The 141,678-nt window shown below is 41.1% G+C and overlaps 12 protein-coding genes across 18 annotated transcripts; 7 read left to right on the forward strand and 5 right to left on the reverse strand.

The window, feature by feature from the left end:
* Positions 1-8,686: 8,686 nt before the first annotated feature.
* Positions 8,687-11,317, forward strand: gadd45gip1 (growth arrest and DNA-damage-inducible, gamma interacting protein 1). Its single transcript, XM_078269311.1, has 2 exons — positions 8,687-9,107; positions 10,738-11,317. Exons 1-2 carry the CDS (start codon positions 8,707-8,709, stop codon positions 11,027-11,029), a joined length of 693 nt encoding a protein of 230 aa, XP_078125437.1. The 5' UTR covers positions 8,687-8,706; the 3' UTR covers positions 11,030-11,317.
* A 252-nt stretch (positions 11,318-11,569) lies between these two features.
* Positions 11,570-26,659, reverse strand: LOC144529939 (tetratricopeptide repeat protein 39A). 2 transcript variants are annotated; one of them, XM_078269310.1, is made up of 18 exons: positions 26,388-26,659; positions 25,510-25,614; positions 24,860-24,991; positions 24,418-24,476; positions 21,208-21,275; positions 20,915-20,979; positions 19,970-20,069; positions 19,805-19,870; positions 19,614-19,722; positions 19,413-19,480; positions 18,213-18,272; positions 17,225-17,386; positions 17,009-17,100; positions 15,336-15,456; positions 15,128-15,239; positions 14,517-14,631; positions 13,783-13,899; positions 11,570-12,499 (listed from the first exon to the last, which is right to left on the reverse strand). In XM_078269310.1, the coding sequence occupies exons 1-18, from the start codon at positions 26,420-26,422 to the stop codon at positions 12,391-12,393; spliced, it is 1,695 nt and encodes a 564-aa protein (XP_078125436.1). In that variant the 5' UTR covers positions 26,423-26,659; the 3' UTR covers positions 11,570-12,390. The 2 variants fall into 2 exon arrangements, with proteins under 2 accessions (XP_078125436.1, XP_078125435.1); XM_078269309.1 differs by having other exon boundaries at positions 19,611-19,722.
* A 2,920-nt stretch (positions 26,660-29,579) lies between these two features.
* On the forward strand, positions 29,580-33,274 carry LOC144530458 (uncharacterized). 2 transcript variants are annotated; one of them, XM_078270039.1, is made up of 2 exons: positions 29,580-30,153; positions 31,247-33,274. In XM_078270039.1, the coding sequence occupies exons 1-2, from the start codon at positions 29,961-29,963 to the stop codon at positions 32,281-32,283; spliced, it is 1,230 nt and encodes a 409-aa protein (XP_078126165.1). In that variant the 5' UTR covers positions 29,580-29,960; the 3' UTR covers positions 32,284-33,274. The 2 variants fall into 2 exon arrangements, with proteins under 2 accessions (XP_078126165.1, XP_078126166.1); XM_078270040.1 differs by having other exon boundaries at positions 29,584-29,666.
* Positions 33,275-33,355: 81 nt separating this feature from the next.
* LOC144529998 (uncharacterized) lies at positions 33,356-34,911 on the reverse strand. Its single transcript, XM_078269398.1, has 3 exons — positions 34,746-34,911; positions 34,217-34,566; positions 33,356-34,035 (listed from the first exon to the last, which is right to left on the reverse strand). The coding sequence occupies exons 1-3, from the start codon at positions 34,909-34,911 to the stop codon at positions 33,745-33,747; spliced, it is 807 nt and encodes a 268-aa protein (XP_078125524.1). The 3' UTR covers positions 33,356-33,744.
* Positions 34,912-35,711: 800 nt separating this feature from the next.
* Positions 35,712-45,174, forward strand: LOC144530457 (uncharacterized). Its single transcript, XM_078270038.1, has 2 exons — positions 35,712-36,571; positions 40,882-45,174. The coding sequence occupies exons 1-2, from the start codon at positions 36,379-36,381 to the stop codon at positions 42,081-42,083; spliced, it is 1,395 nt and encodes a 464-aa protein (XP_078126164.1). The 5' UTR covers positions 35,712-36,378; the 3' UTR covers positions 42,084-45,174.
* A 528-nt stretch (positions 45,175-45,702) lies between these two features.
* On the forward strand, positions 45,703-48,990 carry LOC144530459 (uncharacterized). The gene is made up of 2 exons (XM_078270041.1): positions 45,703-46,142; positions 47,017-48,990. The coding sequence occupies exons 1-2, from the start codon at positions 45,983-45,985 to the stop codon at positions 48,069-48,071; spliced, it is 1,215 nt and encodes a 404-aa protein (XP_078126167.1). The 5' UTR covers positions 45,703-45,982; the 3' UTR covers positions 48,072-48,990.
* Positions 48,991-52,848: 3,858 nt separating this feature from the next.
* LOC144530456 (uncharacterized) lies at positions 52,849-58,865 on the forward strand. Its single transcript, XM_078270037.1, has 3 exons — positions 52,849-53,362; positions 53,703-54,378; positions 57,039-58,865. Exons 1-3 carry the CDS (start codon positions 52,958-52,960, stop codon positions 58,118-58,120), a joined length of 2,163 nt encoding a protein of 720 aa, XP_078126163.1. The 5' UTR covers positions 52,849-52,957; the 3' UTR covers positions 58,121-58,865.
* A 684-nt stretch (positions 58,866-59,549) lies between these two features.
* LOC144530460 (uncharacterized) lies at positions 59,550-64,446 on the forward strand. Its single transcript, XM_078270042.1, has 2 exons — positions 59,550-60,014; positions 62,917-64,446. Exons 1-2 carry the CDS (start codon positions 59,855-59,857, stop codon positions 63,912-63,914), a joined length of 1,158 nt encoding a protein of 385 aa, XP_078126168.1. The 5' UTR covers positions 59,550-59,854; the 3' UTR covers positions 63,915-64,446.
* Positions 64,447-66,337: 1,891 nt separating this feature from the next.
* Positions 66,338-78,054, reverse strand: amdhd2 (amidohydrolase domain containing 2). Of its 5 annotated transcripts, none has more exons than XM_078269769.1 (12): positions 77,983-78,054; positions 76,193-76,320; positions 75,439-75,575; positions 74,930-75,069; positions 73,885-73,939; positions 72,108-72,320; positions 71,864-71,952; positions 71,139-71,283; positions 70,553-70,660; positions 68,527-68,595; positions 68,045-68,146; positions 66,338-67,957 (listed from the first exon to the last, which is right to left on the reverse strand). In XM_078269769.1, the coding sequence occupies exons 2-12, from the start codon at positions 76,273-76,275 to the stop codon at positions 67,878-67,880; spliced, it is 1,221 nt and encodes a 406-aa protein (XP_078125895.1). In that variant the 5' UTR covers positions 76,276-76,320; positions 77,983-78,054; the 3' UTR covers positions 66,338-67,877. The 5 variants fall into 5 exon arrangements, with proteins under 5 accessions (XP_078125895.1, XP_078125896.1, XP_078125892.1 ...); XM_078269770.1 differs by having other exon boundaries at positions 76,193-76,317; positions 77,983-78,034; XM_078269766.1 differs by having other exon boundaries at positions 76,193-76,317; positions 77,685-78,025.
* A 17,836-nt stretch (positions 78,055-95,890) lies between these two features.
* Positions 95,891-99,455, reverse strand: foxj1a (forkhead box J1a). Its single transcript, XM_078270419.1, has 2 exons — positions 98,907-99,455; positions 95,891-96,814 (listed from the first exon to the last, which is right to left on the reverse strand). Exons 1-2 carry the CDS (start codon positions 99,453-99,455, stop codon positions 95,954-95,956), a joined length of 1,410 nt encoding a protein of 469 aa, XP_078126545.1. The 3' UTR covers positions 95,891-95,953.
* Positions 99,456-107,816: 8,361 nt separating this feature from the next.
* ubald2 (UBA-like domain containing 2) lies at positions 107,817-121,140 on the forward strand. The gene is made up of 3 exons (XM_078270153.1): positions 107,817-108,113; positions 116,567-116,623; positions 120,708-121,140. The coding sequence occupies exons 1-3, from the start codon at positions 107,994-107,996 to the stop codon at positions 121,065-121,067; spliced, it is 537 nt and encodes a 178-aa protein (XP_078126279.1). The 5' UTR covers positions 107,817-107,993; the 3' UTR covers positions 121,068-121,140.
* Positions 121,141-133,140: 12,000 nt separating this feature from the next.
* Positions 133,141-140,128, reverse strand: LOC144530118 (glutamine-rich protein 2). The gene is made up of 10 exons (XM_078269554.1): positions 139,896-140,128; positions 139,435-139,503; positions 139,189-139,353; positions 138,959-139,077; positions 137,827-137,892; positions 137,517-137,618; positions 136,162-136,312; positions 135,327-135,438; positions 134,845-134,973; positions 133,141-133,432 (listed from the first exon to the last, which is right to left on the reverse strand). The coding sequence occupies exons 2-10, from the start codon at positions 139,450-139,452 to the stop codon at positions 133,296-133,298; spliced, it is 999 nt and encodes a 332-aa protein (XP_078125680.1). The 5' UTR covers positions 139,453-139,503; positions 139,896-140,128; the 3' UTR covers positions 133,141-133,295.
* Between the last annotated feature and the right edge of the window lie 1,550 nt (positions 140,129-141,678).

Genomic DNA, 141,678 nt, shown 5'->3' on the forward strand with positions numbered 1-141,678 from the left:
TTACAGGACAACACATGGCAAACATGAACAGCAACACACTGTGTCAAAGCAGCCACATCTACTACACCAGCAACAACACTGAAGCCAAACATCAAAACGGAAGGAGATTAGTTACCAGATCTACTTTATAATCAAGAACTATAACCAAATCGCACATCTTATTGTCCAAATGGCCTATAAGTGTAACTGTTCATCGGCAGTACTTTGAGTTAACCCACAGCTGTAGCTGACTGGATTGAGCTTTCTCCAGGGGTCTGCCTGACATGGATGATCTCTGCCCACACCTATTTGGTTACTCGTGATTCAAATGAAAAAATCTGGACTATCTAAAAAACACCTTAATGTGTTCCCCAGGGAATAAAAACGCTCTGACCTGCAGCGGGTCACAAGTATTATGAATAGACTAACACATATTGATAACTAACGGATGAAAAACTAAGTAAAACCTTTTTTCTGGCACAAATACAAGTGGACTGCAAATATTTTTACCAATAAAAAAGGGTGAAAAACATTACAAGTTCAAACTTTTTAATCAACTGATGGTTTTTATTATGCTTTATTTTAGGGGGTGCTGCAGCCTCCTCATCACCACTACCCCCAGCATCCATGGAACTGAGGCCAATAAAGACACGGCAGACTCAGGCCAAATTGTCAGTTAGTAGATGAGATGTCGTGCTAGCCAGACATGCCAGCCAGACGGCTGGTGTTGCCTGAGGACTAGAGGAACTATTTAATGTGCCTCTGCAACCCAGCTGATTCACCACTACACCATCCAGTCTAATCGGTTTCTGTTCTGGTGAATCACTCCAGGTTTCCTTAATGGAAAAGCCAAACATACTGCTCTAACATTGGGTGACAAGGGCACCTTGGGTTTGCAGATGTTCACGCAGATGACAGATGGCGCCGGCGTAGCTAAGGGAGCAACGGGAATGATGTCTGCGCCAGACTGGTGCCACATGCACTCCCCCTCCCCTTGTAGCTACTGCAGAGTCCCCCCATCCCAAAATCTCACAAATGAGGGGCGTATAGCTGTATGCATGAGTCTGTAGGCTACCTGTGTCTGAATATCTATCTGAATGTGAATGTGCACATGCAGTGACTCAGCACCCTAGGGTCAGGGCTTGAGGGACAGCACAGCTACAACTCACTGTGTGTCCCATGTGTCTGGATTATGGTGTTCCAAGTTCAATCAGGCGGCATTGTTCCGTTCAGGAACTCAATGTTCTTACAGAAGGTTTATGAGGTCAAATTGACCATTCGCTAAGTCCCCTCCCCTTACTTAAATACAGGTGCTACACTTCATCTGTGAAGATTTCCATTTTCACAAAGCACACGTGCAGTTTATGATAACAATGGCAGATTTACTCAGAATTCTTAATAATTTAAAGGAAAAAAAATGGATCCTTGATTTCAGACAAAGGTAGACAAAAGCAAGCTTGTCATCTTTTGCCGTAGGTTTTGCGGGCTGAAATGATAACTGCTGCTGGCAGGTTTTATCAGTTTACAGTTAGCTGCTAGTGCTGCCTAACGCTACCTAATTAAGCTAACGCTAGCTCCAAGGGTAGGCTAAAAAATGCAGTCTCCGGATGGCTTAATGTTTCAAGATAACCCTTTCTAAAACAAGAACCCTATAAATTTGTACTTGATGGCTACATGTTATCGTGTTATCTACTGAGGTTAAAGCTACAGCCAAAAAGTCAGCATCCTCATTAGAATATTCATGTAGATGGTACATGTACATGTACATGGAAATAAAAAAACAGCACTGTTGTTGTAACGTTATTGCAGAATAGAGCTAGTTAGTCCTGGTATTATAAATGTAATAAGAAAAGGTAAGATTTAACTTTTTTTTGCTTTCTTACATAATCCCGTTTGGCTACTTGGCTTACATACCTGTTAGTGTACGACTATGTTTCACTTTTATATTACAAAAGAAAAAGCTTCCAGCATAAGGACTAACTGATTTGTTTGGCAAGTGTAACTCGGATTTGCTACTGTAAACCTCCCCAAATCCCAGAAAGAGCAGGACAGAGCCGCTAACTTTAGCCTAAACTCTTATCCACACAGTTGGAAAACACTGTTTGCAGTTAATGAAATGCACCTTGGCCTTACTGTAGGTAGTAAGCTAGCTAGCGGGACATGCTAATGTTTGTAGCTTAAGTTAGAATAGATAAACACTTTCTTTCATCCATTCCTTACACATTAGCTTGTGTGTTGTTGTTTTTTTACTTTTAGAAAGGCTAAACAATAAGACACTACCCTCCACAGTATTAATATCACTACAGTCCCATAAACAGCTTTGGTATGTAGAAAAATCCAAAGCTTAACTGCAATGGCCGTGCGATCCTTGTTACGCTTTCTAGGCTACGATTGAATCGTTAAAGAAGGGCTTAGCAAACGGTAAATTTTTGTCTTTAGACCGTGCGACTTTTGGTGAATCTATAGGAGCTTCGTTGTGCCAAAAGCATCTCTCTTTCACTCTCTGAGGTGTAAATCTCTTAAGGTGGCTCTGACTGTGCCAACAAGGAAATGAAACTCCAGCACTGTAAAGGTTTCTGTCATATTATCCCTAACTGCTCTATCAGTGGTCACTACTCTCGCAATTTGGCAGCGAGAAAGCATATTCAGTGCATCTGGCAGGACATTTCATAGAAACCAATGACATTTTACAACAATGCCAACTGGAAGTGAAAACAGTAATAGCTCTGTTGACCAAGTGATAGAGGTAGCACTTATAGCCCGACGGTATCTAGTGGAGAAAGCCCAGTGATTAGATCATTTGGTGCCCATGTGCAGAATTAGACATTCAGTATGGCACTCAGTCATTTTGTGTCATGAGAGCAACAATACTGGTGCATTAGTATAATGTGGAATGATCTCTCACTTCAGGCTTGATTGAGATCTATCAACAAAAAGAGGAATTTGATTTAAGCCTCAGCTCTTCATGCAGACAGATTAGGAGCCCTGGAACCCCAGGAAGAGAAGAGGAGGATGGCTGTGAACAGGTAGAGCTGATAATTACCTCCATTCATCTTCACTGGACCCCGGCACAGCTTTATGAAGGTGCATCTGAGTACAGGCCTGCATTTGATGAATCTCCCCTTAAATTAGCAGCCACTGGTGGATAGAGAGCCTCCATCACTCTGTACGCTTCCATTCATCATCTCATTAGGACCCTGGGCTGGGCTGTACAGACCTGAGGACTCCCAAAGAGAAAGGAGAAACAATGAGCTCCATCATAACAAAACAATTTTTGAGATGTTGTCGTTGTTTACAAATCTGTCTTTTTTATTTTTTATAAACCACAATCTGTTCAATTCCCAAAAGCCATTTGATCATTTGTAGGAAAATCCTAATGTATCAGGGGCAGAGAGTGGCACAGTTGTTTACTACCGTGGGACTCTAGTGCCATTACAGACCTGGAACAAATGCCAAATCCTTATGTAAACCCAGTGGCTGAGTATGATTTTAGGAATGTGCTTCTCTTCAGGTGTTTACATGAACGTGAGATATAAAGATTTGTGATGCAAGATAATTTAGCTAAAGTGTTACAGCCATTATGTGGCAGGAGATGCAGTGGGAGTCCAGGGAATCCCAGCTTGCCATTTTTACTGCACTCTTTGCTGCAAAGTGAGCAGAAATAAAAGCTCTCTAGTGGTTACTCTGCTCCGCCGCCATGGTCTCTCCATCACCCCTACACCCAGGTGGATGAATCTTTCACAAAGCCACAGCTACCCTTGCATGTTTCCACAAACTCAGTGGAGAAAGCAGCAGGGCAATGATGCCCCCCCCGCCCCATCCCACTCAAACCCCCGGTCGCGCTCCAAACGCATCACTAACTGGATCTCCATGTGGTACATCCATTACTGTAAAATACTCTACTGCTCCCCACTGAAAGCTCCCTGTCCTGCTCTGCCCTCCGCTTTCCCTAGCGCGCACGCACGCACACACACACACACACACACACACACACACACACACACACACACACACACACACACACACACACACACACACACACACACACACACACACACACACACACACACACACACACACACACAACCCCCCTTCATAAGACCGCTTACGCTGGCAGTTCTGAATTGGGCTAAGTCCAAGTTTAACATTAGTGTGTGGGGGGGCTTTTGGGGTGTTTAAAAAGCAGCCTGCGGAGAGCTGCAGCAAAAAAAGAAATCTGCACGTCTACACTCCTTATTGCTTTGTTGTGACCATGATGGCCTTTATGTAACCACAAATTGAGCAATCAGGAATGCTATACAAACGTGCAGTGTTTACATGTTTCAGTTACCTATGGGGAATTTGTATCCGTGTTGCCAAGGACAACATTAGTTACCTTTGGATTATTAATTTTTGCAGAAAGCTGTAATTTATCACCCGCGCTCTAGGGACTCGTCTTACCAAGGAAGCTTTGCTTAGCCTTTTTTTCCTCTTATAGTTTGTGCAGTGAAGCCACAGTGTTCTGTCATTACCAGGAAACGGAGATATTTTGGGGATCAGCTCTCGGTTATTTGGGATTTGTTCTCATCCCTTTTTTCTGGGGAAACGCTGACATATCTAATTTTTGGTGCCAAAATTCTGAGCAAACCCCTGTCATTGTTAAAGGCCAACAAAGGAGCGGTTCATTTAGACTCAATTTATTATGATTTCTTCTTTGTGTCAACAAATAGTAACACTGGCTTGGCAAATTGCTTCATAGGAAAGACAACACCAAACCTTGGCTCTCTCTCTCTCTCTGTCTGTGTGTGTGTGTGTGTGTAAGAGAGGGAGTATTTTCATTATTTTTTTTATTAATATTATTTCATTAGATTATTATTACAAATGATGGTTACAACAAACTTGGTGGTTATTGATTAAGTAACAACTGACAAATAAGTATTTATCACATATTTATATAAAAAAGGGTTTATTAATATTATAGTAAAAGGTTCCTGTAATTTAAGCATGAATGTAGACTGAAGTTCAATTAGTCAATGTGTCTTTAGTTTAGTTTATATTATGTAAACAGCTATACAAATGTCAAAGATGACACTGAAGCTGCAACTATTTTCACCATTTATGGATTATTCAATTGGTCGATAACATGTCAGAAAATAGAGGGGAGAAGGCTTTTACAACTTCCCAGAGTCAAATGTGATTTTAAATTTAGAATTTTACATTTAACAGGATTTGCTGCTTTAATTTAACAACGAAAGCAGCAAATCCTCACATTTAAAAGGCTTGAACAGTTGTTGGAATTGTTGCTGGAAAACATATTTAAACGATTAATTACTGAGAAAAATTTTCTGTTGAACAAAGTATCAACTAATAATTCAGCTCTAGAGGACACAATAACGTCAATAATAAGTCATATTTCCAAAGATGAGTCAGGTGACTAGAAGTGATACACTACTACCAACAAACCATGATTCAAAGAAATATAATAATTATATAAGAAACAAAAATATATAACAAAATGAATAAGCTTAGACTTCCAAAATTAAAGGCTTTTTATAGGCCTATCTTATTATTTAACGTTCAAAATTCCTGGCACCACAGATCCTAAAGGAACAGGTTCTGATGTTGGTGTTAAACCTCAGCAAGCCCATGTTGGCAACACTAGCTCTGGGGTGCAGGAGTTTCTCCAACCGTATAAGGGGGTCTTTGAGATATTCAGGGGCTCTACCAATAATAACTACTCTCTACCACCACTAATGTGTAGCACCCACCTGGGAGATGCACGGCAGCCTTACGACGCCAGACGCTCACCACATATCAGCTCGGCACAGAGGGAGGGGAACGTGTTTTTAGTGGTAGGGGAAACCAGAGCACCCGGAGAAAACCCACGTACAGTGCTGCTAACCATTGGGCCACACTGAGTTGTTCTTGTGAGATTCTATCTTTCAAGGGTAAGCACCTAAACCATTTAAAATGTTGTCTGCCAACATGTACTCTTGTGTTTAAGCCTAACACAACCCCTGACTAACCTTATCTGAGAGATCTGTCTTTAAGTGACCAGATGTAGTTTTGGACATCTGACCAACAACGAAGGCCCAAGTGTTGTGCTGTGCTTGTTCCACTTAGAGAATACCAAAATCTCTCAGTCTCATGCAGCTATCCTCATAACCAGTGGTGAACGAAGTATTCAGATCCTTTACTTAAGTAAAAGTACTAATACCACACTGTAGAAATACAAGTAAAAGTCCTGAGTTGACAATGTTGGTTAAGTAAACGTATTTATATTAGGGCTGTCAATTGATTAAAAAATGTAATCTAATTAATTACATACTCTGTGATTAATTAATCGAAATTAATCACATTTAACAATTAACGGTGCCTGAACCGAAAACAGAAGTAATAAAAGAAAAGAAAAAAAAGGGCACTACACAACAGTTGGTGACATTAAAGAACGGATTGTTTATTGCTAAGGCCATATGGTCAAAATGAAATGATTTAATAATAATGTATAACAATAACAATAACTTATTTCACTAGTAAATTGCTGTTGAACGACAAAAACAACCACCAGATGGGAAAAGGTAATTTACAATAACTTCAAATGCACCACGAGGCTGTAGTTTACCAGTTTCATTGAACGCACCGTCTGTGTTGTTTTCCGACGGCAGCTGCAGATTGTTACATACCGGTGTTGAATCCTCTACAGTAAAACACAGTCAAACTTGACACCGTTTAGCGTTAGCTGTCAGCATTTTAACGTGTTTAATCCAGCTACTAGCTAGCGGTAGGCTAACGTTAGCTGCTGTCGAGTATAGTGTTAACTAGCGTCATGTGCAGCGGTGTTTGTGTTTCAGAGCATCAGAGAGAAGCGCAGACATATCAGTGGCACCAGATTTCGGTAGCCAGGGTTGGCAGGAAGAAGATTTTTACAAGTAAATGTTCCAATTAATAATCCAGGCAGAACATTCTCGTCTCCCTCCTTCATTTTACAGTCCAATGGTGGCTAGAATGGCTCCGGGTCAAACGTCAACATGGAATGGATTAATCTGCGTTATTTTTTTAACGCGTTATTTTGACAGCCCTAATTTATATCATTGGGAAAATGTACTTAAAGTATTAAAAGTAAAAGTACTCAGTGCAGAAAAATCCTCACATTTTGGAACCTGGAAACGATCCAAACTGTTCTGTCAGTCAACTAAGTGTTTAATCTGCTAATCTTTTCAGGTGGATTTATAGGCCGTTATATTGTTGGGTAGTTTAATTTATAATAAAACATATTTTATAAAACTACACGTGTTCACAAATCTTAATTCGTAAAGTAACTAAAGCTGTCAGATTAATGCAGTGGAGTAAAAAGTACAATATTTCTCTCTGAAATGTGCCGGAGTAGAAGTAGAAAGTGGCAGGAAAAGAAAAGACTCAAGTAAAGTACAAGTACCTCAAATTTGAACTTAATTACAGTAGGCCTACTTGAGTAAATGTAGTTACACTCCACGACAGCTCATTACATTCAATACAAATATACAGCTCTATACGAATTAAACACCTCTGTAAAAACAGATGCAGTAGAGTCATAATTCCGGTGAGCCTGTTCTATATAACTTCCCTAAACATGTATTAATACACCACCCAACCCTCCTACTCACATCCTCACTCAGAAATAGACCTGTCATCTTGCCACCATCCCCTTATCGTCTAACTGCTAACAAGCCTATTTGCCTGTGACTGACGTTGATGTGATCCCTGAAGCCCCGGGCTTGGCACCAGATCGCTCCTATAAGCCAAATTAAACCTCTGTCATGCCCACACCCACCCCCACCCCCACCCCCACTTCCAGCCTGGTGCTACCCCTGCCATGGGAACCCTACATCTTTAATGACGATGGAGAGCCCCGCTCTCTCCCACGACACAAAAGCGATGACATCTGTCTCTGTAAGTGCTGCACTCCAGAGCAACCCCAGTTGTCCTATCTCCACTTCTTGTTTGTTGAGGGAGGATGGAGGCTGCTAAAAAGGACGTTTAAACAAAAGGTCCTCTCTTTCAAAAGGTTTATTGCCCTACTAACTAAAGTTTACTAAGTGCCCGAGCACGAAAGTGCCAGGGCCCAACTGTCAAATGTCTTTATGATTAATCGTTAGTCTATGCAGAAAACAATGAAGATTGTCCATCACAATTTCCCAGACACCAAAGCAGTCTTTAAATTGCTTGTTTCTTTATACAGTCACAAACACATAGACATTTAATTTGCATTGATATATATTTAAAAAAAAGAGAATTTGGAGAATTGGTATTTTTGCTTTAAAAACAATGAAAAACAATATAGCCTGTGAATCAACATTTTTTGTCAAATGGTTGTTTATTGATCAACTAACTGATTAATACATTCATTCTTTCGACACTATCATTCTTTTAAACAGTTTTTTTTAAATGTCATATGCTTATTTTCTAATGTATTGTATTTAATGTCTTAATAAAATCACTTTGAGCTGCCTTTTTGTAATAAAACGTGCTATATAAATTGTATGCCTTGCGTTTCCCAGTAGCCTAACCAAACCCGGTCAACCATACGGCCTAAATGTAGATATTACAATGTTTAAACTGTAACGTTACCAACATACCAGAGCACTGCCTCCTGATCAAAGACTGTAAAGCATGGATGTGTTATTATCATCAGCATTATTATCCTGATGAACAGGCACTGCGGTAGTTACCTCTTTTTTTTACTCCGGGTCCTTTTGTGGACGAGCAAAGATGGCGGCGTCCATGTTGTGCAGGAGGACGGCAATGTTATGTAGGACTTTAAAGGGACTTTCATGTTCGAAAACTGTACTTTCTGCGAACTCTCAAAGTGGGGTTCTATTGCAGACGGCGTCCTATAACCCCAAACCTTTAAAGCTGAACCTCCGTGAGCCATACTTCCCAGACAAGGACAGCGAGAAGACGCCGGAGTGGCAGAAGACGGCCCGGTATGACAGGAAGCTATTCGGTCGCTACGGTTCAGCGTCGGGTATCGACCCTGCCTCGCTGTGGCCAAACCATGAGCAGCTGGACAAGATCATCGCAGAGGAACAGGAGTGGCACCCTCCGTTAGAGGTAATGCGGAAGAACATTGAGGCCAAGGAGAAGCAGGAAACCGAAAAACGGCTGGCAAAGTAAGTAATGCTACTGTAGCTAACGGTGGTGCGCCAATTATCGGACAGGTAGCTGGTACGCTGGTCTGTTTACTCTTAATTTCATTTGAGTGCCAGCACGGGTAGTATCAGTTAGATACATGTACTGCCGTTATGTATTGGTAAATATGTGAGTCACAAACTGGGGCTAAGAGAATATAGGGGCACGTTCAATCTCAAAACGGTGTGTACCGTTTTGCTACGGTTTAAGACATGTTTCGTCGGAACGGTGTGAAACGGCTCTGAGATGTTTTCTTTCGTTTAGTGGCTGTGTCACAGGTGATAGCCAATCAACAGAGACGTGTATGTAAACTCGTGGTAATTAAAAGGCAGAGCGCTTGCGCACACAGCAGGGTGTTCAACCATAGTGTTCAACGTGGCCCAGATGAACATAACCAGCAGCAAATCCAGGCAGAGGATTCATCCACACTGAATTCAACACCAGCTGATGGAGGAAGAGGATGCTTTCAGCTCATTCACAGAACTTCAGAGCTTAATTTACACTGATCAATTATGGTATTCATGTTTTAAACCTACAACTAAAAACGAGCCATGGCCATTTTTAAAGGAAGTGTTAGGTAAAAATAAACCATAAGAAGTACTCCAGAAAGGTAGCATAGTTGGGGAACTCACAAGAGAGATCAGACATATCCTGAATTGTCTCCGGGATGGATCAGGCTCCAAACATGCTGTGTCCTATATTTCCCATAATGCAACTGCATAGTATCATTAGTTATGGTTGTTAACATGCTACTGCACCTGACTAGTCAGAAAATGTCCATCAGTTTTCCTGCGTGGTGGCTTCAAATGTCTTGCTTTTTCTGACCAACAGTTCAAGTTCCAAAGTTAATATTCAGTTTATGTTCACATAAAGTAGCAAATACTTACAAATGAAAAGCTGCAAAGTGAGAATTTGAGATTAGATAATGCTATATTCTTCCCACAGCGGGGGGATTTGCAGTGTTACAGCAGCAAAGGGGATAGTGCAATAACAAGAGGTACCAAGATATATCAAGATATGATAATGATAGCCTAAGTAAACAGTAAAAAAGTTAAATAACAAGTAGAGAGGCTGAATATTTCCTATTTACTGATTTCAGTACATACCAATGCACAGTTCAGTATACATTGATATTGCATGAGTGAGTTAAATGTTTGCATAAAGAACGATTAAAACAATTCTCCAATTAGCAAAATAGACAAAAATGATGCCTTTGATCGACTTTTTTTCTCTCTCTCTCTCTCTGGTTGCAAATTAGCTGTCAAGCTAACCCTGGCACATTTAACCTTAACGCCAATGTTAATTAATGTGCATTGTCTCAAATAATCTTAAAAATAAACTAATTTATGTGTATGTATTATTTGATGTATTTTTTTTTTTTTATATGGACTGGGCGACTAGTCTTGTGCTAAAAATAAATTAAAAAAAAAAAAACATAAGAGGAAGAGTCAGGGAGATAGAACTAATTCATCCTACAAGGACGAAGAACTGCAAATTCCATGGCAATCAATCTCATAGTGGTGGAGCTATAATCTGAACCAACCGACCTGTTGAACAACTGTGCATGATGCAGCACATTAACATGAGTTATACTAATCTTTTCCATCACAGAGAGAAACTCCTAGCAGCGAACATGGCCAAAATGCCCAAGATGATAGCGGACTGGCGCAGAGAGAAGCGGGAAACCAAGCAAAAGCTGAAGGAGGAGAAAGCTCGGCGTGCAAAGTTGCTGGTCGAGGCCAGAGAGCGCTTTGGCTACGCAGTGGATCCCCGCAGCCCCAAGTTCTTGGAAATGGTTGCTGAAATAGAGAAGGAAGAGAAGAAGAAGAAGAAACTAATGAAACGCAGACTGAAAGAGGAGCAGGTGGTGGCCCCGGTCACACCTCCTGCTGCCTCCTCATAGTCTTCGACGGAGTCATTTCAGACATACAGAACTGCTGGGGCTTGGTCTAACTACTTAATGAGATGGAAGGTGTGCTGCATAATACAACTCACTGGGACATTTGTGAAAGAGTATCTGAATACCAGTTTAGATCTTGTGTTACCTGATGGTATCTGTAATGGCCTGGATTAAAGAAAAACCCCATCCATGTTTTTTTTTCTTTTGTAAAAACAACTCTAAGCATGTTATTTTTAATTACCTCTTTATGTATTTAGCGGTCACTGAAATAAATACATTGCTGTACAGAAATGTTTAAGATTATTTTTTGGGCATTTTTAAGACTTAACGGGACAGTTTAATACTGGAAAGGAGAGAGAGAAGGGGGGAATGACATGCAGCAAAGGGCCACAGGGCTGCGGTAAGGACTGAGCCTCTGTACATAGGGCGCACACTCAAGCAGGTAAGCTACCCAGGCGGCCAAGAAATGTATGTTTAAAATATTTTAAAAGGACGATAAATATTACAAAGTAATTTTGGCATCATTAATGACAAAACAGACAGTCGTATGTAGAATTTATTTATGCAAAAATATTTGTTAAACATTCTGACATTTTTGGAAAGTGCATGCACTGTTAGGAATGTGAGTTTGAATTTTGATTAATTCAAAACACACCAAGACGGTGAGTGAGTTGAGAACAGCAGTAAACGGTTCACCTCTTTAGCCATGGCGTGTTGTACTCGTATGCATCTCCGTTGCAAGCATACAGAATGAGGGATGAATGAATAGCATACTGGCTGCTGACTGTGGGGCATACATTTCTTCAAGTCAGTTAACCATTTTCTAAATTTTTTTTTTATCTTAAAACACCTTAGATCTTAACACCTTAAAATGTAGTCATTCCAAATCTGCACAGTATGCTGAAGTAACTTAATTATGTAAAAATCATATAGCTATTTTAATTTAGTAAATTATAAAGTCATTACTATACATTTCATCAAGTCAAAATGTCTTACACTGGTTGTGATGCTTTTAATCAATTGATTAAAATGTAGTGTTTAATTTATTCTATGTAAACCGTGATAATATCAAGTGTACTGTATATACACTGTCCCTCAGTTCACAATGTCAAACTGTTAACACTTTTATGATCTTGGAAGCCAGTCTGGGCAGCCCAGGCTTTTGTAAAACAGTCTTTACCTTTGTCCAATGATATGTTAGTGTAGAAAGTGACACAAAAAGGTATACCTGAACACAGTGATAAAAAAAACAACAACAACCTCAACATTCACTTGTTGAAAATGGATATGTTTTAAAAAAAACTGGGGCTAAAACAGCCATAACTGTGAGGGAAATGGAGAGTCCAGTGTGAAGAAATGTCCTCCTACATATGAGTGTCCTCCTCTTCCCCGGGGTCAGCCTTGAGTTTGGCCAGAGCAGCGTGTACCCTGAACTGTGTACGAGACTCCATCGAGTAGTCCTTGTAGTTGTGTCTACAAGTCAGTGGAGGAAGGTTAAAGTGTGAAAGGATTAGTGTTGGTGTTTTATTGAATATTACAATACATTACATTTTTTTTTGTGAATTCTCACAACTTGCCTACTTTACTGCCTTTTATCCAATGGGAGCAGAGGGTTGATACACAATGTATTAGTCTTCAAGAACCCATTTTATTACCGCAGTGAGTGGATAGCATTTGTTGTTCTGTAACAGGCAGAGAGCGACCTCTAGTGTTCCTGTAGGGGCTATGCACTAAGTAACCATAGAGACGGTACTCTCTGTACATTGTGGGACCATCCTGTCCCAACAGTCCAACCAATGACTTTGTTGGTGAAATAATGCTAATTGCAACAAATACATTATATTACATATATATTGACTAAGGTATATTAGGAAAAATAACGTAGGATAAAAAAAACTTAAAGTAGTAGTGTAAAAAAAAAAAGGAACATTTTACAGCAATAGTAAAATATTCATATTCACTTTCTTGCCAAGAGTCAGAAGAGAAGATTGATACTGCTCTGAGACATGGGAGTGGTATTGATGTTTTCATCCAACTATCTTCAAGACAGCAAATAAATATGTATTCCAAAAATATCTTTTTCTTTGTTAGGTATTTCAAGATTCCTTTTATTGTCATTTAGGAAAACACAGAAATGAAAAGCATGAACGAAATAATGAGCATGACTCCTTTTAAAAACGCAGATAAAAACAGACAGACACACACACACAGACACCTTAAATATATAATATTTTGTTGGTCATTCATATTTTTAGGTTTTTGTTATGTTAGTAAAGTACATAACATTTCTGTCCAACTGAGTGCTGTTACTTCACTCCTGTCACTTTCTAATAATAAAGCACTCATGGTGTTCTTGTTGTTATGTGTTGGGCAGAATGTCTGCTTCGACAAAACACAAGAGGAAGCCAAAATGTGCTGCTGTGTGAGGTAGGAAGTCAGCTAAATAAGGGCTTTGATTACACATAACCCCCAAAATGTTTTCTATTACAAAATATTAACGTGTACCAGCACAATAATCCATGCAGACAATGTTGTGCCCCCAAATGCTGCACATGCAAGCTGTGCAGGCTGCTGGTTTAGACTATTAGAAGCTTTTTAACTCTAATTAAAGCACTGCATTTCTGTCATTACAGTCTATGGGCACAAGAATACAAATGATATTCGACTTTGTCATCTTGCCGGATCTAGGTGGCAGGATTTGACAGTGTCTCTGATGCTGTATGCATCAATGAAGCTGCTTCAAGGGAGTAACTTACTTGGCCTTGTGCAGTAGTTTAATAGCCTCGTCCCTTCTTCCTTGGTCTATGTAGAGCAGACTGAGCTCCACCAGAGAGTTAGGCACCAGGTAGTGGTCAAACTTGATCTTCTTTTCACTGAGTACACACACATAAAGAAGGTGAACTAAGTGCAACTGTAATGTTATTTAGTGTAATATTTATTTTCTTTAGCCATGTAGACAGCTTAGTCAGAATATTGTATTGTCAGAATAAGGGCAAAAACCGGAATAATATGTTCATGTTAACGTAGTCATTATCAGTGTGACTTAAACAAGAATGGCTGTCATTCTTCAGTGCTATGTAAATATTCACTGTATGACTTGATGGGTGAGTTGAGAGGAAACTAAGCAAACAGTGCATTGTCAATACATCCAGTTCAGTGTTTACTTAAATGTCAGAAAAATATTGAGTTAAGATTTTGATACAAGATAATCAAAAACTAAATTAAAAAGTCCATTTCAGGATGACTTTGGACCCGTTAATAATTTTAGTTCTTATTGGGAGAATGGCATAGCCTACTAAAATTTGAAAGTTAAGTGGTTTTAACTTGGTCTAAATGTTCATGTTCATCCATGTTGCCAAAAACTGCATCCATGTTTTTACATGCAGTGCACACACACTGATGTGTCTCTGTTCACAGAAGATAAATGGTTTGTTGACTTGCATGCCATGTTAGCAGGGAATAACTTGAAATTAAATCCACTGGAAGTCACCTGGAAAACACTTTGTTGAAGCTTTCCTCAGCAGCCTGGAGGTGACCCTGGTTCTTCAAACACAGACCCTTGAGCAGGTGGATCAGACAGCGGTCATCCAACGAATACTCGTTTTCTGTAGAGGATAGTGTCAAGTTATCTCATTTTGTCTACAGTTATATTCTAGGTTGTCTCACTTTGCTAGACCTTCCTCCACAGCGCTGCGGAGGAGGGTCTGGCTAGTCCACACAGCATTCCGGGATGGGAGAAAAACGTGCTGTGGTTTATTGGCATTTCTTTAAACCAATCACAATCGTGCTGGGTGGTGCCAAGCACCAGGCAGAGCCACGCTGACGCTGCAAAATAGCCTCGGGAAGGAACTTGTTTTGGTGGAACGTGTATATTCAAAAGTTGTTTTAGTCGTGCAAAAGAAAACTCAGATTGGACAGATAGTCTAGCTAGCTGTCTGGATTTACCCTGCAGAGATCTGAGGAGCAGTTAACCATAGTCCTCATAATTCCACCGGAGTTTAGAATGCCAACACAAAGAAAGAGGAAGGTAACGGACATCCGGCCGAAAAGAGTGAAATCCCGGAAGTGGCGTTTGTTCTGGTTTGGGATAAGTGCTATTACCAGGAGACTCCAGCAGGGTGCGTTCTGCATCCACCAAAGTCTGCATCATGCCTTCAGTCAGCTCTGGTCGTTTGCTGATCATGCTGAAACCGTTCCACATGTACATCATCTCCTATAATGAAACAGTGAATACTGTTAGATGGCTCTGTTAGTCAAACATATTTACCATTGTGTGTGTGTGTGTGTGTGTGTGTGTGTAAAGCTTTACCAACACCGGCACTGGTAGCCTGATTGGGCAGCGAGCCTTGTAGCGTCTGGCTTTACGGATAGCAAACTTCTCAGTCGGGGGAGACTTCCCTGCTATCTTCTGCTTGAAGGTGGGCACTTGTCTAAAGACACAGGGACATTAGTGAAGAATAATTAGGAAAGAAGACATGAGTTCTGAATTAGGGAGACAGTGCCTAAAACTTCTGCTACTTCCTTTTAAACCTGCATTTATTTATTTATTTATTTATTTATAGCCACTTGGAGGCAGTGTAAACCACACAAATGTGACATATTATCACCTTACACCAAACATGTTAGCTAACAGTTGCGTATTTACCATGTACTGTAAAAATAATGGACAAAGCTTCCGGGTCTGAAAAGTGAAACCAATGCCTTAAACCTGCATTTAACTTCCAGTAGAAGGTGACTCCACTGGTTGAAAAAGAAGTCAGTTTCCATAGAAGTCTATGGGAAAATGACCCTACTTCTCACTTGATTTATTACCTCAATAATAAGTTTATGGTCTCAATCGCTAGTTTCAAGTTTTCTTCAATACAGCAGGATGTTCATTTTGTAAATTATGGTCCCATTTATTTTAAAATAGACTATAAGGCAGGGGATGCTTTAGGGGCCTAGCTACACGCCGACCTGTCAATCAGGACAGAGGCTTAGCAATGCTAACCATGGCACTGGAGATTAAAATAGCCGTGAATTTGTTTTTGGGTATTGACCGTGTTTTTCTTCTTAAACTTTGACCCTCTCACTGTGTGTTTTCACTTCAAAGTTTTTGGTCTTCTTTAGCGTTCTACCAACCAAGCTAGCTAGCTACCTCTAGCATTAGCTGGTAACTTAGGGGAAAGCTTGCAGATTTTCTGTACTGCCGTACATGCAGCTAAATGGCGCCAGTTACCCGCCGTTTAATCTCCACTGGATGACTCAATTAGGAAGGGTTGACAATCGGCGATGAAGGCCAAACTCGAGGCTTCAAAACGGCAGTCCACAAACCAAGGGTTGACGCCAGTGATGCTATGTCCACTACTTTTACAGTCTATGGTATTTACACATCCAGCACACATGGAGCAATATTTTCATTTGGACTCATGCTTCGGTCCACCTGATGAATTTAAGTCCAATATTAACTCTCTTTTAGCTCCGTTTTTGGTCTCCACCAACTCCTGAGGGAAATATCAATGCACCACTATGTTCACCAGCTAGTTGCTAACTTTTGTTTGTGCCGTTTGATGCTGTGCAGGTAGTGTACAATGGCTTTATCAGAGCTTTCTCGCCAATAACAGCTGCCTCCTGCTGCGGGAAACCAAGTTGATGAGAGCGGTGAAAGTAAACCAGAACGGTTACGTTTTGAGTCGTGAAGACGTTAAAGTCGTCCACGTACGAGCGGAACTTTGTGACATCACACCTCGTTTCAAAGCCAAATGTGGTTCAATTTGGAGAGTTTTTAGTGAGGTAATACACTTTTCGGTGGAAAAACTACATCAGATAAAAATTATTCAAAGCAAGAGTATTTTTATAGGTCTCAAAACATGTCTGCAGGGGACCTTTAACAACTTAGTTACATCCTGAAGTGTTGTTATGTCTATGTTGTGAGTGAGTGAGTAAATATGTGGTATATGTTTCTGAGATAAATCATGGAGCAATTACAGTGTGTGCATTTACCTAAAGAGCTGGACCTCGTCCTCCCCAAAAGGCCTGGCCTCATCTTCAGCCAGCATGCTGAGGTAAGCAGCTTTCATGTAAACATACATGGCCTAGCAGTGAGAAACATAAAGTAAGCATTCACACATTTCGACAAGATCGACGCACAGCTTTCTTTTGAGAGATCATCCAACTAAATTCCCACTGATCTCCTCTGGCCCGTCTGGTGTTCTGTACCTTGGACCAGCGGCTCTCCTGGCTCAGCAGGTCTGCGTAGAAGTACGCCATCTTCCACGCTCGCTTGTAGGTGAAGCACCACATCAGCTCCCAGTAGCACATGTGGTGGAACTGCTTCCACGCCTGCTGGGCCTTGCAGCCATCTTCAAAGAGTGCCACCGCCTGGCAGATCATTGACATTACATCATATAGAACATTAACAAGGACACGCAACAGTGACGCCAGGGGCGGAGCGAGGGGGTGGCTTCTGGGGCTTCAGCCTCGAACGTTTTCTCAAAATCCCCTAATCTTATACGTTTTTAAAATAACTGTGTCATATCCTCTCAGTCTTTGTCTGGACTGGCAAATCAATAGAGCAGAAGTTATATGTTAATGAAAATATATCATTCATTCTGTAAAGTCTACTTACTACTAAAAATATTTTTTAAAGATTAGTAATGCTGCCAAATTCCTACCCTACCTATGTTATGTAATTTCAAAATAGAAACATCAGACAGTTGTTGCGTCTCTTTAGATGGCAGGATTGAGAATGAATCATCCTCAACATCTGTTGTGTTCAGGTTTCAGAATGTAGAAGACAGTTGGAGTACAATTAGATACAAAATCGGATGTTGGCTCTCCAAAATGATCCTTTTCCTTGGCAACTATCATGTTTTTCCCAAATGATGTACAGATTTTATGACATTGTATTATCAAATGGCTTGAAAACTAGTGCATATAGCTGCCGTAAACCCCCCCCCCACCCTCCCAGGTTTGGCCTGAGCCCTGAAGGTTTACAACGTCTGGCTCCGCCCCTGAGGGAAGCTGCTTTGGAGGAATGTTGTGTAATTGGGTGCTGGTCTCAAGAAAGTATGCAATCACTTATGATTATTTACATTTTGTCATCTGACAACAAAATGCTCTATTAAAGAGATTAAATGTACAGGAAATATAACATCAGTCGTCATTCTTCCAAGCCCTACCACTGACACATTTCATCAAAACACACCTCATCAATGTTCCCCCTGATCTCTTCAGTCCTGCCTGCAAAGAAGAGGAATATTGCTCCCTGGACAGAAGAAAAAAATAGATTTCAGCCTCCAGTGTTGCTCAGTATTACATGTCAATCTGCTGTGTGTTAACTTCTCCTCTATCTGCAAGCAGACCTGTTGTTTAGCAATTACTCTTACCAATGTTTAACCAAGTCATTTCCATTCTGGGTCGGTACACATTGTGTCAGAGCTTTGAGTTTGTTCTCTGGGATGGGCAGGCATGTAGGGAAAAGGTGGAGTGGAAACAGGTATTATGAATTCACAAGAATGTGAGTCAAGTGGAGTGGAAGGAGTGATGGCCTGAAGGTGTGCAAGTTCACGTAAAAGGAAGGAAAGAGGATGTAAGGATGCAGGGTGCAGAAGGGGCTGCGTGAGAGGAAGGTGGAGTGAGTATCAGATGAAAGTAATCAGGGTGGGGAGGATTCTGAGTGTGTGACTGGACCATAAAAAGAAAAAAAGAATATATATGAGTTGAAGGGAGGGACTTGTAAGAAAGAGCTGCCATACTGTGAGACTCAAAGATGGTGTAAAAATAGAAAGAATAAAAGGGCAATGACGTGAAAAAGTTGAATTCATTGCCAATAAAGGATCATTCGGTTTTATTTATTTAACTTTTTTCCGACTTCTTTCTATCAATTATGACTTTGTACTCATTTTACCACTCAAGCTAACTGCTGAGATGTGAAAGCAAAAATGGAAATAAAACTAAATATTCCCTCTCTGCTCAAAAAAAACTGTATGTGTGCATAAAGAGAGCACATATGGTAATTCAAAGCTGCACCAGGAAGTTGCCCAGTCTGACTTCTTTTAATTCGTGTTTGCGCCACGTTCCGAACATTTTACAATTACTTTGGTGAGTACAATGTAATCAATGTCTATCATTAACTGATAGAAACAATGGCCCAAACTACAAAAAAATAAGATGAAAAAAAGTAAAATGTCAAAATAAAAACAAAACGGAGTTATCCTTTAGAAATTTTGTACTTCAGTTATTTATTACTGCACTTCCTTAAAGTTCGGGCCCTCGTAAGAGACACATTAAAAAAAGAATGCTCAAAATAGATGCAACGAAGGCAGTGATATTGAGACTTTTAGCACTTCAGAGCTTCCTGGAAAGTGATGTATCCTGTAACCAGATGATCCTTGTTGCCACTCACCCGTGGGTAGCGGAGACGGAAAGGTTTCAGCAGCCTTTCAGCTTCAGTCACGTCTCCCTCGCCTGTACCTGAGAGGACAGAACGGAGATACGATACATATGATACATCGTACCGACATTTTCAATGACAGGATATTACCACACGATCAGAATCATCTGAATCTCCGATGCTTGTGATGCTTTGGAGGGGGTACAGCACTACCTAGGATGAACGTGAGAAAGGTGTAGTAGCAGAGCACGAGCAGAGCGCACAGCATGGAGCGCAAATTCATCCCAGTCGCACCGTCATGCAGCAGAGACAGACCAAATTCCTAAAACGGAACCACACATGTAGAAAACATCCATGAGTGTGTCAGTTAATGCATAAATGGAGGAATTGTGCATATATCACACCTTGTCTCCAGAGAAGCCCGCAAACTCTAAAACTTTGAGTATCCGTGGAGGAAATAGCGAGAGTGTCTGTGAATAAAGAAGACCTGATAAACTGCATGGTAGTCACACACGATTACACACCATTATAGTCAAACAATGGTGTTTGGGGCTGCTTTTGTGACGTACCAGATTAAACGCCCCTATTCCAAATGATATTCCTCCCTCTAAGTGAACGTGGCTGGGTCCTTTGAGACAGTTGTGAGATTGTATGAAGGAATGCAGTTCTCTGGATGAAAAAAAAGGCATTTATGTCAATTGTTTAACAACACAGCTCAGCATAATGACCTAATACTGTATAGCAGTGATCTTCAACAGGGGGTCTGCGACCCCTAGGGGGTCCTCAGAGTCATTGCAGTGTCAAATTATAAGGGCTTTTTCCTTTATTAGAGCAGCTGAAAAATGACAGGAAACGCAGGAGAAAGAGAAGGGATGGCATGCGGCAAAGGGCCTCGGGTCAGAATCGAACCCAAGCCGCAGCCAAGGTTTGAGCCTACAGGGCGAGCCGCACGCCCTACCGGGTGAGCTAGAGGTCACCCCACGTAATGACATTTGACTAAACAAAAAAACCCATCTGACTTAAAAGGTTTCTCCAGTGATTTACTGTTGCACTTACACATTGGAATTGTGTCAGATACAGATTTAAAAAAGAAAAAAAACGATCAAAATCTGTGCAGCAGAGGCCAAAATATCCAGACTTTCAAGCTCCAAAAACACTTGTTCCTACATTTCCCATAATGCAAATCAATAGCATCTTTTAAGAACCTCCTTGCCTGATACCCCACATGCCCAGTTTGTAAAGGAGACTTTCTGTTATTGAATCTAAAATGAGATGAGCCTGATGATGTCACTATGACATCGTCAGGGCTATTTTTTAGACAGTTTAGAGAGTTTGCTCCAAAACTACAGAAGGCAAAACTGGTGGAGTGCCCCTTTAATAACCTTACAAATTTTGCAACTGCGAGAAGAGTGGGAAATAAATATTGAGATAATGTATACAGCCTTTTTGTTCAATAAAGTTAAACACCACCGACTTTTACTAATTATACACCCCGTTTCTCTCTCATTACTTACTTGTAAATTAGGTAACTGTTTCGTACTTTGATCCCTCCTTTGATAAAACTCACCATGTTCTCATCCTGCAGAAAAAAAAACAAGGGAATGGGTAAATTTAATTGAGGTGCTTAGATTATCATTCAAACAAATATAAAATGGCCTAAGTGGAATGTTCGTTCCATATATTTGCTGGACACTTCCTAAATAAACACAGTCTTGATAATGTGGAAACTGTGGTGTGCTGTTACGTTAGATATACAGACATATACAGTTCATTTCTACGTTTTAAAAATGGGATTAGCCTACTGCACCTGTAGGAAGGTGAGAGCGGCTCTTTGGAGTTGGCACTCTGCGTAACACACTTCGGCGTGAAGCTGCACTGCAAAAACACATGCATAAACATGACACATGAAATAATAAACAACATACAGGGATCAAAATCAACAAGCAATAAAGCATCAAATTGTTTCACTGCTACCTCATCATAGCAAATAATATGGGAAGACCATGTTTACGTATGTTTTAGCCACACTAGCTGCATGGCTTTAGGGATGCTCCACTTGTGTATTTTAATGCTTTTACATGTCTGAAAAAAAAGGTGAGTGCTAACAACAGTTGCTAACAAGTGGCTAAATGAGACGACAGAGGTTGTCAGGGGGACATTAAACGTTACTGCCACTTTAGAGGTGGAGATGTTGAAGTCATGCAACAGTGGTGTAGTTTGTTTATAGCCTAGAGTTAGCTTTTTACTTCCGAAGGTTGCATTTACGCTTTATAATTCATAAAAGTGGTGTACATCTGTGAAGATTGTCCTGCTGAACAAATGTTTAAGTACCTCATCCCCCAGGGACCACTCCTCTTTATTTTCTGTCAGTCGGTTGGTTAAACACTTTTGGCCGAGACTAAAATATCTCACCCACTATTGGGTGTGTAGCCACAAAACTTTGTACAGACATCCATGTCCCTCCTTATGGGGAATTGCAATTATTTGGTGATGTCTGACATTTTATTTAGTGACATAATAATTTCAAAGGTCTTTACTTGTGCAATACTTTGCAAGTTTATGACCAAATATCTGCAAGTCTAATGACATTCTAATCAGCCTGAGCAGTGCTTTGAGTTACGTGCTAATTAGCTAATGTTAGCATGCTAACACACTCAGACGAGCTTGTTTTAAATACTGGAGCACCACAAGGCTGCGTGTTGTCACGTCTGTTATTTTGCAATTCATATTAATGACTGTAGACAGCAGCAATGTTAATCTACCTAAATATGCTGATGACGTGGCTTTGATTGGACTTCTCACAGAAAATAATGCCGCACATGAGAAAGCTTACTTCAGCCAGGTCACTTTACTGCAGGACTGGTGTCAATTGGAAATAAACGTGGCAATAACAAAAATAATATATTATAAATTAAAATTATAATACAAATAAAACCAAAGAGGGACCAGTAACATCACCCCTGTTGTACTTAACAACCAGCCTGTGGAAGTAGTGGAACATTTCAAGTACTTGGGCACAACCATGGATCATACCTTAAGTTTTAATGCAAACTCAGGGAGTGTTTTTGAAAGAACCAACCAACCAGCACCTGTTTCTAATCAGGAAACTGAGGAGCTTCAGTGTTAGTCAACACATACTTGAGATGGCATACAGGGGCCTGGTAGAAAGTATTTTACAGTTTAAAGTGCTCATTTTATGCAAATTTTCAGGTTCATAATTGTATTTAGAGGTTGTACCAGAATAGGTTTACATGGTTTAATTAAAAAAACAAAAAAAAAACATATTTTTGTCGTACTTGTCGCACGTTGCTGCTAGCCTAGAAATCTAGAAGTCACACGTGCGCAGTACCTAGGTAAGGACTACTAGCCAGTCAGAAGCAGAGCATGAGGGCGTGCCATGCTAGCAGCTAGGCGAGCATTAGAACGCGTGTTACAAAGTGACTCACGTTCATCACGGAAGTAAAGGCTGGACTACAATAGAGCTGTTTGGAGCAGTTTGTCAACAGTGTTTTCTGTTGGAGATGGTAAGTCCCTTTGGGGGTGGACTTTGGGCTTTTTCAATTTGTAAACCTATAACATGCACAAAAATATATATAACACAATAAAGGAAAGGGAAAAAGCCAAAAAGCATAATATGAGCACTTTAATATAACAGCTTGGTATGGCAACCTGAACGTAAAAGACAAAAACAAGCTTTCCAAAATTGTTAAAATAGCAGGGAAGGAGATTGGCAGGCCACAGAAGCAGCTCAATGATCTATTTGACAGTGTGGTACTCAGGAAGGCCAGACAGATATCTATGGATGCCTCACACCCACTAAACTCAGAGTTTGAGTTGCTTTTGTCTGGCCGTCGATTCAGGGTCCCGAGGGTGAGCCGGAATATTTATAAAAGGTCTTTTGTTCCCCATGCCATAGAGCAGTGTTTCTCAAATGGGGGTACGTGTACCCCTAGGGGTACTTTGGAGGACTGCAGGGGGTACGTGAGATATTTAACAAAATGTTTAATAGTTAGTAGGCTGTTTTCCAGAACATTTTTCCTCTTTATGTAGTAATATTTTTTTTCCTTACTTCCTTCTTTCTACCATCTTTTTCGAAGTTTTTGTCTTTTTTACAGTTTTTGTCTCCTTTTCTCATTTAAGCATTTCAATGTTTTTTCAGTTATGAGACTGTTTAGTAAATCTATCGCTGACAGCGCTGTACTGTTCCTGTTTATATACACTTTTTTTTCTACAGAAAATGATTAGCGCTAGTCAGGGGGTACTTGGCTTAAAGAAACAATTCAAAAGGGGTACATTATTGAAAAAAGTTTGAGAACCACTGCCATAGAGGCACTGCATGCAAAATGACTGCTCCAGAAAGGGCCAGGTATTTTAAATATGTTCTCTTGTAGGCTGTATCCTACCTTCTTTCCACCTGCTGCTGCTTCTGCTCATTGCACAATTATTATTTTATGTTTAATGGCGTGTAGTATTAGTGTGCTGTATGTTTAATGTTTGATAATATCCAATATCATAGTTGTGTTTAAATGTTTTGGAGAAGCCAAACACAAATTTCCACCAAGGTGGACAATAAAGTCTAATCTAGTCTTAATTTAGATGGTGAACATGGTAAGCTTGGTTAGCATGGTTAGCATGCAAATGTTAGCATTTAGCTTAGAGCACCGCAGTGCTTGAGCGGCTCCAGCTTCAGAGCGGTTTTCTCTAAGGATGTTACATGTCAGTGGAAAATTGTGAGTCTGCACAAAAAAAAAAAGTCATTACTGTTGGATAGAGAAGTTGATAACATCAAGAAGATTGGCACTGACCGTTTCAGATAGGCTACTATAGTTTTTTTTTTGCTATCAAACTCCATTGAAAATGTGCGGGATATATGACATAGTGAACACTCAGACAATTGGACATGTTATCCCCATTGAAATAAGGAAAATTAAAACGTAAATTAAAATTACGTACATTTTCCCTTTGCATTTACTGTTTTTTTGGGTGGATTAAGAAGAGAAACATGTAAGCCTTTTACCTTCAGTGAGCGATTCCCCTACCGACTTGTTAGTTAAACCTGGGGACTTCCGTCGAAACCTGAAACACCAAACAATACCTCAGTATCAACAAAAGGAACGGCGTTAGTATTCGTGCAAACCACATATTTGCTGACATTGACAGCAATCATCCACGAATTGCATGTGCCCATTTTGGCAAATTATCTTAGCAGCTGCTTTAATGGCTTCTCTCATGCAAACGCAGTCAAATTGGTAGTATGGTCAGAAACAGTCCATGTAAATGCAATCCTGTAAATTTGCCTCTTATGGCTGATGGACTGTGGAAGAAGAGTTGACAGCATGTGAGAGAAGAAAGTGTTTTAAAAGATGTGACGACTTTTTTTATTATTATTCCAGTCTATGAAATGAGTGAAACGATATGCTTAAACCTGGTGAAAAATACTATTCATGTGACATCCTGACCTCTGGCACACCTCCGAGGCACTCTTCATGGTATTTCCTGCATTGCTGATGTCATCAGGCTGGAAAGTCATCATGGCCTGCATTTCCAGCACTGTGGCGTAGATAAGAGCATGGTACATACTCTCATTCACTCTACATAGGAAACACGGAGTGGCAGGATCAACATTATACACTGGAAGCAAACAGAGGCAATTTTAAGAGCATAGCTACTGTATGACCGGCGCATTTTCCTGCTGAGAAAAGATAAGAGCAAATGTCTGGTTCTCTTTATTCTTCCTATCGCCTCTGCCGTCCCAGGCCGTCTTGTGCATGGTGTTTATTTTGTAGGGTTGCCTTTCGTTGGCTGTTGAAACAGTCAGACGTTGGGCGTCAGCTTCAGCAAACACTTCATATCCTGGAGAACTGAAGCCTATACACAAGGCCCACCCTCGTGTAATGGCTGACAGGAAGCACGCTACTTCACAGGTCACACCACAGTTTCTTCTTCTTAACATCACCCGAGACTAAATTCTGCTGACATCATACTAAAAGATACCACAGTGAATGTGCTAAAAGGTGTATGCAGTGCACTACAACCTGAAAAACCCAGACTGTAACAGCTGGTTCAAACCTGTGTGGAGCCAAAAATGACTCTGGGATTATTCTGTTACCTTGGCCGCAGCCTCTCCAGGCTCTCATTGAAGTGGTTGTTAAGGAAGAGATCCAAGGCCTCCATGCACTCATCCAGGCACTCTTTCAGAGTCATCTGTGAGGAGCTGCCGCACAAACACAAACACGGATCAAAGCGTGCACACAGCAAAAGCACTGAGCCGTGTGCTGTGGGGGGGAGGGGGGGAGAGAGGGGAAATCAGCAGCACACTGATAGACATACAGGATCCATGTGTGGTGCAGGTATGAAATTCACAGCAAAGAGCGACAGCATGTATTTAAGTTTGCCTGAAGTTTAGTTCAGTCGTAGTCACTAAACACATGATGCAATAAGAGCAGCATCACACAAAAGCAGCATCTGTGTTGTCCTTAATATAAAATGATGATATTATATATTAAATGTCCTATTCCCCACACTTTGCATCAACATCCATCCAGGACTATACACCTGCCCATTCTATATATTTCGCACATTCTGCACTCAATCCATTTAGCCTGTTTTGTCTAATGTTAAACACCTATTTTTTTTTTTTTTATATTTCTTTCTGTATATTTTGTTTATTTCATTAATGTTCAATGTCTGTTTGTTTATGTATGCACCAAGGCAAGTGACACCTTGTTAGTGTCACTTACTTGGCAATAATCGTTTTTCTGATTCTAACTCTGATTTTGAACCCTGCTATAAAATAAAATAACGTTTCCTGGTGCAGCAGAGAGTGAATCTATATTATTATTTCCTATACAGGTTTTCCTTTTTCTTTTTACCATTTCCCCAAATAAACAGAATCCTACCAGCTGATCCAGAAGGCGAAGATATCAAATATTTAGGGAAAAGACAACTTTTTGCGTGTCACTAAACTTGGAAGTTGCCTGTACTCACTTTTCTGCAGCATTTGCGTCTTTCCCATTGGACATGTTCTCTCTCTGGCCGGGTGGCGGTCCCCAACACCTGTTAGGCGCTCAGCAGTACTCAGCAGTAGTTCAGTCAAGATGCATTGACCACTTCAGCAGCACACTGAAACCAACAAGCTACCAAACTACAGCAGTTACATGGAAGTTGGCGTCGACTTGCCTGTTGGTTAAATTCAAGCAAAGTGCTCCGAGGTAGAGGCATGAGTTCACCTGTAAAGGATCCGACAGTTGGAGTGAGCGCAGTGGAGGCGCATCTGACTCCTCCTCTGTTACATCACTGCCACGCACACATTAAACAGCGGGGATCACAGGATCAGGTGCGAGCAATAAGAAAAGTATTTATACAGATGATTTTTTTTCAAGGAAATGTGATTATATAGCCTACCTTTAAATTCAATCTTTTTTGGTATTTATTGTATTTTTTTAATTTATTTATTTCTTTTTGACTTTCCTCTTTTCTGACTGCGTATTTAAGTACCTTTAACTTTATTTATGTTATGTCATCATTATGTAAGGTTGTAATGTTTATTGAATGGAAATGACAGCCTTATTTTTATATTTTAAGTAGGATGCCGAATTGTTCAAAATTGTTTGTATCACATGATATTTGTGAAAATATGCAAATAAAGTTGAAAAATAAAAGGATCCGGTGCGAGCAGCTACCAGGGTAACTGGTCATCCGGACATATTCAAGTCTGGTGAAATTGAGTATGCTGTACACCGACTTTTTATTGACTTTATTTTCCCCTTCCAGTTTATTGTCCAACTTCAAGACTGACAGTGTTTGCTGGGCCTACATCACATGGCTCACATCTGTGGAACAAGGCAGCAGAGAACGTTGATGTTTTTAAAAGGAAACTACAGACCTACCTGGCTTTGGATAAATGGGATTTATTTTATTGATCTCTTTTTTCTGTTTATTTATTTACTTATTTATCTAAGTATTTACATTTTAAGTCTGTTTTTGTTAATACATTGTCTTATTCTATTTTACTCTCATGTTCTCTTATTTTTTATTATTTTTATTTCATTATTTTGTATTGTATATGTCTTATTCTTCTACCGTTCTCATTTAAATTAAACTGTATCTTACTTTCCTTTACAAGTTTTTGCCGATTGCTTACACACGGAAATCAAAAGTATTACACAATTATCAAAACCTTACACTCAAGGAGCAAATCACTGGCCCAGATGTGCACCACTATAAGCACAATGTCAGCCTCACACTTTATGCAAAACAATACACGAGAAATAAAGGATATTTTCCTCAGTCTGCATCATTGGTCACTTTCTCTGAGTAGGCCTACTTCAATCACAGTACTCTAATCACTGAGAAGTAGAATTGCTGTGTTTAAGGTTAGCAACAGCAGTGGGTAACTGGTTCAAACTGAATTAAGTCATGAAAGGTGTGTGTTTGGGAAACTGCAATACCTTACTCCGCCTCTAGTGTGTGTATGTGTGTGTGTGTGTGTGTGTGTGTGTGTGTGACATTATTTATGTATGTTTTGTTTTTTGTGGTCTGTGAGTATATAGTAGGTCTATATATGTAGCAAATTGTAAAGAATGCGTTAAAAATTGGATATGATATGAATATGAAGCCACTCATGATTATTATTATTATATAGTAGTGGAAAATGGGTAGTATTAAATAAGCTTTTGCTTCTTCCTATTCCTTTTTGCACATGTTAAGTTAATGTTGTGTTTTGTTCGTTTGGCTTTTATCGTAGCTATTATTATTTTGTTTTAAATAAAGCCTCCATTCATTCATATGGATGTGAATAGTAAGTTTGGCATGCTGAAGCTTTTTTTTACCTGAGGGGACAGGTGTGACAAGTTCTGCATCCCTGCGGAGAATTGCATCCACAAGTGAAAATGATTTTTAAGGCAAAGGACTGTTTAAAAACTATATACACTGCTGTCATTTTCATCAATGATGATAAATCATAAATCAGGATGTGTATAATTTTTGAATTTGTTTTCGGCAGCGATGAGTGTTAAGAGACATGCATTATTTGCCAGAAATTATTGCTGCTGCCCGAATGGATGCAATTCTTGCAGGGATGCAAAACTCGGCACAACACCGGGAGACAGAATGTGAAGTATAGATTTACTTAAGGAGGCAACAAAAAGTATTCAAGTTAATTCGTATTATCAATTAATTAAATTCAGTAATTGCTTTGGTGCAACTAAGCAGCTGATTCAAAACTAAAGGAAGAGGTCAGTATGTCCTGTAGACATGACAGTAAAGTCACTTGGTGGAGCTGTTGTATAAAACATGGATGAAATGATAGCAAAGGGTCTTGTCTTGGTTCATCCATTCTCTTCACCTTTTAAATGGGGTCTCTCTCTCTCTCTTTTAATCTCACTCTCTATATATATTTTTCAAGATTTTCTGACAAAATATTCTCTTTTATTTTTACAGAAAATAGTTTTTATATCAATACCCCAACTTTTTTTTTTTTTTAAATGAATTCATATGACCCCTTCATCCTCATTTCTGCCAGGTGTAGGCTTAAACAGTACTGTGAACTACACTTACCATCACCACTCGGCTACATTATTTTCACACGAGTTTGTAGCATGCATGCTTCACCACCTGCAATTCACTCTTTAGATGTTTTGCATCACAGCGCTGTGACATTCACATCAGGAGAAGTTTTAGAACCCATCACTGTGACTTGTAAAGGAGTGTAGCATATATTGTTCCTCTCTGTCAGTTAGAAGAGACCCCAGTTTATATTTAAAAAGCACTTTTAGGAAAACAGCAGCTTAATGTTGCAACTCTCTCTTTCATACATGCAGCAGGCAATTCAAAGTGATATACACAAAATATACAACAAGCATAAAAAAGTCAAAAAAGAATAAAGTGTAGGCTATCAACAAGAGGTCACATCATTTTAGTGCAAATTAGCAGCAGCTAGACAGTAGCCCCTTTAGACAGTAGGGGCAAACATAAACGATTTGAGCCGATTTTTTAAAAAGGGCCAGAGTTGGGGCAGCTATTTAGCGACATTATTAATTTTTTTGAAAGACATTAAATTATCTAAAAGAATCAAGTTGTGTTGTTGTTTTTCTGCATAATCTCTTGCTCCACCCTCCACTGCAGTTGGATGTGGTAATGCACCTTTAAGATGGTTTGCAAACCGCCAATAAACTCTAAAGAAGAAGAAGGAGCAGAAGGAAAAAGAAGTCCTGTAAAAGTCCTCCGTTCAGTTTTTGTATACACCCATGAACCATTCCCATCCCGGTGGGTGGAATACGTTTTTAGGGAGTCCCAACAGCAGAGTCCCTTTGTTGTGTTGAGAAAGTGTGGATCCACCAGAGCCTCTGTATGTCTGGATAAACCTGTCTGAATGGACTTCGTGTTGTTTTAACTTTCTTTCTGAACGTTTTACCTCGGACTCATCTTTCCGGACCGGTAACGTTAGGTTAGCTACAAAGCTATCGAAGTTAGCGTAGCATGCTAGCTGGTTAGCAGCACAGAGCTAGCGTGTTTTTGATCGAGTTTGTGTGGACGAACAGTTTCTGTCATTGCGTGAAGATGTCTAAAGTGCAAATGCTGAGAGCGTCGGTGAAGCAGCGACTAACTGCGGCTGCTGAAGAGATATTTGTGCTGTTTGAAAGAACGATAGCAGAGTACGAGGAGGAACGGTGTCGGTCAAAAGAGGAGAACGAGCGACAACGGAAACTTCTGGACGCCGTTTTCACCCCTCAGCTTCGGTTACACAGGACAGGTTTGGTTTGTTCATTTACGAACACTCTTCTCTCCTCCCTGAGTTGAAAAGTAACTGAGCATTTACTTAAATAACGCTACACAGTGTAGGACATTAAAACATATTTCGAGGGCAACTATAAAAAAACAGAAAATTAGTCGAAAAGTACGGTGGCCGACAGGGACAAACGCCCTGCAACTTAAGAAAACACACACAAATAGACAAAACACAAGCAAATAAAAAAACAACTTAATTAATTTGACAACACATGTTGCAGCATTCAGCAAACGCGCTGCAAATGCACACAACACAACCAAATACATAAACGCGCTGCAAATATGAAACGATGCAAAAAGAAAAGCACACAAACCCAGAAAACAAATGCAACAAAAAAACGCAGCATCCAGATTACACAACGGAAGTTCTCCAGACCTCTAGAGGGAGCAGTTAAGTGGAACAGCTGGATTTTTCGACCCCACGGGGAGAGAGCGCTCTGCCTTTTTATTAGAGTCGGGTATGGCTGCAGCCTGGAGAACTCCATAGACTGTATATTAAATTAATATTATTATTATTAATAACATAATATATTAATAATATACAGTCTATGCTCCCGTCTCATGCCCTCCCGATTGGTGCCGTCCCCGAGCTTCGGCTTTTCAAAATAAAAGCTTGCGTCTGGTCTCCACAATATGAATACAGATTAATCACTTATTTTGTTGGTAACTGTTGTTGTCTAATCACAATATTACACTTGAGGAGGCCTATACTTCAGTAATGCGCCTTTCGGACCTCGACATTAAACCCTCTCATGTAATATGGCTTAAACAAACATCAACGTTAAATGCTGATGCAGTTTTAAATGTTTTATCACCACGAGTTTACAGACGTCTCTGCTGATTGAGTATCACCTGTGACCTGAGAGACACACCCACCAAACGAGAGAAAACATATCTCAAACATAGACTTAATATTTACAGTCTATGCAGTTGTTTTTTTTTCCTCTCTCTCTCAGAGTGCAGCAGATCAACAAAATGAACAGCTATTCAAGTTTTTGAGCTGTGATGTGAATGAAAAACATTATTTCTCTGTAACATCTCTGTCTGTTTTCGTGCAGATGTCCAGCAGCTGTCGGTGAGTAAAGAAGAGGTTCCCCCTGAGCAGTGGGAGTGGAGCCCCAGTCTGGACCAGCAGCACCCAGAGCCCCCACACATTAAAGAGGAACAGGAGGAACTCTGGATCAGTCAGGAGAGAGAGCAGCTTCAAGGGCTGGAGGAGGCTGATATCACCAAGTTCCCATTCACTCCTGTCCCTGTGAAGAGTGAAGATGATGAAGAGAAACCTCAGCCCTCACAGCTTCATCAAAGACAAACTGAACAGATGGAAACAGAAGCTGATAGAGAGGACTGTGGAGGACCAGAACCAGCCAGGAACTCAGATCCAGATATAGCTTTACATATAAATACTGACGACCAGACTGGAGACTCTTCTGAACCTGAGACTGATGACAGTTATGAGTGGAAAGAGACCGGAGAAGCTCAGTCAGGTTTAAACTCTTTGGAAAATGATGATGATGATGATTTTGTCAGTGATTCCAGCTGTACTACTGATGAGAAAACATTCAGCTGCTCTGATTGTGGGAAAAGATTTGAATGCAAGGCATGGCTGAAGCAACACATGAGAACTCATACCGGAGAAAAACCTTTCAGCTGCTCAGTTTGTAAGAAATCTTTTGCAAAGAGTGGAAATTTACAGGCACACATGAGAACCCACACAGGAGAGAAACGATTAAGCTGCTCCGTGTGTCAGAAGAAGTTTAGCCACAACACACATGTGAAGAACCACATGAGATCTCATACAGGAGAGAAACCTTTCAGCTGCTCAGTTTGTAAGATATCTTTTACACGGAAAGACAGTTTACAGAAACACGTGAGAACCCACACAGGAGAGAAGCCCTTCCCCTGCTCCGTTTGTAAAAAATCTTTTGCACAGAGTTATACTTTACAGGTACACATGAGAATCCACACGGGAGAAAAACCTTTCAGCTGCTCAGTTTGTAAGGAACTTTTTGCACACAAAATAAATTTACATGTACACATGAGAACCCACACAGGAGAGAAACCGTTGGACGACCAGAGCCAGACAGGAACTTAGAACCACATAGACATCCAGAACCAGATACTGATGACAAGACTGGAGACTCTTCTGAACCTGAGACTGATAGACAGTGATGATTGTCTGTGAATGACAATCATTACTGGCTAAGTGTAGTTAAAGACTTAAACAAATGAACTAGGCAGCCACATGACATGTCAGATATCAGAACTATGTTTTTGACAGCAGCGGCAGTAAAACTGCTGGTTCAGATGAAAGTTTCAGCGGTGATAAAAGTCTGGCTTAAAAGAATGTAGAAACAGTTCTGGACATGTTTGACATGAGAGCACATTACAGAAAGCAGTCCTCTCTCCTCAGACCCAAGCCAGGTTCCTGAGTCTTGCTTGCTACCTGCTGGTTAAAGAACGGGAAGGGGGTTAGCCCCGGAGATAGCAACAACTTCAGCTGGTGGGCTGGCTTGCGTCGACTTCGGGTCACATTGACCCGTTTAAATTTTTTGTTTTATATCAGAAAAAATGGGACGTAGAAATAAAAGCTGAAAATGTGTAGAAGAAAATTTTTACAATTTAAAATATTGGAAAAAGCAAAAACAAACGTAAAAAAAAAAGGCGTCAACAACGTTGAGGGAAAAAAAGTGTTTTTTTTCAAGGTTTTTAATGGTGGCCCTATAATATACTGATTATAGTTCCAGGGGAAGGATCGGGATATGGGTCCCATCCAGTGCGCCGTACACAGCCACATCGGGTAAATTGAGGAATTGGTTCAACAGCTTGAATCGTATGGCCCTGCACACCTACACAGCGGTGGACGGTTGTCTGGCTGACACCAAATGTCTGCCACAACCCTGTATTCTGCACAGGTGTCAACATGGGTTATATCAGCTAAATTGGGCCACTTTTTGGTAAATCGTTTGGAACAATAATACAATACCATATATGCCTTTTCCATGTGTTTTTATGATTAATAATGACTGTTTTTGATAATTTTGTGTTGAAATTATGTAATAAAATATAATTATTTAGGCCCTACAGTTCTTGAAACATCAGCTGTGCCAACTTTTTTTGCATGAGCAGTTTCAGGTACAATGGGCCAGCTGTTTCAGGTACAATGGGCCAGCTGTTTCAGGTAAAATGGGCCAGTCAAACTGCAAAAGGAAATAGTAATTTATCATAAATTTTAATTTTAAAACACAGTTGCTTATACAGCAACATAACATTTAAACTGCATTAAACAAACACATTAATGTGCCATTTAAAAAAACCATTTTGGGACAGCATAGATCAGTGAACTGGGTGTGTGTGTGTGTGTGTGTGTGTACACCACATTTAGAACAAAATGTGCAAATTACAAAAATTCAGATTCAGAAATTAATAACTGATATGTTTGTGTGTGATGAAAACATTTTTCAAACGCAGTCTTTGCAAATGAAACCATCATCATCACAGATACCATTCTCTTCACCACAGCTCTCATGAAAGCAGGCAGGACATAGATCACGTTTTACCCATTCCTCAGTAGCCTTAGGGTCATTTGGGTCACCATAGTGGGTGTTGCAGACTTTGAAGGTGATTTGCTTCTCTTGCCCTGCTTTTTTTTCCCTTTCGGTTGCTTGCTGCCCGGGTACTTGCTGGCTTGCTTGGCTGCTTGCTTGCTGGATGACTTTTTTGTTTTAATATATTCAATGTGTTGCTCACTTGTGAGGTTATATGATGGTGGCTTCACTCTCTTTCTGATGGCCCTCTCCCTTTGCGGCATTGAGATCAAGTCAGTGAATGTGACCGATCTCACAGACTGAACAGAAAGAAAATAACAAAAAGAGCCTATGTTATTGCAAGAAATACAATAATTATTTGGTGTACATTTGATATGATTAGGGACTAAATTGTGTGTATGTGTGTGCATGCGTATGTTTGCGTGAGCATGCATGTGTAACATGTCATGTAGCCTAAAAGTAGTATAAAATATCACTTACTGTGGAGGTGGAAGGTCCCTCATCCTGGGAGTGGGTTTCTTCCTGTGGTGTGAACTGATTGAAGAGGTCATTATCTTCTTCCAGTACATCCTCTAACACAACCTCTTCAAGCACCACCTTCTCATCTTCTGGGGAAAAGTACAGTGGTTCCACAGGTTGCAGGGGTGTCAGGGAAGCAGAGGACTGAGGTCTGGCTGGCGGATCGGCAGGCGACTGAGGTCTGGCTGGCGGGTGGGAGGGCTGATGTCCAGAGAGCAGGGCTGATGGCTGACGGGCAGAGTGGGTCAAGGTCAGCAGGGGCGACCATGGTCCAGTGGGCGAGGGTGGGCGGGGGTAAGAGACACTGCGGCCTTATGGGCGGGGTTGGGAGAGACTGCGGCCTTGTGGGCGGGGATGGTAGAGTGGATGGTAGCACTCTTTCGGTGGTCTTGCTGGGGGCAAAAGCAGTCTCAGGGAGAATATCTTTGAGAGGGAACATCCCTGTCCCCCGGAACCCTGCCTGGGCATTTTCAATAGTGGCAGCCTTTGCCCAAGCCCTGCTGAACACCGCAAAGAACTCCGTCCTTGACGGCTTCTGCCCAGCCATCATCCTTGTCCACTTCCTCCCTTCCTGGTCCCAGTGGTGTTTTAGACTCTTGAAAATGGCCTTGTCCGCCGGTTGCAGCGCGTGGGTTGTGTGGGAAGGGTGTGCACATTCTTGCTCTTCAGTAGCTTAATGAACTCCAGGTTATAGACGTGGCTACTGTGGCCGTCAAGGAGGAGAAGGTGGGGCCTGGGGTCATCCTTGGGGAGGGACTGAATGAACATTTGACCCCACTCCAGAAAGAGGTCAGAGGTAATCCAGCCATTGTCTGAACACCTTACGCTGGTGTTCTCCGGGCATCTCTGTAGCCACTCAGAACGAACTCGCTTCCCCTTAAAAATAATTATCGTTCGACTGTATGTGCCTTCTGCATTGTAGCTTGTTCGTCTCTGTCAGTTAGAAGAGCACTTCTAGGAAAACGGAAGCTTAATCTTGCACCTCCTCTCTTTCATACACAGAGGCAATTCAAAGTGATCTACACAAAATATACAACAAGACAACACTTTTTCCATTGGTCCATCGTCCACCAAAAAGAAGGCGTTATTTCCAAATCCATGTGTTGTGAGGTTACTTCCGGTCACAAACAAAAATCCTACCATGTGGATGTCGATTATTTTCAAGTTAGTCTTTTGATCTTAATCTAATCAACAGACGGTCCCCCAGACAGAGAGATAACAGAAGTTCTTCCTGCCATGTGAACAAAGAGCCTCCTCCTGATCAAGCTGCAGATGGCAGGATGACGATTGGGATGCAATTTTGCTGCCTAACTCAGCTGCAGCGTACATTGTGAATACATCAAAACATAAAAGTACATTGATAGATGAAGTAACTTAACTTTTTTTTTAAAACTCAACATTAGCAATAAAACAACAAGCCTATAATTTACCATTAATTAAACCACAACAATGTACATTACAATTACACTGAATTATATTTTCAACACACACACACACACACACAACAGGGGCCTAAGGACAAACTTTCTGTAGAGTCACACACAAACTTTCCGGACCTGAAGGCGTTATAAAACCTAGAGTTAGATCTGAAATAAGGCTTCACTCTACAAAGTCTTTTAAGTATTTATTGTAAGTATTTATTCTTTGCGCATAAAATGTTCATTTAAGTCTGAGAGAATGAACAACGAGTTTTGGGAGAGCAGCATCCTTACAGAGTTTCTTACAAGGCTGAAAGCAAAGGGAGGAGGGGAATAGACCCTTTCCACAAACTGAAGACAGAAACTGTGAAATGTTAGCAATAGAACAAACCTATAATTTACCACTAATTCAATGAATTAAACCACAAAAAATGTAATTTACAATTACATTGTCTTAGCTAAATACATTGGGTATATAAGAGTACACAGTTACTAATTTCCTCACAGGATTAATAATTAATGAGGCCTGTTGGTGACCTCTCCTCAGATCGCTACATTAAGACAGCGCCGCCCTTCACGCCCTTTGAAGGGGTCTTAACAAAGAGCATTACGGTGAAGTGTGTTTTTCCCCAGAGTTTGTGTCAAAAACGGGTCTGTTTGACGGAGTTCGTGTAGGAAAAAAACAATTTGTGTGATTGTGTGAAGATGTCTAAGGTCCAAATGCTGAGAGCGTCGGTGAAGCAGCGACTAACTGCGGCTGCTGAAGAGATATTTGTGCTGTTTGAAAGAACGATAGCAGAGTACGAGGAGGAACGGTGTCGGTCAAAAGAGGAGAACGAGCGACAACGGGAACTTCTGGACGCTGTTTTCACCCCTCGGCTTCGGTTACAAAGGACAGGTTTGTTCATTTATAAACACTCTTCTCTCCTCGCTGAGACGGAAAGTAACTGCGAGCATTTACTCAAGCACCCAGTGTCGGACAATAGGCTAGCTACAAAAGGGTTTTCACGGCGCGTCATCAGACCCAAAGTCGCCATGTTCAGCGCACTGCCTGATCAGTTCTACGCTTGCGCGAACACCGGCAAACTTCACAGCTCTATGCACGCATTGGCGTAAGGATGTTTGGACATTTCTGGTTACCAGAATAAAACATTAGACAGTAACAGTAGACCGTTATGATGGCAGAGATGAAGTTTATAAGGTGTTTGCTGGAGTTGCCTAAAGTATCTGTTAATGATATACGGAGGGTCGTCCGGCCATCCAGTACAACACCATGTAGCAAATTAAATAAAGGCTTCAAATTTTACGCTTCATAATTTCTTTGCAACTTTGAAGGCAATTTGCTAACGCTAGCTAGCCTGAGCTAGAAGCCTTGCTTTGGTGTTTTAAGTCATGACTTCGTCCTGCTTCAGGTTAATCATGCTTTAAATAAAGTTTAAGCATGTGTATACCTCTCACTCGATGAAAGTATCAGGTAAAAACAGAGCTACAAATGAGATCTCTGTGAGAGACCAGCAAACTCCTAGCAAACTATTATGTAGCTCAATGCTGGACATTTCACCCCAAATTCTGGTCACTTTACTGTATTTGTATAGTATTTGGTTTAGAAGTCTTTATTGGTGATTTTTTTTTTTACGGTACAAAGTCCTGCTACATACGTACATATATAGCTAGCTATATATGCTCCGCTATGTCGCGTTAGCATGCAGCTATAATAGTTAGCTATGAGTATGCTAACGTTAGATTGTAGTGGAACGAAGCAGCACTTTCTAACGTCAACCTGAAGACATGTACCCTGAGCTGTGTGTAACATGAGACGTTGTGATGGGGATAGGTGAATCCAGGTCCTGGGGTCAATCAATCAGTAACCCCATTTGCTCCCACAGAGCCACTTTCTCTGGAATGTGCCCTCTAACCATATACCTCAGCCAAATGGAACCATGTTTATTATACCTCAGACTTTAAGTCAATCAGATACTACACACTTCATGGCATTAATAATAGACAGTCTATGGTTATTACTCAAGACGAAGTATTAAAATTAAAAACATTAACATAACACAACAACGACGTCGCTACACGGTTTTGGATCAGTGACAAGTCTCGATTGTTTGTAGCTATGACCATTGTATAATAAAGATTTAATAAAAAAGTTGTGATGTTTGGTCGTAGTGTTTCAATGCATGCGTGGTACAAATCGCACAGGGACAGTTTCTACCAAAGACGGGCTTTGTTTTCTACTACGTAATTATGCGCATGCGCAGAACGGATCGTACAGGCGGTACGGATCGGGTACTGACACAGGCACTGAAGTAGATCCCGAACGGCGTTAAGGAAAATGGTTAATTATTGCCGTGTTTTAGGTTGTACCAATAGGTCAGACCGAGAAAAACATTTGGAATATTATCGACTTCCAAAAGTTATTAAAAACCAGGGAGAGGAATGTCAGAAGAGGAAAGGAGGCAAAGCTCAACCAGGATCTACGAGGGAAAAATCTCTTGTTCGGTCTTTGAAATGAAAAAAAAACTATTGAGAGTCACTTGGCTACACCTTGAGTATCACAATGATATCATACAGTTAAGGTTAGGTTGATTAAAGATGTTATTGCATTACTTATTTGGCCTTCACAACACATTGATCGTTATTGACTTGGTACTGGGTCTCCCTCACCCATCCACACACCATCTGGTTATAGGCCTCCAAACTTTTGTATTGATTTAAGGTCTTCCGCTGTGTATGGGGTCGGCGAGAAAACCATGTAGTTGACTATATCGGGATATGTAAGTAGAATGTAGTAAGAATCACCGGGTCGCCATGGATCCAAGAGGAGGGAGCCAACTTGTAGGGATCTGCACCGCCAGTAAACTGTAATTTCTCAAAATATCGCGCCTTTTTTTGTGGTCCATGTCCTTCCCTATATGCCTTTGCATCTTGGACGCGTTTTGATGAGCTTTTCTGTTGTTTAGACATAAAGTATTAAAGTAACCAAAGTGCACAATACTCCATTACTCCATTCAGTTGTTTACACCGAGTGCCTCCAATATGGCCGCGCATCCAGGTTACCACCCAGAACGTGACGTTGGTGAAAACCCTCTATAAAAAAAAATAACAAATTAGTCGTAAAGCAGTTTTTAAATGCGAAATGAGCTATAGATGAAAATGCATACAGTAGGCTAAATCACCGCCTTGTGTCTACATGGTTTGATAAAAAAGCACAGGCCTACTGCTATTAGCAATGCATTTATTTGTAACAGCTGTTTGTGTAGACCCGGAAGAAATAAAGTGAATTGAATTAAAATAAAATTAGCCTATGCTTAATATAAGATAAGAATATTGGCCTATATAGGCTGTTGAAATCTTAGGGTCAATTTGCCCACCGCTCATGTTTTGTAGTCATATTCTGAGAACAGGTGTTGCACCGAAAGATGACCCATCAGAAACTGTGACTGTAACTGCTTAATAAAGAGTTAAACTTCAAAATATAGTTTGGGGTAGTCATCCCTTCACACTAATATGGACACACATTTTCTTATTTGGAGTTATCACAGTGGGGTCACATATTCTGACAACTTACCCAATGTGCTGGTCCATTAAATATTTAGTTCTTTATTTTATTTACAGTAGAATATGATTAAGTTTTAAATGTAGGTCTAGTGTAAGGTTTTAGGTAGGTTATTACAAATGTAACTCGTGCATGCAGTCACAAAGAAATACATGTTTAGAAACATTTCAGAGTAAATGTACCTTAATATATTTTATTTACTTTCAGATAAACATATGTTACTAATATGGTCACCAGCGGTTTACTCTCTCTTTAGGAAGCAATAACAAACCGCGAATAATCATACAGCTTGCACCCGTGGATATAATGTATTAATGTTTACACCGTTTGCGTAGACGCTCTTCTTCGCCCTCCATTGTCTACCACGCACGGGCAGATGATGTGCAGCAGCACCCTCTGCAGTCACAGTTTGTAATGGGTCACAGCTTTATGTGCAACACCGGTCTATTTTGTTTGGGCTAAATGCGCCGTTCTCCGGTCGAAAACTTTTTTTGTTGTTGGACAGTTTAAAGTATAAAGGATCTTAACTCCACAATGTGCTGGTAGCTGGCTAATAACACGAGATTTAAGCAGGTCAAACGATTATTTTAGCACCCTTGTCTACCAGAGAAGACTTGTTAGCTGTTAGTAAGCTAATGTTGGTTATGTATTAGCAAGCACTTGCAAACATAGTAGCTACTATAGCTTTCTGAGTTATCCACATTCCACAATAACACAAGTTGCATACTGTGTACAAAGTGCAGCTTTAGCTTAACATATTTGCCTTTTCCCCCCCTTCATTTCTGACACTGCAAGTACTGTACTTAGGTACAACATTGACGCAGATGCCGTTGCTTGAAACATTCAGATTAATAAAACAAAGTATAAGTCAACTAATAAATGATAAGGTGTTATTATATGTTTGATTGTAACCAGTCCTGTTTGTAATATGAATGGACAGGATATCAAGGCGTAGTTGTGCCAGGGAGGGGTTGCGGTTTGGTGCGCCGGGGATGTTGTCGCTGGTTTTTGCAGATGATGTGGTCATGATGTGGTCATGATGGCATCATCGGCCTTCAGCACTCACTGGATCCGTTCGCATCTGAGTGTGAAGGCATCCAAACCCCAAAGGACCATAATCGATCAGCAGAACTGAATCAGAAAATGCAGCTACACTCTGTCTTTAGCTGCAGACTGTTGTACGTCCCCGTGTTGGAATCCTTTCACGTGAAAAACCGCCACACTTTAGACCCTTTAGCTTGAAGCATTTAAACCGTGTTTAAGCAAGCTACTAGCTAACAGTAGGCACATGTTACCTGCTAACAAGTGTTATAAATATTAAGTAGCGTCCTGTGGAGTAATGATTCTGTTGCCTGTAACGTCTGTTTCAGAGCATCAGAAGACAGTGCAGGCATTTAAGTGGCACCAAAACGAGGCTTGGAAATCTGCATTGCCATTCGGTCCGATGGATACTGCTAGTATAACAAACCTATGCCATATTGACATCATTTCGGATTTCAGTAAACAACTCTACTGACACGGCTGAGTGAACAGTTTCTGAACAGAAACAGCTGTCTGATGCTCCTTGATCTATTGACGTTCAATAAGAATAGTTTTTGAGCTGTGATGTGAATGAACAGCAACAATTCTCTGTCTGTTTCCTGCAGATGTTCATCAGCTATCGGCGAGTAAAGAAATGAAAGAGAAACCGGAGAGATGGGGGCTTCAAGGGCTGGAGGGGGCTGACATCACCAAGTTCCCATTAAATTTACAACAAGATACCGAAGACCACGCTGGAGACTCTTCTGAACCTGAGACGGATGCCAGCGGTGAGTGTAGGGAGACCGGAGAAGCTCAGTCAGGTCTAAACTCTTTGAAAAAGGATGACGTTTCTGTCAGTGATTCAAGATGTAGTACTGGTGAGAAACAATTCAGCTGCTCTAAGTGTAGGAAAATATTTGGCTTCACGTCACATCTGAAGAGACACATCAGAACCCACACAGTAGGGAAACCTTTGGAGGACTGTGAAGGACAAGAACCAGCCAGTAACTTAGAACCACATAGACATCCAGAACCAGAAACTGATGACAAGACTGGAGACTCTTCTGAACCTGAGACTGATGACAGTGAGGATCAGGAGGAGAGGCACATGAAAACCCACAAAGGAAAGAACAGATTCAGCTGCAGTGTTTGTGACCAAAGATTCACTTGGCTCCATCAGCTCAGAAACCATCAGCGTGTCTGTTGTCAGTCCTCACAGCTTCATCAAAGACAAACTGAACAGATGGAAACAGAAGCTGATGGAGAGGACTGTGGAGGACCAGAACCAGCCAGGAACTCAGATCCACATAGACATCCAGAACCAGAAACTGATGACAAGACTGGAGACTCTTCTGAACCTGAGACTGATGACAGTGAGGATCAGGAGGAGAGCAGAGAAGCTCAGTCAGGTTTAAAGTCTTTGAAAAAGGATGACGTTGCTGTCAGTGATACCAGATGTACTGGTGAGAAACAATTTAGCTGCTCTAAGTGTACCAAAAGATATGGCAGCATGAAATCTCTGAAGAGACACATGAGAACACACTCAGTAGTGAAACCTGTCCGTTGCTCAGTTTGTAAGAGAGGTTTTCTGTGGAAAAGCCATTTGCAGAGACACATGATAACCCACACAGGAGAGAAAGCTTTCAGCTGCTCAGTTTGTAAGAAATCGTTTGGATATAAAGTTAATTTACAGCAACACGTGAGCTGCCACACAGGAGAGAAAAGATTCAGCTGCTCAGTTTGTAAGAAATGTTTTGCATGGAGTTGTAGTTTAAAGAAGCACATGAAAACCCACAAAGGAAAGAACAGATTCAGCTGCAGTGTTTAAGACCAAAGATTCACTTGGCTCCATCAGCTCAGAAACCATCAGCGTGTCTGTTGTCAGTCCTCACAGCTTCATCAAAGACAAACTGAACAGATGGAAACAGAAGCTGATGGAGAGGACTGTGGAGGACCAGAACCAGCCAGGAACTCAGATCCACATAGACATCCAGAACCAGAAACTGATGACAAGACTGGAGACTCTTCTGAACCTGAGACTGATAGACAGTGATGATTGAAAGAACTATCAGAACTATGTTTTTGACAGCAGTACAACTTCTGGTTCAGATGAAAGTTTCAGCGGTGATGAAACTCTGGATTAAGAGACGTGAGAACACATTACAGAAAGCAGTCCTCTCTCCTCAAGACCCAAGCCAGGTTCCTTTTTTTTTTTTTTTTAAAGATTATTTTTTGGGGCATTTTAGGCCTTTAATTCCACAGGACAGATGGAGACATGAAAGGGGGAAGAGAGGGGGAATGACATGTAGCAAAGGGCCGCAGGTCAGAGCCGGACCCGCGGCCGCTGCGTCAAGGAGTAAACCCCCATATTTTGTATGTGCACCTGCTCCACCAACTGAGCTAACCCGGCCACACAAGCCAGGTTCCTGTGTCTCGCTTGCTACCTGCTGATTAAAAAAAGGGAAGGGGGTTAGCCCCGGAGATAGCAACAACTTCAGCTCAGGCTCACTAACTTAAGGTGGGGTGGCTTTAAGGTGGACCAGCTATTAGTGACAAGCCTCTCCTCCAAGTTTTGCATCATATAAAAAAGTTATGCTAGATGCTAGTGTTTTTTATGGTGGCCCTGTAACGTGTTTAGAGGAAACCAATAATGTGGTAAATCTATGACTTATGGGCTATGCCAAATGTTTAAATAAAGACGGTACCTTTTTCAAATTTACAATCAAAGTCTTTACATATTCTATTTTGATCTGTTTGGGACATATTTGCAACATAAAGTGAATATCCTTCCCTACATTAGCCCTTGGAGTCTTATCACATAGCACTGCAAACTGCTAGAAATGTGGGTGTTTTATTTTGATTCTGGCTATTGTAGAGTTTGTCAGTAGGGCTGCTCGATTATGGAAAAAAATCATAATCACGATTATTTTGGTCAATATTGAAATCACGGTTATTTAACACGAGTACTCACTGACCTTTGGAAAGATGTTGCAATTATTGAATTTAACAAACCAATGAATTAACAGTGGAAACACCTTGAACTGTGAAATTTCCCTTTTTAATACTTTATTAGACAAAATAGGAGTTTACTTGGAAAATAATTTTCTCTCGATGACTGTTTTTGTTAGGAGCGGAAACGGTAATCGGGATTAAAAGTTTGATTAATTACACAGCCCTAGTTGTCGGTCGTGTTTTTAATCAACCTACGTTAATTTCTAAAATCTGATCCTTCTTATCCACTGAGGATTTACACAGGGTTGTCCATGCTTTACTTTTTCTTGTTTTTATTTCTGCAATACTCTGTACATACGTAGGTATAACTCAGGTTTTCCCTCAATCGCCTTCAACGACCTCAAAATGCTGCTGCTAGACATCACTGGTTCAAGACTCCCCGTTTAATATTGCATTGATTTTAGAATTGTATTGTTGACCTCCCAAGGCTTTAAATAACCAGGCCCCTGATTATATTAAAGATGGCCTACCCCTTTATGAGCCTGTGTGCCATGTTAGGTCGCCTGACAGTGGCCTTCTGGTCGTTCGTGCTGTTGGGTCCCCAAACTCTGGAATGATTTACCTGCTGAGATTAGGTTGGCTAAATCTATTGCTGCTTTTAAATCTCTTCTAAAAAATATTCTTTTTAGATGGGATTTCATCTGTGTGTATCCTATTTCATTTTTATTTGATATACTTATGTTGTATTCTGCTGTTTTATTGTATTTCTTCTTGTGCATCACTTTGTATCATTGTTTAGAAAATGAAATGTATTACTATTTCCATCACTGCAGTATATCTGAGGGATGTAGCTGGTGTAAACAGCAAAAGTCTGCGTGAAAACATCTGTCCTTTTGACAGGTTACAGCAACCTGGCCTTTTACGCCCCAAAACATGAATGAGTCCTGAAGGAAAAATTAGTAATTCGCTGAGTCATTCAGCAGAAGCAACAATAGTCATAGTTCCATTATCTTTATTGTGACTATAATTGCCACCGTTCATCACACCCCTAGCCGGCACCGTCAGACACCGCCTACCAAGAGCCTGGGTCTGTCAGAGGTTTCTCCCTTAAAAGGGAGTTCTTCCTCACCACTGTCACATTCATGCATGCTCTTGGGGGAATTACTGGAATTGTTGGGTCTTTGTAAATTATAGAGTGTGGTCTAGACCTACTCTATCTGTAAAGTGTCCTGAGATAACTCTTGTTATGATTTGATACTATAAATAAAATTGAATTGAATATGAAAAGAAAAACTGTGCAAACCCCCTTTATTGCATTTTTACAAATAGAATAAAGCTTTGACAAATCTGAAACTGTGTTTTTAAGAATCTTTAGCCTCTCTAGGATAATTTAGTCCAGATTTGACAAGTCTAGGTGTAGGCCTAGTGGTTTTGGATCTGGACCTGGTCTAATTTCATACATCAATCTATCCTATTGTTAAACCAGCTACATTAAATCCAGTGCAATACTTATCTCAGGGATATACGTCTCCAAGACATTGTCTGTGTTTTTGTTTTTGTTGTTATACAGGTCTTCTTTGTTTTTCCTATTTGGAAGTTTGTCATTTGTAATAATGTTTCATGTATGTCTGTTGGTGTTATTAAGCTCATGTAGGCCTATGCTTGTATGTATGTGTATGTCCTCTTTTTTTTTTTTTTTTTTTTTTTTTATACAAGCAACCCGGGGATGCACAAAGAATTTTAGCCTTGGCTGACAATAAAGTTATATCGTATCGTAATGTGGTCTATGAAAAATAACAGGAAAATCCCCCTTTATTGCATTTTCACAAATGGAATAAAGCTTTCACAAATCTGAAACTGTGTTTTTAAGAATCTTTAACCTCTCTGGGATAAATCAGTCTAGATTTGACAAGTCTAGGTGTAAGCCTAGTGGTTTTGGATCTGGACCTGGTCTAATATGGTCTACATTGGGGGGAACGGTGAAATCCCCCTTTATTACGTTCTCATAAAAACAAAGCTTTCACAAATCTAAAAGTGTGTTTTAGACATATTAATAATTTACCTTAATGACTAACACACTTTCAATACAGTAAGAGGTTCAAAAAACGGAGGATCAGTCACTCATCACTGTAAGTTGTTTCCTTGCTAAATCGGAAGCTTAATTTTACTGTCTATGATCGGAAGCCAACTTCAGTGTCGTCATTAAATCCAGAGCCATGTCTTTCTCTATCACTCTGATTAAATCCATAGGCTACTCACTGTTTTAATACCTCAGCCTGGTACAACGCCCTCACCATCAAACACAAAACAAAACTTGCACGAATAATAAATCAGGCCAGTAAAATAATTGGCTCCACCTAAACAGAACTTTACACCCGTCCAGATCATTGAAAAGCCACTATAATCATTGTTTAAAGTCACGATAATACACACTCCGGTACAGTAGGTGGCGGCTAAAGAAGGAGAAGGTTAACTCACCGTTAGCGGAACCGGATGTTACTCTTTGAGCAGTGAGGCGCGTAACGTGAGCTAGTAGAAACCCTTCTATATACAGTCTATGGTAGAAACAGCCCGGTTTGTTGTGTTTTCTGTTTCTATAATCCCAACAGTAACGTTACTGATCCATCAGAGCCTCTGTATGTCTGGAAACCCGGATGACTTTGCGCTGTTTTTCCCCCGAATGTTTTACCTCGGAATCATCTAGCTATTAAAGTTAGCTTAGCATGCTAAGTGACTGTTTGGTTGGAGAGGTGTTTCGACCGAGTTTGTGTGAAGATGTCTAAGGTCCAAATGCTGAGAGCGTTGGTGAAGCAGCGACTAACTGCGGCTGCTGAAGAGATATTTGTGCTGTTTGAAAGAACGATAGCAGAGTACGAGGAGGAACGGTGTCGGTCAAAAGAGGAGAACGAGCGACAACGGGAACTTCTGGACGCTGGTGTGTTCATTTACAAACTCTCCTGCCTTAGATGGAAACAAACTGAGCAAATTTACTAAAACTAAAGTCACTGTAACTTTACTCAGATTCAACTTTGAGGTCATTCTACTTACTGAACGTTAGCTACATTTGCCAGCTTTAGTTAGGCTACTACACATTCAGATGTATACAACAAGCTAACAACAACTTTACAAGCTAATACATGATAATGTATTATTATAAATTAAAATACCCAGCCATATACAAGTACTTAAGATGGACCTTTTTCACAGCAGACATTTTGGACTTGTCATAGTAGGAAAAGCACAGCTGAAATTGATAACCTAAACAATGGCTCAAATCCATCAAGTGTCCCAGTAAGCTAGTTCAGTGAGTCAGCATGCACAATACCAGGGCCTCTCCTAAGTGGAATGCAGCCATCATTAATGGTTTTGAATACACCTGTGCTTTTCTTACTATGACACGTCAACATGTCTGCCGTGAAAAAGGTCTATTAGCTCCACCTTTAGCAGCTTAAACATTAAAGTGATACACACAATTATAATAATCCGTGGTTGAAGAAGTACATCTACTGTCTTACATATCTATTTCAGGATGTCCCCAATAAATAAAATTGTAAGAATGCATGTCGAAGTGGTGTAAAGTGTGTAAGTATAGAATGTGTAAGTATAGAGTGTGTAAGTATAGAGTGTATAAATCAATCCATCAGGGGGTAAACTGACCATCTGACCCATTTAAGACCCATTAACAATAAAACATGATTATTCAATATTCTATTAATCAACGTCTAAGTGGGTAAAGGCAAACAATAGAAAAGCTAGAACAGTAATAATATAATGAATTAACACCAACATTTCTCTCTGTTTTCCTGCAGATGTCCAGCAGCTGTCGGTGAGTAAAGAAGAGGTTCCCCCTGAGCAGTGGGAGTGGAGCCCCAGTCTGGACCAGCAGCACCCAGAGCCCCCACACATTAAAGAGGAACAGGAGGACCTCTGGATCAGTCAGGAGAGAGAGCAGCTTCAAGGGCTGGAGGAGGCTGATATCACCAAGTTCCCATTCACTCCTGTCCCTGTGAAGAGTGAAGATGATGAAGAGAAACCTCAGCCCTCACAGCTTCATCAAAGACAAACTGAACAGATGGAAACAGAAGCTGATGGAGAGGACTGTGGAGGACCAGAACCAGCCAGGAACTCAGATCCAGATATAGCTTTACATATAAATACTGAAGACCAGACTGGAGACTCTTCTGAACCTGAGACTGATGACAGTTATGAGTGGAAAGAGACCGGAGAAGCTCAGTCAGGTTTAAAGTCTTTGGAAAAGAAAGCTGTTCCTGCCTGTGATTCGAGATGCAGTAGACCTGCTTGTCGGAAACCATTTAGCTGCTCTGAGTGTGGGAGAAGATTTGGTCGCAAGTCACATCTGAAGGGTCACATGATGATCCACACAGGAGAGAAACCTTTCAGCTGCTCAGTTTGTGGTAAAAGATTTGGTCGCAAGACACATCTGAAGGCTCACATGCACGCTCATACAGGACAGAAACCTTTCAGCTGCTCAGGTTGTAATAAATCTTTTGCACAGAGTAGTGGTTTAAAGAGCCACATGTTAACCCACACAGGAGAGAAAGCTTTCAGCTGCTCACTTTGTAATACATCTTTTGCACAGAGTAGGGGTTTAAAGAGCCACATGAGACGCCACACAGGAGAGAGACCTTTCAGCTGCAGTGTTTGTGACCAAAGATTCACTTGGCTTTATCAGCTCAGAAACCATCAGCGTGTCTGTTGTCAGCCCTCACAGCTTCATCAAAGACAAACTGAACAGATGGAAACAGAAGCTGATGGAGAGGACTGTGGAGGACCAGAACCAGCCAGGAACTCAGATCCACATAGACATCCAGAACCAGAAACTGATGACAAGACTGGAGACTAGGGCTGAACGATTAATTGCATTTGCAATAATATCACGATATGCTAAAACGTGATTTCCTAATCGCAAAGGCTGCGATTTGGTCACGTGACTCGCGAGAATAAATCAGTCTGCACTCCACAGAGAAAGCATCAACTTAGCACGCTAACGCTACGCCGTAGCTTGAGCAGATTTCGGTCATTCAAACAACTCTGAGTTGTAGTTTAAAACTTTTACAGCCATTTTAATAAAATGAAGGGTATTATTCGGGCTCGAGTCCATACATGCAGTTAATGGATACAGGCACGCAGAACTGAAGGCTCGGTTAGCAACGATTAGCTCTGATGAGCGGTTAGCTCCAGTTAGCTAGCTCCGTTATAAAGATATGGTATCAAGGAGACTGCCACGGGGTGGGGTAACAACCAGACTCTGAGAAATGACGTTCAGGGAGCTTTCACAGCAGCGTGGCTGCGTTGTTTTATTAGTTTTATTAGTACAGTTAATCCCACGGCAAGACCAGCAGCAGCAGCATGCTACTGCTAACGTAACGATAGCCTCTCTGAGCAAGGGCAACGTTGACGTTGTCCGGCACGCAACTTCATGAGGGAGGGGCTGGAGGCAGCTCCTCTGTGTGCGCTGTAAAAAAAAATACACCGTTGTATATACTATATTTTTACTTATTTAACTGTCTAGTAAAGTTCAAAGACAGTATTTAAAAAGTGCAATCCACATGTTTACACGTTTATTATAGTAAATAATTAAATGATCTAAATACTACTAAGTGTGGTAAAGCCACATATTTGTTTTTATATTTTCTGCAATCTGCACTTTAGTTTGTGTGATTTGTTTCTGACTTTCATATGAATGTTTACACCAGGCTTGGTCAGTGCTCAATATACTACTGTGACTGAAGTAGTTAAATAAAAAATATCATTCATATAAATTCATGCATCACCTAATTTCATCATCACATACAGGCCTGGCCTCCAGGAAAGAACAGTTTGTTTAATATATCTAATTGTGTGTTGTTCATACTAAACAATTATTTATTGCTTGTCTTTGTTGAATAATACAGAAGACAAAGAGCTTAAAATATAATCTTATATTAAATCGCAATATTTTTGAAAAAAAATCGCAATTAGCTTATTTTCAAAAATCGTTCAGCCCTACTGGAGACTCTTCTGAACCTGAGACTGATAGACAGTGAGGATCAGAAGGAGACCACCTCAGTCAGGTTTAAACACAACAAAATAATGAAATCCCAGTGCCAGACACTAATGATAACAAAAAATAGTTGAGCTACTCAGAGTGGGGAAGGAGATTTGTCCTCAGAAATCTGAAGAGATACAAGACTATAGGTTTACTGTCCACGCAGGGGACAACCTGCAGTCACATGTCCAAGTGTGATTTCCAAAGCAGCGGTGATGAAACTACGAGAGAGAGACTGCAGCTGCTCAGTGTTTCGTGCAGTCAATAGGCTATAATACAGCCATGGTTTCCTGTTATCTAAAAGATTTAAAATAAAAACAATGGTTGGTATTGTCTCATGTCTCACAGCCCTGTTGATTAGAGGAGGGAAATCCTGACATGGTGACATAGCGTTGTGTCCGAGGTATATCACTGGACACATCCAGACCACACATATCTGGCAGCAACTCCTCTCTCCACTCCTGAAAAAAAGTATTCTTGTGATGCTCAGTGATCTGTAGAACTTCTGTTATGGAAGTATGATTCCTTGAGTTTTATTAATTATCATTTGTTCATTTTTCAGTATGCACTGTGTTCAAAACGGTCTCTCGCTGTTCTTTGAGCTGTGACATTGAGATGCAGTCAGAGGCCCATGTAGAGATTTGGCTTACTGTGACGGGTGCCAGTGGCGGATCTAGAAAATTTGACAAGGTGTGGCGAAAGGTCTTGGCAGGGTGGCATTGGAAGACGGTGCACGGAAACCCCCATATGTAAATGGCTTGTGTGGCAAATAGAGGAAAAACTGTAAAACTGCGTAACATAATTCTATCATTTGTTTGACTTTTTGGTTGATCATAATTACTGATATAGTAAAACAAATAGAATAGAATGTGTCTTATTTTATCAGTAATTATGATCAAACAAAAGAAACTGTAAAACATCATTAGATAATCTATTTACATACTGTATGTACATATTTACATATCTAACCCTATAACATATACAACAGAATAGAAATAGCTCACAAGTGAAAACATGTCATGTCACTCAGTGAAATGAGATGTTTGTGAATCGTCCTTCACGAGGAGCGAGATCCCGCGGATCCACGCGACTACGCAGGCAAAGTGTCGCTGCCTCGTGTGAAAAGCCCTTTAGATAGATAGATTTTTATTGATCCCAAAAAATGGGAAATAACGGTGTTGCAGCAGCAAACTATCAGACACACAGCACACATACAGAGTAAACATTAAATAATAGGAAACAATATACATGAAATAATAATAGAATACTACACGAGCAATATTTAAAATATATACAATTTGGAAATAAAATGTACAACTGTTTCAATAGATATAGATCAACTTAATGTGCAAGTTGGGGAGTAAAAATGTTGTAAAAAAACTGTTTCACTAGTAATGATAGGATGTAGATAAACCTATTGTGCAAGGTGCATTCAGTGCAGTTGTGATGTCTATGAGTCTTATCTAGCACCCAGTGATGAGGCGTTAAAAAGTTTTATTGCCTGTGGTAGGAATGATTTCTTGTACCGTGCAACAACGAAGCTGTCATAGCCTCTTAGAGAAGGTGCTCCTCTGTTGGACCAGTGTGGGGTGGAGAGGGTGGTCGGGGTTATCCATGATAGATAACAGTTTGTTCAGAGACGTCCTCTCCACCATAGCTTCAAATGTCTCCTGTTTGTAGCCAATAACGGAGCCAGCCTTCCTGATCAGTTTGTTCAGTCTGTTTGTGTCGCTGGCTCCGATGCTGCTGCCCCAGCAGATGGCGGAGGAGAACAGAGCGCTGGCCACAACAGACTGGTAGAACATCTCAACATCATCAACATTCTGCTGCACACGTTGAAGGATCTCAGCTTCCTCAATCTTTATTCCCACAAGCTTCATATTTCGCTTCCTTTACGACAACTTTTAACATGTACAAGATCAACACGAGCAGGGGCTAAACGGCTTTTCAAATCCAACATAAAAAGTATTGGACAGTTTGAATAAAATACAAAACATTTTTATTGTGGTAAATGCACATCTTAAATAATAGGTCAAGTGTTCTTTCTTTGCCGTATTTTAGGAATCATCAGAAATCCTTACATTCATACTGTATATTCAAACATAAACAAACTGGTATCCCAACAACCCAGCAACAATAGAATCAAATATAGAATGGAATAGAATCAATAACCATTTGGATTGAAAACATAAGAACACATGTTGTTGTCATAACGACACACTGAATACCGGGACCCAACTTTAGTTCTGACACAAATTCACTCACAGTTTGTATCAGAGAGTCATTTGACTGTGACAATCCAAAGGTGCACATTGCAACAGGAGAAAAGACACTGGTCCAGCAGTATACAAAGTTGGAAAACATGGAATTCCACTCCAGAGAGATTGAACCGCCAATGAAATTCTATCTCAGTTCACTTGAAGAACAAGTACGGCGTGAACTGAAGGACAGCGAGGCGAGGCTCACCCAATGTGAATCTGAGGGAAGAGTTCACCTGATAATCCGAGAGGACTTGCTGGCCAATCTCCTCGATCAGCTCCAACAACAGAGAGAGGGCAGCAGTTGGAGCCGTGAGAAAGAGCTGATGCAGAGGGAGAGGTGTGAATTGAAAGTTCAGCTTGCTGAACGTGTCAACTCCCCACCCAGGGAAACAGAGTATCTGAAATCCCAGCTGGGAAAAATCAGCAACAGGCTGCGAAAAGCCCAGAAAGATCTCGACCTGCAGATCTTCATTACTCAAGACCTGAAAGTCAAATTGGAGCAGATGAAGGGAGAGAAGGAGGCCCTTAAAAACAATGTGGAGACTCAGAAGATGGAGCTTCGTGAAGAGAGACAGACGCTCGCAGAAGCTAAGACCACCAACGTGATGTTGGAGAGCTATCTGGAGATGGAGAGGGCTCAAGCTCAGGAGCTGAAGGATAAATTGAGCAAGATGGTGGAAGCTCTCCTAAAACAGGTGGAGGGAAAGACAATGATGGAAAGATCCCAGGCTTCCCGTAGAGCCCAGCTAGAGATGCAGGACAAAAACAACAAGAACCTCATGGCTGCTCTTGAGAAAAAGTGTGAACATCAGCTGGAGAGTGAGCGTGTCCTATGGCAGCAGGAGAAAACCTTGCTGGAGGAGAGCGAGAAATCAAGAGCCTCCTATGTGGATCAGATTGAGGAGCTAAGCTTTGTGAGTGACTGCCTCCTGGCTGCTCTGAAGAAGGCTGAGCAGCAGCTGGAGAGTAATCTCAACCAAGTCATCCCTCCTTCAGGCCACAGAAAGCCTGAAGCTGACTCAGCAGGAAAAGGAGCAAGGGTGGGAGAGGACCGAGAGCACCATGAGGTCCCAGCTGGTAGATCTTCAGAGCCAGATAATGACAAAGCCAAAGAAGAAGTGGTACAAAAAGCTTCTGCCTGGCTGAGGAAAAGAAAATGATTTGTACTTGTATAGTGTGTGTGTGTGTGTGTGTGTGTGTGTGTGTGTGTGTGTGTGTGTGTGTGTGTGTGTGTGTGTGTGTGTGTGTGTGTGTGTGTGTGTGTGTGTCTAGTCATAGTTCAAATGACTCTATCGCAATTGGATAGTCCTTCAACCAATCAGACCAACGATCCGGGTGACGTACTTCGCAGAGCGACGCGAAAACTCCAGGCAGGAAACATGCGAAACATGTCAACAAACGTTGGTTTGTAGCATTGATCAGCGGTTTGCAGAAGCAGCAATGGCATCGAGCGATTTCTGCAGGTTGTGCAAAAAAAACATGAGAGTGAGTGGTATTTACACCCACTCGGCCGATTTGTTTGCTAAACTAAAGAAGCCACTGAGCATCGTCGAGAGGTTAAAAGGAATTGGATTGACGGTCGTGCGAGAGACGGGTAAATCAGATAGAGTGTGCAATCGGTGTGTAACAATCATATCGCACTTGGAACACGATCTGCCCCATTACAGGAGATGGGAAGAAGAGAACGGGGGAGCGACATCTTCATCCACCGGTAGCACTAGTGCTGATGAGAGAGAACGGGAGCCTACTCCCACTAAAACTCCGAGGGATGTCAACAAATTGTGCCCTAACCCTTTGAGTCCTGGTGGAGACACTAGGTCTACTGCACGGAGGAGCAGAACAGAGGTAAGTTCATTTTGATCCACTCCAACTTGCTACATAGGCCTACAATATTTTTAATGAGTTATAACAAAATGTCACCATAGCACTCTATTAACATCTCAGGATATCACCGTGGTTTATGTATTGTTGTATCATGTATCACGTTATGCAAGTTGTAGCCTATGTCGTGTAGTCCCCCTCTGACTTTAGATCTGTCAGTGAAGTTGGTCATGCCACTGCAACTAGTTATCATTACAAGTCAGTTTAAGCGAACTACCTTACACAATGTCAATGTAGTCATAGACCTAGTGCATCCCACTTAAAAAAACAAATGCTGATACTAATGTTGAAACATATATTTCAGGTCATCATTAATTATCCGTCTCGAAAGGTTTCCAAGGTTTGTGAACCAGAAGATGGTCTGATAATTAACCACATCAATAAAAAGAATTGGAAAGGAGCTGCCAAGAGAATCGTGGCGCACAAGGAGCTTTTGGAACACTTAAAACCATGCATCCTTCAGCTCATTCAGCGTGAATGCACACTACTCTGCAGCCCAAAGGAGGGGTTCATGCTTTGGAGGTCCTCACCTAAGGACTTGGCCTGTTTCTCATTTTCTGCATTAGAGGCAGATCTCCATCGCCTCTCTCCATTCTTGCTGTCTGTGTTCAACACCATTACCAACCACTCCCGCCTCACCACCTGTGCTGCAGCTGCCATTGCCATCAGAGGCAGACAGTCCCATTTGTCTGCATTTTCCCACTATTTGAATATCATCCTTTCATATGGTGGGTCAAAGAAGGCAGTGTTTAACAGGCTGTCCAAAATGTCAATCACCACCTCTCACAAATGTGCAATAGGAAAACAAAAAGAATTAGCAAACACATGTGCGACTCCTCTACTCCAGTTAAAGCAGCAAAATGAACGCTTCCTGCACATTGGAACAGTAGCGGGCATTACTCAGACTCAACCAGAGGACACAACTGATACTGAGATGGCACTAAACATCTTCAGCAGCCTGGAAGACCTTCAGTTCTCAGGTGAGAAAACACCAACACACACACTCAAAATCTTATCCTCATATCCTGTCATCTATATGTAAAGAAAGACCTTCAGATGGCCCAACTATTTTTAATGTCCGGCAATATATAATTAACGGCGACATGTTCAGGCCCTTCTCCTTGACTTCCCAAACTATCCAGTCCAGACAGTCCAGGGAATCCGTGGCGACTTGTCTCAGTCAAGCCTGATGTTGGTCCTGTTGGGGCTCACAGTGATGGTAGTCGCAGAGTCCAAATGCAACCGTTTCTTCACCTTTGCTCTTGATTGCAAATAAGCTGATGCAGTCAATGCCAACACAGGTGTACCTAAAACCAGACTGATCTCATGAAGTGGCGTATGTATGACACGGCAATTCCTATGCCATTATTGGCGTGTTATCAAGACGCATACTCGCTTTTTAGCGTGTTTATCAACGCCGTTTGGCATCCATTGACTTACATTACCTTGCGATTGCGTGTGAACTGACACCGTAGCGAGTAGTATGAAAGGGCAAAAAGTCTGTCCTGACTTTCAACCAGGAGAGCGGGGACCGTGTCCCGTGTAATGTTTCCTTTCCACGTTTGTTCTTTTCCTAAACCCTAAAACACAGGACTTTCAACCAGGAGAGCGGGGACCGTGTGCTGCGTGTCACTTTTCCTTTGTGTCCCGTGTGTGATGTTTCCTTTCCACGTTTGTTCTTTTCCTAAACCCAACCGTAGCCTTGCGATAACACGTAGCCTCGCGATAACACGCCACGTGGCTTTAGAAAGTGGCGTGTAGGTTTACGCTGTGACGCTGCAGACTGCCGTCCGCTGTATACAGCGTAGCTACAGCATGGACATACAGGCGGATAGCTCAAAATGCCTACAGATAACACGCCACTTGGCTTTAGGAAAGTGGCGTGTATGTTTACGCGAAGTCATGATGTCATGTTGCTAAAACACATAAATGAAACCCATCAGTGAGCAGCAATGGGAGTGTCTACTGAAAAAGAGACTTGAAAAACGGCTTGAAAAAGACACGACTGACAAGGCAACAATGCCAGATTCTATTTTTGGAAAATAGTCAGTTGGAATGTTTTAAAGCAGAGTGTTATGAAGTGGCTACTAGGCTGATTTTGACTAAGGGCACAGGTAAAGGGGGGGTTAGGGTTGATGAGAGGTTATAGGAGTAAAGGCTGTGTTATGCTTCTGCGTCGAATCGACAGCGTACCCCCACAGACCCCTCTGCGTCGACACGAACCCCCCCTCCGAGCCCTCTGCCGTAGCTCGATGTGCACCTCCAAAAAATTTGTAACTTTGCATCGAGGCGACGCAGACCACAAGGACTGTGATTGGTCAACTCGTCCTGTGCCTTGACAGTCGGTGTTTCAAGCAGCCTACTGTGAGGAGTAGCAACATGCTAGTTCACTGACATAAGCTTTGCAAATAAACTCAGACATATTTTGGTTACAGTGACGGGGTTATCAGTTTGTAAAGTGTCTATATGTCAGTAACGTGTTGAAATTAGCACACAAGCAAGCAGTACTTTGTGGGCAGTTGTGCTAAAGTTCGCTTGCTAACATAACATGAACTGGCTCTCTCTCTTTCGTCGGAAATGGCAGAGTTTCGTGATTGACCCTCCGGAAACCACACACCCCCTAGCGTTGTAGCGGTGAAATGCACCGCAATGCAAAGAAACGCGTTCAACCACAAAAAGGGTCACGACGCCAAAGGAGCGACGCCGTAGCTACAGTGGCGTGGAGTTGACGCAGAAGCATAAAACAGCCTTAAGGGTGGGGGAGGTTATCAAGGGAGAGGAGGTAAGCACCGTGAAAACGTACACCAGCTTTGAATGCTTAGGTTACATAAATGTTCTTACTGAGACAATACCTGTCCAGTGACATGGTACACACACAACAACTAGTATTGTTTTAATTACCTGGTTTTACGACAGACCTAAGTTCCCCCAGCCTGGCGAAGCTCTCTCTGAATGCCGTCTGTCCTTTTACAGCTGTTCCCCTGGTTGAGATATATGGGAGCACAATATAAATGTATACAGCAGTCTAACACAACTGTATTTTCAAATCGGGGACATGAGTGCTGACTTGACTCACGCCAGATCGCATCTCAATCACGTTTGCAATTGAATCGTTACGACTACTTTTTAGTGAATTTCCTTTCCTTCACTTACCATTTATAGGTGAGATGCACCTCGTCAACCACGATGCCGATTAGGTTGACCCGGTAGACCTCGCCATTTTCGGCTTAGCCAAAACTCCGGGCCGCCGAACAAAATCTGGCATTCGCCTCCTCTGATTAATTCCTCTGCATCAGAACCCAGCTGTGCAGCAGAAATTCCCAGGTTGGTTGCCTCCCGGACTTGGTCCTCCATGAGCGCGACCAACTGTGACACGACCGCAACAACGGGGGTTGAGCTGAGCTCCATTCTTTTGGCTACCAGCGGGGGGGGGGGCTATATGAGCACTTTAACTCCCCTGTGATTAAATACATAAAACCTTTGCAATATTCACCTTTAACCATCTCTGTGTTTCTCTGTGCTTTGTGTTTGATTATTCGAGTATCTCTGGAGATCAGAGAATCTCTAGAATAGTTTACTACCGAGTTTTTGAGCAGTGATGTGAATTAACACCAACATTTCTCTGTCTGTTTTCCTGCAGATGTCCAGCAGCTGTCGGTGAGTAAAGAAGAGGTTCCCCCTGAGCAGTGGGAGTGGAGCCCCAGTCTGGACCAGCAGCACCCAGAGCCCCCACACATTAAAGAGGAACAGGAGGAACTCTGGATCAGTCAGGAGAGAGAGCAGCTTCAAGGGCTGGAGGAGGCTGATATCACCAAGTTCCCATTCACTCCTGTCCCTGTGAAGAGTGAAGATGATGAAGAGAAACCTCAGCCCTCACAGCTTCATCAAAGACAAACTGAACAGATGGAAACAGAAGCTGATAGAGAGGACTGTGGAGGACCAGAACCAGCCAGGAACTCAGATCCAGATATAGCTTTACATATAAATACTGAAGACCAGACTGGAGACTCTTCTGAACCTGAGACTGATGACAGTTATGAGTGGAAAGAGACCGGAGAAGCTCAGTCAGGTTTAAAGTCTTTGGAAAAGAAAGCTGTTCCTGCCTGTGATTCGAGATGCAGTAGACCTGCTTGTCAGAAACCATTTAGCTGCTCTGAGTGTGGGAGAAGATTTGGCTGCAAGTCACATCTGAAGGGTCACATGATGATCCACACAGGAGAGAAACCTTTCAGCTGCTCAGTTTGTAATAAATATTTTGCACGGAATTATTATTTGCGGTTACACATGAGAACCCACACAGGAGAAAAAGCTTTCAGCTGCTCACTTTATCATACATCTTTTGCACAGAGTAGGGGTTTAAAGAGCCACATGAGACGCCACACAGGAGAGAAACAATTTAGCTGCTCAGTTTGTAAGAAATCTTTTGGATATAAAGCTACTTTACAGCAACACATGAGACGCCACACAGGAGAGAAAAGATTCAGCTGCAGTGTTTGTGACCAAAGATTCACTTGGCTCCATCAGCTCAGAAACCATCAGCGTGTCTGTTGTCAGTCCTCACAGCTTCATCAAAGACAAACTGAACAGATGGAAACAGAAGCTGATGGAGAGGACTGTGGAGGACCAGAACCAGCCAGGAACTCAGATCCACATAGACATCCAGAACCAGAAACTGATGACAAGACTGGAGACTCTTCTGAACCTGAGACTGATAGACAGTGAGGATCAGAAGGAGACCACCTCAGTCAGGTTTAAACACTCAACAAAATAATGAAATCCCAGTGCCAGACACTAATGATAACAAAAAATAGTTGAGCTACTCTGAGTGGGAAAGGAGATTTGTCCTCAGAAATCTGAAGAGATACAAAACTATAGGTTTACTGTCCATGCAGGTGACAACCTGCAGTCACGTTTCAAAGTGTGATTTCCAAAGTAGCAGTGATGAAACTGTGGAGCAACAGAGGGTTAAAGGGTTACTATCGTTGTTTTTTTTTCCCAACCTGGACCCCATTTCCCCATGCATTTATGTCTAATAGACTGATGGGACCAAAAATCTAGGCTACAGAAATTGTGGGTTTGTGTTATGTGGATGAGGTTGTTATAGTCGGATGACCACCTATATTTCTGTAGCCTACTCTGAAACAACAAACTGCCAGGATTGTCATACACTTTTAGTAACAATCTGAGCCTGTCAGGACCACACACACAAAAAAAAAAAAAATCCCCTTTAGTGGACAAAAACCAAGGCTGCACAATTGCTCCATTAGATTACATTGCAGCTCGGTTCGCTCCGGCTCATCACTGCAATCTCGCTCAATACTGGACCAAGTTCAAAGATTTTTGGTCACATCAGTCTATTAGACATAAATGCATGGGGAAATGGGGTCCAGGTTGAAAAAAAAACAGTTACCCTTTAAGAGTTCTGGACACGTTTGGGGCATATTTACACATTAAAAGTGAATATCATCCACTACACTGCCTCTTTTTCTTTTGCTATTCATATATATTCATGAATGTTTATTGCAATTTGTATTTGAATTATTACTGTATTGACTTAAATATAAGACGGGGTTGTTTTTTTCCCCTATGAAGATATCTGAAAAATCGAGGTCGTACTACATTCGGGATCTAGACTTTTAGACGGCAATACACATCCACAACAACGGGTGGCGCCAAATAGCTGTAAACTGAATGTGCTTCTCATGACCAGCCAGCGCGTCAATCCAAACTCCAGGCAGAGCGAGGAAGCCTGAAAGATGCAGAGACACGGCGAGAGCCCCAAACAAGGTGTCTCAAACGTAGACCAAGTTAGCAAACAAATGAGAAGAAGTTTTGATGCTACCTTAAAGATGATGGTGATAAACGCAGCAGAGTCCTTAAACAACTGCCAGTGCCAAGTAGCCAAGAAAAATGGTGTCACATAAAATAATGTAATTATACGCAGTGGTGGGCCGTGTATTTTAGACCTGGGCCTTCAGTACTAATACCATCAAACACAAAACAAAACTTGCACGAATAATAAATCAGGCCAGCAAGATAATTGGCTCCACCCAAACAGAACTTTACACCCGTCCAGATCATTGAAAAGCCACTATAATCATTGTTTAAAGTCATGATAATACACACTCCGGTATAGTAGGTGGCGGCTACTCACCATCAGCGGAAGCGGATGTTACTCTTTGAGCAGTAGTAGCCTAACGTGAGCTAGTAGAAACCTTTCTATACTGTCTATGGTGGAAACAGCCCGGTTTGTTGTGTTTTCTGTTTCTATAATCCCAACAGTAACGTTACTGATCCATCAGAGCCTCTGTATGTCTGGAAACCCGGATGACTTTGCGCTGTTCACCTTTTTTCCCCTCGGAATCATCTTCCTGTAGCTACACAGCTATTAAAGTTAGCTTAGCATGCTAAGTGACTGTTTGGTTGGAGAGGTGTTTTGACCGAGTTTGTGTGAAGATGTCTAAGGTCCAAATGCTGAGAGCGTTGGTGAAGCAGCGACTAACTGCGGCTGCTGAAGAGATATTTGTGCTGTTTGAAAGAACGATAGCAGAGTATGAGGAGGAACGGTGTCGGTCAAAAGAGGAGAACGAGCGACAACGGGAACTTCTGGACGCTGGTGTGTTCATTTACAAACTCTCCTGCCTTAGATGGAAACAAACTGAGCGCATTTATTAAAACTAAAGTAGTCACTGTAACTTTACTCAGATTCAACTTATATTGTATGGAATTCTACTGTACTGAATGTTACATTTGCCTGCCAGCTTTAGTTGGGCTACTTTATACATTAAGATTTGTGAACTAGTGGCCGGTTAGCCCAGCAGGCACACATATATTGAGGTTAACTCCTCGACGCAGAAGGTTCGAGTCCGATCTGTGACGGTTTCCTGCATGTCTTCCTCCTCTCTCTCCCCTTTTATGTCTGAGCTGTACTATCATTAAAGGCGGAAATGCGCATAAAAATAATCTCAAAAAACGGTTAACTAACTAATACATGTAAAAATGTATTATTATAAATTAAAATACCCCAGCCATACAAGTACTTAAAACGAGCTCCACCTTTAGCAGCTTCAACATTAAAGTGATAAACACATTAATTATAATAATCAGTGGTTGAAGAAGTACATTTGTCTTACATATCTATTTCAGGACGTCCCCAATAAATGAAATTGTAAGAATGCATGTCGAAGTGGCGTAAAGTGTATAAATATAGTGTATAAATCGATGGGGGGGGGGTAAACTGACCATCTGACATTCCATTAACAATAAAATCAGAATTTTCTGAATTATTGCTCCCCCTTGCAGTTCCTCCAGCCTTTGGAGGGTGAGGTAGTTTCTACAACTCATCACTCAGTGGCAAACATGCATCATAAACTGAGTATTAATCTTTGTTAGTAGTGTCAAGTTAGCAAAGAAAGTTAAAGCTACATCATTATGATGAAACGGTACATGTGATTTTGGTTAATCTGAGTGACTAGGAAGGGGACTTTTGTACTCTTTAGACAGAGAGGACCATTAAAATGTTTAGTCAGGTTCCCAAACGTTAAAAGGTTGTTTTTTTTATCCGTTATCCTCGCTTTGCAAGAGTCCTTGTTTGTGGTGGGACTGATACCTCTTATCTTTTCAGAAGAATTTAAATAAAAAGGTTTATGATTGATCATTTAGGCCTCATCATTTGTATAATGTTTTAAAGTGCTCATAATATGCTTTTTGGCTTTTCCCCTTAACTTTCTTGTGTTATATATCTTTTTTTGCTCATTATAGGTTTACAAATTGAAAAAAAAAGCAAAGTCCACCCCAAAGGAACTTACCATCACACTGTTGACAAACTGCTCCAAACAGCTCTATTGTAGTCCAGCCTTTACTTCCGTGACGCAGTGTTGCCAACTCTTTTCCAATGAAAGTCGCTAGCACCAGCTCCAAAAGTAGCTAGATGACGTCATACGCTCATTCACATATTTGTGACGTCATAACGCAATAATTTGCATAAAGCTTAGTGGTTGTGTCAGCAAGGTAGATAGAAAGAAATAGAACTCTTCAGCCAAATATGCATATGAAGAGAGAGGGGAGGGGCTGCTCCTCTGCTCCTCAGTCACAGAACAGAAGAGAGACTGTGTGACTGTTTTGGCGGCCACAGGAGTGAAATACCTCGAATGCTCGCTGGACAATACTGGCGACTTTTTCTTACAGAAAGTCGCTGTCTTTTCTACAGAAAGTCGCCAGATTTGTCGCTAGTCGCTTTTGTAAAAAAAATGTCGCTATGGGGGTCTAAAAAGTCGCTAAATCTAGCGACAAAGTCGCCAAGTTGGCAACACTGCCATGACAAACGCGCGTCACTTTGTAACACGTTATAATGCTCACCTAGCTGCTAGCGTGGCACGACCTCATACTCTGCAACTGACTAGCTAGCAGTACTTACTGCGCATGTGCGACTCCCAACAGAACAGAACAGAATAGAAGTGAGATGCCTCACTCAACCCAACACACAGGGTGAAAAGAGGAGCTGCAGCAATGTGCAGTACAACTGCATTCTGTACATTCTGGTACAACTTCTAAATACAATTATGAACCTGAAAATGAGCATAATATGAGCACTTTAATCATGTTAGATGTCTCTTTGAGTGATTTTAACTAATGATAATGTAGTAAAAACAGATTTTAAATTTTGGGACGGTCCACGTTGATTTTTAGGACCGCTTAGATTGTGTTTTTTCCCATGAATCCACTCAAATGACCACCTATGGGTCCTGGGGCCTTACTAATTTGAAAAATCAGCTTCACTAGATGTTGTGAGGAGACCTGACACGGCTGAGTGAACAGTGTGATGCTCAGTGATCTGTAGAACTTCTGTTATGGAATTATGATTCCGCAAGTTTTATTTATTATCATTTGTATATTTTTTGTGTTCAAAACGGTCTCTCGCTGTTCTTTGAGCTGTGACATTGAGATGTAGTCAGAGGCCCATGTAGAGATTTGGCTTACTGCGACGGGTGCAGGTACATTCCTGGGCTCTAGGCTTGGGACCGTGTCCACTGTGAAAACATATATGACAGTCATTGGTGAAGAAGTAAGACAGTAAGTCTGAATGACCATTAAAGGAAAAGCTAAATATATTAAATTGCGTGGAGACATGCAAAAGCTTATCATTGGTTATTGGCCGTGGTTTGTGAAGTGTTTTTCATTGGTTTAGAAAAATATTCATTTGGCTGCTTTCCAATGAGTATAGACTTGTTGTTTTGTGTATAGTATAGATTCACTATGTTTCTCTACGCTCTTTGGGAGCTGCCTGGAAAAACTGAACTGATAGACCTTGTGACTTCTTTTCCTTTAACTCCCCTGTGATTAATTACATAAAACCTTTACAATATTCACCTTTAACCATCTCTGTGTTTCTCTGTGCTTTGTGTTTGATTATTCGAGTATCTCTGGAGAGTTCAGAGAATCTCTAGAATAGTTTACTACCGAGTTTTTGAGCAGTGATGTGAATTAACACCAACATTTCTCTGTCTGTTTTCCTGCAGATGTCCAGCAGCTGTCGGTGAGTAAAGAAGAGGTTCCCCCTGAGCAGTGGGAGTGGAGCCCCAGTCTGGACCAGCAGCACCCAGAGCCCCCACACATTAAAGAGGAACAGGAGGAACTCTGGATCAGTCAGGAGAGAGAGCAGCTTCAAGGGCTGGAGGAGGCTGATATCACCAAGTTCCCATTCACTCCTGTCCCTGTGAAGAGTGAAGATGATGAAGAGAAACCTCAGCCCTCACAGCTTCATCAAAGACAAACTGAACAGATGGAAACAGAAGCTGATAGAGAGGACTGTGGAGGACCAGAACCAGCCAGGAACTCAGATCCAGATATAGCTTTACATATAAATACTGAAGACCAGACTGGAGACTCTTCTGAACCTGAGACTGATGACAGTTATGAGTGGAAAGAGACCGGAGAAGCTCAGTCAGGTTTAAAGTCTTTGGAAAAGAAAGCTGTTCCTGCCTGTGATTCGAGATGCAGTAGACCTGCTTGTCGGAAACCATTTAGCTGCTCTGAGTGTGGGAGAAGATTTGGCTGCAAGTCACATCTGAAGGGTCACATGATGATCCACACAGGAGAGAAACCTTTCAGCTGCTCAGTTTGTGGTAAAAGATTTGGTCGCAAGACACATCTGAAGGGTCACATGCACGCTCATACAGGACAGAAACCTTTCAGCTGCTCAGTTTGTAATAAATATTTTGCACGGAATGATTATTTGCGGTTACACATGAGAACCCACACAGGAGAGAGACCTTTCAGCTGCAGTGTTTGTGACCAAAGATTCACTTGGCTCCATCAGCTCAGAAACCATCAGCGTGTCTGTTGTCAGTCCTCACAGCTTCATCAAAGACAAACTGAACAGATGGAAACAGAAGCTGATGGAGAGGACTGTGGAGGACCAGAACCAGCCAGGAAATCAGATCCACATAGACATCCAGAACCAGAAACTGATGACAAGACTGGAGACTCTTCTGAACCTGAGACTGATAGACAGTGAGGATCAGAAGGAGACCACCTCAGTCAGGTTTAAACACTCAACAAAATAATGAAATCCCAGTGCCAGACACTGATAACAAAAAATAGTTGAGCTACTCTGAGTGGGGGAAGGAGATTTGTCCTCAGAAATCTGAAGAGATACAAGACTATAGGTTTACTGTCCACGCAGGGGACAACCTGCAGTCACATGTCCAAGTGTGATTTCCAAAGCAGCGGCAGTAAAACTTCTGCTTCAGATGAAACTTTCAGCGGTGATGAAACTGTGGAGCAATCACTAGACTGGCGGAATATCAGCCGTGGCCGAAATGTAATCTTATTAAACGGGACAGATCATTCATGTTAAAGTCAGACGTCAGTCGTAAAAGACGACGCGATCTCAGTGCTGAAGGGGAGGAACAAGAGCGCAATGCTTTCAAATGCTGCAGACACCACCACAACAAGGAAATACACTGGCCGCGCGGTGCATACATGTATACTCAACAAATCATGAAAAACTCTGACAATGAATACAATAAATATATTTTAGTAATATTTCTCTGTTGTCATGCGTTTATTTTCTATCGAAAACTTCGGCCCAATGACAAATAAGAAAGCTTTATTTACATTAACTACCTGGTTAAAAGAAGATTTTCACTGGGACTTGATAACAATTCCCTGTAAAAAATCACACGGAGAGATACAGAAACACACATTATTTAACATAGATCATTTATTTTTATAGATCAGGGGTTCGCAATATTTCAATTTCACAAGCATGACAAAAAGATCAAACTACTTCAAATTGACAACAAAACAAACTGTAACTTAAAAACCACATGAATGAAAGACGTGGGCAGCTGCCCTCTCCTGCTGATTCATGCCTGTGTAACCAGCAGCAGTTACTTTTACGCACGGTCCACAGAAGCTCACCAAGGGAGCAGAGTAGCAGAGTGATCACAGCGACGTGTGCGCCGCGGCTGGTTCGTGCGGACTGAACGAGACTTGCTTCCTCAACGTGAAACTGTGCGGAGTGGCATGATGACACGACCCCAGTGCTGTAGGGGCGGAGTGAAATGCTCTTTTCCTGCTGCAGCCACCACCACCACTACAACAGCTATGAAATGCAGAGACCGTGCGGTGCGCAAGGAGTAAACCGCAGATGACGCTGAGATCATTACACAGACATACACAGTCCCTCTGTCAATGAATGTAATAAACACATTTCAGTAATATTGCTCTGTTGTCGTACTTCTTTTCCCATCGAAAGCTTATTAAGAAATAAATCATTACGATTTTATGCATGAATATTCTCATACCTGGTTAAACGAAGATTTTCTACGGGCCATACTGACCTGAAGACATGCACATAATCATGAAAACACGCAGAGATACAGCCACACACATTATTTAACACAGATCATTTATTTTTATAGATAAGGGGTTCGCAATATTTCAATTTCACAAGCATGACAAAAAGATCAAACTACTTCAAATTGACAACAAAACAAACTGTAACTTAAAAACCACATGAATGAAAGACGTGGGCAGCTGCCCTCTCCTGCTGATTCATGAAACCTCCGCCTTCCTCTCCTCCATCATAGTGCGCTGGACTCTGAAGCCCGCAGTTGAACGGCACTTCATCCCGGAAGGAATCATAAAGTCACTGTTCAAAATGTTCATGCCCCACTCTTTTTTTCTTGTGTCATTTTCTGCTGATTGCCAGCAGCCGTATTTGCGACAGACGGAATTTTGATATGTTGTCCCAGGACATTGTCCTGTGAGACTTACAGCGACACTATTATAGAAACATAATAATCTTCTATTTCAGTGTTAGGATTCAGATGGGTTGACTCGGAACTGTGAATGATATTTTCTTACTACTCCAAAAAATCAATTCTAGTGTCAAATCATAACAGATGTTATCTCAGGACACTTTTCAGAAAGTGGGGTTCGGGGACCCCAGAAGTCCTTAAAGGGGATCCAGGGGGTCCCCAGCAAAAAAGGAGAATAGTATTTAGTAAAGCGTTTACTATAATTTCACCCATAAGAAACACAAAAATATTCGGAATTAGTTATCGGATTGGAGGTGTGTCTACAACATCGAAATGTAATCTTATTAAACGGGACAGATCATTCATGTTAAAGTCAGATCTAACTCACGATGGAAGAAGTCCGCAGAATAATCACCGGCACACTGCTGCAGACGCTGATGTCTCTCAGGAACTTCATCTCTCGGTTCGATGTACAGCTGCGCCACGAGGAGCCTCACGGACTGGTTCTTATCATTTCAGGGGCCAGAGAGAGGCTCGCTGTGATATCCATCACTAGACTGCTCATGTTGATGTTCAACACCAGAGGAGCAGAGTAGCAGAGTGAACCACCACCACAACAACAACAAGGAAATGCACGGCCCGCGTGTATGTAGATCAGACTACACAGTTTAACTAAGATACACAACTTTAATATTTAAAACAAAAACAAACTCCACACATCACAAGTAATACAAAATGCGCCAAAGTGTTCCGGCTAGTTTTACGCACGGGAAATAGGAAGCTTTGTGTAGATGATCAACTATACATACACTAATGAATACACAACATAACGTGAGATACCACTGACGGACTGATAATACCAGGACAGCTGCACTCACCTGCTGATCCATGTAAAAATGCCTGTGTATGAACCAGCAGCAGTTACGCACGGCCCACAGACGTCTCCAACAAGGGGCTTATGAGCTAAGGTCCAACCACAACTTACTTTTCTTGAATATTTGTGATCTTAAACGATACGTGCTGGTATTTCCAGTATTGGGTATACTGTAGGCACCCTGTGGGTTATGGGGCGCCAAATGTAAAAAAATCAGATAGCTGATATGTTTTGATTATTTAGCTCACTTTCTTCAAATTTAGCTCATTTTCTCACATTTGAGACAGAAATTCCTGTATAAAATGTTACTTTTATAAACATATTGTGGAAAATTGGGTAACACTTTACAATAAGGTACACAAAAAAGTAGGTAGCTAATGATTAACGAATGAGGAATGAAGTTAGTTAATGAGTAGTTACTGATCGACTGTGTAAAGTGCAACCTTGATGTACTTGTACTTTACTTTTCATTATATGCAATTTTAGAGCGAAATATTGTACTCATTAGTCATATTAAGCTGTTGCATAATAATAAATAAAAGCAATGCTTTTAACCAGTGGTTCCCTTACAAATGCCATGTCTAGTGGGGGCTGCTTGTCATGTTTTAGACGACTATCAGTTGTTAGCAGCAGTTCCACACGAGAGTGACTTACATACAGTATGACTTCTATAGTATACATGAACTGTAAATCATGCACAAACTACAGAACACGCACAACAGAAATCCACCCAAACAGATGAAATAACAAAAGTAAATGTTATTGCTTAGAAGAGGAACAATTACAGTAACATTCAGTGAAAGTTGATTCATTTAGTTTAATACCAAAATGTTTCCCTTTAAATCACATATGCGTAAAGAGTGAAAATAAAATAAACAGTACAGCATCTGGAAGCATAAAAACCTATTGCAGTAAGTTCATCATTTTTCATTAAACCCTTAATATGTCAGAATACAACTCAAATCTACTTACATTCAGATAAAGGTACTATGAATTAGATTCAGAGTTCAATTGCTGATAGTTGATTTACAGATGCTTAAATGAAAAATCTTATTTGTAAAAGAAAAGCAAAGACAGCCAACAAATCTGTAGCAGTTTTGTGAGGCTGTAACACACATTACGCTCCGTACAAACAATATTTCTGGGTGAACAACTTTGCTATTCTTAGATCTAGGTCCATCCTCTGTACGGTGGCCTTTTTAGGACATCTGAAGCCTCGTTGTTTCAACTTACCTGGCATGTTCTAAATGCAAAGCATCTGTGTGTTCTGATGAACTAAAACATTCAACAGATTTGTGGTTCTGTGTATAACAGCGTCCCGTAAAGGCTTTTGCTTCTTCTATGGTCCTTTTCTCCAAACCTCCTCTCCAGATATAAAGGTGGCTTCGACGTTGAGAGCGTCATCGAGCAAAACAAGGTCTGCGAACACAGTCAGGGTAAACACAATTAGTGTTTCGGGCCTATGCGTGGCAGAGATGGGGATTCTTTTATGCAGTAAATCCTGACCTGCGTCTGATCCGTAGTCTAGGTTTCCCTTCTTGTGGCTGACACCCAGAAGTTTGGCAGGATGGAGCGATGCAGCTTCCAGAGCTTCCTCTACACTGCAGCCTGTTCATAGAAAACATGGTGGAGTTGTTGTGGAAGTTAGGGGTTAAATAACTGGGATTTAGATCCTGTTATGCAGCTTAAATTCTCTTCTAACTTCTGCAGGATTCTGGGATTTTCTGTGTTTTAAAATACTGAAGAATACTGTATATCGTGGAAGAAAGACGCCCTCTCTAAAGCAATGTTATTTTATGATACATTATATGCAGTTCTGGTTTTGAAATCCTTTAAAAAGGCAAAAACTCTCAGGAAGTCTTGGGAAAAGAGAGATATATATTTCCAGGAAGTGATCATTTTAAAATTCCCAGGAAAACTCTTGACCCTACACAAAGGACAAGAGAGTAGTAAAACCCCACGTATTATTTGGTTACATTTAAACTCACCTGAAGCATGTTTAAAGTGGCGTACACACATGTCCATCGTGGCAATGCTGCCGCAGAGCGTCTTAGTGCCTAAAAGAGAGAAAGAGTTCAAAACACAGAGGTATCAATTTAAGCTCACATTACATGACTTTCACAGTGGTCGGATCACTGCACTATCCACACTTCACAATTTGCTGTTTTGTAATCTGGAGCCTTTGTTGTAATCTCTGTTGTGGTTTTCACAATACCTGATTGAGCGGCGACAAGGGAGAAGTGACACGGGACATGACGTGACACCATGATGAGCGAGGCGGGATTTGGTTCCAAAAATGGATGTCTGCCAAAAACAAGCGCTGCAAGTTGTTGGTGGCTGATATGCAGCAATAAAACAAAGAAGAAAAAGTAAAGAAGGGTGGGGGCATCACCCTTCTTTACTTTTTCTTCTTTATTTAGGGGTGTCAAACTAATTTTAGTTTATGGGCCACATCCAGACCAATTTGATCTCAAGTGGTTTCGGACCAGTAAAACCATGATGGGTCATGAGGAGTCTGGTGCGGAACATTAGATTCCTTGAGCACTGAACGGTGCTGTGAACACACCAAGCACACTGGCTTCCCATTTACCTCTGTGAAAGAATAGAGACTGGTCCATTTTCTATGAAAACCTGACACCTCTGTGTCTACTTTTCTTCTTTTGGACAAAGACATGTTTCATGGCCGGCTCCTGCTTGAACAGCAGCCTACACTTGACAGTGTGTAGCCTGTATGTTAGCATGAGGGATAGCGTATCCAGCATAGGGACTGCTAATCTCATGAGGACAGTGCCACCTTCAGTTGACAGATAGAAATAGCACTGCATTTTATTGCTAAATTGGAATTAATGACCTGCAGTTTTTACACTTTGTAAAGTCATCCAGTGGGCCGAATTGGACCCTTTGGTGGGCCGGTTCTGGCCTTAGGGCCGTATGTTTGACAGTTTCCATGCACCTTTACTATTTGTAGCCGGTTTCCTCGAGGTGCAACAACAACAACTTGTTGCAAATGCAACACATAAGTCATTTTCACATATGAACTCCAGACAATGTCCGAGGAGTAAGGTTCTGACATTGTCCGAAATTTCCATTTCACACATGTAGCACACAATAGGAGATGTATACGTGTCAGACACATTCTCACTGGAAATACTACGTTTAGATAAGGTAAAAGGTGGTGCCTGGGTAGAGTGTGCAGGAGGCAGGACATGGTGCGGGTTGCAGCGCTGTCACAGTGCCGGGTCGTAATTTGGTCATAAACAATCGAGTCTCTTGCTGTTTTAAAAAAAATTAAAAGTCCTTTTAATGTCCGGTCCAAATGATTGGGACATACAGCTCCTCCGGGTAATGTCTAGATAAGTTCAGGGTTGCAGTGCATGTGTGTAGGGTAGGGATGTTGAAATTAATCATTGCATCGTGATGCGGACCTGGACGATTCTGCATCGATGCAGTGACAGACCATAATCGATTATTGCCTAATGATGTTACTTGTTGATTTTCCGGTCGCTACTTCTTTTTTTGCCTTTTGCCTGTTGTCTGCTGTGTTCAGACTCCCTACTTTCAGGAAGTGTCTTTTTGAAGAGCAGATACAGTTAAAAGGGGAGTTCATATATATCCGACTGCTTGTATTTGTTGATGAAAACCATGTGTAGCAATATATAATAATATTGAGGAGGTGACGCATCGTGACGCATCGGGATATCAAAATGATTCAAATTGTTGACAGGTCCAGATATTTCGCATGCTAGATATCTGGGATGGGTCCACGAGGCAGTGGCACGTGCGTCTTTGAACAGTTCACACAAAGCACCCGAGAGCCGATTAGCGAGCTGATTTGCCTCTGATGTGGGAATTTTGTCGTGGAGCTCCAAAACCCTGTCGGCAGGTGGAAAATCAGGACCAATGTTGTGTAGTGTGAACTAGGCATGAAGCTATATTTGTGTTACCTCCATACAAGCATCACAATTAAATAGAAAATGTATTGATATATTTCAAAACTGAAGAAAAACTTGAGACCTGCAACGTAAGCGTGGAGACCCTGGATCTCAATGACCTGCTGGCCCAGAGTGTGACGCCCGGGAGGGAGACCCATCGCTGTGATCGCATCCGTCACCAACACCAAACCTGGAGGCGCAAACACATATCAAAAGGCATCAGGTTAATTTATTTTGAACGTGTTTTAAAAAAAAAAAAAAAAAAAAAAAAAAAAGATAAATAAGAACATGTATATTTCAATACAGGCAAAGGGAAAGCAAAGAAATCCTCAGCAAAAATATCTTTCAAACTGATTGTTAATGATTCAAATAGGGATTCCCATGTTCAAAAAGGAGTAGGAAGAGGTTAAAAAAATGTTCTGGTCCTACTGCCTTTTTCTATTTTTGTGCTTTAGTTAAATACAAAACAATTTAGTTCTCCACTTATTTATATATGGATACATACACATAGTATGCATGCATACTTGCACGCACAGATACACATGTATACATACATGCAAACACACATACATATACACGTTTTTCTTTTGACCACAGGAAGTGACATCAGGACTTTGGCTGTCTGTAGTTCAGTACTCTTTCCATCGACAACAACAACCTCCACGGACCTGAAGGGTGAGCTCTGTGGGCGATGCGTAGGGCCGCAGGGTTAGTGTGGATCCCGTCAGCTATCATGCCGTAGTAGACTGTCCTGCCTGCAGGAACCTGGTCACTGGTCAGGAGACCCACTATACCAGGGTCCCGATGGTGGAACTGGATCACAACACAGCAAAGAGAAAAGCAGATGCTTTAGGGAGGGAGGACTGGCAGTTTGACTCCCAGACGACCCCCCTTCATACAGTCTAAGCATTGCACTGAACTGCACCTCCACTCTACAAATTGTCTCATGATTAGGGGTGGGAATCACAGGGTACCTCACAATACAATACGATACATGGCTCATGATACAGAGAATATTGCGATACAGCAATTCTGTATTGCTAGACAACCCTATAATGATACATCACAATATTGTAACTATGACTACAAAATGCCCATTAAAAAAAAAAGGTTCTCTCTTTTTTCCTGCAAGATCAAAGTCTTCAGTCTGTAAATAAAAAACTACAGAACTAAATAGCAACTGTGGGTCCAGACTTTGGACTTAAACGTGGCTGGGGGTATCTGTTATTTTCCTCAAAGTGCTGTCAGCTATCCTGTTGAAAACCTCTTCCTCTTCGGCTCAAGATTGTTTTTACCTTTTCTTCTAAACGTAATTCTTAAGATCATGCAGTGAAATGTTATGCGCTGCATTACAATTATTATTAGATACAGGCTCTGAGAATCCGACACTCACAGGCAGCATAGCGTTAAAGAGGTGAGTGATGAAGGAGGCTCCGTGATGAACAGCCTCCTCAGCCTGGGACAGGTTGGCCACAGAGTGACCTACATGAGGGAAATAGTAAATGAGTCAGAGGTGTTCGCAGATAAATACACTTAACAGAACTTCATTGTGTTTTTTCTTCAATTTAAGGTGTAAAAGAAGCTTTAAAAAAATATATATATATATTTGGGGATATGAGTGAGTAGATGGTGCTCACCTAACGACACAGTGATGCCCCTCTGGCAGAGCTCCTTCACCACCGATTGGCTGCCGCCCAGCTCGGGAGCCAGTGTCACCATGGCAATGTTGTCCAGGCTACCATAGGCCTCCATCAGGTCCTCGATCCCTCCAGACTGGAAGGTCCGGAGAAACTGCTCCGGGTGAGCTCCTTTCTTCTCCACGCTGATGAACGGGCCCTCCAGATGAAAACCTGCAGATATATACAATATAAATATAGATCTACCAATTGTAGATCTACCACAATAAGTCTGCCAATTGTGTGTGTTTATCACAGCCTGATATGTCTTCTTCATGTGTGCCATAAAAACATCATTGAGCCACACTGTTGCACTGACACACACACACACACACACACACACACACACACACACACACGAATGATGTACACATGTATATCATTCTGTATTTAAGGAGACTTGAAACTAGCGATTGAGGCCATAAAGTCATTATGAAGATGTTTGCTGAGGTAATACGTAATAAGTAGGATTATTTTCTCATAGACTTCTATAGAAACACTTCTTTTTGCATGGAGTGGTTTTGCCCCCTGCTGGAAATGAGATAGAATGCATGTTTAAGGCACATCTGCACTGGCTGCTTCATCATCATCATCATCATCATCATTATTATTATTATTATTATTATTATTATTATTATTATTATTATTCAGCCTATGGTTTAAACACTTGAGTAATACAATACAACACATCATCTCTGTAGCGTCCATGCTGTTTCCACATTACGACTTAAAGCTCGTCCGTCAAGCTTCTGAAGTTTGCGGACGACACCTCCCTCATCGGACTCATCTCTGATGGATGACGAGTCCGCCTACAGGTGGGAGGCTGACCACCTGGTGACCTGGTGCAATCAAAACAATCTAGAGCTCAACGCTCTAAAGACAGTGGAGATGGTTGTGGACTTCAGGAGGAACCCAGCCCCACCTGCCCCCATCACCCTCTGTGGCTCCACAATTGACACTGTGGAGTCTTTCCGCTTCCTGGGAACTACCATCTCCCAGGACCTCAAGAGGGAGCTGAACATCAGCTCCCTCGTCAAGAAAGCACAACAGAGGATGTACTTCCTGCGGCAGCTGAAGCAATTCAACCTGCCAAAGACAATGATGGTGCACTTCTACACAGCCATCATTGAGTCCATCCTCACATCCTCCAAGGGCAGACTGCAGCGTGTCATTCGTGTCAGCAGAGAAGGTGATTGGCTGCAATCTGCCGCCGCTCCAGGACCTGTATGTCACCAGGACTCTGAAGCGAGCTGGAAAGATTGTGGCCGACCCCTCCCACCCCGGGCACAAACTCTTTGAGACACTCCCCTCTGGCAAGAGGCTGAGGTCCATCATGACCAAAACCTCACGTCACATGAACAGCTTTTTCCCCTCCGCCACTAGCCTTATTTACAAGGCCCGGAAACCACCCTGACTCTCCACCCCTGGCTCTTCATGCCACTGTTCTCTCTCTGCTGTAATGCTCTTTATTTTTTATTTCTATCTTTATTTTTAATTTCATACATACTGTGTACATTTATTTATATTGTTTATACCTATCTATCTATCCATCTAGAGAATGTGTGACGTGCACCAACACCACCAAACAAATTCCTTGTATGTCTTAAAAAACGTACTTGGCAATAAATCCCTTTCCGATTTCTGATTTCATGAACACATTGAAGTCGGAAGAATGACTTCCCAACTGGGGAAATGGGACTATCCCAGGAGCACTTGAATGCACCATAACTAATCTTACCAAGAACTCCAGCTCCATGCTCTCCTCCATCGCTAACTTTGATCTGAGGAAGAACCTGAAACACACATTTTAGTTACGGGGGGGATCAATGACAGATTGTATGTGCAGCAGCTTCATCTCACAAATAATAAAAACCAAGAAAATCCTTTTTAAAAAGCAACATTACTCTGAAAAGCCAACAGTGACACTTATTCATTAAATACAGTGCGAGAACAGTTTGATGGTCTGTACAGTTCACTGCTTGAAAAATGCGTGGCGTCTGATCTATTTGTGGAAGTAATTAGTGTCAGACAGCAGCTAATTAGACAACCTCATGTCTGTGTGCTTTACTGATTTAATCCTGTCATTATTTACTTTTTTACTTTAAATTAGAGCTGCAAAGATCATCCGATTAATTGACAACTATTAAATTAATAGCCAACTATTTTGATAATCCATTCATCGGTTTGAGTCATTTTTTGGATTCCAGCTTCTTAAATGTGAATAGTTTCTTCTCTCCTCTGCGACAGTAAACTGAATATCTTTGAGTTGTGGACAAAACAAGACATTTGAGGATGTCGTCTTTGGGCTTTGGGAAACACTGATCCACATTTTTCACCATTTTCTGACATTTAATATTTGTTTTCTGACAGATAATAATCGACAGATGAGGCTAGATATCGTCTTAACATTTTGGATATCGTAATATCACGCAAGTGTTGTCTTTTCCTGGTTTTAAAGGCTGCATTACAGTAAAGTGATGTCATTTTCTAAACTTTCCAGACAGTTCTAGCTGTTCTATTATTTGCCTTTACCCACTTATCATTATATCCACGTTACTGTTAATTATTTATCAAAAATCTCATTGTGTTAATATTTTGTGATGCACCAATTGTCAACACTACAATATCGTCGCAATATTGAGGTATTTGGTGATATTTGATTTTCTCCATATCGCCCAGCCCTACATGCACATGTAAATTCTTCTGTCTTCCGTCTGTCTGGAGCCTGATGTGGACTAAGGAGAAGAAACCTGAAGTATTGATTGTATTGGTGTTGGTGTTACCTTGTGGTAGACAGCGGGAGGCGAGGTGACCAGAGTGGGACAGAAGGACGTCACGCCGTGCTGCAGGATCTTTTTGGCCACAAAAGAAACTCCACTGCTGACGTTGTCGGAGGCCTGAGAGAAGTCGATGCCGTATCCTCCTGCGGGGAGAGGACAGACTGCTGAGGACATGTTCCAGAAGATCGATTTCCAACAACACAGAACAGATATTTATGTCCGGCCCAAAAACTAGACTGAGAAACCTGGTTAACTCACAACATGTGTTTGAATTTTATAAACAACCTACTGTTCAGCTGTGGAAATCATTTACGTTTATAGCAGGACGATAGTTGCAGTTTTGTTAATTGGAATCTTTGGGCAGATTTCTTTTATTTGCCAATATTTTCTCGATGATTATATTATTAATCATTTGGTCTGTAAAATGTCAGAAAACAGTGAACAATGGAAAGGAAAGTTGTGTTTTCTCCAAACAAGCGTCCAAAACCGAAATGTGTGTGTGTGTGTGTTACCATTGATCTGAACGTCTATAAAGCCCGGGGCGATGATGCTGCCTTCACAGTCCACACGCTTGTCGGCATAACCCTTCTCATCAAAAAACAGCTTCTCTGGATCTAAAACCTTTCCTTCACGCACCCACAGGTCATCTCTACACACACACACACACACACACACACACACACACACACACACACTATAGTAGATAGTATTTCTACTTTACTACATCTCAGAGGTGAATATTTACTAGTATATTTAATAGTACTTTTTACTCTCCATTTGTCTGACAGCTTCAGGTACTTTTCAGATGACAGTTTTTTCCCCCCCTTCCTGTCTAGTGACAACAATGTTTCTCCAGATGTGTTGATTTTAAATGTAACATTAATAAACTGAAGAATGAAGTGTTCCTTTATGTGTTGTGAAAAGTCTCATACCTCTTAATAAGCTACATAAACTCTTTAAAAAGCCTTTTTGGATCAGCTGATAAATGCATCATCACAAAGCTAGTTTTTCTGACACCATGAAAAGTGGACTTTTTAGAGATACAGAGTTCTCACAAGACAGCGACGCTACATACAGTACATATGATGATCTTATAGAACATGATGCATTGCTGTAGACTTAACTACCAAACAGTATATAAAGGAGTTAAAATGAGCACAACCTTAAACATCTACAGCAGTAAAATGCAACATACACATTAAATCAGGGTAATATTAATCCGGGAAACACGTGTCTGTGTGTGTGTGTGTGTGTGTGTGTGTGTACCTCTGCAGCCGGTGGTCTCTCAGTATTCTGCAGTTGATGAACTGAGTGATGGCAGCGTCAGACACTGACTTGTTAGACGGCATGTTTTTCTCTCAGCAGACGAGTGGAGACAAACTCCGTCCTCTCTGCTTCAGAAGACGCAGCAGAATAAATCAAAAGTTCCTCTCTGTTACACAAGCAGAAATGTCACCTAAACTGTCAACACTGTCGGTTTTTTGTTACATTAAACAAAGCCTATTATTACTTTGTTGCCACGACACCCGGGCTGCAACTAGAAATTACATGAATTAATCGTGATAATCGATTAAGGTTTTTTTTCCAAGCAAAATTTAAAAAAGTGCCCCTTAATTTAAGCTTTACAGTTGCCACCATGTTCTGCTTTTTCTTTGTCTGATGTGATTATACACTAAATATTTAGAGCAAAAACATATTGGGAATTTTTTTACAAGCATTTTTCAAAAAACAGGAAATAAGTGGTTAAAGAAGTACTCAGGTCTTTTGCTTCAGTAAACATAGTAATATTACAGTATAAAAATACTTTGTTACAAGTAAAGGTCCTGCATTCAAAATCGTACTTAACCAAAAATATTAGCATAAATATACTTAAAGTACCAAAAGTAAAAGAACTTGTTATGCAGAATAACATACTATATTACTGGTATTAGAATTGTCAATGCATTAATGTGTTCATCACTTTAAGGTTGCAGCTGGTAAAGGTGGAGCTCATTTTAATTGCTTTATATACTGCTGGGTAGATTCATTAATCTATAATAATACATCATAATTTTTTCGTTGATTATATTTTGAATTAACAATCAGAATATGTAAAGTAAGTAAAGGTGTCAGACAAATGTAGTGCAGTAAAACGTACAATATTTCCCTCTGAGAGTTAGTGGAGTAGAAGTATAAAGTAGCATGAAATAGAAATACTAAAGTACAAGTACCTTCAAAATTGTACAATACTTGAGTGTCTGTGACTTTAAAGTGAAAAACGTCCATCACAATTTCCTAAAGCCCAAAATGATTTTGTCCAAGTAGGATATAGTAGTAGAAGTAGCAAATAATCACAATTAAGAAGATGTAACAATGAAATGTTTGTTTCATTTTGTAACCCTGGTGTGTGGAGCAGTTGAAAGTCATGCCTGGTGTACTCTCTTTTTTACTGACTACCATCACTGTCTATGATGCACCAGTATTAAATGATATCTGATATCTTATCAGTGTAGGAGGTGCAGCAGCTAACTTTGACCCCTGGTCTTCTTTATGCTCTCAAGGCGTTTTCTGAATGATGTTGCAATGAGCAAAATATATATGAATCTACTTTAATCGTCGTCTTTCAAATATACACGTATACTTTATACTTTATATATTTTCTTTCTATATTTTACGTATTTGGGAAACTATTACTTGTGGCTATTATCCATTATTTTCGTGAACATGCACTACGCCAAGTCAATTGAAGTCGTCCATAGCTCTGACCTACTTTACATACCTTGAGAGAGAAAGAAGTCAAAAGTCTCAAACTTGGTAGGATCCAGTTGTCAATGCGGCGTACATTAAATGCGCAATACAACACTTATTCCTGTACAATATAAACGTGTTCAACCGTTACTCCGTCGCTCTTCTTCCACAAAAATACAGGAGCAAGCTGCAGTAAACTAACGTATTTTTTCACCGAGTTCGGCGACCGTACATTCCGTGTTTCCCTTCATCTATTTTGACATTAACAGGCAAAATAAATGACTATACCAATGTTTTATGTTTTAAAAGTACTTGTCTCTTGTCGGTACCTGCTCCTGAATCCTTTTCAGCTGAGTCTGTCGATTACACAGGGAAACGGATGTCATGTGACAGGTCAGCTGATCAAAACACCAAATACTGTCCTTGCATTTACAGATGATGGATGCTGTAGTATTCAGACCCTTTACTTAAGTAAAAGTTCAAATACATTAATTTAAAATAGTAATTATAAAAAATAATAGCCTACAAATAAAAGCCCTGCATTTAAAATCCTACTCTGAGTAAAAGTACACAAGTAGGCTATTCTTAGTTGCATAAGGTAAAAGTAGAAAAGTACTCTTAGCTTCATGCAGTAAATGTACAGAAGTATTCTCAGCTTCATGCAGTTAAAGTACAGAATTATTCTCAGCTTCATGCAGTAAAAGTACAGAAGTATACTCAGCGCCATGCAGTAAAGTACATGTAGTGAAGTGTCTCTGTGACTGATATCTGATTCTATGTGACATTATTAGATATTAATACTGAATCATCAATGTGAGAGCAGCATGTTACTGCTGTAGCTGCTACTTCAACCACTTTAAACTATTCTACAGTTACATCGTTTAGTCCAGTGGTTCCCAACCTAGGACTCGGGCCCCTCCAAAGGGTCACCAGACAAATCTGAGGGGTCGGTGATGGGAAATTTTCTTATTTTGAAATATTGGATAATTTATTGTGTGTTGTTTCGTAAAATGAAAACAAACTGGCAACTATACTGTACAGGCCCCTGTGTGTGTGTGTGTGTGTGTGTGTGTGTGTGTGTGTGTGTGTGTGTGTGTGTGTGTGTGTGTGTGTATGTTTGTATCTCTACAGAGCCAGTAGAGGGAGCTAAAACACAACGTTTGTTATTCCCCCACAAACATCTGATGACTTTTCTTCACTGTATGCATTTATGCTATGTGAGTGTAGAAAATATAACTCACAGGGGCAAATACTTTTACATTTGATACTTTAATTAACTTAACTTTAACCTACTTTTTCATATTCACTACCTTGAATGCAATCCAAACCCTGTGCAATATATAGATAGATAGATAGATAGATAGATAGATAGATAGATAGATAGATAGATAGATAGATAGATATTGCCATTCTATTTTATTTATTTTGATATATCTTTTATATTTACTATTTACTGTTTTCCTTCAATGGAGCTTCCCGTCGAAAGTATATCAAACGATTGTGGCCTACTTATATAACCGGCGTGAGAATAAACATCTTAAATATTGAATCTTACTTGAAGTATTTTCACATTAATGTATTTGTACTTTTATTTCAGTAAAGTATCTGAATCCTTCCACCACTGTTGTATATATAGGTCTGAGTGAGCACTACCACCACCAGGTGCGGGTGCGGGGCCTGTGAGGTGAGCAGGTCCATGAAGTAAAAACCCAGCTCAGCCAATATTCACTCTACCAGGAAGTGCTGCCCCAACCTCCGTGTCCAACTCCCCTCTGCTTCAGTTCAGAGCGGCAGCCCCCTCCCCATTCCTGAAAGTCAACAATAAACCACGTTTCCAGTAAGCCGGATACCTCCCCAAGTCCTGCTCATCCCCATGGAGACCACTACGCGAGTCCGCAGTCCTGTGTCCGCTGGCCAAACTAGGCCACCCATGAGGAGAGAGAGAGAGAGAGAGAGAGAGAGAGAGAGAGAGAGAGAGAGAGAGAGAGGGAGAGAGAGAGAGAGAGAGAGAGAGAGAGAGAGACACACACACTATATTTATTTCCCCCAATATGGATCAGAGAGTAGATCTCCCCCGAGTCACAGTGCAAATGCTCCTCTGCGTTCCCTCTGCCTGGACACAAAGAGCAGACTTGGCAGCAGCTCTGGTGCGTATTTGAGAGGAGAACCAGGACTGAGAGTGCTCGTACTATATTTTACAGCCTCACTGTCCTCTCTTTTGTGAGACGTGACGTCAGCATTCCCCTCAGTGCAGTGTGAGTGACACAGTAGCTTTGTTTTGGAGTTGCCACATCTCATTCACGGCCGCTTAACTCCAGAGTCCGTGGCTGTGTGGTGTCCTTTCAGGTTCCCCGATTCCTTAATCCGCTGGTTTTTTAAGGCACTGAATAAGCAGCCGTTTGTATGCTCAGCTCAGGGGCGGCGGGGTGCTTCTGCTTTATGGGAATTGTTGACTTGCAAAACACGCCTTGAGGACACCGTGTGACTGATACACTGAGGGGGTGACTGCCAGCAAGGTCATGGTGAAAGGTCCTACTGCTCACATGTGGATGCTGCCGAGAGGCAAGAGAATCAAATGATGCCAAACATTTCCACTTCCAGCTTCTCAGATGTGAGAATTTGTCTGATGTGATATTAAACTGAGTTTTGCACTGTTGCCTGTATACCGGTATGTCACTTTCAACTCATTATCTGACGTTTTATAGGCAAAAGAAGAAAGTTTAGTTCCAACTAACGCCAGCCCATCATCAGCTGATATCATCTTATCACAGATATATTGGTATTGGCTTTCATGTCACCCGATTAGTACAGTAGTGAAGAAACACTTTCACCATCACATGAGCCCTTTTCAGACATGGAACATGGAACATATCTGACTTTATATTTCTATTAAAATCATTTATTTTTCCTAAAGTCCTAAAATGTTTATGCTGAACGTTTCACTAAAATGTTCTCTGACAATGTATTTGTATTTGTTTCTTGACAAAATCTGTTTTTATGTTTCTGATCAGGAAACTCAAAGTACTTCTTGAAAAAGTCCACATCGACTAAAAGTATGAGACAGGACCTGTTTACTTAAAGGACCAGTGTGCAGGATTTAGTGGTGTTCCTGCCAATAGATCTCCCTAAATCCCACACACTGGTCCTTTAATTAACATTAAGCTGAATCCACCATCTCTCTCTAACCCTCACTAAAGTGTTGACAGAACCCCGCTCTCTGCTGTCAAAGTCCACACTCTGTATGTAAATCTTTCCACCCAGTGAAATGCCAAATGAACAGTTCTCTCCTTATGTTGTCTTAAAAACATGAACTTCCCATAAAAGTGAAAACAGCTTGAGGCCTCACTTGAAGGTGATAAGAGCTGTGATTTTTCAGACAGTCTCTCCTGAAGATCTTTAGCCCCTTTCACACATGCACTGCAACCCTGAACTTATCTAGACATTACCAGAAGTAGCTGTATGTGAGAAAGCAAATGTCCAAATCATTTGGACTGGACATTAAACAGACTTTACCCTGCCAGCTGCCTAGCACAAAGTATGTGTAATGTCCGATTGAGCCCATGTGTGAATAGAGCAGGTCATTGTCCGGAGAATCCAGAGCGATTGGGCGTATAGATAAGGTTTTTATCATGCGGCTGATGCTAAATCAGAGGAAAACAAACATCTAAGGGTGTAGAAGAAGGGTGATTTACACAAGGACACCAACAAAAATGTCTAACTAGAGAAATGACGAGATTCGGGAACTTTTGTCGGAAAGGGCCAAAATCGTCAGACAAATTCAAGGAACAGCAAGAGTTTTTTTTTTTTTTTTTTTTTATACCAAAATACGAACCTATGTTCTACCCAGGCGCCACTGGCCTAAAACCAAAGAGAGTATATATGGTAAGTGAGAGTTTCTTAACTTTTGATGGGTGGGCAGGACACACTTTTGGGTGGGCTCTTAGCTACCGCCCGCCTTGTCTGACACGGACAATCTCCTGTTGTGTGCTACATGTCTGAAAGGGAAACTCCGGACCTGATTCGTCAGACATTGTCCAGAGTTCATGAAAAAACGGCTCTAGTTTTGCCCTTGGAAAGTACAGTAGAGAAAAGTACTTTCACACCTCTGCTCCTGCTATCACTTTGTTGTCAGTTTTGGAAAGTTATGAAAAAAAATCTGACTATTGTTAAAAGATGAGATAAGCAGTTTGTTGGAAGTATACAAAGGCCTTTAGATGGAGTGAATGTTTGAATTTTACGAGTTGCTTTATAACACACTGTTTGGGTATGATGTGTCACTCTTACAATGAATCTTCAGGCTTTGTTTCTATGCATCTTCTGCTTGTATCTATTATATTACATCAAATACATTTCCCACCAATACATGCATCCAAAAGCACATAAGGTGCATTTAGATTGTACACAAGTGGTGGGAGGCTTTTCTCTCTCCCAGCTCCACTTTCTGATCCAAGGTTAAAGTCATTATCTTCACCTTGAGCGGGGAGAAGTTCAACCTACTGCTCAACGACACCCTCATATCCTGTGACATCTGAGGGCTTTGGCTAGTTTGCAAACAGATGCGGAGGGTTGGTAAAAAGTCAAATCCATTAGCAAACAAAGCTTCAACACCTCCACATGTGCCCTCTCATTCCTCCACTCACTGCAGCTTCACACTCACTAATCTGCTAAATCTGTTGTCATTTGTCCTCAGTAACAACAGGCCCTCCCCCCTCCTCTGCAGCGTCCTCCTGCTCCTCTGGACTAATCCACGTCTTCCACTCGAATACATGTGGACTAATAACTGGATGATGAGAGATGAACAGAAAGCTGAATCCAAACAGAGAAGGTCACAATTTATTACAGTAAATCCCAAAGTTACGTCATTGAAATGTCTTGTTTTGTCCAAATAAACCTAAATATATTCAGGTCACGATCACAAGAGACAAAGAAAAGCAGCAAAAACACAACTTTAATGATTCACTGATTATCCAAACAGTTGCCAATAAATTACTGTTGCGTGACTATTTCATTTGTCCTTGTCAGTTTTAGTTGTGTGTTGCATGCAATACTAACCTCAAAACCTCAAAAAAGACTGACTTTCTAAAACATGCAGTTTTGTACTGGGCTTCGGTAGAACGGAACAAACTGCCATACCATACTTTTTAGAGAAACAGATGCACCTAAAACTAGAGACTATATTTCAATAATTTAAAGGATGGCTGTGAGCTTTAATGTAGCTATGTTGTTGTTGTAATTATTATCTGTCATTTGTTTGTGCTTGTTTGGCACACTCTTTGTCTTTATTTTATTTATTAGTGGGGATTTGAATCATGTGTGATATGATCAACAGTGTTTTTGTTCATTTGGTTATGTATTTTTTTATTTTTTTATTTTTTTTATTCAGACCTGTTTTATTGGACATATTTAACAGGGATGCAATAAAATAAAAAATAAACAGAACTTCCCTCCACTATTAGTTTAAGTACCACACTGGCCATGGGTACTGTATGTATGTGCACTGCTTGCCATGAAATTTTGTGTTTTATTCTTCGTTTCTATTTGATATAATTCTAATTATTTATTTATTTTACTAATTATCTGCACTTCTTTCTGTATTTGTGCTGCTGCAACACCTGAATTTCAACTTTGAAGATCAATAAAGGCTTATGTTATCTTATCTTGGTACAACAAGGTGAGGTAATCAATGTCCAATCAATACAATAAAATGATAAAATAAATCAGATTGAGATGAAGCTTGATGTAACTTCATGTCTGTCAGGTTCCACATGTTCAGTGGCTCCAAAGTCGTCTGCTGCCCATACGGTCGCCACGTCTCTGCCACAGGAGCGGCATTGTTCTGGAAAACTCTGGATCAATCTCCTGGGTGGGGAGTTTACAAGAAGTAAAAGGAGGAGGTGGGAGAAGGAGGGTCTTCTCTATATTCCCCTTTCCCTTTCTTCACCCCCACATCCTCCCCTTACCTCCCACCCTCAGCCCTCCACCCCTCAGCCCTCCACCCTCGACCCTATGCTGTCCTGCGTCTCAGCAGCTCCGGCCTGTTTGCATTCCTCTCAGTTAATAAGTGTTTGTTTGATCCCTTGCGGGGGGTGTAAAGATCACCCCACACACAAACACTGCAGCTGACCCCCCCTCCTCCCCTTAATCACCCAGCTGTAAAGAGGACAGGAGTGATGCTGCGAGGAACACAGGAGGAAGATGGGAGGTGTCATAAATTTCATGGACACGCTGCTCAGCCATTAACTTTTATAATAAGCAGCAGGCTGCAACACAGAATAAACACACACACACACACACACACACACACACACACACACACAGCTGAAATCAGAATTTTAATTTAAGGATGAAGCCATAACTGGAAAGTGTGAATAAACAATTATTACAACAACCACTGTCTCTTTGTGTGATGTTAAATGTCTGAATGTTTTGAAAGCTGACCCGATTCAAAAACTGTCAGTTGGCCGCAGCGTCACTTCCCTCCTTTGAAGTCAATCATTCCTCGACTGAACAGGTTATTAGATCACATATTAAACCCAAACCTGGAACTCCAGCGTTCTTACTTTCTTGTTTTGGGAAAAGATCAGGGAAAGAAAAAGAAAACAAGTCTGCAGCCAGCTCTGTGAGGCTGAACTGTGAGCTAACTGCTAACGTCAGCTTAGTATGTATATTGTTTACCTTGTTCACTATACTAGTTTAGCATGTTAGCATGCTAACATTTGCTGATTAGCACTGAACACAAAGTACAGCTGAGGCTAGTGATTGAAATGTTGATGCTAGATGAAAAGACAGAGGATCACCAAAGTTATCACTGTTCGTGCTGAAGGGGAACATGAACGATGAACCACATTTCATCACAAGCCATCCAACAGTTGTTGACATGTTTCAGTCTGGACCAAAGTGGTGGAGAGTCAGAGACATTAACCTTAGCACCATTAGCATGGGGACATTAGGCTTCAGGAATGAGGTATTTGAAACCGCCTGCTATACTAGCTGCACATACTGATTTGGCCAAACTGTAGCATGTAGTATGCAAACAAAAGCAAAATCTACAGAATGCCAAAAATACCCAGATGTTGTATGAATTCTGAAAAATCCTCCAGCATGCATCAGACCAGTCTACTTTGCCTACTGTGTTGGAGCATTGGAGCGGTCACCGGCCCTGCTAGAGCTGTACTGGAAACCCGATTTGTTCTACGCATGTGCGAAAATGGTTGAGGTTAGGCATTGACCTCGAATGGTTAGGATCAGGGTAGCCCATTGGTCAGGTGATAGGACCTGAACAAATCAGGTTTTGAGTAAGGATCGGGTAGAAATGGTCACAACAACTGTGTTTACTTCCACTTTCCAAAACCAACAACTGGCTAAGCCTGGCCTACTGCAAAATCAATCGATTTAACAGTTTCATACTTCATGCTCCCAATGAATGCATTATACGTTTGAGTCAAGTTCGACGTAATTTGATGAGAAATCTGACTTGGGTAAGATGTTTTCCCCCAAAGCTGGATTAAAGATAATGATGAGGATAAGAGGAAAGCTCTACAAACAGAAACTGATCCTGGCATTTGTTTCACTAGTAATAAACCATGCTGCCATGTGAAAACACAAATCAAGCCAGCTGCCATTGAAAGGTCCCACTGCAGCAGACTGATAACAGAGGGAGAAAGAGTGAGCAGTGCCAGAAGCATCCCGACTGTGAGCCCTTTGGGAAAACGTCCTGGAAGCTCGCTCTCTCGCTCGATCCCACGTCCACTCCAATCAAGTCATTCTGTGGATGCACTAAACACAACAGAGCTGCTCTTTGCTGGGGGTGTGAGGCTGCACCAGTGAATGGGGTGGCTTCAGACTGGTGTAGGGCTGCTGGGAGAGATCCCTGGCTGTGCTGAGCAGCAAGGGGGTCCGAGGCCTGGACCAGGCCTGGCTGGGTGTGTGTGTGGAGGGGGCCTTTGTCGCTGCTGTCGCCACGGCAGCTCACCTATTGAGGGTAGAGTCTAAGATATGTAAAGCAGCAGTGTTTCAGTGCTTTCCCTCCGCTGTGGAACAAACAAAGACATAAAGAAATCAAATTAAAGTTTGGAAAGGAATGAGTGAAGAGTTGGAGAAAGAGAGAAAGTATCCTCTGTGGTAAATGCTTATGCACCGGGCCAAGCCATGTGTTGGAATCCGATGAGTGTTGAGAAATGGAAAAAGAAAGGAATCATTAAAAAGACGGAGTAAAGTGGAGCGAGATTACTATGCCCTTGTTTGCCCAGAGTGGCATTTTCTTTTTTCATTGAGCCGGTCCAAGTACTGCAAGCAGCTTGGTGAGTCTCCCACCCAGCATTGAGAGGCAGGCCTGGGCATGCCCGGACGCCAAGGTCAAACTGTGGCCGCCAAGAACGCGCACAGGGCTCAGCCTGCCCCCCAGCTGCCAGACTCTGTTTGTTTGTTCAGTCCGTTTCCCTCTTCCTGCCTCCACAGGGATCGCCTCAGCAGCTCGGCCTCTCTGGAGGGTTCAGCAGCACACGCAGGTATCATGTTCCTCCAGGACGATGTGGATGAGATGCTGCTGCTGCACACCTCCCCTCAGCATCATTATCACACTCTATATAGGGTATCAGTATACGTTAGCAAAGTATATGTTGCCACAGAATTTAAACACCTTTATGCAGGAACATTTCTTTTCTTTTTTTTGCCACAGCGTTGCATGAGAAAAGAACGAGCAGCAGCACCTGAAGGAAACAATGCACAAGCTGGTGTGAAATGGGGCAGACGGGAATGTAAGCTGAGAATATGTTTGGTAACTGACTCTAGTATTTAGAGACCATTGTTCTGTCACTGCAGTGAGTCACTAACCTTTGTGTTACCTGGACAGCAAAACACACTCCAAAGTATAGTGGAGCAAATAAACATGGGGCAACAAACTCTTTTAGAGGACTAGCGTTTCAACAACAGGCGTGTCTCCATCAGATCTAAACAGGCAGGGGCAGAGCCAGATGTTGTAAACATTCGGGGTTCAGCCCAAACCTAGGGAGTCCAGGGGGATTTTTTCCACCATTTACGGCAGCTATTTGCACTATTTTCCAAGACGTTTATGCACAAAAGCCTGCAAGAGTTTAGATGTAGGTGGAGTATCTCTGTATACCTATGGCTGCAAAGTTCTTCTAGAAGTTTCCCAGTTCTTCTAGAAGTTTCCCAGCTCTCTGTGATGGTTTACTGGTCACTCCAGAACTGGCTTTGTCATGCTGGTCTTCTGCCGCCTCATTCAGTCTCTAAAAATACTTACAAAAGAACGTCCCCCAGCCCTGCGTAATGAATACAGAGGCCCTCCCACTGTTTCCCTGGGTATTGTCTCCATGTTGTTACACAGAGTGTGTATTGCTCACTAAGCCTGTGATGGATGTCGGATTACCCCTCTGCCTGTGTCTTCCTGACAAAGAAGCATCAGCCTGCACTGCAACAGTGGACACACAAAAACTCACACAGAGGCAAACATGCAAACACACACTACCCAAACATGCCACCGTAATCCTGAAGACCCTGCATACAATGATCTACAAATCTTTGTCCTGACCCTGACACCCTGAACACATCAGTAGCCATATGGCACTGACAGGACAGTCATGCTTTTTAGAGCAAACAGTTGTGTTTTGATAGCTATTGATACAAAGACATCTTACACAAAAAGACACAAATATCTTACAGTGCCCATATTATGAAAAAAAAATCACTTTTTCTGGGAGTTATTTTGTGTCTCTGGTGCTTCCACACGCATACAAACTTGGGGAAAAAAAACATCCATGCTGTTTTGAGTGAGATACGGGTTTCTGAATGTAACCTGCCTTCAGTCTCCGGGTGAGCTGGTCAAAATCTGCAGGGTTTTCTACGTCACTAGCCTAGCATGCTAGCAGTTAGTCCCCTCGTTCTATGGCAAAACACTGCTACAACACCCACAAGTTCACCATAATCTAAAAAAGAACTGCTTACATGTCCCTGTTCTGCAGGTATTCCATGCAAAGTTGGAAGTGTGCCCTTGTTTAGAAGAAGTCTCCCGGCTAATCCTGCCTTGTACTGACTGAAGTTAGAGAAACAGCTAGCTAGCTCATGTGATCCTTACCTAGCTACTGCGCGATGTGCGAATCCCAACAAAGATGGTACAGAAGTGAGATGTCTCACTCTGTAGCTAAAATAGAGACCTGAGACACAGGGTGAAAAGAGGAGCTGCAGCAATGTGCAGTACAATAAAAATATGGTGTTTTTTTGAAAATTAAACCATGTAAACCTATTCTGATACAATTTCAAAATACAATTATGAACCTGAAAATGAACATAATATGGGCACTTTAAATAAAAACATATAATGCATACAACCCCTAAAGAACAAGTTAAATGTCTCTGAATGCAGGAGGAAAGAATTATCAAAAGTTAATGTTCACATCAGCTCATTGATATGATCTTTTAAGTTTTTTGAAACCTGTTGAACTCAACACCAGCTACAAAACCTGAGAGCCACTCTGATGTATTTTATCATGTTGATTTTTAATGAACTGCTGTGATAATAAGATAACATGTGTTTTTTACTTCTAAAGCAACTCAAAATGTCCAATGTGTTACGGTTCACTTGTGTTGTTTGTTTTTTCCTCACTCTCGTTTTCTAGCTGAAAAGCCAATCAGATGAATTGGCTGTTCAACCGAAAAAAGGCCTACACTTGGCCGTACAAAATAGGACGGTCGGTCGCCGTCAGCCCAACAAGTACCGACGGTCGGCTTGGTGTGTCACAGCCTTTACAGTGAAAGTAACAACAATCAATCAATCCATTTTTATTCGTCACATGAGGTATAATTCCAGTGAAATGTAATCCCACAGAAATAGAATCATCCGGTGGAATGGCACTGGTGAATGCCAGGTGTGTTGGAGCTCATTTTGAACTTTTGACTAATGATTATTTTCATTTATCATTAATCTGCTGATATTTGTTTGGTGTAAATAGTGAGAAATGGCATCACAATTATCCAGAGAACAAAGTGACACCTTCACAATATTTGCTTTGACCAACAACAGTCCAAACCTCAACATTATTACTAATACCATTAATTAACATTATCAAAAGGAAATCCAGGAAATGTTTTTACATGAAAAATGACTTGCTAACTTACTTACAAACCACCTAAATAGTTTCACATTCATTTTCTGTCATTCGACTTATTGATTAATGGTTTTAGCTGTACCTGTATACACTGTCACAAACAAAACAGCAGATGTTATAAACTCTTCATTGGTTTTGTGTGTAAAAATCTTAATTCGTAAAGAAAATCAAGCTGTCAGATACATGTAGTAAGATGTACAAGTAAAATACAAGTACATCAGATTTGTACTTAAGTACAGTAATTTGTCTTGGTACATTTGAGCAGCGAGAGCCCTTTAAAACTTCAGGACATCAGATCCTGGATGTCTGTACATATTTTTAATGTGTTTGGACTGAAAACATTACTGTGTTAAAACAATGCGTTGGTGGGTGGGTGTTGTTTCAGGTACAGGTGAGACGATGAAATATGATCTATGTTTCTAAACTCGGATCAATTCTCTCTGAATCTCTAACCTGGAGAAAGTCATCCACATTTATTCCTTAACCCTGATTACTGCAACTCTTCATATTTTGGCATCACTCACAACAGACTTCTTTAACCTTTTCAACTAAAAACACACGTATACTGTATTGGACTGTAACTGTGTCTAACCTCATTTCTAATGAAGCCTCTGTAGATGTTTATTTTTGCTTTCTCTTATGATTTCTCCTTTATTTTACTCTGTAAAACACTCAAGATGGATGGTCTTGAGTGTAAAGTGATACATAAATAAAGGGAAGCTATCACACCCATGAAAAGTAGCCTTTTTAAAGTAAAAATCTAAAAGAAGGAGCACTTTGGGAAGGTGAGTGAACTTTCACAAAACCAGGACTGTAATAAATCTGGGGCTCCATCCAGCCTCTCTTTCTGTCTGCTTCACCATCCCTCCACAGCCCTAATCAACCCCACAGCCTCCGAAGACCCATTACCCCCCAGTCCTACATGACAATAGTACCAGCCGTTACCCAGGAAACAGGCCTTTCATTAACTGTGTGATAAAAAAGATGTATTTCCCCGTCTTTTCTCTGTCCACTTTTTCACATCTTGTTTTTTTTGGGGATCCTGTAGATAAGCTTCAGCTCTCCAGGGCTCCCAGCAGCTCCCAGCAGATCCCTCACCAACATTGTTTTCCAAGACTTCCTCCAGAGGAATACCAGTGGAGTCGTGGGGCAACGAAAAGAGACATGTCCCGAGAACTGATATTTTCATCACTTTCAGACTTCCTAGTGCCTACATCTTTGAATTACCCGTCTGAAATTTAACACAATATGCTGTTAAACTGCTCTTCACTCTGTTACACACATGCTTACATATTAAATTAATTATAAGAGGCATCTCAGCTGGGGAACATTGTAAATTAGGGTTATATTATTCAAGCCTTTCCAGACATACCAGATTTGTTTGGCAAATATGTTTGTATTTGTCCACTTTAAACAGGAGTTTCCAATGCAACTTATCACACGATGAGATTCAAAGTTTATTCTCGCCATAAAGTCCACTCAGCAGCTGTTCTGGAGCTTTCGCTCGTATTAGATGATCTTCCTTAGCAGATGGAGATGGCCAGTTTTCGTTGAATTTTAGATATTAAAACTTCCATTTTTCTGACTTCCCTCTGCTGAGGACGATCATGATCAGCAGCTACTAAATGCACCTTGTGGTCAAATTGCTGTTTGTTTGAGTGCAAAGTCAATCTCAACTTTTAATGTAAAGTGATACTTTTGAAAGAAGAAATAACCTGTCATCACTCTTTTTTTTACCTGTGGTATTTTTACACTGCGTGTTTTTTATGGTCACAGTGGCTGCAGCCAATATGGACAAGAACTCCTTAAAGAGGTCAGAAAAATTTAAGTTTGAACATCTTTGAACATACAGTCTAAGATAATGTGATGTGATTATAAGCTCCAGAGCAGCGAGTAGATCTTGTGGTTTTGTCAGTTGTCTTACGATGGTGTAAAAGTCAAGTCAATATTATTCATATCACAAATCTCAATCTAACATCTTTGGTTTATGTGGCAGAATAAAGCAGTTTTAGAGTGAGAAGAATTGTGTGTTTGTGGCATGACAATGTTCAAATGTAAAAATATCAAATATGCGCACAATATGTCCGGCAATTAGTAATCTTCCTCACTTGAGCTGGATCCGACTGTAATTGGCTGCACCATCGGGTGTTGGCGTTTAGTGCTTTCAGTTTGCAGCGTTTCTGGGTTGGAACAAGCAGTAAGGGTTAGCGTTTCACCAGGAGGCTCGTCTTACCTGGAGCCGTCAGTAGGGCCAGGGAATAATACCTGCATCAGGTTACCATGGGCCTCTCATCTAACCAGCCTGCCACATTATAATTATATAGCCCTGCAATCCAGCTGGAGAGCTAAGTCCAGCAGGCAATAGCTGTCCAGGGGGGCTTGCAGGGAGCTCAGGTTTGGGGGGAGGAAGGGGAAACGTCAGCTCTCCTTTCCCGGAAAAGCACTCGTGCTTGGGCATGAAGATGCAGGATCCTGCTCTTCCAGCAGAGTGTCAGGTGTCCATCGTACAGAGGTGTAGTGTTACAGCACTTTATCTTTGCCCTTCATCTCTCAGCCATCATTACCTCATCAGTGACCACAGACAGACACGCTCACTGACAGAGAGCCCGTCTGTTCACCACCCTGGGGGGACACAGGCTTCTTAAATTCTACGTATTTGCATTTGATTACATGCCGCTATTCATCCGACTCTCTAAATGCGAGCCACCTTGCTAATCTGCCGCAGGGTCAGAGAAAGACGGTGTGGTCTACAGCAGGGCAGACAAGCGGTGATATATGGGGCCGTGGGACACTTGTCCCTGTTAGACCCCACACCAACCCAATGAAGGACCACGGATCCAAGCGCCATGGGGAACAAGAGTCTGACTGAGCACAGACAAAGACCTGAAAGAGAAGCCCAGCCACCCCCAGCTACTATTACCCATCCACTGCCTGATCACAGCAAGGGCCCGAAAGAGATGAGCAGGAAAAGACCAACGTAAATCTCCCGTACAGGCGCACTAAAGCAAAGGGGGGAGGGCAAGACAGCAAGCAGAAGAAAACAAGTGGCTCTAACCATGCTAGCTGCTCTGTGATGCTAAAATCAGCATGCTGACATGCTCACAATACATGTTGACATGCTGATGTTTAGTTATAATGTTGACCATGTTAGCATGCTAACATTTGCTAATTATCAGTAAACACAGAGTCCAGCTGAGGCTGATAGGAATGCCATTACTTCTGCAGGTATTTGGTCATAAACCAAAGCAATGTACACACTCAAATGTTGACCTGATGATGGCGCTAGATGAAGGATCACCAAAGCCCGTCTACGGAAAGCCTATTCAGCCCCATTGTACCGAATTTGGTTGCAGTTCCACCAGAGTTCCACTGGGGGTGATCGCGGTCCAGTGCTAAATGAATGGGACTCTATGGAGCTAGACGGCTAAATGTGTCTCTTTCGCCTGATTGTCGTTCAGAAATCTCAGATTTGATTGTAGTTTTTGCAAGTTCAACATGGATTATAGGTCAAAAGTTGAATGAACGAGTACTTGTGTCCTTTCGATTTCTTACAGGTTGAGTCGTTGTTGCCCATAACACGCTAGCATTCTGCTAATGAATGCTGATTGGTCAGTGAAGGACTGATCACGATCGGAGATCCCGCTTGACGGCATCCAAAGCAGAACCAGAATGTCAGAGTGAATATTTCGGCATGGTCTTTAAAACATTAGCAAACCTCTTTCTAGCACGTGTATTAACAGGGAGAGCCTAACCTGTCAGCTGTGTTGTCGATGCTTCGAGAGAACAAAGGAAGCGACTCACAGCTTGCCGTAAAGCAGTATCTCTGGCCGTATATATGTATATGACGTCATTGACATTTTAAAAAGCTTTTTAGAACAAAAAAGCCACTTTAAAAAAATCTAACACCCAGCAGTGTGTATTTTCTTAGCCTCCCCTTTCGAATGCAACATTCAAATTACTAGACAAAAAATGATATCCTGAGAAAAGTGGATTGTGAGGGGTATAGCTCCATACAGTCCCATTCATTCTGCACTGGCCTGTGAGCGCCCCCTATATGGAACTCTGGTGGAACTGCAACCAGTTCAGAAGCCGGAAGTAACGAGAGAGTGGAACTTCTTCCCTTATTAGAAATTCTTTGGGATCACCAAAGTTATTACAAACCATCCTGATGGGAACATGAATGATGAACCACATTTCATTACAATCCATGCAATAGTTGTTGAGATACAATAACAAGTGTTTATTTGCAATAGCTGCAAACACAGAACACACAAAGTTGTGGCTATTAGGTGGAGAATGTTTTGTGGAACGACCAACCGACAGAGACATAAAGCTGCTGATCGCTGCTAAAAAAACAAACCATTTAAATCTGATGATGATCACTAAAGTCAGCAGGATTCATCCTCTGGAGAACTCAAATGTCTTCACATCCCTCCACAAAGTTTTATACCAATCTACCACATAGATATAGAGATATTTGACTAAAGAAAATGTTGACACTACAGGAAAAGTCAGAGGATCCCCAAAGTCATTAGAATTCATCCTCTGGAGAACATGAACATCTGAACCAAATGTCACAGCAATCCATCCCATTGTTGTCAAAATATTTTACTCTAAACCACAAATGTCAACCTCATGGTGGTGCTAAAGGAAACTTCAGAGGATCACCAAAGTCAGTAGGATTCATCCTCTTGGGATCATGAATGTCTGTACAATATTCCATTATAATCCATCTGATAGTTGTTGAACTATTTCAGTCTTGACCAAGGGCAGACCTGCTAGCATGGCTAAAAAGTAGAATATATAATTTGGACAAGCAAGATGCAGATGAAGTTTTCTTTTATTGTCAAAGAAAAGTGAAAAAAGAAAAACAGGAAAGTAAAAGAATACATACAGTGTCTCTGACTTGACAGAACAATCATGAGGTAAAACGCCATTGTTATGCTTTAAAAGTGTTATTTGAAGAGCGGACACACAAACGTTTCATGGGAAAGAGTCCTTTCTCCCGTCAGAGTGTATTCACACCTCATAATACACAAACTAGTGAAACTGGTGTCTCTAAAGTAAACTGCATAAAGAGACGCCTACAACTGCAAGTAAAATATAACAAGTATCGCTGTACATTGATTGCACTTTCACACATTTTAAAGGAAAACAGGAGCAATAAGTATTTGCAGTAATTTGGATTTAGTTAACCAACAACACATATCCAAGCTGCATCAGATCTTTTGTTTTAAAAAAAAAAAAGACATTTCCTCTTTGTAATAAAAAACACTGCTACCCTGTCGAGTCCCAAGTGTTTTTCTTGGCACATAGAAGGTCAGGTATTCATTTACAGGCACAGTGGCCTTTTTCATAGTGAGCTTTTTAAGGTCTTAATAGTTCTTGGTTGGAGAATTTTGCCTCAAGCTGTTTAAAATTTTACACTGCTAAGTATCAAAGAAAGTGGTTACTAAATACTACTTCTACAAGAAATATTTCGGTCTGATATGAAATAAAACATCTCTGTTCACTCTCCCTTGAAAAAAAGCAACTTATCCTGCCTAATAATTATTAATCTAGTTAAACTGTTACTAATTATTTTTGAAAAATGCATACAGAGAATAGTTAGTACCAAAACCCCATGCAAAAAAACAACCTAATAGAGTAAATCACTCCTACATCAAACATCATTTGGCAAATATGTCAATATTCATCATCATAGTGCTGCTGTCACAGTATTTACATATTAAAAACAATTCTCAGCAACTTCTCTGTCAGTAGTCGTGTTTCCATACATGTATTTTAAGCATTGCATTAGAAAAGGTGTATGAAAAAAAGAATATGTTGAGATGGTTTTGCCTTTGTGGAAAAACAGTTGATGCTCTACATTGGACATTGAAACGCCTTTGCCAAATAAGTTCTGACATGGCGAACATTTAACTCACAGGACTGATCAGCTGTTTCCACTGTCAGCTTCTTCCTGGATATTCCCGTAATGTGTCTTCATCTCCGAACAGCATGAAACAGAAAAATTAAAACTGAAAAAATTTCTGAAAACCTCTCTCGTAGATGCTATATAGCCAAGGCGACTCTTTTTGTTTCTGGTTAGCAACCTCCACTTGTTCTACTCAGTTTGCTGGCGGATTACAGCCTAACTACAGTGTAGCCTAGTTCTTTTTCGCACTAAACCAGTTGATGGAAACACATTTCTATTTTGCAACATTTGAAAACCTTAAAATTTGCTGGACGATTGAATGGAAACAAGACTAATCATAGCCTTGGCCTTACACCTGCTGACACCACTGGGTTATTACTTCCTATTTAAAAACTGTGGATCAGTTGTTGATCAGTTAGGCCTGATGTACAATAAACAAAATCGACACACTTTTTATGATATAAACAAAGACCATGATGTGTCATTCTGAAGGCCTGTTAACACCCGCATTTAAAAGAAAATTTGAATGTACTCTCTCGCTTTGGTGACATGAATCAATGCAAATACATATAGTATGTAATAACATATTTCAATTTGTGTCATTGACCAATAGCAGGACATCCTGACGGAGTTGACTTTGAGGGAACAGAGAGCCAAAACGGAGGAAGCTATCGTAGCTTATTAGCTGTGTGTTACCATTCAGTTTTACTGAAGCTCCTCTGTCAGAGTATAAACTGGTTTGCTATAGGCTTGCTAACAGTGGATGTATTATACAAACTGGATACCAGAGTCCAAGATGGTGTCCATTTAATCGAATAACAATTGATTGCAGAGAACAGCCCATAAAGTGTGGCCCAGTGCACATGCTCATGCTGTCTTGATACATCTAAGTTGCTAAATGACAGTCACTACGTCACCAAGCTTCTATAACCAAATATTTTGTGAAGGCTGTTTAACTTTTCGGTGCCCTCTCTGGTGTGACCAAGCCCTAATTCTGAAAATTAGTTTTCGTTTGTCTCCAGTCATTTCATAGCTTGATAGTTTTGTTTTCCCCGTGATGATGTGAACTGCTACTGTACACTGTGGCATTTTGTTCTCAGTAGGCATTGGGAATGTACCTCCTGCATGAATCAGCATCAAAATGTAATTCTAAAAATACTTTAAACATATAGAAAAACACAAAAAGGGATGCTCGAGTGTAAAAAACAAAGTCTGTTATTCCTAAGTGAGTTTTCAGTGTGAAAGAGGACCAACTATTCCTCAAAGGAGGTTGTCAATCCGGGTGCTCGGGTCTCCCCCTAATGAGTCTCCGAGGTCAAACAGCTGGTCCAGGTTGACGGTGGAGCTACAGAGGAAATCATTGCGACCCTGTTCCTCCTCTTCTGGCCAGGGGCTCTCCAGGAAGGCGGTGGCGAGGAAGGTTTCCTCATCAAAGTCTGACACGTCATTATTCCTTCGGGTCTCCACCAACACGTGGATGTCCGCTGTCCCTGCGGGGGCTTCGACAGGAGAGATGTGGGTCCCCCGCACTGTCAGGTCCTCCTCTTTCATGATGGGGCTCAGAGCTTCGCCTCCCACCAAACTGAGTTCCCCGCTGAGGGCCGAGTCCAGCAGGGCGTCCCAGTCAAAGTCCCCCTTCAGAGGTCCGATCTCCTTCTGTTCGTCCGTGGAGAGCAGTGGGGAGCTGCAGCGCCGGGGGGCTTTGGCCCCGCCATTCCTCGAACCCAGTTTCCTCTTGTGCCCACCTCTTCCCCTCAGCACCGGCCAGGACCCCAGCATGGTCCCTTCAGCCAGATGAGGGTCCCAGTTCTGGTCGGCGCCAGTAGCCTCTTCGAACTCCTGGAGAAGCCGCTGGGACTCAGGGTTGATGCACAGGCCATCCTTAACTCCTGTTGGGCTGCAGGGGCCTCTGGACTGGGGCTGCAGGTTGACCCTGAGCCTGTTCTGCAGGGCCGGGTTGATCTGGACCGGTGGCATCCGCTTCTTCTTATAGGCGCCGCTCAGAAGACGCTCAGCGTACTGCGGGTCAATCTTCCAAAAACCGCCCTTCCCTGGCTCGTCCTTCTGCCGTGGCACCTTGATGAAGCACTTGTTGAGCGACAGGTTGTGTCGAATGGAGTTCTGAAAATAGAGAATCATGTCTTCACATGATGCTGGTTTCATCAAACAAAGCCTTCATTTGGACACCACCTTAAAGGAATGGTTTTAATATTTTGGGAAATATGCATGTTGTATACTATTCTTAGATGTTCCGATTAATACCACTTTCATGTCTATATGGTAAATAAGAAGCTACAGCGAGAAGCTGGCTAGCTAAGCTTAGCATAAAGACTGGAAACAGGGTGAAACAGCTAGCCTGGCTCTGTCCAAAGGTAATAAAATCCACCTAACAGTACCTCTACAGCTCACTGACTAACATGTTATATCTTCTTTCTGTTTAAACCTGAAGTGTAAGAAGTTGTGGTTTACCAAAGCAAACCAAACTTTACTTAAGTGAATCTCACGGGACATGAGCAATGTGAACCTGTCTGGGTGAAATCAGTATATAGACGGTTGCTATGGCAATTGGAGGTGCTATTGCATCGGATCACTGGAGCATGGACACAACAGGAATTTAGTCAGGATTTAATTTGTCAAAGTCTGGTCATTTCTTAGTGGGGCTATTATGGTTTTTTTTGTAATTCTTGCTGCTATAGCCCCACATTTAGTGCCCCCTATGACATACTATGAATACTCCAAGAAGTCACTGGGTCAAGAAATAGTTTGACGCATAACCTCCAATATAACCACAACTTTTTTACGCTTGGGTTTTTGTACGGTGTAAACAGACAAGATATTACATGTTAATCAGTGAGATTTTGAGGTGCTCGTAAGTGGATTCTGTTACGCTAGGCTAGCAGTTTCCCCCTGCTTTCAGTCTTTATGCTAAGCTAACCATGCAGCTGCTTGCTGTAGCCTCATATTTACCGTACACAAACATGAGAATGGCTTCAATCTGAATATCTAACTCTCTGCAAGGACGCAAATAGTCAAAATGTTGAATTATTCTTTTAAAGAGAAGCTACCTTTAAGATGACATGATGTGCATCAGCCTGTATTAGGGTATAGGAAGTAGAGATGACAGAGCACCATACATCACATTAATGCACTGTGTATCCTTGCATTCATCCCACTGCCTCCCCCCCCCCTTCTTCACTCAAGTCTACATCAGAAAGCAGTGACCCAATGAACTTTGTTAAATATTATCTGCCCCGTGTACTGCTTTACAATAACAGAATGCTCTGAAACGCCTGAGCCAGACACTGAGACACAGGAGTACAGCTAACTGCTTCATCAATCATTTATCCAGCTAAATTAAACCTTTTTCCTGAAAATTCCTGCCCTTTGGAGGGAGAATCTGCTGCTGCCGCTCCTCTTCCTCCTCCATCACTTGTTTCTGCTCGAGCAGGAAAACCAGTGCGCAAAATAAGCAATGTGATCAAAATAAGAATCAAGAGCATTGTTGTTTTCTATTAAGGCTTTATGCAGCTGAGGGAAGTGTTGCTGGCCTCTGGAGTTATTAATTACCACCAGCTAAGTCACTAATACTTCAGAGTGTGGCAGCATGACTCTCACTATGTTGGATTTACTTCTACTGTACTTTAAATAGAAAGAATTCAAGTTCCCAGCTGTGATTTGACCGCAAAGAAACTCATTTTCATACAATGGATATTGTGTTTGAAATGCAAGTCCTTTAACTGTGTGTGGGGGGTGATATGTATGTGTGTTATTTTTACAGTCTATGGTGTGTGTGTGTGTGTGTGTGTGTGTGTGTGTGTGTGTGTGTGTGTGTGTGTGTGTGTGTGTGTGTGTGTGTGTGGGCTTGTTTAACTATATTCGTGGGGTCCAAAAACCGGGAGTCCAGTATACTTGTGGGGTCCCAACAGCTTTGTGGGGCCAAAATACTGGACCCCACAAGTTTAAAGGGCTGTTTGAGGGTTAAGGTTAGGGTTAGGGTGAGGGTAAGGGTTAAGGTTAGGCATTTAGTTGTGATTGTTAAGGTTAGGGTAATGGGCTAGGGAATGCATTATGTCAATGACGGGTCCCCACAAAGATAGTGCCACAAACCTGTGTGTGTGTGTGTGTGTGTGTGTGTGTGTGTGTGTGTGTGTGTGTGTGTGTGTGTGTGTGTGTGTGTGTGCGCGCGTGTTGTGTGCGTGTGTGTGGTCCATACCTGCCAAGTGGGGTCAGCGTGTCGGTAGTAGCAGAAGTTGTCGGTGATCCACTTGTAGATGCAGGACAGAGTGATCTTCGCCTTCTTGCTGGCCTGCATGGCCATGCAGATGAGCGTCGCGTACGAGTAGGGCGGCTTGATGTGCGCGTTGGTCTTGTAGTCCACCTCGTCGGGGCAGTGGCCGTGAGCCACGATGCCGGGGAGAGACTGCAGTCTGCTGTAGGCCGCCGCCGTGGGCTTCCCCGGGGTCAGGGGCATGCCGATGGAGGCGGGGTCCCCGGCCAGAGGGGAGGCCGGGCCATCGGAGCCGAGCGGCTGGTGGCCGAACAGTTGCGGCTGGTGGTGGGCCTGCTGCGGCACGTTGGCACCGAGGATGGAGAACTCCTGCAGCCACTGGAGGCTGGTCAGGCTGTCGTCCAGGTTGACGGAGCTGCAGCTGCTGATGCTGCTGCTGTTGTGGACGCTGTCCCGCTCCTCAGCCTGGGCAGCGGCGGTCACCACCTCCTCCTCCAGCCCCACAGAGCCTTCGGCACAGCTCAGAGACAGCATGGCTCTCTCTCTGTCACCCAGCTCCTTCTCCTCCTCCCCCTGCCACCGCCTGACAGGACCGAAAATATATACACCCAACTTCAACAGTGCGAAAGGGCAGGACAATGATGGCCCTATTTGAAAACAGAGCCCCTGTGTGTTGTGCGTAAAGTGAAAGACTTTCAGATTTCCAATTCCCATTTAAATCCAGTGGCAAGTCTGTCACCTGGATGGATGCATGTGTAATGAGAACATGTGGAAGCTAAAACTTGAGAATATCCTGAGAATCTTAAACCCCTTGTCTCTTTTCAGTCTCCATGTCTCAGAACTTTCCTGAAAAACTCTAGTGCGCCATGACGCTCAGCGCAGAAAAGAGCGCACGTCATTAATAACGGCGTCTGAAGGATTTAAACCCAAACAAATGTATTAACTGGTTAAAGAACTTAAACGTAAACTTAAAAAAGACTATCACTTGTGTTATTATAATTTAAATGGATTGTGTGTGTCACCTTTGAGGACATTTGCACACTTAGGACGTTTTACGCGTAAAATACGCATCTTTAGGCTTTAACTACAATTAAAACCAAAGTGCTAATTATTTTTACATTCAATATTTTAATGAAATTACATAATATATTATAGGCTACTTGTAAGTACAGTGAAATATATTGTTTATTATTTAATAATAATTCAAGTTGACCCGATTTTTCAGGCCTTGTGAGCAGTTTACAAGTGTAATATATATTCAGGGGATAAATGATAGAATCTTTTTATAATAACGTTAAAACTCACCTTCTGTCTGCTGTTATGTTGAGTATAGAGACCTTTTAAATCCCAAAGGAGCAGCACGTATTGAACGTTCAGCCTCAGCCTGCTTAAGGTGCACCTGTTTAAACTTGTGAGGGAAAGAAAGAAAAAGAGGAATTCCTGTGGACGGTGTTTGGCGCGGTGTTGGGCGCTTCTTCTGCTCTGTGGAGGTCTTTCTAACGGGTGTCAGCGGGATGCAGGATCCGTCGGGGAGCCAGTTTAATACCTGGTGCAGGAGGTTTGTCCAGCAACCATAGAAACGGTACACCCCCCTTGTAAACAGCTTCCCGGTCCTCCATTGGCCTGCTGGTTTCTATAGCGCTTCATTTTTAATCACTCTCAAGTCAACTGAGGCTGCTGCCGCGCAGGTTCTCAAGCTGAGGCCCGGGGACCCAACCGGGGACCTTTTTACTGGAGCAAACGGATTACTGTAATTCTACAGTCATTCAACTCTAGATATTGAATTCATTTAAGGACATAAAAAATTGTGGCCTACATTTATCTTTTATTTTGACATGTGTTGTAGTGAGCTGCTGAATATGAAGGTACAAATGTCAGCAGCATTTTTTAAATATGCAGTGGTGGAATGTAGGTAGCCTACATGTAGCCTACTCAAATAGGCCTACTAGCCTACTTAGGTACACATTTTGACGTTGTAAGCTACTTTATACTTCTACTCCACTATGTCTCAGAGGCAAATACTGTAACTTTTTACTCCACTAGACTTCATTTATGTAGCAACTTTACTGGTTTATATTCAGATTAACATTTTGCATATTACTTTATAACAAACATATTGTTGAAGCTAAGAATACTTCTGTACTTTTACTTAAACGTGTTTTTACTGTAAATGCAGGACTTTTACTTGTAATAGAGTAGGCTACTTTTACATTGTGGTAAATGTAGTTCTGCCCGCTTGTCAGCTTGTTTGTCGACATTCTGCACACATAATGACAATAGAAGAAAACCGTTCTGGCTTCATCTCTGAATATATTTATAAGTGACAAACAAAAAGTTGGACCCAGAGTTTGGACTTACGGGATGTGTGTGTGTGTGTGTGTGTGTGTGTGTGTGTGTGTGTGTGTGTGTGTGTGTGTGTGTGTGTGTGTGTGCAGGAATGTACTTTTGAAAGGGAGAGAAAGGCGAAACAAAAAGGTTTGGCCCCCTGAATGTTGTATTAGTGTGGCTGAGTAGTTTCCTGAGGCCCCTCACAGAGACAACTGTAAAGCAATAAAAAGGCATCCTCATCTCTCGAGTCCTGACGTCTCTTTAAAGTTGAACATGGAGCACCGAGCGCTTCTGACGACTGCTGCCTTTAACGGATCAAAAACTCCACAGTGTTTCATCTTCTTTGCTGATCACAGACACTGATCCGAGAGAGATTAAACTAATCAGATTTAATTTGACTGCTCTTGAGGTGGCAGTTCACCTCACTGCCGAGGTGCCCGTAAGCAAGGCCGTCCTCCACAGCGCTGCGAAGGAGGGTCTGGCTAGTCCACACAGCATTCCGGGATGGGAGAAAAACGTGCTGTGATTTATTGCCATTTCTTTAAACCAATCACAATCATCTTGGACGGTGCTAAGCACCAGGTAGAGCCACCGTGCCGCTGCAAAATAGCCTCGGGAAGGAACTTGTTTTGGTGGAACAGAAAACTCAGATTGGACCGTCTAGCTAGCTGTCTGGATTTACCATGCAGAGATCTGAGGAGCAGTTAACCAAGCAGTTCAAATTACAACACAAAGAAAGCATGAGGTAACGGACATCCGGCTGAGAAGAGTGTCATCCAGCGTAATTTCCGGCGGCAAAGAAGGAATCCCGGGAAGTGGGACGTCGTGGATATAGACTACTGAACCCCTAACTGATACATTCTAGTATCGTGATATTTCCCTTGGCAATACTGTTTCAATAAACGGACACCGAGTATTGATCTTTTATTTTAACTTTTTACACAAGGGTTAGACAGTGTTGGTCAGTTTGTCTGCTTGATAATCCCATTTTGCAGCAATAAAATTGCAGGTTGTTCTCATGAACCATTTGTACATATACCTATGAAAAGTATGTATTCCATGTATTTTTTGCTATATGCACCACAGTGACTGTTGCTGTATAACAATGCTGTGGTCCGCGAATGGGGGAGGTCAGGAACGGAAGCTGGGTCATAAAACACAGGGCTGTCAACCTGGGGATCGGAGTTCTTGGCCCAGCGTCAACACAAGATTTTTTACATCCAAACCACAATCTTTTTTCTAATCTTTACTAGTTGTTTTGGTGCCTAAACTATTGGCGCTGCATGACGCTCTTTTTGTTGGCTAATCTCAACTAGCAACGGCCTCTGAAATGACCGGCAGCTCGCGGTACTCTAAAGCCAGCTCCCAGTAACCTTTTCTCGGATAAAATTAACTGTAAAGACTACTAAACTTTACTGTCATTGTGGCCGGCTGTCACATGACCAGCCGGCAGTCGCCGTCATTTCGTCGAATATCTTATGATTATGATGAGTTTTCGTACGATATTATACGAACCTGTTCAAGAAAATACGTTGAAATTTAAAGTGAGATGAACGTGTCTTTTTAGATAAAACAAATGTTGACAAAGTTTTCCTTTGGGGACGTAATTTGAAGTTGGAAAACGGTAATAAATTGCAATGTATTGCAGAATATTGCAATATGTTTTAAATCGCAATGATATCGTGATATCGTATTGTGACAGAAGTATCGTGATATAATTTCGTATCGTGGGGCGTCTGGTGATTCCCACCTTACACCTACCTCCCACCTTGGTATACAGTATGGGTTCTATTTGGGCCTGTGTGTAAATATAGATATCAATATTATTTCCTTATGCTGGATTAAGAAAGTATGCCTCCTTTTTTCTTAATGCTCTCTGTTACATTTAGTTTACATATTTGCAGTTGTGGAAAAAGAATTCTGATTTGTTACTTAGACAAAAGTAATACAGCAATATAAAAATATAAAAAATATTACAAGTAAAAGTCCTGCATTCAAGAGTAGTCATTATGTTATTTATTGGATTATTATTACTAAAGGATCAATGTTCAAGGTGGAGCTACCTCTAACTACTTTATATACTATGGGGAGTTTGTAGTATGTGACAGTGCATCATGTTTTATAAATTCTTCATATGTTTTGTATATAAAATTTTGATTTGTAAAGTAAAGCCGTCAAATAAATGTAGTGCAGTAAAAAGCACATTATTCACCTCGGAGATGTAATGGAGTAGAAGTATAAAGTTGTGTGGCCGGGTTGGGTCAGTGGGTAGAGCAGGTGCACATATACTTGGAGGTTTATGCCTCGACGCAGGGTTAGAATCTGACCTGTGACAATTTCCTGCATGTCTTCCCCCTCTCTCTCCCCTTTCTCACCTAGCTGTCCTGTCAAATTAAAGGCGAAAAAGCCCCAAAAAATAATAATAATAAAAAAATAAAAAAAGTAGTATAAAGTTACAGAATATGTAGTACTTCCAAATTGTACGTAAGTACAGTGCTTGAGTAAATGCAATCTAGTTACTTTACAGTGCTAAAAGGAGGCAAAGACTGCAATAACAAAGTAAATCAAACAACAAGGTCAAGATTAGAAAACATGCAGACTGGAGGTCCACTGGCTGATAGAAACACAATCAAACCAGTAAAACCAGTCAGCTCAAGGGAACAGGAAACAGGTCTTTATTTCACTCCTGACATCCTTGTTTCTGATCACAACATGCGTCTGTAGTCACGTCTCATTGTTCAACGAGACAAAGCCTTCAGACGGCCCCCACCCCCCCCGACACATCACCTCCAGCCGGGGTCAGGGCGGGAGCAGCCGACCACAGCAACCTCACAGAGAGAAGAGAGGAGAGAGGAGAGAGGAGAGAGGAGAGAGAGAGGAGAGAGGAGAGAGAGGAGAGAGAGGAGAGAGAAGAGAGAGGAGAGAGGAGAGAGGAGAGAGAGAGAGGCGAGAGGAGAGAGGAGGCTCAGGGAGGCAGGGGGGTTACAGGTAGATCAATGCATAAAAATATGAAGCAGACAAGTGTCTTTCTTAATTATATAAACGCAAGATACCCTGCAGGCTCAGAGGGTCGATCTGCAACATAACAGAAGAAAAATGTTCGATTCTAAATATAAAAAAATTGCATTTAATATTTTTACACTCATTTGAAAATTACTTACAACAAGATGACTTAAACAGTTGTAGCCCACAGAGTTCCCTGGTAATTAAAAGCTATAAAACCAGTTGAAATGCAAATACTTCTACACTATACCACTACAAATACAGGTCCACAGCCCTAAATGAGTTCACGTGTGCTCTATAACACATGCAGACAAAACCTCCTTGAATGATAAAAACAACCACGTACCTCCAAAGAGTCAACTTTTCACAGTGTCAGAAAAACAGCCCTGTTTTCAGCCTTGTGACGATACATTTATCAGTTGATCCAAAAGGCTTTTTAAAGAGTTTATTTCGCTTAAGTTTTAAAGGAGAGTAAATAGACTTTAAAGGAGTATCCTACAGCTAATGTTACTTACTGTTACCTACTTGTAAACCCTGTAAGCATAAGAGAGAAATGTAGGAGAATCTTCTCAACACATAAAGGAACACGTCATCCTTCAGTTTATCACAAACATTCAACATCAACACATCTGGAGATACATGGTTTTCACTGGACAGGAAGGGGGTTGAAAAAGCTACTGTATAATCTGTAAAGTAACTAACGCTGTCAGACAAATATAGTGGAGTAAAAAGTACAATATTTACCCCTGAGATGTAGCGGAGCAGAGATATAAAGTAGTATATTACATAGTACCTTGAACTTGTACTTGAGTAAATGTAGGCTACTTTGTTACTTTCCACCTCTGCTTTTATCGTTTTGCACTGTTGGTCAGGCCTCACTTTGGTCAGGAATTATCAAAGTCATGTTCCACTTTCTTCTTCAATTTAATAGACAAGTGATCAATCATGAATTGAATTGGCATGTTAATCAATAATTAAACATAATGACAGAAGTCATACGGCAGCTTGAAATCAGTTTTATGAAGCTGTAGTTTGAGTTTTTTGAGAATGATCAAAATCTAATGAGGTCCTGTATACCTGCCCACTAGAGTTATATATAGAAAGATCCTTCATGTAAATGATTACAAGTCTTTAAACTGTAAATGTAGTTAATGTGACTTGTTTCAACCTGTTTTGTGTTCAGAGGTAATGTCAGCTGTTGGACAGACGAGGGCGTCAGATACCATTTAATGACAGAATGAAGTGTACTGTCTGACTTAGAAGCTGTGTGTCAGTGGATCGATGTTTTTTCATGTACCTTCATTGGAAAGTGATTTAAAGAAACTCAAGTGTATAAAGGAAATGTCAAGCTTAATCATGAGGTAACTACAAAATACCTTATTTGGCATCATAAGTGCCAGATAAGGACCGTATTGTACAGTGGTGCTCATAAGTTTATGAACCCAAGCATCAGCAGATTAATTCAAAATGAATAAGGATTAGTTAATAGTTCAAAATGAGCTCCAGCTCAACCAACTACAACAGTTAAATCCTGCATTTACATGAATGCATGAGTAATAACAGTCTACAGATATAATATATAATAGTATAACTGTCACAGGGGACATTTTTATACTACCTTTTCATGATAATACTTAAGCCTGCGTACTTTTACTGACGAAACATTTTCAATTCAGAACTTTTACTATAACAGAGTTTTACAGTGTGGTATTAGTACTTTTACTGCAGGAAAGCCAGACGCAGGAGCAGAAGTCAGAATCAATACAGAATTTGTCTTGGTGGTTTGGTGCATAACAATAAAGATAGAAATATAAAATGTGAAACAAATTTAAGAAATACATAACAATATCTGTTTTTGAAGTAGAAAAGCTGTTGAGTTTTGTGCAAGAGTGTGCATGGATTGATAGCCACATTATGGACTGTGGTGTGGAACATGTGGTGAAAACAAACAGGACTCTCTGTGACAAAGTCCACTTTTGAGGAGACAGTTTCATGTTAAACATTCACTCCAGAGCTTTAACAAAGCCTCTTTACTTTTATGTTCTTGTTTTGGTGGAGAAATGTCCTTTAACCAATCAGAGAGCTGATCTACAGACATCAGAACAACAACTCCAGGAAAAAGAAATGAAAGAAAACAGCAATGATATGTAAGATATTGTACCGGCCAATCACTGCTATTCATTCCACACTTTACACTTGTAAAGCTTAAAACATTTGAATCATTGACCCAAAACTGTGCAACAGTTTTTCATCAGACAACACTTTACTTTTTTATGTTCTCTTCAAAGCCACCAGACTCCTTTGACAAAAACCTGAATTTGTCGTAGGTGTCTAAAATACAGTACATTTAGCTGCTGCCCCCGTCCACAGCAGTACATTGCTTATAGCTTCCAAGTAGGTACTCCTGCCTGCAGGTAATACACTGACTTTGGATAAGTACAACTACAAGTCATACCACCCCACTTCAATATATCCAAACTATCCCTTTAAAACTCAGTCTTTGTCCAGGAGGTTCCTGTTCCTCCAGCACCAAACACCCTTCAGGTAATAACACCTTCCAACAATACATAATTCATAGACTTTCTCTGTAAGACGTGCTTCCGCCTGCACCACCGCTGAATTATTGAGAAAGAAAGCCGGTCAGCCTGCAGGCCAATAAGAGCTGCATTCACTTGATAAGCAGGTAAGTGTTGAGCTATCAGGAGAACCGTTCTGGTCCAATCAGCCCTCAGTACATCAGGATGTTCCACACGTGTCACTTCAGGAGGCCGACTGCCTTAGGATGTCCCAATTAAAATGCTAATGATGAATAAGATCTTTAAAGACACACAATTTCATTTTATTTTATTTGCATGTACCTTAGTTTTTATATAAATCCTGCAGCTTCCTCAGAATTCTGTTTTCCTTTTGATGTGTAATTGAAAATTATTTTAGATAAAAAGATAACTTAAAGATAATTCAAATTTTTTTTTGCAAAACAAACAAACACATAACTGCATATGACACTTCATGTTACCTGTGGGCTGCATAGTATATGGTGCAATATAATAATAATATTATTATTATAGGCCTAGTATAACAATATTGGCTAGTACAGCAGTATAACATAGAATATCAAATGAATATGGTACAGTAAAGTAGTAAAGTATAGTACGGTATAACATAGTATACAATAATCTCTACTAATATGAGACATTTAAAAAGATATAGTAGAACATAAAATAAATATACAAATATTTACAGTTAATGTGTTTAGCTCATATGCTGTACCTGCCAAACGAAGCAGCCAATCAGTTCTTTGAATTCAAGCCGGAGATCCAATCAAACAAATGACGTCAGTGTAACGGACATGAATATATTTCGCGTGGACAACCGAAACGAGGGCGGGGAGGTTGTTAACTGTACTCTGCTTGACTCCACTTATCGGCGGTGTCTCTGAGTCTTAAAACAAGCGCACTAGTTAGTTTAAACGCGTCAGCCAATCGGCGCTTCTCTAGTACTAGCTTCGCTGCGGAGCCGTCCAATCAGGAGCGCCCTTCTCTTTGTTGTTGGTGATGACATGAAAATATTGTTGTTGCTGCTGGTGGAGGCTGCGGAGACTCAGCGGTGGGAGACAGGCAAGCAGGCAGGACTGGGTTTGAAGGATTTGAGGCGTTCGGAAAACTCGATCCAAGTGAAGATTTCATTTATTTAGTTGTATTTTCGACTTTAAAGCAACTGCGTGTTGCGGGGAAAGCGGTCATGTCGGTGAATATGGACGAACTCAGACATCAAGTCATGATCAACCAGTTTGTTTTGACTGCTGGATGCGCCGCCGATCAGGCGAAGCAGCTTCTACAAGCGGCCCACTGGCAGTTTGAGGTGAGACTGAACGTTTCGTCTAGCCTGCTCTTATAATGTCTGACCGCTTATTGAATATTCCAGCTGTACACGAGTTGTCGACACATTTAAATCAACTCCTCGTGTTGGTTATTTCGAGTATTTCGTTGCTGCTTTACGACCATGCGCTCCTGTAGCTAACATAAGCTAAGTTAGCAGCACTGAGGACGTGGTACTTGGTCGTTTTTTTTGTTTACATTCTAGACAGGAATTCACCGTGTCATTGCCAGGCTAATTGTTGTTAGCCTAGCTGCTAGCCGCCTCTATAAAACAATATGGTCGCTCGAGCTAGGTTATTGTTTTATGATTCAATGGCTGTTATCGAAAAACAAATAGCTTCATGTCAAATCACTGTTGCCATCTTGTCTGATAACATGTTCTCATCCATTACTCACTGATTATAAACTACAGGTTTGGCTTGTTTGTTCAGATTAAATCTCACAGGATGATAAACTGCACCCTTCCTGCTGAACGGGTCAGAAACAATCCCTCAAATCACAATCAAATATTTCTAGAATTTAATAATATGTGCTGAACTGCTAAAACCACTGATTGTTTTACTTTTTGCTAATTGTACAAGTGGAGATCAGTTGTGGAATGTAACTCAAGTATTACAAATCTGTACTTTTGAGTATTTCCATTTCATGCTACTTCATACATGCTACTTCGTACTCCACTACATTTATCTAAAAGCTTTAGTTACTTTTCAGATGACAGTTTTTCATCCCCTTCCAGTCCAGTGAAAACCATGTATCTCCAGATGTGTTGATTTTTAATGTTTGTGATAAACTGAAGGATAAAGTGTTCCTTCATGTGTTGAAAAAAAAATCTCCTACTTCTTAAGCTAAATCAACTCTTTAGAAAGACTTTTTGGATCAGCTGAAAAATGTGTCGTCACAAAGCTGAAAACGGGGCTGTTTTTCTGACACCATGAAAAGTTATCTCTTTAGAGATACAGGGTTCTCACAGGACAGCGACGCTATAAATATATGATGATCTTGGGATGCACTACCCAACAGTATATAAAGGAGTTAAAATTAGCACAACCTTAAACATCTACAGCAGTAAAATGCAACATACAAATAAATGCAGCAGTAATATTAATCCAGAAACATCAGATATAATAGGGTAACTCTGACTAGGAACATTTTACTGCACAATACATACTTTTACTTTAAGTACATTGTGTTTAGTTAAGTAAGGTTTTGAATGCAGGGATTTTACTTGTATTTGCACAGTGTATTTTCACTTGTATTAGTGGTTTTACTGCAGTAAAGGATCTGACTACTTCTTCCACCACTGCAGCAGATATAGAGATCAGACTCACTGTACTTAGAGCTAAGTGGTCTGACATTGATCCTAGTCTTGTTCAGTTATATATAGACTGATTAAGATGTGTTAGCCTTCCAGCTGTTCTTATAGTACACAAGCCTTCCTGTGCTATTAACACTTATTAAAAGCTGAAATGATTAGTCGAGTAATCTATTCTTGATTTCTCCAGTGTGAGGATCTGCTGCTTTAGTCTGTTTAAATACGAGTGTAAAGTGAATATATTTGGATGGTCAGACAAAATATATTTGAACTCAATCTGGGAAACTGTGATATAATATGACATATTTCACTATTTCAGACCAGACATTTTATAGACCAAGTGATAAATGAAAAAAATCAAGAAAATAATTGTCAGATAAACAAAAAAAAAATGTGAACAAACATTAGTTGCAGCTAGGGCTGGGCAATATATCGATATTCTATCAATATCAATGTATGAGGCTACATATCGCCTTAAGTTTTGGATATCGTAATTTTGGATATTGTAATATCGCAATATTTGTGTTGTCTTTTCCTGGTTTTAAAGGCTCCATTACAGTAACGGTATTTCATTTTCTGATCAGTCCACCCTACAATATCGTCGCAATATCGATGTAGATGGATGTATTTGGTCGAAAATATGGTGATATTTGATTTTTTTCCCAGCTCTAGTTTCAACCCTACAGTTACTATTTTGAGCACCATGTTCATATCTGGGGTTCGAATGCAAACATGAAGCCCTCTAGCTGTGTGTGTGTGTATATATATATATATATATATATATATATATACAGTGGTGTGAAAAAAGTGTTTGCCCCCTTCCTCATTTCCTGTTCCTTTGCATGTTTGTCACACTTAAGTGTTTCGAACATCAAACCAATTTAAACAAAAGTCAAGGACAACACAAGTAAACACAAAATGCAATTTGTAAATGAAGGTGTTTATTATTAAAGGAGAAAAAAAAATCCAAACCATCATGGCCCTGTGTGAAAAAGTGATTGCCCCCCCCTTGTTAAAACATACTATAACTGTGGTTGTCCACACCTGAGTTCAATTTCTCTAGCCACACCCAGGCCTGATTATTGCCACACCTGTTCACAATCAAGGCATCACTTAAATAGGAGCTGCTTGACACAGTAAGGTCCACCAGAAGATCCTTAAAAGCTACACATCATGCCGAGACCCAAAGAAATTCAGGAACAATTGAGAAAGAAAGTAATTGAGATCTATCAGTCTGGAAAGGGTTATAAAGCCATTTCCAAAGCTTTGGGAATCCAGCGAACCACAGTGAGAGCCATTATCCACAAATGGCGAAGACATGGAACAGTGGTGAACCTTCCCAGGAGTGGCCGGCCGCCCAAAATTACTCCCAAGAGCGCAGCGACGACTCATCCAAGAGGTCACAAAAGACCCCACAACAACGTCCAAAGAACTGCAGGCCTCACTTGCCTCAGTTAAGGTCAGCGCTCATGCCTCCACCATCAGGAAAAGACTGGGCAAAAATGGCCTGCATGGCAGAGTTCCAAGGAGAAAACCACTGCTGAGCAAAAAGAACATCAAAGCTTGTCTCAATTTCTCCAGAACACATCTTGATGATCCCCAAGACTTTTGGGACAACATTCTGTGGACCGATGAGACAAAAGTGGAACTCTTTGGAAGGTGTGTGTCCAAGTATATCTGGCGTAGAAGGAACACTGCATTTCATAAAAAAGAACATTATACCAACTGTAAAATATGGTGGTGGTAGTGTGATGGTCTGGGGGCTGTTTTGCTGCTTCAGGACCTGGAAGACTTGCCGTGATAAAAGGAACTATGAATTCTGCTGTCTACCAAGAGATCCTGAAGGAGAATGTCCGACCATCTGTTCGTGTACTCAAGCTGAAACGAACTTGGGTTCTGCAGCAGGACAATGATCCTAAACACACCAGCAAGTCCACCACCGAATGGCTGAAGAAAAAACTAAATGAAGACTTTGGAGTGGCCTAGCCAAAGTCCTGACCTGAATCCTATTGAGATGTTGTGGTATGACCTTAAAAAGGCCGTTCATGCTCGAAAACCCTCTAATGTAACTGAATTAGGACAATTCTGCAAAGATGAGTGGGCCAAAATTCCTCCAGGACGCTGTAAAAGCCTCATTGCACGTTATCGCAAACGCTTGGTTGCAGTTGTTGCTGCTAAGGGTGGCCCAACCAGTTATTAGGTTTAGGGGGCAATCACTTTTTCACACAGGGCCATGATGGTTTGGATTTTTTTTCACCTTTAATAATTAACACCTTCATTTACAAATTGCATTTTGTGTTTACTTGTGTTGTCCTTGACTATTGTTTAAATTGGTTTGATGTTCCGAAACACTTAAGTGTGACAAACATGCAAAGGAACAGGAAATGAGGAAGGGGGCAAACACTTTTTCACACCACTGTATATATATATATATATATATATGTCAGGCCTGTTGAACAGCTGATGGACACCTGAAGGATCTCTGACATTCTGCAGATGGTTCTGCTCAGACCACACCTCCATCTGTTGGGGCTGAGGGCTCATTGTTGGGCCAGCTGGTTCACCAGAGTTTTGATACAGCTACCAATACCGTGACTTCCTAAACGATACTTTTTCAATACCAATTTTATAAAACAAAGAAGAAATGACAACATTACACATTACGGCACAAATCTTTTTATTTATTTTTCAGCTCCTGCTACGTGAGCCCTGTCTCTGTGCGTAGCGTAGAGTTTTTCCTGCCTGTCTCTACGATGTGTAACATTAAACAGCCAATCGGCAGCATTATTAGATCTTGGTAGAAGCATGATGCATGCTGATTGGCTCACTGACGCCGATGAGATTTACTCCTTGGGTTTTGAAATTTAGTATTGAATGACGAGGCATCTTGATACTCTATACTTTAGAGGCAATTTCAGTCGGTGCCTAAAAATAATTGATATACCCAGCCCTACCGATTACCACACGCGGCCGATTGGGAATATTTAAGCTGGAATTAATATATACCTTTTCTATGTGAATTGTGCACCGATATGATCAGTATTAGTCAATTGCTGAGCGTTTCAATAAAGAACTATGTAATGACACCATTTAAAAATCACTCCAACCAGCGTTTGCTGCATTATATGTTCTTTGAAAAAGGTTTTCATATTTGCGCATATAGCGGACAACATATTCGCTAAGCAACGGTACACAAAAATATTTCATGCAAAAATGCCAAACATTTGACTGTCAAACTGAAACAGAAGTGTGTGCTGAGAATATGTTGAATACATCACCTTGGGCTCTAGGAGATTCTAAAGGAAATTTCCCATATTCTTTGACAGTTTGTAGACAAAGTAACTATAAAATCAACAAATCATCATCAACAGAACGTCCACAGTTTTCCAATCCATACACACAAACAGGAGCCAAAATACAAAAACAAAAGAAACAATACTGAGAAAGTGTACAAAAGCACCTCACACATGGAACTCAATGTGCGTCCCCTCAGGAGATATTTTTCTGTCCTGTTACCATTTTAACATTTATTTATTTTTAATTTACCCCTTGCGGCCAAATGTAGAAGGACTGCAAATACCGAGTATTTTAAACGATGATTAATCCGGCTAAGATATTCTCAATTAATCAGCTAATCGTTTGGAATAGGGGCGTAAGAAAAAATCGATGCACTTGAGTATCGCGATATTTTATGTTGCAATACTATATTGATTTTCAAAAACACAATATAGATTTTTATTAATTTTAAATTTTTTTACACATGCAAAAATATTCATGTAAGACAGTGGTTCATGTTTATGTTGTGTTTAAACCCCCTACTGCTAGATGGCTATGCTGAGACACACCACTAGTGTCCTTGCCTAACAGTGCCTAGCAATGCCTGACTTTTAGCTAGAAGCTAACAGTGTAGCTGTGGCTGAACTTTGGCCTACTTTAGCATATCCAAATTTGCTCACTAAGAACCTGTGAACCACAATCCCAAACTGGCAGTTTGATTTTATGTGTACTGAATTGTTTACCTAAAGTAAACTTCTTAGACTTTTATGCACATCGTGTCTTTTTTTAAATATTGAGTTTTTCTAAAATTATACTTTAAAAAAATCCCAATATATTGCCTTACGCACAGTATCGAAAATATATTGAATCGTGATACGTATCGTATCGCCAGATTCTTGCCAATACACAGCCCTCGTTTGGAATGTAGTGAAATGTATCATAGCCTTCCAGGACCCAAAGTGACATAAATGTACCCAAGATATTCAATCTTCAAAGATATAAAACGGGAAAAAGAAGCAACCTGACATATTGGGTGTATTTTCTTGACAAACGATTAATTGATTTCCTGTCAAATTGGGTCAATGGACTGATGGTTTCAGCGCTGATATGCATGATGTATGTGAGACTAGAGAACACAAGGTGCTATTGTGTCTGGCTCCTCTCTGTCAGTGTGAGAGCGTACTGGAGTAAACCGACTATTGTTTGTGTCGGTGTGACAGCAGTGGCCTGGTTATTCTCTGCGTTCTGGTTCTGGTTCTGGCTGTGAGCCGAGGCCGAAGGCGTCTTCTGTCCTCAGCCGTCACCTTGAGGCCCGCCGGTGCCATATCAAAACAAAGATCCATTTTAATTGGGGAATCCATTATTTGAACCCAGCAGTGGCTAACTGCTAAGCTAATGTTTACTAAGTTTAACACTGCCATGGAGACATAAAAGCATTTAAATTGACAGTTATTTAACGTCATGTTTTCTTCATTGCTGTAAGCAGAATGTCTTTATACAAGAAGAGACTTTTAGAGTAATTTTCTACTCTGTTGTTTTAAAATGTGACAACAATCCAACACTTACGCAACAACATACTAATACTAATCACTTTAAAACTGCCCTGCTACATTACGTTAACAACCTTTTCTTCACTGTGATGTTTTTTGTCTACTGACGAAAGGAAAAAAAGAAAATCTCCCGTAAAGGAGCTTTTAAAGAAACCCGGTAAACTCAGTTCCACTGTTGTGTAACACAGTGTTTGTGTTTACAGCGGCAGGAAATGTGAATGGACAGTGTGTGACATTAAGTGACCAAACCAGGTCCTGAGAAAAAGAGCGAGAGGAGACAAAGCAGCGCCGACTCAGAGGCTCTACACACAAAAGCAGCAAAGCATTTTGACGCTTTGAGATGTGTGTCACGTTGTACGGCAGACATTCCTGCACTACCGCTGCTGTTGTCAAACAACCAGAGCGTGGGAGGGAGGATGGGGGAGGCTGGTGGGGGGGGCACTGCATTCATTCAAGTGTTGGTGAGAAAGAGGAAATGGAGGCTACGCTGAGCAGTAAAACAAGCTCACACTCTGTCTGATACTTTCTGTCCTGTTAAAAACACGGTGCAGCCCCTCATGGGTCATCATCACATTTGTCACACTTAGTGCTGGGTATCGTTCCAAACATTTCGATCCCGGTACCGATACCAATACTAATACCGGGACTTCGATACCGGTTCCTGAACGATACTTTTTTCGATACCAATTTTGTAAAATCCATTTTAACAAAAATAAATTACAACATTACGACACAAATCCTTCATTTAGGGCGCTTGGGTAGCTCACCTGGTGGAGCAGGCGCCCACATATATAGAGGTTTACTCCTCGACGCAGCGGCCGCGGGTTCAACTCCGACTCTTTTGCTGCATGTCATTTGCCCTCTCTCTCCCCTTTTAATGTCTTCAGCTGTCCTCTATAAATAAAGGCCTAAAAATGGCCAAAAATGATCTTTAAAAAAAATTCCTTCATTCATTTTTCTGCTCCTACTCCGTGAGGCCCGTCTCTGTGCGTAGCGTAGCGTTTTTTCTGGCGGTCTCTACAACATGTAACATTAAAACAGCCAATCACAAACATTGTTAGATCATGCTGTATGCTAGGTATTGAAATTTGGCATTGAATGAAAAGGCATTTTTCGATACTAAGGAGGCAATTCGGTCTGTGCCTGAAAAGTACGGAATTCTGTACCCAGCCCTTGTCACACTTACTTGCTGCTCCTCTGCACAACAAAAGCAAGCTTTCCCAACAGCTGTTTCACTTCCACATCCCACATTAGAGGTTGATTTGTCCTCAAAACCTTTTGAAAAGTGAACCAACGGCATTCTAAACTATTTAAAAACTCCTTTTGGAGAAACAGGACTCTTATAATGCAGTCCACATATTTGTAGAGTGGTGAGTTCACTTCCCACCCCGATTAGCTTCTCCCTAAAGAATGACATCACCCATCACCCATATGAATCAGGCTGTCGTCTCATTTGGAGGCATTATCAGCTGTCTTTTTTTCTTTCTGTTTCTCGGAGGTCATGAAGTGTGTGTTTGTTCACGCCAGCCTTGTTCTGTGGTCACAACAAAGAGGAACAACTCATTTCCCTGTTTGTGCAGGGAGGTGGCCATGAGAGCTGCTGTTTACACTTTATACTCTCTGTTTTCCAACTCTGTAATTAATCATTTTCTTCAAATTTTATGAATCGTTTGGTGATAAAAGGTTAGAGAATAGTGAAAAAATAAGTCAAAGGAATGATAGTCTTTATGATATTAAACAAAGTCAACTTGGACTTTTTAGAAATTGAGATTTATGACATTTTATGAACCAACTGATCAGTTGCCCTTGATGAATCGTTTCAGCTTTGTTGGACCTGAGAAATTAACCAGTTTTGTTGTTAGATCTTAACAAAATGAGTTTGTTTGTACGCCTTCAGACTGAAACTTTGGTGTAAAACTTGCATGTCCAGATACAGTCTCACTGTGCTTCAGCTTCAGTCTTCCTATTAAGTTTCACTCTGTGTCAGTTAGCTTGTGGCTAATCTGAAAAAGCCTCACTGTGGTCTGTAAACCCGATGTTAAATCCCAGCGTGGAGATAATAGTTTTATCCCGGGTGTTAACTGACACGCAGGCTTATGGCGAAGGAGGGGGTGGGGGTCAGTTCTTCCCCCAGGGATGAAAGAAGGCAAATGTTTGACTTCTCCACTTCTATATATGTTGTTATAAATTATAAATCAAAGTGCTCATAACACAATCTCTCTCTCTCTCTCTCTCTCTCTCTCTCTCTCTCTCTCTCTCTCTCTCTCTCTCTCTCTCTCTCTCTCTCTCTCTCTGCAGACGGCCTTAAGCTCCTTCTTCCAGGAGGCCAACATCCCCAGTCACCACCACCAGATGGTAGGTCCATTTTCCCCTTAAAATAAATAAATAAATAAAGACGTGTGGCTGAACGCAAGCTGAAGCCCTCGTACTGGACAGTGGGATGGATGAACCCGTTGACCTGCTGGTTTCAGACACACAGTTGGGCTTTACCAGTCCCTCCAGGATTTTGCGATGTCGCGATCGCGCCAATTCACGCAAATTCACCGTGACTTTGGTGCGACTCACAATTTTGACCAATCACCGCAACTTTTCTGCAAATTTGACCAATAACCGGAGTTTCCTGCAGTCCCAGTCTTCAACCAGCCCCAGCAGTCCCACGGGCCAGACTTTACGTCAGTATATGTGACTCTGACCAAGCAGGAGTGAGAGAGAGCTGGTTTCCGATATGAAGACGAGACTCGAGCATTTCACATTTACCAACAAAACGTACAGCGAAAGGCCGTGCAAACCATTTCAGACCGTCCTGCCAACCTGTATACATTTTAACATCAATGTACGCTGTAACGTTTTTTCACTCTAAAGTCTGAAGCGGCTGCTGTTTCAATCCTGTCGGCTGTCTGCAGCGGGCGGGGGCGGGGCTGCTGCTCATACAGTTCCCCCCGCTACTGACACAGAGCCGGCCCGACCCATAAGCGAACTAAGCCGCTGCTTAGGGCCCCGCGGCTACCAGAGGGCCCCCAAGAGTGCTTGAAATGTCCCACAATAGAGCTCATAACAGAGCCGGTCTATTTAAAGATAGTGTTGCTGCTAATGGGTCTCACATTAGTCTTTAAATGCATATTTGTACATTATGAGTGCTTAAACTAATATTTACAATACACAAGTTTAAGTGCCAAGTGCAGTGGCTACATGTTGCAATGTGGAGAGTCCCCAAACCAAATCCTGCTTAGGGCCCCCAAAAGTCTAGGGTCGGCCCTGCACGCACACACACAAACACACACGGTGGCTGCAGGAAAAACCGCAGATGAGACGACACGATGACCTAAATTGAGGACAGCTACTCTCGTTATTGTAAGTGCAATGATAAGTTAAAGTCCAATAAGTAGCTACTTTATCAAACCGTATGAATGTGTGTCCCAGGCCAGGTTAGGAAATGAACTAATGTAAAGATCAACAAGCCACTGACACATATGTTCAAATTTGATTCATTCATTCAATAAATTATTATTTTTTGTCTTAAATCCACCAGCCATTTTCATATTATACTAACATTTACTAAATCCTGGAGGGACTGCTTTACACACCAGCAGCAAGTTTCAAACTACTGGTCCTAAAAACAATCACACAAAGAACATTTTCTATTGCAACGGATAACAGTTGATGCAGGTTATAAAACTCAAATAATGTAGCGGTTTAAAACGATTGCAGTACTAACATTCATCTCACCTGCGTGTCAAATACGATTCAGGTCTTAAGCAGTCAAAATGTATACAAGCAAAACTCGCAGTCGTAATCAAAATCCAGGACATGAAACACAAAATAGTGCAGATGCAGGAATAATGTATAATATATTACTGTGGTGGAGAGGAAAATATAAATGTAAACTGCAGTGTGTGCATCGTCCAACGTTTTAAGCTTTCTAAACACGCAGAGTCGAGCCTGCTCTATTTTTGTTGAATGTTCTGAATTCCCAGGCCCTCTGAACTACCCGCAATGCAACCCAAGTGAACACATACTCTTTAAAAAGGTGAAGGGAGCTTTGGACTCTGATGGAGAGTCAGTGTTACATTTCTTTTTTTTTTTTTGCTTCTTCTTAACATTTGTTGTGTCTCGTGTGTGAAGTCTTACATCTCTCTTGTCAAACTAAAGTGTATGGTCATTTAGGACAGAAACACATCACAGAGGGTGTGTCGCGCTCTGATCTCAGTTACATTAAGAGTCTTTGTGCTTTAAGGATGGGCGCGGGCACTGTTTAATCTTTAATTTCAGCCCTGTAGAACAGTAATTACCAGCTTACGAAGAGGAGTCACTGGACTAAACTCAGTCTGAATGAATCAAATAATTATTCTGTGGCTGTGCAGACTCGCGTCATCGTGTCCTGGGCCTGGTGCTGTGTGTTACGCAACCCTGTTTCTTAACTGCGTGTATATCTGAGTCTTCTCTCTCTGGGTTCGTCTGATTCTGATCATGCAGGAAGAGCATGCCGACATCTGCAGCCGTGTTTTGTTTTCAGTCTGTTTCTCTTCCTCCTTCTCCTTCCGTCTGCTCTGGTGTGGGTGTACGTGCCTGTCGGTTGCTCTGGGCGGAGCGTGTTGTAGCTTGAGAAAGTATGTGTGAGAGAGGGCAGCCGGTTTGTTATTGTTTTGGGTGCAGTGCGGTGACATCATCTCGCCCGAGGCGCGTGTGTGTGTGTGTGTGTGTGTGTGTGTGTGTGTGTGTGTGTGTGTGTGTGTGTGTGTGTGTGTGTGTGTGTGTGTGTGTGTGTGTGTGTGTGTGTGTGTGTGTGTGTGTGTGTGTACAGGGCTGTACAGCTGCACATGTCTGAGAGAAAGATTGGAGCAACCCAGGGGGAGCATCAGCTGCAACACACACACACACACATATATATAAACATCAACCCCTCCTCCTCCTAAGCTCAAGCTGTCCCAACATGGCTCTGAGCACGGAGGAGAAAGAGTCAGTGGTGCAGCAATAATGAAACTTTACTGAAAGATGAACTCTTTCTTAACCACAGAAGAAAAGTAGTGTAAAGACAGAGAGGAGACTTTGTTACAGAGACATCAAACATATCAATACATAAAAAAATAATAAACCAGACGTGTAAAGACAAAACTGACATTTGCAGAAATATTACTTCCAAATATTATGAAGAATAAAATATTAGAAACAAAAAAAACAGTGTCATAAATAGTGTATCGAGTACGTTTTGCAGTAAGTTAAGACTCTCATCAGTAGTCAGGGAACTGGTTCTGTGGCATGTTGGGACTTAAAACATGAAGGTCTGAAACGGTTTAGTTATCTGGGCCAACTAGCAGCAACATAAGATAAACTTAATCGATCTTACGGAGGAAAAAGAAGCACCGCAGAAGAAGCACAGATGTAAAGTACCGATAAGTAACTTAACTAATACTTGATACAACGAAACCTGAAAAAAAAATTACTATGAAGGGAGGCAAACAAATGGTCACTGTTGAGGTTAGGAGACGAGGAAGCTGCAATAAAACAAAAATGCAATTTGGGTAATGGACTCTGGTGGAGAGTCTTGTGTTGGCAGCTTGAAATTCAGTAGTACACTTAGCAGCGAAACAAAGTGTCTCACACACTCATGCAGGAGGTAAACAGCTGAGGAGTGTGGGTTTTTAGTTCCCCTCCAGCTGAGAGGACCCCTCCTCTATTTCTGTCTGCTATCTGATCTGTGTGTGTGTGTGTGTGTGTGTGTGTGTGTGTGTGTGTGTGTGTGTGTGTTACACTCTAATCGATGCTCTCTCTGAGGACGTTTGGTATTTAGCAGCGTATCACATCTCCACAGTGAGATCCTGAAGGAGATCTGTAAGTTCACTGTCTGCAGTTAAAAACATAATTTAATAAGTCTGGGTATCGTTATGAGCTCTTCAATGATAAAGTACTTTGGGAACATGTTTTGACCCATTTCTTTTCAATGTTTCTTTTCCCTATCTGTTCAATGTGTCAGTGTTAAATAAAGACCCTTATCTAAATAAAATAAAGTCCCAAAACTAAAAGAGGAAACATCCGATCAAATAAGTAAACAAACATATTATTAAAAGAATCTGCATTTAAGACCAAATTTCCATATTTGACACTTTTCGCTACCAGAACTGTGTTCCTGGCTTTGAAGCAATATTTAAACCTTTATCTTGGGGGGGGGGAAAAAAAAACATTTGTGGAGAAATAATTTGCAGTTAACTGAATAAATAAAAATATGAAAAATCAAAGTATTTAGGGGGAACCAAGTACTTGTTAAATCCTGACTACAGCTGAGGGATTAAAGTATTTAGAGCCAAACTGACGGATTGAACCTCTCTCAGAAGGTGAAATAACGTATATGATGTTAACATTATTCAGTTTAGGGAAATCCAGGAAGTTGTTCAGCTTTAAACTTCTTTCTGTTAACCTCCTTCCTGTCGTGTTCGTCCCACAGATGTGTACTCCCAGAAACACTCCCGCCACGCCGCCCAACTTCCCGGACGCCATCACCATGTTCTCCAAGCTGCGTGCTTCGGATTGTGGCCCCGGCAGCGGCCCCTCCCAGGCGTCCATGGCCTGCTCCCCCCCGGCCCCCTCCTCCACGTCGGGCTTCAGCTCCTTCTGGGCCTCGTCGCCGCCCAACCACCAGCCGGCCTGGCTGCCCCCGTCGTCGCCCACGGGCCACCACATGCACCACCACCACTACCACCACCACCACCACCACATGCAACAGACTCCCATGTGGCCCCCCGTCTCTCAGCCCAACAACTCCCAGCAGCCCCCCGTCGTATCGGTGCTCCACGGCCAGAGATGAGACTGAGCGGCGGGCTGCCTGCGAGGGGGGGTGGTGGGGGGGGTTAGGGAGAGGGCGGCTGTTTCACGTGTAGCCAAATCGGTTTGGGTAGGGGGGGTGGGAGGGCGGGAGGGAGGGAGGGAGGGATTGGGGTTTCACGTGTGGAATGAGAGGAAATGGGGAGACAAAGACACTGTTTTCCTCTTGTTTTTTTTCTAAACTGAAGACTCAGCTGGAGACGCTCTTCCTCTCCGTCTTCATCACAGGTCATCCGAGCCGGGGAAGAACCTGCGCGGTTTCCGACGGCGACACTGAGAAACTTCTTTCTTTTCATCATCAATGCAAACAAGCCCAGGACCCAGCAGAGCACTCTGAGGATTGGAGCCTTGTTTTTGTTGTTGTTGCGTTTTTTTTTTAGAAACTCTTCTTCTTTCTGAGGGTTCAGAAGTCAGCAATAACCAGCAGCTACACAAACAGAAACGGCTTGTGGATGAAATGGCCTCAGACGCACGGAGCATGTGTACAGTGTGCACCGGATTATAGAGGTGTGTTTTCATTTACAGCCGTAGAACTGCTCCACACAGTGAAACCTAACTCTGGCTGGATGACACGCCCGTATGTCAACAGTTAGTGCATCTCATGCATTACCTTTATGTCTGCGTCACGGGGACAGATTCACCACACACATAAACACATGGTGATCTTGGCGAAACACCCAGAAGGTTGTTTTAAAAAAACATTTAGCACCTCAAAGACTGACCCTGGATGACAAAATATTCATCCTGCTGCACATTAACGACGATTTCTCGCTGTTTCCTGATCCAGACAAAAGATGGTTTCTGTCTCTGCTTTTATTTGTCGGACTTGAAAACAAAATAAAGTTTTATTATCAGTTTGATAGAGAGCCAGACGTCACTTCCTGTCTAGCCTCTGATCCACCAGCTCCTGTAACTGTAATGTAATTTCTAATTCCGCATTTCTTTCATCTAAAAAAAAAAAAAAAGCAAGTTTACTTTTTCATATTCAGCTTACTTTATGAGCATAGCAACAACAACAAAAACTACACCCCCATCTACCAGTACATTCTGTGGGCTTATGGGCAATGGTGTCCTTTTTAAAGGCAGCTAAAAACAGAAATATTGAATAACTGACGATATCAGGTCAACACAACTCTTTTCTTCATTATCTTTACATTATTATTATTATTATTATTATTATTATTATTACATAATTACATGAAGTGAATCTAGGGCTGGGTATCGTTTAAAAAATGTAAATACCAACGCCAACACCAGTACTACTGAAGTGATACGGATACCAATAGAGTATCTTTTGATACTTTTTATTTCTTCTTCATTTGATACCCATCATGTGAACGGAAGCATTCTTCGACCAAATGATTTCTACAAAAATGCATTTCAAAAGGGTTCAAATTATTTAAATTAAAAGTATAGCCAAACTTTTGTTTTTGGTGGCATCTCACCACGCTGACCTACCAACTGTCGGCGCGGTGTATTTTTTGTCTTTTTTATTATCTAGATCTGGGTACAAAAAGGATCAAATGCAGGTATCGTTTGCCTGGAGAAAACAGCAACTGAAATTAGCAACACTAGTGCCACCACTCTAAACTGAAGCCTTGCATACAGTACTGTACACATCACTGTTCTACTGGTGGGATTTTGCAGTGTAAGATATTGCCTTATTGCTGACATTTTGCTAACGGTAGCTCTGACTAAAGCGTCTCTGGTTACACCGCTAGCAGACAAATCGCATTCTCATTGAGAAATCAATTCTTCACTGTTCTGTAGTTACCACTGGGACTATTGTTAACTGCTCCTCAGATCTCTGCAGGGTAAATCCAGACAGCTAGCTAGACTATCTGTCCAATCAGAGTTTTCTCTCGCACGACTATTTTGCAGCGGCTCTGTGCGGAGCTTAGCACCGCCTATGCCGATTCTGATTGGTTTAAAGAAATGCCATTAAACCAGAGTAGTTTTCCTCCCATCCCCAAATGCTGTGTGGAGTAGCCAGACCCTCCTTCAGGGCGCTTTGGAGGAGGGTCTGTCAAAGCGAGACTAGCAGTGGCAGCACAGCGCAACTTCCTGTTTAGACAACTGCTGCGGCGAAAAAAGAATGGATCTGTTGAGTTTTGTCCAGATAAAACTACTTTTAAAGTGGATGTTTTTCGGGGCTGTATGCATAGACTGTATGCGTTTTCGGCAGTGTCAGAGGCATTTCCGATACTGGTATCAGAACAACTCTAGTACAGAGTACCGATACCCAGCCCTAAGTGAATCACACTAGTACTGTTGGCTGGATTTATTACAAATGTAAATGGAATTATTTTATATTTTTATACAAAACTTCAATGTTTCTCGTTTCGTTCAAAAAGAACACGGACATATTTCTGTCTACCTGGATGGAAAATACAGTGGCAAAAAAATCTTTTTTATGTTGCAGCAGACAGAATATTATTTCATCCAGATGGATAAATGAGTGTTTGAGGATTGTGTAAATCCCTTCATAGGCTATATAATAAATATAATGATAATACACGAGAGGCACAAACTGTCATGTTGGACAAACACACAGCGAATGAAGATGAATTGTAAAGGAAAAATATGATTGAGTTTGGTAGAACGGCAATAATTTGATAATTAGAAGAGCTGTATTTTTTTTTATAAGTCATTTCAGCCCGACTGTCAGACTATTAACGCCGCCGCGTTGCTTCAGCAGGAGTTTTGTAATTCTTCAGATTGCAGTCAGTCTTGTAAATAAAGCCACAAGGTTGCAGTCACGCTGACGATGAACTCACAAAAACACACATTTGAAACTGATTGAAGAATATGTTGGAGGTACCGATGCCATGTCTCTGTCTGTATCCGTCCGTCTGTCTGTCTGCCTGTGGTGGTGGGGGGGGGGGGGTTAGAGGCCAACTCAGTGATTTTCCACACAACCTTTCAGACACTCAACCACTCCTACCTCTGTCTGTGTGAATGGGAGAGGCCCCACATGTGCTCTGAATGTATTCTCTGCTGCAGACACAGACAGGATCAGAGGGTTTAAACAAGTACAAACTGCTGCTAAAGAATTTACAGCAGAGCTCGACGGACGGACGGGCGGGGAAATAATTGTGAAGATCCACACACAACAAAACTCCATGGGACTTTGTGTGCGCTGTCCTCTGCGCGCACACACAAAATAAATCAGCAGTAGATTAAATGGTGAAAAACAGAAAGTCCCTTTCATTTCACGAGGAAGAGGTAGCACTTAGAGAGAGAGAGAGAGAGAGAGAGAGAGAGAGAGAGATTAGTTGTTCACAGCTTCACACAGACAATCAATATTTCATAACATTTGTATGATTTTCCTCTTATTTGTTCTTACGCCGGCTCACTTTGAGTCTGTCTCGGGGAGGTCGGGCTTTCGCTTTCAGAGCTGTTTAAAATCAACAACCTGATGAGATTATATTTTAACATCTGCTACAGAAATGAATGAAATGATCTGTGATAAGTCAAAGGCAAAATCCCTCCTGAAACACTCAGAAAACAGATGTTTTACATCTCTGGACTCGTTTTGTTCTGTGAATCTTTCACCTTCTTGTATAATATTTGGACTAAATGGCTCTACAGTCATCGTACAGACATGTTTACTCTCCTTTTGTCTGTGTATTTTACCTCCTTTACAGGAATCTTTGCAGGATTAATAATATTACATTTTTGTTGACCGTTCTGAATGCAACCAGGGCAGTTTTACATTTTCAGATTATTCTTCGTCACTTGCAGGCAGCCTTATGAAAACGTTTGCAGACCGTTGAAGCTTTCTTTAGTGCTATATAATCCATCACGGTGAACTTTGAAGTTACAGGATCATTGAGGGGTTACACAGTTTAAGTGCTGATTGAATAGAAAAGTCTTGATTGTTTCCATTATCAGTGTATCTGCCTATTTCTCCATTCAGCAATGGATTGTGTGTTTTGTAAAACATCAGAAAACATGATACTATCGTGTAAAAGAAGCAAATTCTCACATTTTAAAGATGGAACCATTAAGTACATGTACTTTAGCACTGTACTTAAGTACAAGCTTTAGGTACTTTACTTGAGTATTTCCATTGTAAGCTACTTTATACTTCTACTCCTCTACATCTCAGAGGAAAATGTACTTTTTACTGCTGTACATTGATCTGACAGATAAAGTTAGATAGTATGCAATCGGCTTAGAAAATATGCTTCATTATAACTGAATTAAAACCAACCATATTTAAAGCTTAGTGCGTAACATTTTTTTCGTCCATTACATTCAAGCCATTGCCAAATGAGTTGCTACACAGTTCAGCTCCACACAACTCTCTCTGTATTTCTCAGTATGGCTATGTTCAGAAGACTGAGAGTCGTCCAGCACAGAAACTTAAGTGAAGATAACTACCTCTTCTAAAGAGTCCATCATGTTTTTTTAATCCTCCATATCCTCCTTGGCTACTAGCAACTGCGTGGAGGAAGGGTGGGAGTGGAAGGCTGGTATCATGTGGACGCACCGACAGTTTTGTTGTCATTACTTAGAATTCCTCATGGGGGGCTCTTTGTTACCACATTACATAAACATGTTTCTGCATGATTATGTTCACTTTGAAAACTTTGAGAACATTTTGTGACTTTAATATAAAAGCATTCAGTTTTATGTTCACTGTGATGGATTACAGCACTCCAGAGATTAAGTGTCTGCAAGTAGATATGTATGCCTCACTGAAATGGATGGAAGTCAATGGAACGCCTACAACGCCTGATTCATTCAAATGTTTAAACAGCAACATGTCGAGAAAAGATTTGGCTTTGATGAAAAGTGAACATGATTTCTGTCTAACAGGCCTCGGTGCTTTAAATCAGGCAGGTTGACATGTTTTCTTTGCTGTGTCGGGTGACCCGAGGGCAGATTTCTCCTTTAAATCAAACAGTTTGTGGACGAGTTGAGGCGAATGTTTGAATGTCTGAAATGTGCTGAACTCCTGACTGATGAGTTTTGGTGACGCTGCGGGTCGTCTGCTGTTGCGTTTAATGGACGAGCTGCGGGTTTCGGGGGGGGGAATGGTTGTCTTTGTACGAGCTTCCTGCAGGGTGGATTACTGGGTCAGCTCTGTGATAGGGCTCCATGCAGCGGTGTTGCACGATGATTATGGAGATGTGGAATCTGTAAAATGCAGCTGATGTGTCCCAACCACCCTGAAGATTTTACAAACTGGGTGTTTTACTTTTTTTTTTTTAAATCTCCTGTTAAACTTTTATTTTTCGCTCTTACCAAGTGGATGCCGGTATTTTCTCTCCCTGTTCTAATCCATGACTCTTTAATAGAGATTTCTCTCAAGTACTTTATATTCATTTCCTCTGTTGAAATTTGTATTTATATGTTTAATAAAACAAGGTATGATCTCCTACTTCCTGTGGCTTCATCTCTCACTGCTGACAGCCATTTTTTTCTCACAGTTGTTTTGGTTGTTACTGTAAAAGAGCTAAATAAAGGACGACTGAGAAAGCGGAAAAAAAAAAAAAACTGGGTTCCCAAACTGAAAGTTACTTGTCTTTGCATGAAGGCGGAGGAAGGATGTGGTCGCAGCTGAGCTGCTCTTTTCAGTTAATGTCTAATGTAATAGACCCAAGTTTCCCAACATGGCACAACCGCTTTGAAAGAAGAAGTGTAGAGTTGTTGTGTTCAATGACAGGACTCGAAAAGGTGAATCATAAGCTGCTGCTGAAAAGGTTCTAAAAACAAACCACATTTATTTCAGGGTGCAGTGAATCATGGAGCTTTAAAGAGCCACAGAAGACAATATTCAGACCCATCACTCTAAAAGTACCAACACATTAAGTAAAAGTCCTGCATTCAGTCTTACTACCAGTGAAATTACCAGTGAAGGTACATGTTGTGAAATATGCTTGTTATATATTATATTATTAACGCATTTTAGTTGGAGTCACTTACTTTATACAGTTATGCAAAGTTAATCTTAAAATCCTCAATCTTACAGAGACATTATTGTGTTAAAACAGAAAGAATTACTAAACCTGTTTTAAGTGAAATGAACAGATCTGTTTCAGTTTCACCAAAGCAACATTTATCCTCAAAACTTTTCACCGGGCTTCATTTTAATGATATATATATATATATATATATATATATATATATATATATATATATCTTATATAGCTGTATATATATATATATATATATATCTTATATAGCTATATATATATAGATATATCTTATATATCTATATATATATATATCTTATATATCTATATATATATATATCTTATATATCTATATATATATCTTATATATCTATATATATATCTATATATATCTTATATATCTATATATATATATATATATATATCATATATATATATATATATATATATATATATATATATATATATATATATATATATATACACACATACACACACACACACACACAATTAGGCCTAATTGTATTTTAATGTTATTTTACAAGTTGTCTACTGTAGTTATGGCTGGTACTGGAGCAGGGCCATCACAGAAAAGAAGGAAATTAAACGGAGAACTAAAAGCTAAAAGGGAAAGTAAAAGACAACAGGTGATAATTTGAGTCCCACTCGATCGGGTTATCAACAGATGGAGACAATTACAGGATTGTAATTGAGTCAAAACCCACCCCAAATTGGCCCTCAGGTATGTAATATATCTATTTCATTCATAAAATAACTGTAGATTGCGGTTGTATGATGTGGTTGTACGTCAGTAGCCGACATTAAATTACGTCCCCCTTCCATTTAGTGTAGACGTTTTATTCCTTTTACTCTGTGTTTGTGTTGGCTTACTATTTTCTTTTCCCTTGTGCCCCCGTAACGCTACTTGTGTAAAGCGTCCGTGGGTTTCATGAAATGCACTATATGAATCTAAGTTATTACGTTGATTGCTACAACACACTCTTAATTAAATTATGTCCTGTAACTTTTATTCTCGTATTTGATCTGTTTTTAATTTTGTAATCGTTTTTAACTGCTCTTTAATGTTTTATGTAAAGCACTTTGAATTGCCCTGTTGCTGAAATGTGCTATACAATTAAAGCTGTCTTGCCTTAATGCTATGGCTCGTGACACAGTGACAGTGATGCCCGGTTTAGCTCACGATACATCCAAAGGAGGCTAAGTTACCGTATGCTACACATGAAATGCAACGATGCATCTGTAACTTATTCTCTTATTGTAAATTAATGATTTTCTGTCTGAGCAAAACATTCATCGCAACTATATGACCTCCCGGTAACGCTAACTCGGTAATACAGTGGGCAATACAGCACCGTAAAGAAAAGAGCTTTACGACAGCAGGTGTGGTAAAAACAAACAAAAAAAAACTAGCACTTTTGTCCAAAGCAGCCGCCAGAATCAACACAAACTGAAAGTTACATAGAGCCACTTTAAGTTGGAATCTGAATGCAGGATTTTTTTTTTTATTGTAACAGAGTATTTTTATTCTGATGAATTGGTACTTTTACTTTAGTAAAGGATCAGGACATCTGAAACTACTCTTCTTTTTAAATCCTAAAAGTAACTAAAGCTGTCAGATAAATGTAGTGGAGAGGAAGTATAACGTAGCATAAAAAGGAAATACTCAAGTAGAGTTCAAGTACTACAAAATTGTACTCAAGTAGAGCACTTGAGCAAATGTACTTTCCGTCTTCAAAATAAAATACTATAGAATGAGGGAATCTGCCAACACATAAAACCACAGACTTGAAAAGCCTCAACATGAAACCAAATTCTTCAATGTCAGGAAATGATCCCGGAGCGAGTTGTGTGACTGCACCTCAAAGTAAAGTTAACCGCTCCCTTTTTATCTTTACTGGGCAACGTGTCCTTCCTGCTCTCAGCCTGATGTTTCTGTGAACAGGATGTGGTGTAGTAGTGATGGGTTTCCCCTGATATGATGCAACACCCAGGTTGATGACCTCCTGTAACACAATGCTGGAAGTTGATGGAAACGACACCCTTTATTACTCTGCCTTCCTAAAATGTTGTTTGGTGTTGAGGAGAGCAGCCAAGTGTGTCTCCCCTGAAGCATGTGGCTTTTTACATCAGGGCTCTACTCTACTCAGTGTTACAGCAACATGTTACTGATATATAGATCCTAGTGTTTCCCCCAGTATATTGCAAGCCTGGTGGCCCACCCTGCCTAAGTTGCCTCCCCAACAGGCCTAAGCCACTGGGAATTCATTTTTTCATGTATATGTATAATGTAATGTATTTTTAAGACGTTTTTTAAACTACATTTACAGTGGGGCAGCTCGATTGGAAAGTTAGACGGCTCCAGTTAGCTTTTAGCACCGACTTAATGTAGGGCCCTATGGAATCTGTTTTATAGCTTTTTATAATCTCAATTTTTCACGATTTCGTCCATGACTCTGTTATCACAGAAACTATTGGGCTCTACATTAATGCTGCCATCACTCTTAATCTTACTCTTAGTCCCTCGTCAAAAATAAAGACACTTGCCACTTTTAGGCTTAACAACTTTTCTGGGGGAATCCCCTGGATCATCCGTAATAAGCAATTACACTAAAGTACAAGTGGTGATATTCTATCTATATTTTACTTCTTGTCAACAAATCCCACAAAAAGACTCAAGCCAACAGTGACTGTATCTACTAGCAAGTATTGTGTGATTCAGAGACTGATATATCTTCTTCCTCTGTGCCATAGAACTCCATTGTTGTTAAAAACACACCAATGAGCCACACTGTTGCCCTGGGTTACATGTTCCTTTGTTACCATGAACACACACACACACACTGTAGTTTATTTTGACTCAATCCCACACACACCATCCCGTTATCCAGAGTTAGTTGACTTTACTAGAAATTTGCGTGAAAACCCGTTGCCTTAAACCGTCTAAGTTTTTACACAGGGTGAAACTTAACAGGTTAAGTTGTGTTAACACAGAGCGGTAAGTCGATGCAGTAGACAAATAAAGTTTACATTAGTAGTCGTTACTAAAAATCATTAGTAAACATAAATTATTTTTTCTGGAGTCATGTAAGTTAAAGTTTAAGGGCGTAACTTTTTGATATTAATGAACGTCATTCGTCGTCAGTCGTTATATTCAAGCCATTGCCAAATGAGTTGCTACAAAGCTAATTAAGACTATCAGCTCCATACAACTCTCTCTGGATTTCTCAGTATGGCTATGTTCACAAGATTGTGCCGTATGGCGACTTTCGCATGCAGAAAATCAAGTGAAGATAATTACCTCTTCTGAAGAGTCCATCATGTTTTATTAATCCTCCGTGTCCTCCTTGGTTGCTAGCAAGTGCATGGAGATCACAGAAGGCTTGTATCATGTGGATGCGCGCACTATAGCTTTAAACATGCAAAGTAACATAACAAATATTAACATTAGGCTATTTATCGTACTAAAGAAATAAGTTGTTTATATAAATATTGTTTTTCCTGAATGACAGAATGACTCTAAGAACAATGTATTCAATACATTGTTCCAAATAATAGACAAAGACATTGTAACTTCCCAGTGTTTTGTACTAGGTGGACCGCTTCACTCAAGAGATAGTTACTGATGTCCAATCTATGTATATGCCAATGAACGCTGCCACTGCCCAGATGCCATCAGTCCCAACCTGGGTCTCTGTCATGGTGCAATAATAAATGTAGATAAACATGAACACCTAATCAACCACCCAAAACTAAAACCCATATGACATAAATGCACACCCAAAACATTAACAGAACATTAACTTAGGACAGAAGCGTTCCCCATGAGCCTTTGCATCGCTTCAGTGCAGAACAGTTTAAATGACCCCGCCCCTTCCATTCATAAACTTAACATCCTTAGTTAACTCTGCTTACAGTTTTTGCCGATTGCTTACACACTGAAATCAAAAGTATTACACAATTATCAAAACCTTACACTCAAGGAGCAAATCACTGGCCCAGATGTGCACCACTATAAGCACAATGTCAGCCTCACACTTTTTGTAAAACAATACAAACAGTGATTTGCAAAACACCAAACACACTTGTAGACATTATACATGGAAGTATATCATGATGTCACTTCCTTGCAATTCCAAAGCACTGACTGTGAAACGACACACCTATGAGCCGATCTGTGAAACACAGCCATCAGGTACACAAACACATGGATGCTTAATTGTAGACACACCAATCAGGTGTAAGCACTATACAAATGCAGCAGGTAAGTCTAGTATTTTATGTACTGTAATTTCAGTTTTTGTTGTATTTTGCTGTACTGGATAGAGTATTTTATGTTTGTCTGTTGTTTGCTGAGCTAACAGTGTTATGCACACTACTGTAGTAGCATGAAAACTGGGACATGTTTTGTTGTGATTCTCCATGTTGACATGTTGACTGATTTGGGTATATGGAGAGAAATAAATGATATTTTCCTCAGTCTGCAGCATTGGTCTTGTGTAGTGTTTGGTGAACTTATTGTATATTTGCACTTTCTCTGTGTACTTCATTTACAGTACTCTAAGTGTTTAAGGTTAGCAACAGCAGTGGGTAACTAATTAAAACGTGTTCATATGAAACATGTTTCAAATGGCAACAAAATGTTTTTTATATAAATTAGTGTATAGTTTTTGCAAGAGTGTTTCATTTTGCAAAGGGTCTGAGGTGTTCTGCTAATTGTGTGTAGTGTTTTGAAAAACCGGTCCCTGTTTTCAAAATAGTGCTTAAGCAATCAGAAAAAAAAAACTAATATGATCTGTGCACTGCAGACTTAAGCTGATTATTACAAACAACTAATGTGATTTAGTAATGAATATGTTTTTTTAACAAAACATGAAAGAATAAGTAGTGACCACTAAAAAGTTTAACTAAATCTGGCTTTACAGTGTACTGCCACAAATACTCACTAGAGCATGGGTTCCAAACCTTTTTGGGCTAAGGTACCCCCACAGCCCGTACCCACTCATTCATTCCTAATGCACATATGTTCCAAATGCATACTAATTATTACATAAAAGTGGATTTTGATCATTTTTTCAAACTTGTTGAACTGTCATTATTTAGATTGCTGATGTTTCAACCACTTATCCATTACTTTAAACTAACTAATTGAACTGTTTAGTAGGCCTACTTTAAGCTAACCATCTCAGCCGCTTATGCAATATTTTAAGCTCATTATTTCAGCTGTTTAGCCATTACTTTTAGCTATTTATTTCTGGCTGAATGTTAACCTGTTTAAATGTATGCACTCGCTTGCTAACTAGATTTCAAGCACTCTTACATAACTGCAACATCTAGTGTTCAGGTGTTACAGCTTATATTCTTTTAATCAAATTACAATTTCTATATATACTTTTTTATCAGTTGAGCTGCTCCACAATATTTCCAGGTACCACCTGGCAACAGCGGAAGTACTCCCTCGGGTACAAGTACCCCTGGGTGGGAATCACAAATGTGGATTAATGATGCTGAAAATAGTCCCCAACGAATGCATGATTGAAACTATATATTTGTGTTTTTAAAGATTTACGTCTTCAGGAGGAACCAATGGGCTTGGAGCTGAGAGCCACAGACAGGAAGTCAGACAGTATTAAGAGACGGACTAACATGTTGGTTTAGATCTGCACATGGGATTTGTTGAAGAAGAAAAATATCCAAAAAGACCAGAATTATCTTTAATAAAGCCGTTAGTCTTTATGTATGTATGGTGGGATTAAGTCGGGACATTGGTGATACTAACTATAGGAGAAACATTTTCATTTTTTAACATATTTATTATTATTTATAATTTATTATTATATCTATTTAAATTTGTTATGTATTTTTATCAAGATATTGTCTTGTGTGTGTTTGTATATCGATTTAGTTATGTACTGTTTGCTTCTTGAAATTTGGATAAAGTTTAAAATTTCTCTATTTTTTGAATAGAGGCGTTAGTAAGTTTTATGTTTGCTGTCTCACGTTTATTAATTAATATTATAATTTATCTTAATAATATTTAAAGTGGCCGATCACAGACACTCAAGTTAAAAAATAAAAAGAATCCAAAGAGACGTCACAGTGCTGGACTTAGTGTTTGACAGGTGATTTATGGGACATGTAGTGCCAAAAAAAAAAAAAAAACATTACAACAATAAGCAACAAATCAATAAAAGTACACTAAAAAATAGATTGAAGCAGGTTACAAGTTAATTACATATGGAAACCAGTAGAGTGCTGAGTGATGGCCCTTACAGGTTGAGCAGCTGCTCAGCAGCAGGCTCTGTGTTCAGGCTCTCTGCTGCAGCTGAAGCTGGAGAGACGGAGCCGAGCTGAGACGTGCAGCCCAGAGCCGACACGGGCCAGTCCCGCCCGGAGCTGCTGGAGGCTGGACACAGAGGAGGGGAGGAGGGGGTTCAGGTGAGACGCACCAGGGTGTGTGTTAGTGTGGGTGTGTGTGAGATGCGAGCACCTTTACAGTCACACATCTCCCGCTTTGAGTTTGGACATTGATTTTATTTCAAATGGAGATGGACATAAAATGCTGACTTAAAAATAGACATTAAGTGCCTCTATCTTTGGCTTTATCTGATGTTATATATATATATATTTTCTATTTTGTATTCACAAATGAAGCTACTAGGAGAGCACTCCAATTTGATAGTTTATTGCCACACAGTGGACGTTTCGGGCAACGGCCTTCCTCAGCGTGTGCACAGGCAACTACAATCAATACTACTCACACAGGTGGGTTTAATTATACAATCAATACTACTCACACAGGTGGGTTTAATTATACAATCAATACTACTCACACAGGAGGAGTTAATCCTCCACATCGAGCACGTTAATTACAACGGAGGGAGCTGTTTTATATTCTTAATATTTTTTCATATTTTTTTTCTTTGTATTTTTTCATGCTAGAGGCATTGTTCCACCACTTTGATCCAGATTGAAATATCCCAACAACAATAAAATATATTGTCCCCTAAAAAACATTGTTTGCACAACCATGTGTCCCCTCTGGATACTAAACAAGACTTTTAACAAAACGAGACAGTTTACCACACTAAGAGCTAAAATGAGGATTATAGCTGCATATTATTTTACATGCTGTTAACTCAGTAAATTATCAACGTTTTTATGACCATCAGTCAGCCTTATTTTAATATTTTGACGTTATTCCTTCTGTTTCACGGCCTTCATTTTCTACTCTAGTTATGTTACTACATTGTATATTTCAAACATTGCACAGCTCTTTTCATTTTAAAAACAAATATACAGTATATCTTACATATTCTTCTACATATTTTTCATGTTTTTATTACCTATTACTTAAGGTTATGTTTTCGGTTTGTTTGTTTGTCACACACACACATTATTTTTCACTTTTGTTAACATTGTGAGGGCATTAGGCCTTGGCGGGGGTATGCGCTCTCTGAGTGCCCTTCTAGTTTTATATTTTTGTTTCTTGACATACTATTTTATTTGTTATGCATCAAAACACCAAAGTCCAATTCCTTGTATGTGAAAAAACCTACTTGGCAATAAACCTGATTCGGAAGACACCAGTTATCCAGGATTGTCAATGTAAAGCTCAGAGATGTCAAAAAGAGACGCACTAAGTGGTACTCGCCCGGTGTGACGTCTTTGTCTTTTGTTTTGAAAATGCAGGGATCAGTTCAGGAGGGTGACTTGTTCAGACAAGTATCACAACACACTGAACTGAGAGAGTGTGTGTGTGTGTGTGTGTGTGTGTGTGTGTGTGTGTGTGTGTGTGTGTGTGTGTGTGTCTCTCACTTGAGCGGCTGCACTGGGTACTCTTGGCACTGTGGGGGGGATAAACCGGAGGGCCGTGTCCCAGCTCCGGAGAAGAAGCCGGTTTGTGGGACGAGGCGCACTTGGTCTTGTCTTTGGTTTTGCACATGCCTGCAGCCATCAAAAGGAACAGGGCAACATGTCACGAGGGTTAACAACAACAACCACAAACCCTGCCAGCTGTATCTCACCTTGACATTTTCAGCTCACAGCCAAAATACACTGAATAAGATATGTTCTCGTGAATCATGTTCAACAGCAAAGTGCAGGCAGAGACTCTGAGAGCTTCAGCAGGTGTGAAATCGCTTCTTCATTCGTTTCACATAAATCACCCAGGCTTTCATTTTCAGTTTTTAGGGCTCAAGGCCGAAAGAGCCACCAACACATTTGGTTATCATATAATAAGATGGTAAAATATAGAATATAGAAACTTGTTATAAAGTTCTTCAATAGAATACATTTACCGTCTTTGGTAGAGATTGTAGGTAGCTTAGTTTCTGTATTTCTGATGGTAGATGCGTTCAGGCGACCTTTGTAAATATGCCCGTCCAGTCCAATGATATCAACCTCCTCTGACTAACCAGCCGAAACACACACACACACACACACACACACACACACACACACACACACACACACACACACACACACACAGAGAGAGCAGTTAATGGATAGGAGACAGCCGGTAACATCTGATAAATAGTCTTCTTTTCATAGGGAAGAATTCACGTTGGGTAAAAAACAAACAGAAGTACTTGCATCCTTTAGTGGAGTAAAAGTAGTATTACCAAAGTGACAAATATCCAATCAAAAGTACTGCATTCACAATCTTACTGAAGTCAAAGTACAGCAGTATCATCAGCTTCATGTAGTTAAAGTATCACATGTAAGTACACAGATTGCAAAGTTATTTATATACATACATTTAAACTCTAAAGAACAAACGTTCAATAATACCAATTTTACTCTCAATTCTCTCTTACTTCAGCAATAGTATGTGACATTTTTGTTTAGACACAAGACACACAAGTAACCTTTTCAGGAAAACTCAATATTTTTCCAGAACTCTATGGACAAATGTCACACTTTTCCAGGACTAAAGCTAAAAGAATTCCAGGTTCTCCAGGATGTGGACTGCAACAGATAGCTGTGCAGGAGAATTTACAGTATGTGCTATAATGAGCCCACAAATTAGAATTATTTTATTTTTCTATCTTTGAAGACCATATCTTTAGATAACTACCGTCACTCTGATTCTCACTGCTGGAGAATAAAATGTGGATAAACTCTTATCAGTACCGGAATCACAGCGTCCACCTCTGTCTGGGGGTTGTGCTTCATGTACTGCAGGACGGGGCGTCGCTGGCCTGCCAAGGTGACTGTGTGACTCCCCCCGCAGCTCCGTGACGCGGCCAGGTGACTGTAGTCCGTCATTTCAGAGAGCCGCTCGCTGCTCGGTCAGACAGAAACATCATGACATGAGAGAACAGAGAAACTGAGAGTCTGCAGCATCTCTTTTTTTAAAGTCTGTTTCCAGCGATGTAGACTTTCAGATTTGGATCGATAGGAATGAGAAGATCATGAACTGCTGTTTTACATTCCTGCAATTAATATGCAAACAGTTATTTCTAGTCACTGTTTCTATTGTTGTAGATGCTGTTTCTCATGCTCTTATTATACACTAAATGTATTATTTTATTTTATATCCTAATTCATTTTCATGTTTTTCTGCTTTTATTAAAGTGGCATCCTATCCTAAGCCTTAAGCTTTTTACAGGAAAAAACATACTGGTATCTGCAGGAGTGTTAAATTGCAGACATATGAGCTCTGGAGAGATTTCAACCAGTGCAGGTACTGAAATCACACAAATCTTATCCAAATGGGGCTTTAGACTCAAACATCTAACAGAGTGACTCTGCCTCTCCCCCTTTCCTCTCCCCTGTCTTCTCCCCTGCCCTCTCCCCTGTCATCTATTCTTGTCCTCTCCCGTCTTCTCCCCTGCCCTCTCCCCTGTCCTCTATCCTTGTCCTCTCCCGCTGCCCTATCCCCTGTCTTCTCCCCTGCCCTCTCTCCTGTCCTCTCTCCTTGTCCTCTCCCCCTGCCCTCTCCCCTGTCCTCTCTCCCTGTCCTCTCCCCCTGCCCTCTCCCCCTGCCCTTTCCCCTGTCCTCTGCCCTCTCCCATGGTCCCCTGCCCTGCCCTTTCCCCTGTCCTGTCCCTGACTCACTGCAGGTCTCCTGGCTGGTTTTGGATCAGGCTGTCTCCCGCAGTGCCATAGCTGGCGGTACTGTCACAGTGTTTCCTCTGCATGCTCTCTATCTGCCGGCACATCACAGCATGGCTGTTCTGGAGCTTCTCCCTTCTCCTGCCAGCTACCACAAAGTTGTAGTGGTTGGACCCTGGTTTCAGACTGAGACGGCAACACCAGCTTACAATGGATCAGGTACTGAGAAACTAACATATGCTCTGAATGTTTGAAAGATGAGATGTGTTTCTACATCGAGCGTTCGCCTACATTATATGACATAAAACGTGTCTTTATGGTCCTGTTTGTTTAAATAATGACTTTAAGACTCTTGCGCTCCTTGCTGGTGAACAGAGGACACAGTAGATAAAGTGAGAGGAGGTAAACTGCAGTAACTCTGCTGCTCTCACCTCCTGTAGTGCTGTCGAAACTGCTCCAAAGCGTAAACAGTAAACGGCCTGATGGACTTGTGTGAGGGGAATCCAGGAGTGGACGGCTGTTTCGCCAGATGCCTTTTATTGCCACAAACATACACAAGAGCAAATGAGTTTAGAGAGCAAGTGATATTGTAGTGTATGAAGTGAATTTATTTTATAATCTGAGGAATAATTTAAAAAAGAGACACTGAAAATGAATGGCAAATATCTATAACAAATACATATCCAGTGTGTAGATCTTATAATATAAATATTATTTTTACTGTTATCAGTATTGACTCACTGTCCAGGGGTGTGCATGACAACAGGTCGGTCACAGGAGAGGCAGTGAAATCTGTCCACCAGTTGTCTGGAAATAAACACAAAGACAGGGATATGGGAGAACATAGCACACATGTCTGCCAACTGCTTTTATTAAAGTGTAATACAAAGATTGAGTCAAATAAGATCTTAGTGTTCAGTAGAAGTCACACGAAGAGAACATTTAAGATGGAGATTTAGGTGGTAAATGATATTAAAGTAGACTTCAGAAGCAATATCATTAGATACAAGTTCTACTTAAATCCATGAAGAAACACTTTAGAAGCCAGCAGAGAGATTTACGTAACATTAAATTAAAACAAACTAGTCATCATCTATAGACTATTGGTTACTAACACATCCAGTAACTGACTTCACACAAAAAATAACACAATATACCTAACATTACAAAACATTATGTGGGTTTAGGTTATGTAATCAGATATTTCCCTCTCATTATAAACTGTATTACTAAAATACACAGATTTCTCCATGCATGCGGACAGAAATAAAACAAAGTTATGCCTACTTTTACAAATAACTGGCTATTACCGTGTGTATTTCATTGTAGTGCATTGCTATTGTTATGTTACAGCTTGTAATGACTTGGTGTTTACAAGGTTGATTGCTCGATTGGATGAAGATTTTTTTCTAGTAACACATTTATGCATCACTTAAGTCTTTTTCTTTCTATGGTTTCAATAGTGCAACCTGATTTAGGAAGTTGGATTTAAAACACACACACACAGACACACACACACACACACACACACAGTGCGTGGCACTATCTTTGTGGGGACCCGTCATTGACATAATGCATTCCCTAGCCCCTTACCCTAACCTTAACCATCACAACTAAATGCCTAACCTTAACCCTTACCCTCACCCTAAGCATAACCTAATTCTAACCCTAATCCTACAACCAAGTCTTAACCCTCAAACAGCCCTTTAAAGTTGTAGGGTCCAGCATTTTGGCCCCACAAAGCTGTCCGGACCCCACAAGTATACTATATTCCCGGTTTTTGGACCCCACAAATGCAGTTAAACAAGAAAACACACACACACACACACACACACACACGCGCGAATTAACGAGGAGTGATGTTACCACTTACTTTCTGATACCAGCAGCATCCTCGTGCTCTGGAGCCCCCTGAGCCTGCAGCTTCTCGTGGATGTTCTTCCAGCGATTTTCCAGCTGCTTCTTCACAGAGTCCAACTCCATCCTGTTCAACTGCAGAGAGATCAGAATTCAAACATCACAGATAATCAACAAATACAAACCCTCACGTGTATCACTGGGGATGTCACAGTTAGAAGAACGTTTAAATGCTCAGATACTTACCTTACATTCCATCTCAGTAGAGAGTTTGTCGATGACTTTGTGCCAGTCCTGCTCATGACCGGTCACCTTGTTCAGCAGCTCGTGGAACATGGCGTTGAGCTGCTCTGTCACAGAGTTAAACTGCAGACGGCTCACTTTGCTCTCCAGAGCAAATTTATCTGCTTTCTTCAGGTGTGGGGAGACAACAAGAGGTTCAGGAAAAGCAGGATATGAAGACACAGGCCGACCCTTTAGTGAGTTACTTACAATTTCACTCTCAACCATCTCCTTGTCGGCCTTCTTCTCCCCCAGCTCCTCTGTCGTCTTGTACAGCTCCTGTAGAAACAAGAACAGTAATATTGAACAATAATTATTGGCTAATTTTACTTCCACAGGACTTAAACAAGGAGACGCTGCTTCGATTTCACGGGTCAAAAGTCAGATTGAAACCAATCATATTCGGTGTTGAGTGGATGGATACATAATATAATAAAAGTTTGCTAATATTTTCAGTATCAATATCATTATTACAACAAATACGTTTAAAGTAATACAAGTATGTGATAATAATTAATTATTTCAAAAGGTATTATTACACTGTCAAACCAATTAGTCGGACATTTTCACATTTTGAAAAGTTACTACAGTATCTGACAGTAATCGTGAGTCAATTAAAACAAAATAAGAGTTAATGAAATACAGAGACGAAGAAAAAACATGCAGTTTACCTCTATGTGGCTTTGTTTCTGTCTGTTGTCCTCGTGCAGACATCTGGTGGTTTCATGCAGCTTTTGACACTCTGCCTGAAGGTGCAGGATCGCCTTCTGCACATCGTTCACCAGCTCCACGTCCTGAGCCACGGGCACGCACACGCACACACACGCACGCGCACGCACATCACACACACACAGTTATACATTACACACTAATTTCTGTCCTATTGATTGAGAGGCAAATGCATGTCATTAGCTAGCCTGACGTGGTCATACTCAGATTCTAGTCAGAATGTTCCCGACCTCAAATGTTGTGGGCAGGGCTAAGTTCGGCTGGCATCCAGGCTAGTCATTAGCCACTTCTTATCCAAACAGTGCTTTCAAACACATTTCACATTGTTGCATTACAAGATATCACATGTCTGTAATGTGTATTGTATTGTATTGGTTCCTTTTAAACTGACTTTACATGTACGTTTGTGTGTGTTTGGGTCATGGGATAGCTACAAGTGCTGAATCAAAGGCAACTGGACTTGTTGAAGAGGTCTCACATGTGGACTAACGACCTCAACGATTCTCACCTGGGACACCCTCCCAGTCAGAACTGATGGCCAGTCCTCATCAGAGTCTACATGTATGCTTATAGTTCAGCCTTGGACATTAGTATTATACCAATTGTTAGGATTTCTGGGGTTCAAAAATCTATTTCATCATCCAAAACGACGTGTCTTTCTGTGTCAGCCACGGTTTGACAAAACTGATTCCCCACACCTATGTTTGTGTTTATGGTGAAGGCATCTTTCCACTTGACCCCATCTATGTGACAAAAATTATTTTGCAAAAAAATGCTATGAAAAAGAAACGTGCTTACAGGGGGATTTTCCCCCTCAGTGTGTTTCCAGGTGCTGGGGAGTTGTGCTGCACATGTTTTAAAAGTAGTATAAAGCATTTTGTGTCTCCAGAGGGAGCTGTGTGATAAATGTCCTCAAGTGATGTCACATGAGTCAGCGTTGGTTGAAGACTACAAGTTTGAAACGTTTTTAAAAAAAAAAAGTACTGTGTGGAGTTAGAAAGAAGTGATCTTACCAGACCTCTGTAGCCCTCTGCACATCTCTGCTGCAGGCTACATTAGCGGCTGCTAGCATAAGACACCCCAATCACCCACCCAACTGCCAGGGGAGGAGTCACATTGTGGGTAATGTAGGCACCAGATTGTTGCATCAATTCTGATCCTTTTTTTTAAACTGTTGATCTAAAGTCTGTTATAGGAGTGTCCAAAGTTAACAGGTTAGGTAGATAGACTGTTGACCTGACCAGGGTACACCCCACTTCTCAGATGTGCATGCTGGGATAGGCTCTACCCTCCCAGCCTGAACAGGATAAACAGGGATGAAAAATAGATGTACAGTAGCTAGCAGTATTTTGCCCAAAAGTGGTTAAATGTATCACTAACAAAGCGTATAGTATCTGTCTACAGTCCAGAGCTCATTACAGTAGTTTGTTCCTGGCAGTTAATGGCGGGAATCGTCTCTGAATACACACACATACCTGCCTCTGGTGAACCCAACGGTCTTATGCTACAGATTTAGCTTGCCTCTATGTCCTTCAGTGGCCCTGCTCTGCCTCCAGTCTGCTGTTGGAGAAGGCTGCTCACTGTGTCCTGCAGCTGCTCATAGTGCTGGAACAGAAGGCTGAGCTTCTTGCCAGTGTTCATTGTGCTGGTGGTAAACTCTGATCTCTGATCTTTACTCTGACCGATGCCCTGGCTATCATTGCTCTCATCCAGACCAGCATCAGA

The sequence above is a fragment of the Sander vitreus genome, chromosome 15 (genome assembly GCF_031162955.1).
Source record: "Sander vitreus isolate 19-12246 chromosome 15, sanVit1, whole genome shotgun sequence".
NCBI classification, from domain to species: domain Eukaryota; kingdom Metazoa; phylum Chordata; class Actinopteri; order Perciformes; family Percidae; genus Sander; species Sander vitreus.

What these genes read in the sequence shown, in the direction of transcription:
- gadd45gip1 (XM_078269311.1), top strand. Translation starts at nt 8,707, where the DNA reads ATGGCGGCGTCCATGTTGTGCAGGAGGACGGCAATGTTATGTAGGACT. An exon ending in ACCGAAAAACGGCTGGCAAA is followed by an intron (nt 9,108 to 10,737) that starts GTAAGTAATGCT and finishes TTTCCATCACAG; the next exon opens with AGAGAAACTCCTAGCAGCGA.
- LOC144530459 (XM_078270041.1), top strand. Translation starts at nt 45,983, where the DNA reads ATGTCTAAGGTCCAAATGCTGAGAGCGTTGGTGAAGCAGCGACTAACT. An exon ending in ACGGGAACTTCTGGACGCTG is followed by an intron (nt 46,143 to 47,016) that starts GTGTGTTCATTT and finishes GTTTTCCTGCAG; the next exon opens with ATGTCCAGCAGCTGTCGGTG.
- foxj1a (XM_078270419.1), bottom strand. Translation starts at nt 99,455, where the DNA reads ATGCTGTCTCTGAGCTGTGCCGAAGGCTCTGTGGGGCTGGAGGAGGAG. An exon ending in ACGCTGACCCCACTTGGCAG is followed by an intron (nt 96,815 to 98,906) that starts GTATGGACCACA and finishes CTCTATTTTCAG; the next exon opens with AACTCCATTCGACACAACCT.
- LOC144530118 (XM_078269554.1), bottom strand. An exon ending in GATGCTGCTGGTATCAGAAA is followed by an intron (nt 137,893 to 138,958) that starts GTAAGTGGTAAC and finishes GTTTATTTCCAG; the next exon opens with ACAACTGGTGGACAGATTTC. An exon ending in AGGTGGACGCTGTGATTCCG is followed by an intron (nt 135,439 to 136,161) that starts GTACTGATAAGA and finishes TCGGCTGGTTAG; the next exon opens with TCAGAGGAGGTTGATATCAT.
- amdhd2 (XM_078269769.1), bottom strand. Translation starts at nt 76,275, where the DNA reads ATGCCGTCTAACAAGTCAGTGTCTGACGCTGCCATCACTCAGTTCATC. An exon ending in CTCCCGCTGTCTACCACAAG is followed by an intron (nt 73,940 to 74,929) that starts GTAACACCAACA and finishes TGTGTGTTTCAG; the next exon opens with GTTCTTCCTCAGATCAAAGT. An exon ending in CCACAGAGCTCACCCTTCAG is followed by an intron (nt 70,661 to 71,138) that starts GTCCGTGGAGGT and finishes TTGCGCCTCCAG; the next exon opens with GTTTGGTGTTGGTGACGGAT.
- LOC144530458 (XM_078270039.1), top strand. Translation starts at nt 29,961, where the DNA reads ATGTCTAAAGTGCAAATGCTGAGAGCGTCGGTGAAGCAGCGACTAACT. An exon ending in GCTTCGGTTACACAGGACAG is followed by an intron (nt 30,154 to 31,246) that starts GTTTGGTTTGTT and finishes GTTTTCGTGCAG; the next exon opens with ATGTCCAGCAGCTGTCGGTG.
- LOC144530457 (XM_078270038.1), top strand. Translation starts at nt 36,379, where the DNA reads ATGTCTAAGGTCCAAATGCTGAGAGCGTCGGTGAAGCAGCGACTAACT. An exon ending in GCTTCGGTTACAAAGGACAG is followed by an intron (nt 36,572 to 40,881) that starts GTTTGTTCATTT and finishes TGTTTCCTGCAG; the next exon opens with ATGTTCATCAGCTATCGGCG.
- LOC144529998 (XM_078269398.1), bottom strand. Translation starts at nt 34,911, where the DNA reads ATGTGCACACCCTTCCCACACAACCCACGCGCTGCAACCGGCGGACAA. An exon ending in CGGTGTTCAGCAGGGCTTGG is followed by an intron (nt 34,567 to 34,745) that starts GCAAAGGCTGCC and finishes CCCGCCCATAAG; the next exon opens with GCCGCAGTGTCTCTTACCCC. An exon ending in AGGGACCTTCCACCTCCACA is followed by an intron (nt 34,036 to 34,216) that starts GTAAGTGATATT and finishes CTTTCTGTTCAG; the next exon opens with TCTGTGAGATCGGTCACATT.
- ubald2 (XM_078270153.1), top strand. Translation starts at nt 107,994, where the DNA reads ATGTCGGTGAATATGGACGAACTCAGACATCAAGTCATGATCAACCAG. An exon ending in CGGCCCACTGGCAGTTTGAG is followed by an intron (nt 108,114 to 116,566) that starts GTGAGACTGAAC and finishes CTCTCTCTGCAG; the next exon opens with ACGGCCTTAAGCTCCTTCTT. An exon ending in CCAGTCACCACCACCAGATG is followed by an intron (nt 116,624 to 120,707) that starts GTAGGTCCATTT and finishes TTCGTCCCACAG; the next exon opens with ATGTGTACTCCCAGAAACAC.
- LOC144530460 (XM_078270042.1), top strand. Translation starts at nt 59,855, where the DNA reads ATGTCTAAGGTCCAAATGCTGAGAGCGTTGGTGAAGCAGCGACTAACT. An exon ending in ACGGGAACTTCTGGACGCTG is followed by an intron (nt 60,015 to 62,916) that starts GTGTGTTCATTT and finishes GTTTTCCTGCAG; the next exon opens with ATGTCCAGCAGCTGTCGGTG.
- LOC144530456 (XM_078270037.1), top strand. Translation starts at nt 52,958, where the DNA reads ATGGCATCGAGCGATTTCTGCAGGTTGTGCAAAAAAAACATGAGAGTG. An exon ending in CACGGAGGAGCAGAACAGAG is followed by an intron (nt 53,363 to 53,702) that starts GTAAGTTCATTT and finishes CATATATTTCAG; the next exon opens with GTCATCATTAATTATCCGTC. An exon ending in GGAAGACCTTCAGTTCTCAG is followed by an intron (nt 54,379 to 57,038) that starts GTGAGAAAACAC and finishes GTTTTCCTGCAG; the next exon opens with ATGTCCAGCAGCTGTCGGTG.
- LOC144529939 (XM_078269309.1), bottom strand. Translation starts at nt 26,422, where the DNA reads ATGTCCAATGGGAAAGACGCAAATGCTGCAGAAAA. An exon ending in CCGCTCTCACCTTCCTACAG is followed by an intron (nt 20,980 to 21,207) that starts GTGCAGTAGGCT and finishes TTTTTTCTGCAG; the next exon opens with GATGAGAACATGGTGAGTTT. An exon ending in TTCAACAAAGTGTTTTCCAG is followed by an intron (nt 13,900 to 14,516) that starts GTGACTTCCAGT and finishes GTGTGTACTCAG; the next exon opens with TGAAAAGAAGATCAAGTTTG.